Raw genomic sequence first — 144,179 nt, forward strand, 5'->3', positions numbered from 1 at the left:
CTGCAGAGAAGTTGGAGACCGATCCTTCTCAATGGACTCCAAAGACTTCTCTTCAAGAAGACTACCTCTTCTGTCCACTAGAGGGAACGAGACAGGTCTCACCATCTTGGTGACTAGGATGCTTCCTCCCATTGAACCATCCTCAGCATCAGATGAAGTGGACGAAGTACCAGGAACAGGACACAGGAAAGCCTCTCCCCATTTGTTATTATCGGGTAGCACCCCAAAGGATTCAAGGGACAACTGGAGATCCTCCATCGGGTTGTAGGAGTGCAGAGACTCGGGGGGTAACCACCAACTTGACATACACTTTGCCAAGCTTACTGAATGAAGTGGGCGAAGTACCAGGAACATCAGGTAGCACCCCGGAGGATTCAAGAGACAACTGGGGGTCCTCTGCCTGGTAGGAGGGGTGCTGAGACTTGGGAGTAGCCACTGCCTTGATGGACTTATTGCCAGACTTATTAGAGATGGAACATCCTTGCTTCAGGACCATCTTCAGTCTGGTCTCTGAGATGACACGTCTAAGACGCGGGGCGGTACCTGAAGCCAGATCATTGGTACAATGTGTGGGGACATCGCCTCCGCTTCCCTTCCTTCGGAGACTGCATCGCACAGCGAGTCAGCGACTAGCAGATTTGGTGAAGAAGAAGACATTGCTGACTTTCCTGAAGGTATGGGGACTGGACACCCCTTGTACCTCAGCAGTCCCCCAGGAAACACCATGCAGGATCTCCAGATCTGTGCAGGCACTAGAGCTCTCGGGTCTGGACGACCTGTGGGTAAGCCAGACAGCACCTGGAATGTGAACTTCATGTGTAATTCTCCAGTCTGGAGCTTAATTTGTACAGATATATTTTGACTGTTTCTGAGTAGGGCTCGGCCTACCCCGGACAATGCTCAAACCGGATTCTGGAGTTGTCGGACGGAGATCAGACACCGACTTTTCATGGCTTTCAGCCCGAAACTTCCGGTTAATCCGAGGCCTTCACTTGCCATGGAAACAGTCACGGTCATCTGTGGAGAGGAAACACTAATGCCAAGGGCAACCTCTCCTACAGGCCTAATGTCTTAGGACTCTCCAACTTTCGCTGGACAAAGACCGTCAGGGTGTCCCAAACAACCGCAATACAATTTTATGACTGAGTTCCGGCCTCTGCTTTGCCTGATGAACATGGTCAACCTTCATGGATTCTGTGGGGGTAGCTGCCTCTACAGGCTGGAGAACAGGAGGTCTTTGGGAGGACAGAACCTGACGTGACGGTTTACCTATACACCTTGCTCGCCTGGACTGCCTCTTGAGCTTGGGAAGGGAAGTATTCTGTGGAGCATTGTCATCCTCTGTGGATTCAATGTGGGCAGCAGCCTCTTCAGACTGGGGAACTGGTGGCCTACTTACACGCATCACCCATCTGGACTGCTCCAGGATACTGGGAAGGGAAGCTTTAGCAGAAGATTCAGGGTTAGGGTCATCGAAGACCATAAGAAAGGCCACCAGGAAGGCCTGGAGGTCAGAGACGATAGGATCCCTTGCTTCCCATTGGGGGGTGATGCAATTCAAGGCATCACCCGCTAGGTAGGACTTCAGAAATGCTACTTTAACCCGATCAGTGGGAAAATAGTGAGCATAGAATTTGAAATGCAGCATGCATTGCTCCACAAACGCAAGGCTTTGTTTTGGATCCCCTTAGTACCGTTGTGGACCCGCAAAAACAAGTCCTGATAGCTCCATTTGGGCTGGTGCGTAAATCGCCTGGACTTCAGCTTGGGAAAAAAAAATTTCTTGGTGCATGTATTCGCCAGACAAGGATTCAAATGCCTCCGAGAGCGAAGGGCCGTGGGACTCAACGGGGAACATGACCTGAGCAAACTGTTACGCTCACGCCCGGACTGTTTGGCGTGAGCATGGTTAGTGGTCCCACTGGGCCACAAAACGAGGAGTGCCTGGAGGGGCGTGACTAGGAGACCAGACTCCGTGGTCTGAGGAGGGACGTGGGAGGTGGCGCAGGTGCTACTCCAGGTCAGACCCAGGTTACACAGCTGTTGACCCACACCGGGGAATGCAGGAACAGGAAGTTTGGCTGTTATGCAGACAGACCGGTACTGGCAGGCACGGCTGGTATGTAGACAGGCGGGTACTGGCAGGCACGGCTGGTATACAGACTGGCGGGTAATAGCAGGCATGGCTGGTATGCAGACAGACGGGTACTGGCAGGCACAGCTTGTATACAGACAGGCGGGTACTGGCAGGCACGGCTGGTATATAGACAGGGGGGTACTGGCAGGCACGGCTGGTATGCAGACAGGGGGGTACTGGCAGGCATGGCTGGTATACAGACAGGCGGGTACTGTCAGGTAGGTAAACAGGCTGGATAGGGACCAGTACAGACTGGGATACAGGAACAGATCCGCAGGTGCGGAGGGGAAGCGGAGCAGGGCATAGTCACAGGTGCGGAGGGCAAGCGGAGCAGGGCAGAGCAGAGCCGCAGGTGCAGAGGGCAAGCGGAGGAGGGCAGAGCAGAGCCGCAGGAGCGGAGGACAAGTGGAGCAGGGCAGAGCAGAGCCGCAGGTGTGGAGGACAAGCGGAGCAGGGCAGAGCAGAGCCGCAGGTGTGGAGGACAAGCGGAGCAGGGCAGAGCAGAGCCGCAGGTGTGGAGGACAAGCGGAGCAGGGCAGAGCAGAGCCGCAGGTGTGGAGGACAAGCGGAGCAGTGCAGAGCAGAGCCGCAGGTGCGGAGTACAAGTGGAGCAGGGCAGAGCAGAGCCGCAGGTGCGGAGTACAAGTGGAGCAGGGCAGAGCAGAGCCGCCGGTGCGGAGGACAAGCGGAGCAGGGAAAAGCAAAGCAGAGCTGCAGGTGCGGAGGACAAGCGGAGAAGAGCAGAGCTGCAGGTGCAGAGGACAAGCGGAGCAGGGCAAAGCAGAGCCGCAGGTGCGGAGGACAAGCGGAGCAGGGCAGAGCAGAGCAGCAGGTGCGGAGGACAAGTGGTGCAGGGCAGAGCAGAGCCACAGGTGCAGAGGACAAGAGAAGCAGGGCAGAGCCGCAGGTGCGGAGGACAAGCGGAGCAGGGCAGAGCAGAGCCGCAGGTGCGGAGGACAAGCGGAGCAGGGCAGAGCAGAGCAGAGCTGCAGGTGCAGAGGACAAGCGGAGCAGAGCAGAGCCACAGGTGCGGAGGACAAGCGGAGCAGGGCAGAGCAGAGCCGCAGGTGCGGGCAGACAGGACATGGCTCTGTTCACATGTAACAGACAGGGAAACACAGGAAGATAGCTAGAACACAGGAGGTAGATACGGAGGCAGGGAAACAGGACAAGCAGAACCAGATACACACAAGGCACTTTCTATGAAGTAGCGAGTGGACACAAAACTCACAAACAGAAGTACAGAAACAACGAGTAGGAGTTAGGTACTGGTTCAGACACTGCAGGAAAAGGGAAGGATCGGACATAGAGACAAACAGGTAACGGGCTAGGACACAGTTCAGACAGGAACTGACACAGGAATAAGATACAGGAACGAGCCTGGGCATTCAGCCTCCAGGGTGGCGGAAATAGACTTGAAGTCACAGATACAGGTAATGGGCCTGGGTACTCAGCACCCATGGTGGCGGAAACAGGCAAGATTCAGGACAGGACCTGGCAACTCACAGTTGCACAGAACACACTGTAAGAAAGTGTTGATGGGGCCCCTCCTACTGGGTGGAGGAGGTTTAAGTATACAGTGACTCACAGCAATAGGCTGGGGACGCATTAGGACTGCGCACACTGTAACTTTAAGAATCGGGAAGTTTCAGTGCCGCCGCCCTAAGCCAGGAGACAAGAGACATGCACACAGCAAGTAGAGGAGCATAGTGCACAGCCTGGACTGGTAGGTAAGTTGGCAGTCTTGCATGGTGGGAGATGGTAAGCCATGCCAGCAAGCCACCAGGGATGTTACATTCACTAAACCCAGATTCGCCCTTGAGATCGCCAGATAGAGAAATGTGATTCATTACTCCACAAAACACATTTCCACTGCTCCACAGTCCAGTGGTGGTGCGCTATATACTACTTCTTCCAGTCCTCACTATTGTACTTCGTGATATAAGGCTTGCATGCAGCCTCTTGAATCCGGCCACAATGAAGCTCCTGGTGCAGAATTTGTAACTCAAAAGTTGTTGAATCAGCAGAGGGTTGGTGACTTTTATGAAATAAGATCCTCAGATACCAAGCTCTGTAACTTTACATGGTCTCCACGTTGTGGTTGAGTTATGTGGTTCCTAAACGCTTCCACGTTTCTGTAATTCCACTCACATTTGATCGTGGAATAACTAGGAAGGAAGAAATTTCATGAACTGACTTGTTACACCGGTGACATCCTATTACAGGACCAGACTAAAATTCAGTGAACACTTTAGAAAGACCCGTTCTTTCGAAAATATTGCTAAGGGCAGACTGCATTACTTGGTGCTGGATTTTATACACCTGTGGCAATGGGCCTGAATGAAAAACCTGAGTTCAATGATTAACAGCTATATCCCAATACTGACCAAATATTATGTGCGTATGTTCCGGACATGACGATTTAGCTTGGGGCTACAAAGTAACTTTGGCCTTGACCCTAGTTGTATAGCCAAAGATCGCTGTAAGCCACTTCTACATCACAGCGTAATAACCAGACAATGTGAACTGAGGTCTAAGATGGCAGACATACAAGAAACAGAGGCATGTTCACACTAGCAAAAAAGAAGCAAGACAAAAATATATCTCATACCCTACCATAATTATATATAAATGTAAAGCAAAATTGCATAATAAATATAGGGTACTTAGTGAACTATTTTTGATCAAAAAAAGTATACAAGCCGTCCCACCAGCGGCAAGGTGACCCTAAATTGGGACGGTACCTATACTGCCTATATTAAAAACCTTACTGTATATCAAAGTTGAAGTAATGCATATAAAAGGGTAGACAAATAGGACCGGGTCCCAACTCCAGACCACCTAGGCCCGTGGTAAGCTACATATATACCAATCAGCTCAACAAAGGGCATGCCACACCCTTAAATTGCACAGAATGCAAACAAGTCAAAAAACCAGACAATGTGAACTGAGGTCTAAGATGGCAGACATACAAGAAACAGAGGCATGTTCACACTAGCAAAAAAGAAGCAAGACAAAAATATATCTCATACCCTACCATAATTATATATAAATGTAAAGCAAAATTGCATAATAAATATAGGGTACTTATATACAAGTATACAAGCCGCTGGTGGGACGGCTTGTATACTTTTTTTGATCAAAAATAGTTCACTAAGTACCCTATATTTATTATGCAATTTTGCTTTACATTTATATATAATTATGGTAGGGTATGAGATATATTTTTGTCTTGCTTCTTTTTTGCTAGTGTGAACATGCCTCTGTTTCTTGTATGTCTGCCATCTTAGACCTCAGTTCACATTGTCTGGTTTTTTGACTTGTTTGCATTCTGTGTAATTTAAGGGTGTGGCATGCCCTTTGTTGAGCTGATTGGTATATATGTAGCTTACCACGGGCCTAGGTGGTCTGGAGTTGGGACCCGGTCCTATTTGTCTACCCTTTTATATGCATTACTTCAACTTTGATATACAGTAAGGTTTTTAATATAGGCAGTATAGGTACCGTCCCAATTTAGGGTCACCTTGCCGCTGGTGGGACGGCTTGTATACTTTTTTTGATCAAAAATAGTTCACTAAGTACCCTATATTTATTATGCAATTTTGCTTTACATTTATATATAATTATGGTAGGGTATGAGATATATTTTTGTCTTGCTTCTTTTTTGCTAGTGTGAACATGCCTCTGTTTCTTGTATGTCTGCCATCTTAGACCTCAGTTCACATTGTCTGGTTTTTTGACTTGTTTGCATTCTGTGCAATTTAAGGGTGTGGCATGCCCTTTGTTGAGCTGATTGGTATATATGTAGCTTACCACGGGCCTAGGTGGTCTGGAGTTGGGACCCGGTCCTATTTGTCTACCCTTTTATATGCATTACTTCAACTTTGATATACAGTAAGGTTTTTAATATAGGCAGTATAGGTACCGTCCCAATTTAGGGTCACCTTGCCGCTGGTGGGACGGCTTGTATACTTTTTTTGATCAAAAATAGTTCACTAAGTACCCTATATTTATTATGCAATTTTGCTTTACATTTATATATAATTATGGTAGGGTATGAGATATATTTTTGTCTTGCTTCTTTTTTGCTAGTGTGAACATGCCTCTGTTTCTTGTATGTCTGCCATCTTAGACCTCAGTTCACATTGTCTGGTTTTTTGACTTGTTTGCATTCTGTGCAATTTAAGGGTGTGGCATGCCCTTTGTTGAGCTGATTGGTATATATGTAGCTTACCACGGGCCTAGGTGGTCTGGAGTTGGGACCCGGTCCTATTTGTCTACCCTTTTATATGCATTACTTCAACTTTGATATACAGTAAGGTTTTTAATATAGGCAGTATAGGTACCGTCCCAATTTAGGGTCACCTTGCCGCTGGTGGGACGGCTTGTATACTTTTTTTGATCAAAAATAGTTCACTAAGTACCCTATATTTATTATGCAATTTTGCTTTACATTTATATATAATTATGGTAGGGTATGAGATATATCACAGCGTAATGCAAGGTAATGCAGTCGCATTGCCACCTGAAAATTACCACGACGAGCAAGTCACAAAAAGTTGGAATCAGTTTGAATTTTTGAGGCATGTTTGTCACGGTTGTGGTATTTTGGATTCATTTGTCATATGCTGTAATGTAACAGAATACAGCAACCTGTGTCCTGAGGTAGCCTGCCAATATGGGTGTAGCTAAATGCTTCTTATACTTTAGGATTAACTCTATGTCTTTTGGGTGCAATCTATAGTATAAAAATACAAATCTGTGAAAAATATGATATTGCACCTCAATAAATTACACTTTTGTTTTACAAAGATGATCTCTGCAGGGCCCCTCTGCAGCATAACAGACAACCAACAATATAAATGACAAATGGTCAGTGATGGGCCCTGGTTCTCATTCTGCATTAGTATAGGGAGGCTTCAAGAAACATCTCTGAGATCAGTCAAACTGTGGAATGTCATAAACCAAGAGGGACCATAGTATTGCTAGATATTATTACGGCATTCAAAAATGTTATGTAATGGCAAATAGTGTTGGGGGTTAGTGTTAATGATGGGCCATATGCAAATGTACCCGGGGGGCAGGGGAATTTCAACACTGAGAGAAGTCAAGCTTCTTCTTCTAGGTGTGATTGACCTCCTCATCATCTTCTTTTCTCTGCCTGAAGTCTGGAGTATGCATACTAGGTCTTTCCTTCCTAGATACAGAAGAGAAGAAGCAGCTAGTAAGGAGGACATCAATCATGCCCAGTGGGCCTGATTACAGCGCATAAAGCCAGACTGATGTCAGGGATGAAACGTCCCCCCCATACTCCCTGGACTAGTCAGATACATTTGTACATGCTGGGCGGCATTAAAAGTTTATTTTTTTGATAATTATAAGTATTGTCTCAGGTATCAGAGACAGTATTAAGAAGCTGTATTCATGTTCTAAACTGTAGTGGGGGCAGGTTCTGGGGTTTCACGGACCTTACAGTTTTCCTATAATACCAGCTAGAATTGGCACTAACCTCCTGCCCACAGGTCATGTGTTTTTATCTTAAAACTTATTCTTTTAATTCTTGAGGTCCTTTAACATGGGCAGATTTCCCATTTCGTGCACCTCTTGACTATATACAAGTTTCTCAATTAAAGCCCATTCACACGGGCCGACACAAGTCCTGGTTAGAAAGGAAAATGCACTGCCGACAATTATTATTTGTTCTCGTACATAAATGATCCAAGCAAACCTAGTGTTTTACTCTTTTTTTGGCTAATCAGAGCCATGTTTATACAGGCCAAAATTTGGAACCGAGTGTCCTTATGGATGTTCATTTGAAAATGTGAACGGGCCAGTTAATGCAGTGAGAATTAGCTTTGGTGACAATTAGAACCATTTCGTCCATGGGCATGTTCTACTCTCCCGCCTTTGTTCCTATTCCAGGACATGCACAACACTTTGCTAACTTGAGTTTTACTTTTTTCTAAACAACTTATCAAAAAATCATAGACAGGCAATATTTTTTATGGACACATTGGAAAGCCAAAATAAATCATTATGATTCTAACTGATCCATGTCTACAGCCCATAATCCTGATATGAAGAAATCAGCTGCATTCACTATGAACAGTAAACTAATGAAATTATTCAAAATAATAACAGTAATAATAATAATAATAATAATAATAATAATAAAAGAGTCAAAATAATAACTGGCATAATAAGTTACTAATAATAATAGTCAAAATAATAACAGTAATAATAATAAACAGTCAAAATAGCTGTCATAATAATAGTTATTAATAATAATCAAAATAACAGCAATAATAATAACTGTCATAATAATAGTTACTAATAATAGTCAAAATAATAACAGTAATAATAATAACCAGTCAAAATAATAACTGTCATAATAGTAATAATAATGGTTAATAATAATAGTCAAAATAATAACAGTAATAATAATAAAGTCTAAATAATCTATAGAAGTTTCCTCAGCCTCAAAAAAAATCACGGACTCCTCCAATTTTTTTTTTACTGACAGCACAAAAATGTTCCCTATTTTTACGGACTGTTCAGGAACTTCTGGACGGTTGGCAACCCTGATGCCCGCCCTCAATGATCATGTCACAGGTGCACATAGGTATAGAGAAGAAGGGGAACTGGAAGATCACTTACAGAACAGCAAGTTTTAGAAGAAAGAAAACATTGTAGGAACGTAAGCTTGGCTTCCTGCCGTCAGAGTAACCAGGGCACCCAGTATAGACCACAAAGAATTTTTGTCCCATTACTGTCGTTTTAATCTGGGAATACACAATGCAGTTTCCTTTATTGGTCCCTGCGATCACATTTTCATTGGGACATCAGTCGTCTGACAGTGCCACTGGGTCTAATATATACGGTTACAATCAATGTTAATATTGAATGTTACCAGCGCTGTTCCCGAACATTTAGGCGTCCAGATTAGTATTAATACTTTAATATAATGCTCTTATTTAGTCGGTATATTCTGAAGTCATTGGAGAGCAGCTGCATAAACACTTTACATTATGTAAAAACCATAACTGCTGGTAATATTCCACCAGTGTCCCCAGGGTCTGCAAGTTTCTGCATATACATGTTCATCTCCTCACTTTCAGTGCCTTTTACGCCCTCTAGACAATCCTCCCCCACGCGACTCTCTGCTTCTATGTTCCTCCATTTCAGATTTGTTCTTACCTGCTATCAGCTTGCACTCCTCCACTTACACAGCCCAGCCGCCACGTACTGCCTTTCACAAAAGAAGTGAAATTTACCGCCAAAATGGTTGAATTAGGGTATAATAGACGAGCGCATACTACCTCTATCAGATAATATGTTGTCTAAGGCCTAAGGATGCCAAACATTATGGCTCGCTGTAATGTACCAATTGTTGATCGGGAACCTGATGGAAATGGCACTTGGAGTGATTACGGATGTAATGCCTGGGATTCCTGGTGGTAAAGTATACCTTGGTGCACAGGAACCCAGCTGTTATTTTACATTACAGAATCCTGGAAATGGCGCTCTGCGTGTTCATTATGTACAATGGAGGGCGACACTATATATAGCAAAGTATTACAGAACCTGCACAGTACAGTCAATCTGAGCAAACAAAGCGAAAAGCAATTAAAAGAGGTCTTAGCCCGTGGCCAAAGTAACTGTATTTATATACTTACTCGAACGCCTGTAATTCTTAACAGTAAATAAAGCAGCTGTTTTTTAAGAGCTATTTCATTATAAAGACGGCTTACAAGGGAAGTTTTCGGATTGAGTAAAGCGCACTGGTCCAAGAAGCTAACATTATCTCCCTACTTTCTTTAACATGGCTTTTGTGTGGTTTATGTACAAAGAGCAGTGCATTACAAGAGCTGCATGAAGTAGGTCCACAGAAGGGGTTTACTGGGACTTTTAATTTTGATTAATTATCCTTTAAGGAGTTCTCTGGGAAGAGAAAAAGGTAAAGAAAATGTCATCATGCCTAAATTCTTAAAACATTTTATTAACAAATCAATGTTTTTTTTTCTAGAGAGGAAGGAACATTAAAACAGTAGCCATCTTGTTACCTGTCATGAAAAATTAATAGGACATGTGCCTGTAAGCATGTGCAGTATGAAGCTATGTCCCCTCCCTGCATGTATAGGGAGATGTGCTACCAGTGGATATTCTGATCTAATACTAGAGATACCAGGAGTGCTGAGGTAAGAAGAGGCTGCTCACACTGCTGTCCATCCGGTGTATCTGACCTAATACTGGAGATACCAGAGCTGCTGACATAAGAAGAGGTCACTCACACTGCTGTCCACCCTTTGTTTCTGATTTAAGATGGGAGATACCAGGAGTGCTGAGGTAAGAAGAGGCTGCTCACACTGCTGTCCACCCTGTCTATCTGACCTAATACTGGAGATACCAGGACTGCTGAGGTAAGAAGAGGCTGATACAATGCTGCCCACCCTGTCTATCTGACCTAATGCTGGAGATACCAGAGCTGCTGAGGTGAGAAGAGGCTTCTCACACTGCTGTCCACCCTGTCTATCTGACCTAATACTAGAGATACTAGGAGAGCTGAGGTAAGAAGAGGCTGATACAATGCTGTCTACCATGTTTATCTGATCTAATACTGGCAATAGCAGGAGAGATGAGGTAAGAAGAGGTTGTCACACTGCTGTCTACCCTGCCTATTTGACCTAAAGCAGGAAAAGGGAAAAGTTGATCCATCTTCCAGTCCACAATCCAAGAGTGTATTAAAATTGCAAGTGCTTTATTTTTAAGATTAAAATATAACTGCAGGAAAAAATGCACACATAGAGAAGACGATCTTTCCAAAAATACACAAGACAAAAACCTGATTTATCCTGGTGACTACTAGAGATGAGCGGTGTTCGACTAGAACTGTTCGCCAATCTCAAATTCGAGCTGTTTTGGGCGGTGTTCGAGTTGTTCGACGAACCCGAACGATTTGCAAAAAATTCGGCTGTTCGAGGTTATGTTCGAAAACTGTTCGTGCACCAAAAGCGTGTCCTGCATTTCTGGTGCTATTTAGAGCACCAATCATGCAGGGATTGTCTGCCACTCACTGTAATGCCACAGCCATGGTGGTTGTGGCATTACAGTGATTGCCCAAATCGATGGGAACAGTGAAACACGAAAAGCCGGCAATTCAGCAGCGGCATACACCGGTACCCGACAATTTAGAACCGAAAGAATAGAGCTTCACACATAGATTAGATAGATATAAACATGTCAGCCACATATATACGAAGTACAGTGAAAGTGCTGCTTACTGTACTTGTCATTTAGCGTAAAGGATTTATCAAAAAAAATAGTGTTTTCATGCACCGTCTCTTTAAAAAAGCCGGCCGGCAATTCAGCAGCGGTACCCGACAATTTAGAATAGAAGGAATAGAGAATCACACATAGATTAGATAGATAGAAACATGTCAGTCACATATATATGAAGTACAGTCACAGTGTTGATTACTGTACTTGTCATTTAGTGTAAAGGATTTATCAAAAAAAATAGTGTTTTCATGCACCGTCTCTTTAAAAAAGCCGGCCGGCAATTCAGCATCTGTACCCAACAATTTAGAATAGAAAGAATAGAGAATCACACATAGATTAGATAGATAGAAACATGTCAGTCACATATATATGAAGTACAGTGATAGTGTTGGTTACTGTACTTGTCATTTAGTATTAAAATAAAGGATTTATTTAAAAAAAAATTGGCGTGGGGTTCCCCTTAATTTTAGGCTCTAGCGGAGGTTAAGCAGACGGCTGGGGCAGATGTTTGAAGCCTGGGAAGGGGGTAATACCCACGGAGCTTCCCAGGCTACTAATATCAGCCCCAGCTGAATACATAGCTTTTACTAGCTATTAAAATGGGGGACCCCCCCCAAAAAAATGACGTGGGGTCCCCCCTAATTTAATAGCTAGCAAAGGCTAGGCAGACAGCTGGGGGCTGATATTAATAGCCCAGGAAGGGAGCCATGAAAATTGGCCCCCTCCCAGGCTAGAAACACCAGCCGTCAGCCGCCCCAGAAATGGCGCATTCATAGGATGCGCCAATTCTGGCACTTAGCCTCGCTCTTCCACGCTGCCCTGGTGCGGTGGCAGGGGGTAATAGGGCTGGGGTTGATGTCAGCTTATAATGCCAGCTGACATCAAGCCCAGGTTAGAAATGGAGAGGCGTCTATAAGACACCCCCATTACTAACCCCATAGTCAAAGTTAAAAAAAACACAAGCACCCAGAATAAAGTCCTTTAATTGAAATAAAGACACAATTCTTTATTGTTCTAAATTAAACCATACTTACCGTCACGCCCATTCCAGCTGAAGCCAACGATCTCCTGTAATAAAAATAAAATAATAAAGCAACCTCATCCTTACCTTTCCATAGTTCCCAGGACAGCTTCAGCTCTGCTACATCGAGACGACAGGCTGGACCGCAGCAGAACGCCGCCATCCAGCCTGTCATCCCGCAGACACTGAGAAGCGCAGGCATGCTTGCGCTCCTCAGTGTCTCGCTGTGACGGCATCCAGATGAGCCGAGGTCATGTCCAATGAACTCGGCTCACCTCATGCACGTCACTGACAGCGTGGGAGAATTCTCCTGCACTCAGCACTTTAGCGTGAGAATTTTCCCACGCTGTCAGTGACGTGCATGAGGTGAGCCGAGTTCATTGGACATGTCCTTGGCTCATCTGGATGCCGTCACAGCGAGACACTGAGGAGCGCAAGCATGCCTGCTCTTCTCAGTGTCTGCGGCATGACAGGCTGGATGGCAGCGTTCTGCTGCGGTCCAGCCTGTCATCTCGATGTAGCAGAGCTGAAGCTGTTGTGGGAACCATGGAAAGGTAAGGATGAGGTTGGTTTATTATTTTTCTTTTATTGCAGGAGATCGTTGGCTTCAGCTGGAATGGGCGTGATGGTAAGTATAGTTTAATTTAGAACAATAAAGAATTGTGTGTTTATTTCAATTAAAGGACTTTATTCTGGGTGTTGTGTTTTTTTTAAATACTTTACTAGAAATTCATGGCGGTCATGTCTAATACTGGCGTGACCCCATGAATTTTGGGCTTGGGGCCAGCTGATAATGGGGTTAGGGCCAGCTTGGTATTATTACCCAGTGAGCCACCGCACCAGGGCCCTGGATGAGTTGGGTACAGCACCAGAAGATGGCGCTTCTATGAACGCGCCATTTTCCGGGGTGGCTGCGGACTGCAATTTGCAGCGGGGGGGGGGCCCAGAAAGTAGGGCCTCCCTGCGCTGCAGATTCCAGCCCCCAGCTGCCTAGTTGTACCTGGCTGGACACAAAAATAGGGCGAAGCCCCACGTATTTTTTTTTTAATTATTTCATGAAATTCATGAAATAATTAAGAAAAAAAGGCCTTCCCTATATTGTTGTGTCCGGCCAGGTACAAATAGGCAGCTGGTGGTTGGGGGCAGCCCATTCCTGCCTGCTGTACCTGGCTGGACACAAATATAGTGCGAAGCCCCACTTCAATTTTTTTAAATTATTTCAGGAAATTCATGAAATAATTAAAAAAAAATTGACGTGGGGCTTCGCCCTGTTTTTGTGTCCAGCCAGGTACAACTATGCAGCTGGGGGCTGGAATCCGCAGCGCAGGGAGGCCCAAGCTTTCTGGGCCACCCCCGCTGCAAATTGCAGTCCGCAGCCACCCCGGAAAATGGCGCGTTCATAGAAGCGCCATCTTCTGGCGCTGTACCCAACTCATCCAGGGCCCTGATGCGGTGGCTCACTGGGTAATAAAGGGGTTAGGGCCAGCTTGGCATTATCAGCTGGCCCTAAGCCCAAAATTCATGGGGTCACGCCAATATTAGACATGACCACCATGAATTTCTAGTAAAGTATTTAAAAAAAAAAAACACCCAGAAAAAAGTCCTTTAATTGAAATAAACACACAATTCTTTATTGTTCTAAATTAAACCATACTTACCGTCACGCCCATTCCAGCTGAAGCCAACGATCTCCTGAAATAAAAGAAAAATAATAAAGCAACATCATCCTTACCTTTCCATGGTTCCCATGACAGCTTCAGCTCTGCTACATCGAGATGACAGCCTGGACCGCAGCAGAACGCTGCCATCCAGCCTGTCATCCCGCAGACACTGAGAAGCGCAGGCTTGCTTGCGCTCCACAGTGTCTCTCTGTGAGGGCATCCAGATGAGCCGAGTTAATGTCCAATGAACTCGGCTCACCTCATGCACGTCACTGACAGCGTGGGAAAATTCTCCTGCACTCAGCGCTTCAGCGTGGGAGAATTCTCACACTGAAGCGCTGAGTGCAGGAGAATTCTCCCACGCTGTCAGTGACGTGCAGGAGGTGAGCTGAGTTCATTGGACATGAGCTCACCTTATGCACGTCACTGACAGCGTGGGAGAATTCTCCTGCACTCAGCGCTTCAGCGTGAGAATTTTCCCACGCTGTCAGTGACGTGCATGAGGTGCGCCGAGTTCATTGGACATGAACTCGTCTCATCTTTATGCCGTCACAGCCAGACACTGCAGAGCACAAGCATGCCTGCGCTTCTCAGTGTCTGCGGGATGACAGGCTGGATGGCAGCGTTCTGCTGCGGTCCAGCCTGTCATCTCGATGTAGCAGAGCTGAAGCTGTCGTGGGAACCATGGAAAGGTAAGGATGATGTTGCTTTATTATTTTTCTTTTATTGCAGGAGATCATTGGCTTCAGCTGGAATGGGCGTGATGGTAAGTATGGTTTAATTTAGAACAATAAAGGATTGTGTCTTTATTTCAATTAAAGGACTTTATTCTGGGTGTTTGTGTTTTCTTTTAACTTTGACTATGGGGTTAGTAATGGGGGTGTCTTATAGACGCCTCTCCATTACTAACCTGGGCTTGATGTCAGCTGGCATTTTAAGCTGACATCAACCCCAGCCATATTACCCCCTGCCACCGCTACAGGGCAGCGTGGAAGAGCGAGGCTAAGTGCCAGAATTGGCGCATCCTATGAATGCGCCATTTCTGGGGCGGCTGACGGCTGGTGTTTCTAGCCTGGGAGCCAATATTCATGGCTCCCTTCCTGGGCTATTAATATCAGCCCCCAGCTGTCTGCCTAGCCTTTGCTAGCTATTAAATTAGGGGGGATCCCACGTCATTTTTTGGGGGGGGTCCCCCATTTTAATAGCTAGTAAAGGCTAGGCATTCAGCTGGGGGCTGATATTAGTAGCCTGGGAAGCTCCGTGGGTATTACCCCCTTCCCAGGCTTCAAACATCTGCCCCAGCTGTCTGCTTAACCTCCGCTAGAGACTAAAATTAAGGGGAACCCCACGCCAATTTTTTTTAATAATAAATCCTTTATTTTAATACTAAATGACAAGTACAGTAACCAACACTATCACTGTACTTCATATATATGTGACTGACATGTTTCTATCTATCTAATCTATGTGTGAAGCTCTATTCTGTCTGTTATAAATTGTCGGGTACAGATGCTGAATTGCCGGCCGGCTTTTTTAAAGAGACAGTGCATGAAAACACTATTATATTTTTTAATAAATCCTTTACACTAAATGACAAGTACAGTAAGCAACACTGTCACTGTACTTCATATATATGTGACTGACATGTTTCTATCTATCTAATCTATGTGTGAGGCTCTATTCCTTCTTGTCTAAATTGTCGGGTACCGGTGTATGCCGCTGCTGAATTGCCGGCCGGCTTTTTTAAAGAAAGCGTCTTCTGAGCAGTTTGTCAGCTTTTGGACACCTTTGAAGGTGTTTTCTATGTGTTTCTATGTGTTTTTGTTTGCCTGCCATTGGTTTTAACGGTGTTCTAAGGTGTTCGACGAACAGTTCCTCGAACATCCCGGTGTTCGACGAACCGAACCGAACCCGAACACTACGGGGGTGGCTCAACACTAGTGACTACTTTCAAATAGCACCAAGCTGAAAAGAGTTTCAGAACTAAACACAGTGACTACCACATGTACAGAGCTGGAACATAGCGCTGCAGCCCCTTCAATTAGTTGACCATTTGAGTGCCGGGAGTCATTCCACTACTAATCTGATATTAATGAATTATACCATAGGTTACTGTAAAAATCCTGGATTAACCCTTTAATACTGGATTTACAGAAACAAACTTTTATGGGAAATATAGAGGGGATGGTAATAGGGGTAGAGGGGTTCCCCCGTCTTAGGGTATGTGCACATGTTAAGTATTTGGTGCAGAAATTTCTGCATAATTTCCACATCTCTTGGCAGGAAAAATGCAGCAGCAAAAACGCATGTTTTTGTTGTGTTTTTTCTTGCATTTAGCATGGGTGGAATCAGCAGCTAAAACGCTGAAAGCATTGACATGCTGTAGATTTAAATCTGCAAGTCAGAAATAAGCAACGTGTGCAGGAGTCTTCAGGATTCTCATTCACTTTGCATCAGGAAACCCTTCAGGCTTTGTGACATATCTGCACTGAAAAAAACGCAGCAAAAACACAAAGTGTGCACACAGCCTTAGGGTGTTTTGCATTATTGTATCCTATAGACTAGGCCAATGATGAAAATATCAAGAGAGTTACAAATACTCATATCAGCACTTCCTATGTCAAAATATATATCAACAAAAAAATGACATAAGTGGGAACATTTTCCTGCAATCTGGCCAAAATTGCTTTACTTTTGTTGATAAAAAGTGCTTCTTGTGTTGAGACGGTCAGGAGAGATAGGTGTTGGCTGAATGAGCATTTGGTTGACCATCGTCTAATGTGTTTGGACACCTTAAAAGTTGAACTTCCCTTTCATGATGAACTTTTCAGGTCCATTTACTCTCGGCTTGTCTGTATATAAAGTATGACTGGTCTATATATGTACTGCACTTATTGAGCAACTTTATAGAACTGGAGGGCTGATGCTAACAAATTTCTGTACGTCATCATTCCTATGACAAGTCATCTCGGAAGAATAATAATGTGTGCATTTCTGGGATGGTTTTGCCCGTCACTAATAATGTGTGTATTTTTTCTGTTTACAAGAAATAGACTGAGAAATTGTAGCACATTAATAACGACCTTTCATCCAATAGGTAAATATTGTTTTTAAATATTTTTACTACAATTCCTATATTATATCTGAAGTACAGTGCTTTATACATCATGTAGTTAGATAGTTCATATATGGGTTATGATGAATATTCCACAAAAAGGTACCATCATAAATAGGGCAGCATGGCGGCTTAGTGGTTAGCAATGCAGTCTTGCAGCGCTGGGGTCCAGGGTTCAAATCCCACCAAGGACAATATCTGTAAGGAGTTTGTATGTTCTCCTGTGCTTGCGTGGGTGTTCTCTGGTTTTGTCCCACACGCCAAAGACATACTGATAGGTAATCTAACAGTGCCAATGATGTCTGTAAAGCACTGTGGAATTAATGGCGCTATGTAAGTAAAATAAATAGGCTCATGTTCCTTTAAGAATTCCTAAGAGCATTAACATGCCGATGTAATACCTATGTAACATGGTGTACAGCTTTTCCTCCCATCACCACTATATTTTGTAATATACCCCCAGTGGATATCAACAATACTATAGGGGTCAAACTATTAACCTTAAAGTTAAAAAGAAATACAAAGAGCGCAGCACGTGAAAAGCTGCCATTCACCACCTTTATTACCCACTGTTCCCTCTATTAAACCATGAGCATTTTCCTGACAGTGAAAGTGTTTTGCATGAGAACCGGGATTGTGGTGAACTTTAGTCTCCAGTCACTTGACTCGTCAATAAAAGTAACTGTAGCCGTTGTAAACTTTATAGGCATAAAAGTAAGTCACATTCACTATACAAACAAAGCAATGGCGCAGACATGACAAATTATGTTCTACAACTGCCCCAGTGGGTGCTGTATACACGTATGCCTGTAGCAGAGGTAAGTTTGTATATTGCTATAACTGTTTTATCAGAAATGTCAGGATTTACTGCCCAAATGGCTTCTAGTAAACCTATAATGCACTAACAATGTATTATTGGGTATTAAAGAGGTTGTTCACCCCTTCTTATAAATGGCTTATAATGGTCTAATATTCACCTTACCAACCCTTTGCCCCTAAAGCGCCCATGCTTCCTTATGTGTCCACCAACTAGTCAACACTAGCCAGTCATTCTCTGCAGTGGTCACAAGCAGAGGCATGAATAGTGAGCATTATTACTCCTTTTTTTTCTATATTAGACCATTTTAAGCAGTTTAAAAAGAAAGAACAATTGGGTTGGACAATCCCTTTAAATGACAGTATCAGTTTGCTACAGCTCTCTTCTATTAAATATACGTGAGTGTAGAGTATTGATTTAAAGCGAATCTATTTGTAGAGATGCACAAGAGTACATATACTGTATATCATTGATTTTATATAAGAATATGGCACAAAAAATGCTTTTGACAGTGTGGGGCAACTATTGGTTAATATTTTTCTTATGTTCCCAAGGCTGATATTGAATGGATATCCTGGGAGATAAAATGGTCAGTTTAAAGTAAGTATATCATCAGATTTTAGAATACAAACTGCATACATTACTAAAAAGGTCCCTTAGACCTGATGAGGCTGGTGTAAATACTTTGAAAATCCATGGCAGAATGAGTGTATATTCCTGATATAAAAGTGATATCTAGCTCGACTCATGAAATGCACATGCTAAAGGGGATATCCGGGACTTTGTAAAAAAAAAAAAGTGCCTGAACACTTAACAGGCAGATAGTTGCTACCTACTTGCCTGTTGTGCCCGGCACCATTTTTCTCTGGCACTGAGCGGTCACAGACCACTCCTGCCAGCGATTCAGCTGCCTCTGTCAGCTGATTGACAGCAGGCTCCCCCAGTTATTCAGTGGGAATCCAGCTGTCAATCAGAATGATGTCGGCAATCAATATCAATAGAGCAGAGTGGAAAACAAGCCTCCACTCTATTGATGTGATGTCAACAGAGGCAGCTGAATCGCCAGCAGGACTACCCTGTGGAGGTGAAGAACAACACCGGGCACAACAGACAGGTAGGCAGCAACAATCTGCCTGTTAGTGTTTAGCCACTTTTTTTTTTTTTTTTTTTTTTTTTTTTTTTTTACAAAGACCCCTTTAATTTCAAGCAATTAAAAAAAAAAAAAAAAAAGATTATACTACCATTTTAACAAAATTTTTGAAAGTAAGTACACCAACCTCATCAGGTCCAAGAGATCTGTTTAATAATGTAAGCACATATTGTGAATGTTGGTGACACATCTGCTTTAAACTATCTATTCATGAAAGTATGCACATTTTTCTCCTGTATTGCCCGATATGTTTCAGGGTATGTAGACTTTTACTGTGACTAATCTGTGACCCTTTGTTGCAAGGAATACCTTCTAATATAGCAAAGTTTCTGCAAAGCGTCACTCTTTTTAGTCTTTTATTAATGTATTATTTATTCATTATGCTTTGCTTATATAGCGCATCATATTCCACAGTGATTTAAAGACATTGTCATCACAATCTAGTATCCCTATCAGTATGTTTTTGGAGTGTGGAAGGAAACTGGAGAACCTGGAGGAAACCCACACAAACACAGGGAGAACATACAGGCTCCTTGCAGATGTTGTTCTTGGTGGGATTTGAACCCAGGACCCTAGTGCTGCAAAGCAACAGTGCTAACCACTGAGCCACCCTGCATGGCCAACTTAGGTTAGTAGAAGCAAAGAATTTCTCCATAATATTGCACGGCACATTATTCTCTGGCGTATTATCTATAAATCTATAAGAAAACAAATCTGAGAACGCCTCCTAAAAATTCAGTCATATATGGTGGTAGAGTGTGGGACATAGAAACTATGAGTGCATTGCTGCAGATGCATATGATACAGCTTTGTAATACGGCCATCTATAAGAGTGATCATAGATATATACAGTGGTGGCCAAAAGTATTGGCACCCCTGCAATTCTGTCAGATAATACTCAGTTTCTTCCTGAAAATGATTGCAATCACAAATTCTTTGGTCTTATTATCTTCATTTAATTTGCTTGCAAGGAAAAAAAACACAAAAGAGAATGAAGCAAAAAACAAATCATTGATCATTTCACACAAAACTCCAAAAATGGGCCAGGCAAAAGTATTGGCACCCTCAGCCTAATACTTGGTTGCACAAGCTTTAGCCAAAATAACTGCAAACAACCGATTCCGGTAATGTCACGCTGTCTCTGTGTACTGGAGGTAGGGGGCCTAAGCTGACCCTAAGCTGGGGCCCTGACTAATCCCTCTACCTGGAGGTACTGTTAAAGGTACAGAGGTCCAGGCCACCAGCATAACCCCTACCTCCTGAGGATCCCTGCACCTAAGTAATCTAGTCCTGAGAAGGACCCCTGATCACAACAAAAGGGGACAGGTAATAATATGCCCACACTCAGTACTTAGACGAACGAGACAGTACAAGGGTAAAACCAAAACCACCTTGCATACAACAACTACACAACTACAACAGAGGGAACACCAACGGGAAAGGAGATAAATGATAAAGCGAGGAAGGGAAAAAACACTCCAAATACACTTAGCTCTGAAACTCCAAATACCACGATCCGCTCTGTTAGTCTGCATGTAATGCTTTCACCGACACTTCTCTAACAGACCGGCAGGCATTTGAAGGAGTCCCACTACAGCAGCATTGATTGCAGCTGGGCGAGGCTGGACCTCGTCTAGCACAGAGAGAGAGATTTAACTCCCTCACTGCCGAACAACACAAAGCACCAAAAACTCAGCTGCGAGAAGTCAGGCTGTGTAATCGTGACGATCTTCGTGGCGGCACACCCGTGACAGTACCCCCCCTTCTACGAGGAGCCTCCGGACCCTCAGGGCCAGGTTTATCCGGGTGAGTCGTGTGGAAGGCCCGAACTAATCGGTCTGCGTTAATATCCGACGCAGGAACCCACATCCTCTCCTCAGGACCATACCCCTTCCAATGAACCAGGTACTGAAGGGACCGGCGATTAAAGCGTGAATCGATGACCCTCGATACCTGGAACTCCAAGTTACCATTGACCACCACTGGAGGGGGAGGTAAAGGTGATGGTACCACCGGCGCCACATACCTCTTAAGCAATGATCTGTGGAACACGTTGTGAATTTTAAACGTAGGGGGGAGGTCAAGACGGAATGCCACCAGATTAATTATAGAACTGATCCTGTACAAAACCTGTCCACTACAACGAGTATGACCGTTTTACCCGAAGACGGAGGGAGGTCCGTAATAAAGTCCATAGACAGATGAGTCCAAGGACGCTCCGGGATCTTCAAAGGTAAGAGGGCCCCAGACGGACGGGTATGTGAGGTATTAGAGCGCGCACAAACCCCACAGGACGCGACAAAAGTTACCACCTCCTTATGTAAGTTAGGCCACCAAAACCGACGCGAGAGGAGATCCACAGTTGCTTTACTCCCCGGGTGTCCTGCAAAAACTGAGTTATGGTGTGCCTCGATAACCTTTTGTCGCAACTGATCTGGAACAAACAGTCTCCCCGGAGGTCCAACAGGGGCGTCCCCCTGAGCTTCCAATACCTCCTCCTCAAGCTCAGAGCATACTGCCGAAACCACCACCCCCTCCTGAAGGATAGGAATCGGGTCGTCCGTATTCCCGGCCCCAGGGAAACTACGAGATAAGGCATCCGCCTTTACATTTTTTGACCCAGGACGATATGTAACGACAAAATTAAACCTGGTAAAAAACAATGACCACCTAGCTTGTCTGGGATTCAGACGTTTCGCGGACTCCAGATATAGCAGGTTCTTGTGATCGGTGATGACGGTGACCGGATGGACTGCCCCCTCTAAAAAATGGCGCCACTCCTCAAAAGCTAACTTAATGGCCAAGAGTTCCCTATTGCCGACATCGTAATTCCTCTCAGCGGACGACAATTTTTTAGAGAAAAAGGCGCACGGATGCCACTTACCAGGGGACGAACCTTGTGACAATACTGCTCCCACCCCTACCTCGGAAGCGTCTACCTCTACAATGAATGGCTGTGACTAGTGTTGAGCGATACCTTCCAATATCAGGAAATATCGTATCGGATTGGATCGGGCCGATACCCAAAAAGTATCGGATATCGCCGATTCCGATACCGGAAACCAATGCAAGTCAATGGGACACAAATATCGGAATGAAAATAAACCCTTTCTTTCCTTGTAGGTTAATTCTACATGAAGTAAAACAACTAAGAATAATGTAGAATGACCTGAAAAGCCGGCAATTCATCAGCGGCATTCACCGGTACCCGACAATTTACAACAGAAAGAATAGAGCATCACACATAGATTAGATAGATAGAAACATGTCAGTCACATATATAAGAAGTACAGTGACAGTGTTGCTTACTGTACTTGTCATTTAGTGTAAAGGATTTATTTAAAAAAATATTAGTGTTTTCGTGTACCGTCTCTTTAAGAAAGCCGGCCGGCAATTCAGCAGCGGTACCCGACAATTTAGAATAGAAAGAATAGAGAATCACACATAGATTAGATAGATAGAAACATGTCAGTCACATATATATGAAGTACAGTGACAGTGTTGATTACTGTACTTGTCATTTAGTGTTAAAATAAAGGATTTATTTAAAAAAAAATTGGCGTGGGGTTCCCCTTAATTTTAGGCTCTAGCGGAGGTTAAGCAGACAGCTGGGGCAAATGTTTGAAGCCTGGGAAGGGGGTAATACCCACGGAGCTTCCCAGGCTACTAATATCAGCCCCCAGCTGAATACCTAGCCTTTACTAGCTATTAAAATGGGGGAACCCCCCCAAAAAAATAACGTGGGGTCCCCCCTAATTTAATAGCTAGCAAAGGCTAGGCAGACAGCTGGGGGCTGATTTTAATAGCCCAGGAAGGGTGCCATGAATATTGGCCCCCACCCAGGCTAGAAACACCAGCCGTCAGCCGCCCCAGAAATGGCGCATCCAATTCTGGCACTTAGCCTCGCTCTTCCCACTGCCCTGTAGCGGTAGCAGTGGGGTAATAGGGCTGGGGTTGATGTCAGCTTATAATGCCAGCTGACATCAAGCCCAGGTTAGTAATGGAGAGGCGTCTATAAGACACCCCCATTACTAACCCCATAGTCAAAGTTAAAGAAAAACACAAACACCCAGAATAAAGTCCTTTAATTGAAATAAACACACAATTCTTTATTGTTCTAAATTAAACCATACTTACTATCACGCCCATTCCAGCTGAAGCCAACGATCTCCTGCAATAAAAGAAAAATAATAAAGCAACCTCATCCTTACCTTTCCATGGTTCCCACGACAGCTTCAGCTCTGCTACATCGAGATGACAGGCTGGACCGCAGCAGAACGCTGCCATCCAGCCTGTCATCCCGCAGACACTGAGAAGCGCAGGCTTGCTTGCGCTCCTCAGTGTCTGGCTGTGACGGCATAAAGATGAGCCGAGGTCATGTCCAATGAACTCGGCGCACCTCATGCACGTCACTGACAGCGTGGGAAAATTCTCCTGCACTCAGCGCTTCAGCGTGAGAATTTTCCCACGCTGTCAGTGACGTCCATGAGGTGAGCTGAGTTCATTGGACATGACCTCGGCTCATCTTTATGCCGTCACAGCCAGACACTGAGGAGTGCAAGTATGCCTGCGCTTCTCAGTGTCTGCGGGATGACAGGCTGAATGGCAGCGTTCTGCTGCGGTCCAGCCTGTCATCTCGATGTAGCAGAGCTGAAGCTGTCGTGGGAACCATGGAAAGGTAAGGATGATGTTGCTTTATTATTTTTCTTTTATTGCAGGAGATCGTTGGCTTCAGCTGGAATGGGCATGGTGGTAAGTATGGTTTAATTTAGAACAATAAAGAATTGTGTGTTTATTTCAATTAAAGATCTTTATTCTGGGTGTTGTGTTTTTTTTAAATACTTTACTAGAAATTCATGGTGGTCATGTCTAATATTGGCGTGACCCCATGAATTTCGGGCTTAGGGCCAGCTGATAATACCAAGCTGGCCTTAACCCCTTTATTACCCAGTGAGCCACCGCACCAGGGCCCTGGATGAGTTGGGTACAGCGCCAGAAGATGGCGCTTCTATGAACACGCCATTTTCTGGGGCGACTGCGGACTGCAATTTGCAGCGGGGGTGGCCCAGAAAGCTTGGGTCTCCCTGCGCTGCGGATTCCAGCCCCCAGCTGCCTAGTTGTACCTGGCTGGGCACAAAAATAGGGCGAAGCCCCACACATTTTTTTTTTTAATTATTTCATGAAATTCATGGAATAATTAAGAAAAAAAGATCTTCCCTATATTGTTGTGTCCGGCTAGGTACAAATAGGCAGCTGGTGGTTGGGGGCAGCCCGTTCCTGCCTGCTGTACCTGGCTGGACACAAATATAGTGCGAAGCCCCACGTCAATTTTTTTTTAATTATTTCAGGAAATTCATGAAATAATTAAAAAAAATTGATGTGGGGCTTCCCCCTATATTTGTGTCCAGCCAGGTACAGCAGGCAGGAACGGGCTGCCCCCAACCACCAGCTGCCTATTTGTACCTAGCCGGACACAACAATATAGGGAAGCCCTTTTTTAATTAATTATTCCATGAATTTAAAAAAAAAATACGTGGAGCTTCGCCCTATTTTTGTGTCCAGCCAGGTACAACTAGGCAGCTGGGGGCTGGAATCTGCAGCGCAGGGAGGCCCAAGCTTTCTGGGCCCCACCCGCTGCAAATTGCAGTCCTCAGCCGCCCCGGAAAATGGCGCGTTCATAGAAGCGCCATCTTCTGGCGCTGTACCCAACTCATCCAGGGCCCTGGTGCGGTGGCTCACTGGGTAATAAAGGGGTTAAGGCCAGCTTGGCATTATCAGCTGGCCCTAAGCCCGAAATTCATGGGGTCACGCCAATATTAGACATGACCACCATGAATTTCTAGTAAAGTATTTAAAAAAAACAGAAACACCCAGAAAAAAGTCCTTTAATTGAAATAAACACATAATTCTTTATTGTTCTAAATTAAACCATACTTACCATCACGCCCATTCCAGCTGAAGCCAACGATCTCCTGCAATAAAAGAAAAATAATAAAGCAACATCATCCTTACCTTTCCATGGCTCCCACGACAGCTTCAGCTCTGCTACATCGAGATGACAGGCTGGACCGCAGCAGAACGCTGCCATCCAGCCTGTCATCCCGCAGACACTGAGAAGCGCAGGCATGCTTGCGCTCCTCAGTGTCTGGCTGTGACGGCATCCAGATGAGCCGAGGTCATGTCCAATGAACTCGGCGCACCTCATGCACGTCACTGACAGCGTGGGAAAATTCTCACGCTGAAGCGCTGAGTGCAGGAGAATTTTCCCACGCTGTCAGTGACGTGCATGAGGTGAGCTGAGTTCATTGCACATGACCTCGGCTCATCTGGATGCCGTCACAGCCAGACACTGAGGAGCGCAAGCAAGCCTGCGCTTCTCAGTGTCTGCGGGATGACAGGCTGGATGGCAGCGTTCTGCAGGTCCAGCCTGTCATCTCGATGTAGCAGAGCTGAAGCTGTCGTGGGAACCATGGAAAGGTAAGGATGAGGTTGCTTTATTATTTTTCTTTTATTGAAGGAGATCGTTGGCTTCAGCTGGAATGGGCGTGACTGTAAGTATGGTTTAATTTAGAACAATAAAGAATTGTGTCTTTATTTCAATTAAAGGACTATTTTCTTGGTGTTTGTGTTTTTTTTAAATACTTTACTAGAAATTCATGGCGGTCATGTCTAATATTGGCGTGACCCCATGAATTTCGGGCTTAGGGCCAGCTGATAATGCCAAGTTTGCCTTAACCCCTTTATTACCCAGTGAGCCACCGCACCAGGGCCCTGGATGAGTTGGGTACAGCGCCAGAAGATGGCGCTTCTATGAACGCCATTTTCCGGCGCGGCTGCGGACTGCAATTTGCAGCGGGTGGGGCCCAGAAAGCTTGGGCCTCCCTGCGCTGCAGATTCCAGCCCCCAGCTGCCTAGTTGTACCTGGCTGGACACAAAAATAGGGCGAAGCCCCACGTATTTTTTTTTTTAATTATTTCATGAAATTCATGGAATAATTAAGAAAAAAAGGGCTTCCCTATATTGTTGTGTCCGGCTAGGCACAAATAGGCAGCTGGTGGTTGGGGGCAGCCCCTTTCTGCCTGCTGTACCTGGCTGGACACAAATATAGGGCGAAGCCCCACATAATTTTTTTTAATTATTTCATGAATTTCCTGAAATAATTAAAAAAAAATTGACGTGGGGCTTTGCACTATATTTGTGTCCAGCCAGGTACAGCAGGCAGGAACGGGCTGCCCCCAACCACCAGCTGCCTATTTGTACCTGGTTGGACACAACAATATAGGGAAGCCCTTTTTTTCTTAATTATTCCATGAATTTCATGAAATAATTAAAAAAAAAAAAAAACGTGGAGCTTCTTCCTATTTTTGTGTCCAGCCAGGTACAACTAGGCAGCTGGGGGATGGAATCTGCAGCGCAGGGAGGCCCAAGCTTTCTGCCATCCCCCCCCCCGCTGAAAATTGCAGTCCGCAGCCGCCCCGGAAAATGGCGCGTTCATAGAAGCTGGATGCTGTACCTGGCTGGCATACAAAAATATGGCGAAGCCCACGTCAAAAGTTTTGGGAAAAATTAATTAAAAAAGAAATAATAATTTAGGGACTGCATCTTTATTAACTCCTCAAATGTCATTTAGTGTTAAAATAAAGGATTTATTTAAAAAAAAATGGCGTGGGATCCCCCATAATTTTAGTCTCTAGCAGAGGTTAAGCAGACGGCTGGGGCAGATGTTTGAAGCCTGGGAAGGGGGTAATACCCACGGAGCTTCCCAGACTACTAATATCAGCCCCCAGCTGAATACCTAGCCTTTACTAGCTATTAAAATGGGGGACCCCCCCAAAACAAATGACGTGGGGTCCCCCCTATTTTAATAGCTAGCAAAGGCTAGGCAGACAGCTGGGGGCTGATATTAATAGCCCAGGAAGGGTGCCATGAATAATGGCCCCCTCCCAGGCTAGAAACACCAGCCGTCAGCCGCCCCAGAAATGGCGCATCCATAGGATGCGCCAATTCTGGCACTTAGCCTCGCTCTTCCGCGCTGCCCTGGTGCGGTGGCAGGGGGTAATAGTGGTGGGGTTCATGTCAGCGCCAGCTGCCATGAAGCCCAGGTTAGTAATGATGGGCGTCTATAAGACACCCCCATTACTAACCTATAAAGTGTTAAAAAGAAAAAACACACTACACCCAGAAAAAATAATTTATTTGAAATAAAACAGACCATTTTATTTAATTCTTAGTTTACTAAAAATAATAGTTACCTGTCCACGTTCCTGCGCTGATCTCCCATGCACAGCTGTCACATCTGGAGATGGTGACAGCTGTGCATGGCTGCTGTAAAGTCACGCTGCCGGGAACACGTCCGCTCCCGGCAGCGGGAGCCACTGACTGAGGTCACCGGAGTGCATTCAGTCAGCGCTGCTCCGGAGACCTCCTTTACGGCAGTGCTGTACCGTGGGAATTTCTCACAATACAGCAGGGCCGAAAAGGAGCTAACCGGAGCAGCGCTGCCTGAACTCCGGTGAACCCTTACGGCCCCGTCATTCTAGCGGCGGCAGCGGTTCAGAGCGGTCACATTCTATGTGGCTGCTCTGAACTGGAGATCTTCGTGGGACACTCGTGGACTACTACGGAGGGGTAAGGATAAGGTTGTGGTTTATTATTTTATATTTTATTACAGGAGATCGATGGCTTCGGGGAATTAGGTGTCTAGGTGAGTATAGGTGTAGTTTTTTATTTTTTACTTTATTTTAGGTGGCGATCGGCGGGGACAGGTAATGTATGAACTAATTTATTGTAGGTAACCACTGGCCACCAATGACATGTATTTAACATTTATTGGGGACACAGTAGGGCAATTTAAATAGCAGGATCAGGCTGATGGGAACTACTGCTCCCATCGAGCTGATCCTGCTGCCACGAGTGGACGGGGGACAGACATAGGCCGATGGGAGTAGTAGTGTCACATCGGCCTATGTCTGCCTGCACACACAGACACCGTGCACACCCGCACAAACATCGCACAGACACCCCGCACACACACGCAGACATCGCACACACACCCCGCACACACCCGCACACATCGCACAGACACCCACACACACCAATCATGACGGGTCTGGGAGGTGAGGCTGACCTGTGCGGCCGTGGGAAAGTTCATGTGAGTTCATGCAGTCAAGCATGAACTCACATGAACCCTCTGAGGGCACCGCGGCTACTTCAAATGAACAGCTGATCGGCATCAGCTGATACCTCAGCTGTTCATTTGAAATAACCGGCGGGAAAGCGCAGCACAGAACGGGAAAGCCGGCGGTGAAGTCTTTTCACTGCCGGCTTCCCCGCCCGGGTCCTTCGCTCCCCACTCCTTGGTGCTGCGCTCCCCGCCCGGTCCTAACTTACGATCGGGATGGGAGGTGGCAAGGGGAGCGGAGGATCGGGGTGGGAGGCTGCGGGGAAGCAGTATGGGGCTGTGTGATTGTTTAAAAGCCGGCGGCTTTTTACCGCGCGCCGGCTTTTAAACAATCAGGAGAATTCTCCCCCGCTGGGATGGCATTCTGATTACAGGCTGGATCGCGCTGCCATCCAACTTGTCATCCTTCACAGACACTGCAGAGCGCAGGCATTATGGGAACTTCCGATTCCGGTATTCGATATTGTAAAAGTATCGGAATTAAGTATCGGAATTCCGATACCGCGAATATCGGCCGATACCCGATATTTCAGTATCGGAATGCTCAACACTAGCTGTGACGCATCAGGTTGAATGAGTATGGGTGCCGAGGCAAAACATTTTTTCAAGGAGGAGAATGCTTGACAAGCCTTGTCAGACCACCTAGAAAAATCCGTCCCCTTTTTAGTCATGTCTGTGAGAGGCTTAACCATGGACGAGAAATTACGAATGAACTTCCGGTAATAATTAGCAAACCCCAGGAAACGTTGTAGTGCCTTAAGATTCTCTGGCCGATCCCACTCAAGAACTGCCCGCACTTTCCCAGGGTCCATACGAAAACCGGACGCTGAAACCAAGAAGCCTAAAAACTGGAGTTCCTGTACGGCGAACACACACTTTTCCCATTTGGCATACAGTTTATTATCCCGCAAGATCTGTAACACCTGCCTAATGTGCTCCTGATGAGACACCAGATCCGGCGAGTAAATTAAGATATCATCCAGATATATGACAACAAACTGTCCCACCAGGCGGCGAAAAATGTCATTAACAAAGTGTTGGAACACCGCCGGGGCATTAGTCAGACCGAATGGCATGACAAGGTTCTCATAATGCCCCTCCGGAGTGTTAAACGCCGTCTTCCACTCATCCCCCTCCTTCATCCTAATCAGATTGTACGCCCCCCTGAGATCCAACTTAGAGAACCATTTGGCGCCCACGATCTGATTAAAGAGATCGGGAATAAGTGGGAGCGGATACGGATCTCGGACCGTAATCCGATTAAGTTCACGGAAATCCAGGCAAGGGCGTAGGCCTCCATCTTTCTTCTTAACAAAGAAGAACCCCGCGGCCACCGGAGAAGATGAAGGTCTAATATGCCCCTTAGCCAGACTTTCTGAAATATAATCCTTCATGGCCTGCCTCTCAGGACCAGAAAGGTTATACAACCTAGCTTTAGGTAACTTGGCCTCAGGGAGCAGTTTTACAGAACAGTCATACTCGCGATGAGGAGGTAGTTCCTGACACCCTTTCTCCGAGAATACATCCTCAAAGTCCGCCAGAAATGGAGGGAAGACCCTAGGAGTAACCGCACCGATGACCGTATTCATGCAGTTTTTATTACAGAATTTACTCCATTGGCTTATCTCTCTGGATTGCCAATTAATAACCGGGTTATGCTTAGCTAACCAAGGAAGGCCCAACACTATAGGAGTGGGAAGACCCTCCAACACGTAGCAAGACAACAGTTCTTTATGTATCGCCCCCACTTGAAGTTTTACGTTATGCACAGCTTGCAAAAAACTTCCCTGACCGAGAGGCCTGGCATCGATCGAGAATATGGGGATGGGTTTAGCCAACTCACTCAATCGCATACCTTGAACCCGGGCAAACCGAGCGTCCACCAGATTAGCCCCGGCCCCACTATCCAGAAGAACAGATATCCTCTCAGTTCTCGTACCCACCACCACCTCCGCCGGTACGAGAAACTGAGACGAACCTAGGGACGAAATACCTACTCCCAGATTGCCGTCCACCACACAACCTGGGATCAATAGTTTTCCGACGACTCTTCACTCTGCAAGGGACGGGATGGACACCCCCCAATAAAATGTCCCTTTCTCCCGCAGAAGAAACACCTTCCTGTCTTGTGGCGCACCACCGGTCCCCTCCCCCAAAATGATGTCCCTCCTAATTGCATAGGCTCCTCTGGACTGACCAGGGGAACCACCATGTGAGGGGACCTTGTAGGAGGTGGAGTCATCACCGGGGGTGGAGTTATCCCGCACCTCTCCCGAAGCCGTCTGTCAATGCGAATAGCAAGGGCCATAGCGGCTTCCAGTGACGCGGGAGAGTCATACTGTGCCAACACATCCTGTAATTTGTCGGATAAACCTTGACAAAACTGGCTCCTAAGAGCCGGGTCATTCCACTGGGTGTCAGTGGCCCACCTACGGAACTCCGAACAGAATTCCTCCGCCGGACGATCTCCCTGCTGGATCCTACGTAACTTAGATTCAGCAAGGGAGATCCGATCCGGGTCATCATATACAAGACCCAGAGCAGCAAAAAACCTATCCACTGACTGGAGAGCCGGGGAGCCCGGGGGAAGAGAGAACGCCCAAGATTGTGGGTCCCCTTGTAGGAGCGAGATGACAATTCCCACCCTTTGTTCTTCACTCCCCGATGACCGAGGCCGCAGCCGAAAGTACAACTTGCATGCCTCCCGGAAAACAAAAAACTTGTCCCGCCCCCCAGTGAACCTGTCAGGGAGAGCTACTTTAGGTTCTGGTCCGGCTTGCTCCTGAGGATACAAAACCTTGGACCTAACGTCCGCCAGCTCCATGGACAAACTCTGCAACTGCCGAGCTAGACCGGCTACTGGATCCATGGTAGCTGGAGAAAATCTAAGTGGTCGGTGAAAATGTCACGCTGTCTCTGTGTACTGGAGGTAGGGGGCCTATGCTGACCCTAAGCTGGGGCCCTGACTAATCCCTCTACCTGGAGGTACTGTTAAAGGTACAGAGGTCCAGGCCGCCAGCGTAACCCCTACCTCCTGAGGATCCCTGCACCTAAGTAATCTAGTCCTGAGAAGGACCCCTGATCACAACAAAAGGGGACAGGTAATAATATGCCCACACTCAGTACTTAGACGAACGAGACAGTACAAGGGTAAAACCAAAACCACCTTGCATACAAAAACTACACAACTACAACAGAGGGAACACCAACGGGAAAGGAGATAAATGATAAAGCGAGGAAGGGAAAAAACACTCCAAATACACTTAGCTCTGAAACTCCAAATACCACGATCCGCTCTGTTAGTCTGCATGAAATGCTTTCACCGACACTTCCCTAACAGACCGGCAGGCATTTGAAGGAGTCCCCTACAGCAGCATTGATTGCAGCTGGGCGAGGCTGGACCTCGTCTAGCACAGAGAGAGAGATTTAACTCCCTCACTGACGAACAACACAAAGCACCAAAAACTCAGCTGCGAGAAGTCAGGCTGTGTAATCGTGACGATCTTCGTGGCGACACACCCGTGACAGGTAACCATCAATGAGTTTCTTACAATGCTCTGCTGGAATTGTAGACCATTCTTCTTTGGCAAACTGCTCCAGGTCTCTGATATTTGAAGGGTGCCTTCTCCAAACTGCCATTTTGAGATCTCTCCACAGGTGTTCTATGGGATTCAGGTCTAGACTCATTGCTGGCCACCTTAGAAGTCTCCAATGCTTTCTCTCAAACCATTTTATAGTGCTTTTGGAAGTGTGTTTTGGGTCATTGTCCTGCTGGAAGACCCATGACCTCTGAGGGAGACCCAGCTTTCTCACACTGGGCCCTACATTATGCTGCAAAATTTGTTGATAGTCTTCAGACTTGATAATGCCATGCACACGGTCAAGCAGTCCAGTGCCAGAGGCAGCAAAGCAACACCAAAACATCAGGGAACCTCCGCCATGTTTGACTGTAGGGACCATGTTCTTTTCTTTGAATGCCTCTTTTTTTTTCCTGTACACTCTATGTTGATGCTTTTTCCCAAAAAGCTCTACTTTTGTCTCATCTGACCAGAGAACATTCTTCCAAAACGTTTTAGGCTTTCTCAGGTAAGTTTTGGCAAACTCCAGCTTGGCTTTTTTATATCTCGGGGTAAGAAGTGGGGTCTTCCTGGGTATCCTACCATACTGTCCCTTTTCATTCAGACGCCGACGGATAGTATGGGTTGACACTGTTGTACCCTCGGACTGCAGGGCAGCTTGAACTTGTTTGGACGTTAGTCGAGGCTCTTTATCCACCATCTGCACAATCTTGCGCTGAAATCTCTCGTCAATTTTTCTTTTCTGTCCACATCTAGGGAGGTTAGCCACAGTGCCATGGGCTTTAAACTTCTTGATGACACTGCGCACAGAAGACACAGGAACATTCAGGTCTTTGGAGATGGACTTGTAGCCTTGAGATTGCTCATGCTTCCTCACAATTTGGTTTCTCAAGTCCTCAGACAGTTCTTTGGTCTTCTTTCTTTTCTCCATGCTCAATGTGGTACACACAAGGACACAGAACAGAGGTTGAGTCAACTTTAATCAATGTTAACTGGCTGCAAGTGTGATTTAGTTATTGCATACACCTGTTAGGTGCCACAGGTAAGTTACAGGTGCTGTTAATTACACGAATTAGAGAAGCATCACATGATTTTTCAAACAGTGCCAATACTTTTGTCCACCCCCTTTTTTAGGTTTGGTGTGGAATTGTATCCAATTTGGCTTTAGGACAATTCTTTTTGTGTTTTTTCATTGAAGACAAATTAAATGAAGATAATAATACCAAAGAATTTGTGATTGCAATCATTTTCAGGAAGAAAACGAGTATTATCTGACAGAATTGCAGGGGTGCTGCTGACAACAATCAGCCTTGACATCCGCATAGAGATGCTAGAGCCACGGTTTGGCAATGAAACCTTTTCTGGTGAAACACAATAAAAAGTAAAATGCACATTACCCGTATAAACCACAAGTCCAAAAACCTTATAAAACTGGTGATATTCACAGTAAATGAATGGGGTGCTCAGCTGTGGGCTGCGCGGCACACTCCAACTTTGTGTAGGGGCACCCTACATATGCCTGTATGGCTGAACCTGCTGATTATTTTTCATAGGGAGAGTGAGATAAGTCACTATCACAACGGCATGGGATTGAAACTGTCTCTAGATTACCTGATGAGATGTTGTGGGATCTATGACCAGCCCCTATAGACCCCTATGGACTGTCCTATAGATATCAAATGCTAGCAAAAAACACAATATGGCTAATCTATGAGCCACTTGCCACAGCAGTTTATTTCCCAGGATAAAAGTGCTAAATGTTTCTAGTATTCTGCATTGTCAGATGCACATTAATGTTCTTTTACTAAAAGGATTATTCAACCATCATCACAATGTAGAGATGCAAGAATTGATTCATCAGGTTCAAGACATTCCAGGAATCAGAGTCATTCTCATTTCAAAGATTAAATGGAGAATAGATGTTTCTGTTATTTGCTCATCTCTACTGGTGAATACATGACGCTGTTTAGCCTTTTTTCACTATAGGAGTTTTCATGCATCCATAGGAGGACAACACATTCTGTCCTGCTGTGTCATGCCCCGTAAATCAAGCCTCGTCACCAACAGAAAGGAGGAGAACCTTCTCCTGTTTGTCTCAGCTCCCTGGGGTAATAGTCTTTATAGTGAAGTTTGCCCATTTTACAGCTTGGCCCCATTGACTGATTATGTGTAAGTCGATCTGTGCTCATTTACTGGCCTGGTAACATGGGCCAACGAAAACTGATGGCAACAGAATCATCACCATGTTGTCAGCACATCCCGCGCTTACACAGTTAACAATGTTTTTTATGCCGGCACCGGCGATCCAATCACTTAATGAATTAGGGGTTTTGCTTGTTCATCGGGTAATTGCTGGTATGCTTGCATGGGCCAATTATAGAGTTTGTTGCTTATCAGTGCATCTAAATAGGCCTTAAAGGGAACTTTTCAGCTGACGCTTGCTGTCCGAACCAAGGGCAGCCTCTATCAGACACTGGCTTTATGATTGATGTGATAGCTGCAGAGGAACAAACTGCACTGTAGACTAGTCGGACAGGCGGGTCCCCGGCGGCTTCTCCCTTCCCGCTGACCTGGAATGACAGGTCTCTGCCTATGTGCCCATGTCACTTCAGAGCAGTGGGCAGGTAGAAGCCGCTGGGGATCTGCCAGTCCGAATAGTCTACAGTGCGGCTCGGTCCCCAGTGGCTTTTAAAGGGAATCTGTCAGCAGGTCTTTGCTATGTAATCCGAGGACAGCATGAGGTAGGGGTTAAAACATAGATTTCAATTCTGTGTCACATGTCAGGCTGTGTGCTTTTGTTTACTTACAATTGAGGTTGTATCACCTGGTGATTACCACTACCTAGACTGCAGCAGCTACAGCAGTGCATGAATGCTAGTCTGACACCACCCCTCCTGTGAAAAGCAGCTCACTGTCAATAGACAAAGTGCATACAGAGCCTGTTGTGGGCGGGGTTAGCTTTCTCAGCTCTGCTTCATTCTAAATCTAAAAACTCTGTTTGTGTCAGAACCGCTGCACCCAGTAAACTAAGTGATACATTGTTGGGTTCAGGGTCTCTTTGCTTACAGCAGGCTGCTCTCAGATGAGATAGATAAAACCTGCTGACACATTCCCTTTAACGCTGGGCGTTTCAGAGACAAACATGCCTACCGGAATTTATAAAGCCAGTACCTGATTCATGCTGCCTGTGGATTGGACAGCATGTATAAGCTGTCAGGTTCACTTTAAGAGCCGGCCCAAGCTGCATGGGTGACTGGTCAAAAAAGCTGGTCCCTGGCAGCTTCTCCCCACCTGCACACATTTATAGGGAGAGACCGATCAGTCATTGGGAGCGAACAGGAGAAGTCCCCGGGTACCGAGTTGCACAGGAGACTTACAAAGCATGTTTTTCTCTGAAACACTGCAATCAAACATACTTGGCTGGGATCATACAGCCAGTGCCTGATACATGCAGCCTGTGGATCGGGCAGCAAGTATCAGCTGTCGGCTCCCGTTAAGCTTTCTGTAGTAGCAGAACTGAACATGCCACTTCATTTAATTCTTTATGCAATGTAATAATCAGAGTTACAGTTACTTAGGCTCCCAGCAGTCCTAAGTAAATCCACTGATAATACATTTACGCTATCACCATGGGTTGTGGCAAATGACAATCACTAATGTATCTGTACATCCAGATATAGAGGGAAAGGAAACATCCATGAGATGACCATTCAAAATGGCATTAAAAAGTAGTCAATTAGGGTGGAGGTTAAAGGTGTTGCCCGGTCTAACATGATAAGTCTGCAGTCACTCTGTGCGCTGCGAGAATTCGCCAATGTCTGAGCCAGGAACGACGGCGATGTATGCGATAGCATTATCCCAGGCTGAAGCCGTCTAGTGGGTGCCGCCTTGCTCTATAGAAGTGTAATGAGCGAAGTGACGCCCACTACACTTGCGCTGGGGCGATTCAAAAGTCTGGACAACCCCTTTAGACTGGATAACCCCTTTAAAGGCAACCTGAAAGCTGATACATGCTGCCCGATCCACAGGCAGCATGTATCAGACAGTGGCCGCACAATTCCAGCCAGGTATGTTTATCTCTGAAACGCTGCGGGGTTTCAGGTTAAAACAAAGTTTAAAGGAAAGATGTCAGCAGGTTTTTGCTTTGCAAGCTGCAGACAGCATGCTGTGAAAACACAGTTTGCAGGGTTAAAACACAAACTTCAGTGATGCCTCTCTTATCAAGTTCTGTGGTTTTGTTTGCTTATAATAATTGTTTTAACACAAGGAGGTTATCATTGCTGGACTAGAGCATGCCTCCTGGTCCGGCAACGCCTCCTCCTGTGACATTGTACATAGAGCCTGGTGTGGGCGGGGTTAGCTTCCTCAGCTCTGCTTCATTGATAAATCTGACAACGCTGATTGTGTCAGAACGGCTGAACCCAGTAACCTAAGTGGTACATCGTTGGAGTCAGCTTCTCTTTGCCTACATCATGCTGCTCTCAGATGAGGTAGCAAAAACCTGCTGACAGATTTCCTTTAATAGCCTTCAGGTCTCTGCCTACGTGTCCGTATATGCAGAGACCGGTCACTCCAGGGCAGCGTGGGGGGAGAACCCTCCTTTCTGACTAGGACCAGGGTGGCTTTAAAGAGTATGGTTTTCTCTGAAACACCGCAGCATAGAGTCAGACATACCTGTCTGACGTCACAGAGCTGGTGTCTGATACACGCTGTCCCTGGATCGGGCAGCACCTATCAGGGCCACTATGAAGATGGCCAGTATATTTAATATATGATGGAAATTGGAAATCTATCATACAAAGTCTAGTCTGGATGTTGGGTGGTCTCCCGGTTGGAAGAGTTTCATTATTAGTATTACATTGTGTGGTGTAGAGCTTTCAGTATGGTGCGATTCCTAAGAAGCAATGTCCGGGAGATTTCACCCATCTAATTACGTGTCTTGTAAGGTCTTCGCCGATCTCATATATTTGGGCACATGTGCTTATGTACTGAACAATACCCACATTAAGGCCATTTCTGAGTGCTGATAATCATTACGACTATTCGTTTTCGCTGGCGTGGGACCGATAATGAACCCTTACACCATTACATCTTTTGCTGCGACTTCAGCAGACGATTGTGTTTTCAGTGTATTATTTTCTTGCAAATTGCTTTGCATTCGGCCATGTCAGTAAATCAGAACTTCTATTAGCTGCGAAGCAAATGACACCGTACGGCTGGAGTTTACTTCAGGAATAAATGAGAAGCTGATGCTGCCATGTAGATGACAGCCCCTTTCTGATTGCTTCTCCTGCCAAGGAAAACTAGGAAGGAACTTTGCTGCAGCAGCAAAGAGGGAAGGAGGACTGAGGATGATGGGGATAATGGGGGAGAAGACATGACTGGCACCCTCCTGGCTGAGGTGGGGGGAGGGGATGAGAGGCCACTATGGGGTCACTAGCAGAGGAGCAGACACAGGGTGAGGAGGAGAGCTGGGGGAGGCTCCCTGGCTGATGGCTGTTGGACTGACTGGAGGAGAGGATCGTCTTACACCATTTCCCTGCTGGTTTCCTCCTCACTATACTGGTGTGTGAGGCAAGAGACAGACTCTGCAGCTCTCTGCTCCTGCTACCCCGGGAACGGTGCCACTCTGAGGGGCACAGCCTGGCACTCCCTGCACACGGCTACCCGGTGCCACTCTGAGGGGCACAGCCTAGCACTCCCTGCACGGCTACCCGGTGCCACTCTCATTGGCACAGCCTGGCACTCCCTGCACGGCTACCCGGTGCCACTCTCATTGGCACAGCCTGGCACTCCCTGCACGGCTACCCGGTGCCACTCTCATTGGCACAGCCTAGCACTCCCTGCACGGCTACCCGGTGCCACTCTCATTGGCACAGCCTGGCACTCCCTGCACGGCTACCCGGTGCCACTCTCATTGGCACAGCCTGGCACTCCCTGCACACGGCTACCCGGTGCCACTCTGAGGGGCACAGCCTGGCACTCCCTGCACACACCCGGTGCCACTCTGAGGGGCACAGCCTGGCACTCCCTGCACACGGCTACCCGGTGCCACTCTGAGGGGCACAGCCTGGCACTCCCTGCACACACCCGGTGCCACTCTGAGGGGCACAGCCTGGCACTCCCTGCACACGGCTACCCGGTGCCACTCTGAGGGGCACAGCCTGGCACTCCCTGCACACGGCTACCCGGTGCCACTCTGAGGGGCACAGCCTGGCACTCCCTGCACACGGCTCTGGGGTAAAGTTTCTCCTGTGCCTGGAAGAAGCAGCAGCAGAGCATTGTGAGGAGAAGTTGTGTTTACTGTGAGGGGGATGGGAGTGTGAGGGGGGAGGAGGGGGAGGTGCTGGTGCAGGCGGAGGGGTGAGGGCACGCCACTGTCTCTCTGCCATTTGATCAGACTGGAGCTTTGAAGATCAGTGAGCAAAACAGCCGGGCCTCCCCGGGACACTGCTGGGTCTATGGGATATTGGGGATGTGCACTGGATTTGCAGCTGGATGGGAAGAAGCCGTCATTGTGGAGCAAACTTAGCTGGATACCAGGAGCTGTGCCCGGGCATGGAGCAGTAGGCGGACTGGCAGCGGGAGACTAGTTTATAGGTAAGTTGCTTTGTATCCCCAGAGACACACTGGCATCTATAGGGTCGTGTCGGTGCTTTGTGAGGACTGCACTGGCATTGGCAGAAGTGGGGACTGCACTATATATAGTGTACCCTGGTACCCTGGGTGTGCAACATGGGCTCATATAGTCCTATATATAGGGATATACATGTATACAGTGAATGAGGATTGCACTATATATAGTGTACCCTGGTACCCTGGATGTGCAGCATGGGTTCATATAGTCCTATATATAGGGATATACATGTATACAGTGAATGAGGATTGCACTATATATAGTGTACCCTGGGTGTGCAGCATGGGCTCATATAGTCCTATATATAGGGATATACATGTATACAGTGAATGAGGATTGCACTATATATAGTGTACCCTGGGTGTGCAACATGGGCTCATATAGTCTTATATATAGGGATATACATGTGTACAGTGAATGAGGATTGCACTATATAGTGTACCCTGGGTGTGCAGCATGGGCTCATATAGTCCTATATATAGGGATAGTCCTATATATACATATATAGTCACTGGAGATTGCACTGGATGTAGTGTGCAATGTATGTACAGCATTGGCTCATATATATATATATATATATATATATATATATATATATGGATATATAGTCACTGGAGATCACACTGTATGTAGTGTGCACTATATATACAGCATGGGTTCATATAGTCAAATATATAGGGATATGCATGTATACAGTGAGTGAGGATTGCACTGTATGGATTGTGCACTGTATGTGCAGCATGGACTCTGATTTAGATATATATGTATATACACACACATACATATATAGTCACTGGAGATTGCACTGGATATAGTGTATGTGCAGCATATGGTCCCAGGAGGTAGCACTGTACGCTGCTCTATATCTGGAGCTTGCCCTGTGTATAGTGTGCGCTGGATGTGCCCCCTGTGTATCTATAGTGATGTAACGTGCACTGCCCAGTGCCACAGACAAGCTGGCATCGCACTGTGTATGCCATATACCTGTACATAACGAGATTGTATAGTGCAAGTGTATTATAGACTTATCCATATGCACTATGTGTAGGTACCGGACACTGCCATATTATAGAGATCGCACTGTATGCAGTAGGTGTATGTGCTAGGCACAGCCATGTACTAGGTATAGCCAGTTAATACTCGGAACGCACTATATGCACTATGTATATGTACTATACACTGCCATAAACATCTCTGTAGATCGCACTATATGCACCATGTGTATGTACTAGGTATGCCACATACATCTCTGTAGATTGCACTATATGACCTATGTATATGTACTAGGTATGGCCATATACATCTCTGTAGATTGCACTATATGACCTATGTATATGTACTAGGTATGGCCACATACATCTCTGTAGATCGCACTATATGACCTATGTATATGTACTAGGTATGGCCATATACATCTCTGTAGATCGCACTGTGTGACCTGTGTCCCTGCCTTGCTCAGCCTCGCACCACCCTGTCCTGTAACCAGTGAGCCCTGTCCTTCCTGGCTGATGGTGTGATGGAGGGCTCAGGAGCTGGATGAATAGGGATCATGATGCAGTTGTCTCTGCTGCTATTCGTGTCTGGTGTATTAAAAGCTCCGTGTATTCTAGGCTGTAACTTTGGAAGCCAGGAGTGATTTAGTGCCGGGGAGGGGGCTGCAGTCCCCCCAGTGCTGTGGACTAGAGAGCAGCTAGATTTCACTGTGGCTATAAATTATGCATGGAAACAAATAGGTGCTATCAGTGTGCAGGGCTGGAGGAGAGCACCCAGGCTGCAGCCTCATGTCCTGGGCTTTGTCCATGGAAATACAGCAGCAACTTTCCTCTTTGTTGTGAGATGTATCTGATGGTAGAGCAGGTTTCTACACGTCAGGGGCAGGCTACTGATTATACAGCATTATGGTTCTACATGTCAGGGGCAGGCTACTGATTATACAGCATTATGGCTGTCCTTGTAGAATAGCAGAGCTGGTTTAGTGCAGTGCACCACCTATTGATACCACACCTCAAGCATCAGCATCTGCTGGATCATGGTGTAGAGGAAGATGTGGAACTACAAGTCTTAGCATAACTTGTTTGCACAACTATCCACATGTTGCCTGGTTCTTGGGTAATACATATGAATCTATGTTTGTAAAGTGTATATGTCCCATTAACCAGTGCTGTATCTCGCACTGCTCCTTGTTACATTGTATCTTCCTTTGTTATTATTATTGTAGCTATTCTTATTATCAGCGTTCTCTCCATTTCTGGATGAAGTGTTACTTCTGTACAGTAATAAAGATGAGCTTATTTTCACTAGCCCGGGGCTAGGCATTCATGTGGTTAATGTAACCATACACCTAATGAACATCCTGCGAACCGCATTGGTTGGTGACACAAGCTGTAAACATTTACCTTGCGCCAAGGAAATTCATGGAAAGATGGATGTGTCCTGTCATTCTTATCTAATTGCAGATTGCAAGCATCTAATTATATCGGCTTCAGCTTTTTACAAGTCATTGTAAGATTTGTCATATTTGTGCGCCCACCTATAGGTGACATATAACTAATTACATGTAGGCAGAAATTGGGAAGTAAAAATAGCAATGAATCAGCGGAAGAATTGTCTCTAATGATGACTGTTCCTCATTTGGTTCATTAAGAAGGTCGTAGCTGCGGAACTACTACGCCCATCATTGTCAATGTATTGCTTGGAGTTTTTCTCTGCAGCAACAGGTAATGGACCAGAGGTTTGTCTGTTCATCTGGGAGCCAGGCTCATCCTTCTGCTGATCTTATCTTTAGATTACTTGTCTCAACGGGGTATGGTTAACACTAGCTCCTTAAGGCATTGTTAAATAAGAACCTTCTAAATGTAAAATACAGATTGTAAAATGACGAATTTGAATAGCGAATCTAATTATCACTGCATAAATTAGGACTTGTGAGGTCCCGACTTCCTACTCCTGAGAAAGCACATTGTAATGATGCCCGACATTGCACGCTTGTCATCATCCTCCGCAGCTGATGCCCTCATTTCAAGGGACTCTGATCCTAAAGTCCATCATTCACTTGTGCGCTGTTTGATTGCAATCTCTCGTTCTCTGGAAGCAGCCATATTAGGCTAGAGGCACACTGAAATGTTAACCAATGGGATTACCGAGAAGAAGTCCTCAAAAAAAATGTCTTCCCCGTGATCAGTCTCCATGTACTGAAATATACGTGACTGATACCGGTTACTACAGTAGCTTTTCTGAGATTGGGACTTTAGGATTATGGGTCTAGAACAAATCTAAAAATAATTTGGGAGTAACCGACATACAGCAAGGTCTAAATAGAATTGCTGAAAATTTACTAAAGCCTGAAATAGATTCTAAAAAGAGCGTTAATCAGGGCTTAGAAATCCATGGCAGTAAAAAGAAAAAGTGAATTGTTTACTCCCCAAGAAGTAGCAAAGTACGTAATTAAAATAGTAAAGGCATTGCTCATGTCTGTTTGGAGAGATGATCTGTTTTCATACATTAGATAAGCCATTACGGTTACAGTCAGAAATCCATGTAAGCCATTAAATTAAGTTCTTACTTACTGGGAGAATAGCTGCCAATTTCTGCTTCAGAAGAAATTGTGTTCAGGCTTTTTTTTTCCTTGTCGCTTAGAAATGTTGGAGGAAAATCATATTTTAACGGTCCAATGCCAATTTCTGAAGCTGCGGGAGACCTGTCATGGTCTAGATACAGTGTCACATATACAAGACTCAGTGCAGCTAATAATAAGCTTGTGAGAGCTGGATGACTAGTGAATGATTTCCTATATGCTAATATGTAAGGATGAAGAGCCATCAAGTGGCTAGTGCGCACACATAACATGAGGGGTTGCCTGTCCCTCCGAACTTTTCTGTCCCATTGCTCTTTTGTTACCTAACCCATATTAGCATTTTAACAGCGGCGCATTGAACTTCTGTCTTTCTTCTTCTACTTGGACACAGTGTGTTGATCATCCATCATTCTGTCCTTGGCCACAACAGGCTACTGGCCCCATATCCATTCACAGCTATAGAGAAATTACCCGACTGTGAACAACACAGCTGGCTGTAGCATTTTCTTCCCTTTCACAGCGCTGCCAGCACTGTTGTGCCTAGCAACAAAAGTTAACTTGGCGATCGTAAAATGAATTTTGTCGTAGAGAAGCGACATTCGGTTGAACGGTATTGATGGTTTGATGTTCATCTAGGTTCGGATCGTAGGATATGTGGTGCCATCATAATGTGGTATCCCTGGCTTTTGGCTGTAGATGTCTTGATTTGGAAGATATCTTTCCAAAGCTCTTGGCAATTAGACAACAGCCCCCTCTCAGCATGCCTGCTTTCAGCACTGGATTAAAGTGACTTAGTCTTAGGCCATATTAAAACTTTTTTAGCATAGTATTTGAGGAAGAATGCTTCTTTTGTCCATTACTTGTTTCTTGTCTTACCACCTGGTAATTAGTATCCTAAAGGAAGCCTGGAGATTAGTTCTCCATGTCATGCACTGTCACAGCCTGGTCGTAGTCTTACAACTGCTGGACAATTGGGGTTTACCTACCTAAACTCAATGTTCAGCAGTATATCTCCTACATTGCTTCTGCTAGTGATATAAGCTCCATAAAATTGTAAAAGAATCCATGCGCTGGTTGGTTACGGCTTGATAAATTTGGCCCATTGTTCTCTGTTGCGAAGAAAAGCTCAAGAGACCAAGAAATATTGTCTAAAAGTCTTAATTTTATCTTTTTTAAAGAGAAATCAATGGTAGCAAGTGTTATTTTTTGTGGTGGCTCGATATACAGACAGTACTCTTGGGTACATCCATAGATAACATCACTTTACAGTTACTTTCATGCATATATCGGTGTTGGACAGGTGAATCAGTCCTGGAGTCAGTAGGGTGAGTTCTGTAGGGACCCACATTTTTTGCTAAATTTAGCATTACAATGTGGCTTCTATTAATATTCTGTTTCTGTAAAACTAAACTGTCAGAATAGATGTTACGTACAGTACAGAGTTATACAGCAGCCAGATTTTATGTCTGTCTGTATTGGATAATACCAATGTACAGAGATGTTTCAGGGTCAAATCTTTATATTTTGGTTTTCTCTCCTGTGTTGCATTGGACCAGTTGGGATTTTTTTTGTGGTTTTCTCCCTCTCAGGACAAGGTTTAGTTATGCCCACTAATACAAAACTTGAGATAATCTATCTCTTTCCATTTATTCTTAAAAAAAATATAAAGAAAGTCAAAGCAGCATCAGTCCTTTTCAACTCAAGGTGCAAAGCCTCCAAGGTAGACAACCCACCATGTTCATATACGGTAGATCCAGTCAGTAAGACAGCTCCAATAGTACAATGCAATAATACTGGACTTTAGTGGCCGTGGCTCAATACAGTCCAGTGTTTTGCATTGTACCATTGGAGTGCTGCCTTCCTTTATGGATCTATCTAGTTACCTATCTATCTATCTATCTATCTATCTATCTATCTATCTATCTATCTATCTATCTATCTCATCTATTATCTATCTACTATCTATCTATACATTATCTATCTGTCTATATATCCATACATTATCTAACTCTTATCTATCTATCTATCTATCTATCTATCTATCTATCTATCTATCTAGCTGTCTGTCTAAAAAATAAAAAAAAAATAAAAAAACAAGCAGCACCAGTTTCAATATAGTAGTTGGTGCAAGCCCGATAATTGTAATCCAAAATAACCACTAATAGTAAAAAAGCAACACTCCAAATAATCAGATTAGAAAAGTAGATGATTTATTTGCCCATGTGTTAAAAGGAAATATTTCGGCTCATCGGTAGCTCAGCTGAATGTTGCTTCTTTAGGCAAATAAATAAATCACCTAATTCTTTTATATTGTTGCCTGCATTTTTGCTTCTATCTATCTATCTATCTATCTATCTATCTATCTATCTATCTATCTATATGTACCTATCTGTCTATCTAGACACTTGTAATATGAAGTATTATATTATGCCTTATGATGATAATCATTATTGTATTTAGACTTTTTATTATTGTAGTTGTACACTAATTCATTTTCCATTATACTTTATATAAAAGCTTTATATATAACATAGGTAATTATTTCTTTCCAATTGTTTCACTCCTGTCATTGCTTCCCTTATAATATGGCCTTAAATCCGTTGTACTGTGCAAATAATAGGACACATCTCATATTACTGCCTCCTTTCTTGTGACTGGTAACTAATCTCCATAGCCAGCATTTTCTAGCCCTCTGAATATATAATTTGCTTTCTTTCTTAGCTCCAGGCCAGCCACTTTTCAGATATCAAACCAAGCTAGCCTGGGATTAGGAGCAGCTCCATCAGTTGTGTAGCTATTGTCTCCGTGTCTAGACCACTCCCGTCATCATCGGAGATCAGACAGTCGTCTTCTTTTATCTGAAGGTTGCGGATATTTGAGCACTCCTGTGAAGCATGACTATTTATAGGGTGGATCCATCCGTTTTGTTGTCCCGGGGCTGTATATATTTTTCCTAGTCTTATAAACATTGCACAGGCCTGTTTACTTCATGCCGCAGGGTGTGGAGATGTTTGCAGTGCCATCTGCGCCATCCAGGTTTCTGAGTTTCCTGTAAAGTTTGATAACGTATATTGTGCTGATGAGCCATTATGAGTAAAATGCCTCCTAATTACTTGGTGTCAGTAAAATGTCTAAAACTGTTACTGTCGCTTTTTAGCCTCTTGCATCAAGCAGGCTTGCCATCAAACCAAATGAAAACAGTACCCTGTCTGTGCCCTTATTGATGAGGCTGAATTTAAGCTGCTTAGACGCTGGCATATTTCCACTAGAACGACCTTCATCTTAGCTCTGATTCCCATCCAGCTAATAAATAAATGGTCATTGAAGACAAAGCCGATACAAAGGTGTAGATTCAGATGAGTAAAGAAGTCAATTAGAAATTAACACATTTTCTACGCATCCATGGCGCAGGTCGTCTACCATACCAGTGATCACCATATCTTACTTTTAGAAGGACTTGGCAAATGCTTTGTGTTACCATTGGAGATCAGCTCATCAGCTATTTTCCTGCGTTCAGCAGATTGGATGCACTACAAATGACTCATAACTTACAGAAAAACCTTCATGTAAAATAAGAATTACAGCTATATAGAACAATTAAGCCGGGCCTGAGAATCCGCTTGAGATAAATAGGGTGAAATATTTTATCTATAACTTTCTTTAGGCCCCACTAAACTAATATTGGCTGACAGGCTAATGTGTATGGGATGCCTGCCATCTGATGATCGGGAGAGATGCCGATCGCACATATCTGATTTATGACCGCCGATCTCTTTGTTCTCCCTGAAATAAGCCATCGGCCGACATGTCAGCTGGTGGCTTTCTCACAGAGAACACAGGAGATCTCGGCCGAGTGAGCGCTTCTGTGTATGGGAGAGTCGGCTGAGATGACTAGCGGCCAAATGATCAGCCGAGGCGTCGTTCGGCCAACAGCCGTCTAATATATATAGACAACCTTTGACTGGTCAGTTTGTGAATTATCTTTCCTTAGCACCCGAAAGTACACGTGCACACTCGTCTGAACGTACATGTTTCCTGAATACAGTATGGGGGAGAGAGAATCTACTAGACATCGAGATCAGTGGTCTACCTCCCTGCAGACTTAAGCATCTGCATTGAAATTCAACATGCCTTGTTTTCTCCCACAACACTATCAGTTTGGAGGCACCACACACATTAGGTGGTCCTCCAGACTCCCTGAAATCAGCACTGGCATTATTCTGATGAGTATGCTCAGCTTTCCATTAGACCTCATTTTGGAATAATATTAATAGTCATTAATGTGATAAAATTATGCAATTAGGGATCGTTATGAAATACATTATTTTACAAATGTCATTACGGTAACTTCTATAACTTGTAAAACTTTTGAAGGCATGCTTGGTGCAGTTCTCAAAGTGTTTTTCCAAGTCCTGCCGAGAAGAATATCAGAAAAAAATCCCAGAAAAAATGCCATTCTCAGGGCATTTTAGATTACAAAAAAAGCCACCAAGTCAAATAAAACAAAATAAACGAGTTTCTAATTGAATACCCTTCAATATAGACTTTAGTCCCCAAAAACTTTATTAAAATACCATGAAAACCATTTTTTTTTCAATAAAAAGCCTTGTGTTTTCTTTATCTAAATCGAATTGTCTTAATGTTTGATTGGCTTTTAATGGTTGTTTTCTAGATTCTTTTGCTCCCGGACATAATTTCCTGTTTGTTCTTTCACTGTTTGTATGGGGGAAGGGCTTCCTATGGCTTGTTGTATTGATGTGTTAATTAGAATAAGAACAGGTGGGAGCGCAGGAAGGAATAGGGATACAGGTTATAACGTTTACGTTGGGACAATATTATTCAGTTGACATAAAGATATAATTCACTCATAATGTTAAGTAACTTTGTAAATGTGTAGCTTTACATTTCATGGATTTGGAATTATTGAACTACAGTAACAGTTCTTTATTTTTCTGGGCTAAAGTTCTCCAGTATTCCTTGTCGGCACATGACACACTCATTCTGGGAAGAATAGGCTTTACACCTAGCACAGCACTGTATTCTGATATGGCCATAACCAAGTCCCTGCTGCTCAGCAAACAGTCAGGACTGTGTCTGACAACTAGCTTGTTGACTGTTTCCAATAGCAACAGACATACAGTACAGACCAAAAGTTTGGACACACCTTCTCATTTAAAGATTTTTCTGTATTTTCATGACTATGAAAATTGTACATTCACACTGAAGGCATCAAAACTATGAATTAACACATGTGGAATTATATACTTAACAAAAAAGTGTGAAACAACTGAAAATATGTCTTATATTCTAGGTTCTTCAAAGTAGCCACCTTTTTCTTTGATGACTGCTTTGCACACTCTTGGCATTCTCTTGATGAGTTTCAAGAGGTAGTCACCAGAAATGGTCTTCCAACAATCTTGAAGGCGTTCCCAGAGATGCTTAGCACTTGTTGGTCCTTTTGCCTTCACTCTGTGGTCCAGCTCACGTCAAACCATCTCGATTGGGTTCAGGTCTGGTGACTGTGGAGGCCAGGTCATCTGGCATAGCACCCCATCACTCTCCTTCTTGGTCAAATAGCCCTTACACAGCCTGGAGGTGTGTTTGGGGACATTGTCCTGCTTAAAAATAAATTATGGTCCAACTAAACACAAACCGGATGGAATAGCATGCCGATGCAAGATGCTGTGGTAGCCATGCTGGTTCAGTATGCCTTCAATTTTGAATAAATCCCCAACAGTGTCACCAGCAAAGCACCCCCACACCATCACACCTCCTCCTCCATGCTTCACGGTGGGAAACAGGCATGTAGAGTCCATCCGTTCACCTTTTCTGTGTCGCACAAAGACAAGGTGGTTGGAACCAAAGATCACAAATTTGGACTCATCAGACCAAAGCACAGATTTCCACTGGTCTAATGTCCATTCCTTGTGTTCTTTAGCCCAAACAAGTCTCTTCTGCTTGTTGCCTGACCTTAGCAGTGGGTTCCTAGCAGCTATTTTATACCATGAAGGCGTGCTGCACAAAGTCTCCTCTTAACAGTTGTTGTAGAGATGTGTCTGCTGCTAGAACTCTGTGTGGCATTGACCTGGTCTCTAATCTGAGCTGCTGTTAACCTGCGATTTCTGAGGCTGGTGACTCGGATAAACTTATCCTCAGAAGCAGAGGTGACTCTTGGTCTTCCTTTCCTGGGGCAGTCCTCATGTGAGCCAGTTTCTTTGTAGCGCTTGATGGTTTTTGCAACTGCACTTGGGGACACTTTCAAAGTTTTCCCAGTTTTTCGGACTGACTGACCTTCATTTCTTAAAGTAATGATGGCCACTCGTTTTTCTTTACTTAGCTGCTTTTTTCTTGCCATAATACAAATTCTAACAGTCTATTCAGTAGGACTATCAGCTGTGTATCCACCAGACTTCTGCACAACACAACTGATGGTCCCAACCCCATTTATAAGGCAAGAAATCCCACTTATTAAACCTGACAGGGCACACCTGTGAAGTGAAAACCTTTTCCGGTGACTACCTCTTGAAGCTCATCAAGAGAATGCCAAGAGTGTGCAAAGCAGTCATCAAAGCAAAAGGTGGCTACTTTGAAGAACCTAGAATATAAGACATATTTTCAGTTGTTTCACACTTTTTTGTTAAGTATATAATTCCACATGTGTTAATTCATAGTTTTGATGACTTCAGTGTGAATGTACAATTTTCATAGTCAGGAAAATACAGAAAAATCTTTAAATGAGAAGGTGTGTCCAAACTTTTGGTCTGTACTGTAACTGTGAACTTGGTTATAACACAGGCTGTAACTAATTTAATCTTTTATGTGGAGTGTATCTATAAGAAATCTGAAAAGGAGAAAATACCCTGGTTAATATGCTAATGTGCTAATGTTAAAGGGAACCTAGCAGCTAAGTCATGCTACCATTCCATATTCAGCTTGAATCAGAGATTGACTCTTGTATTGCAGACATGTATGTATGTATGTCCACTCTGGCTATTTGCTGCCCCATTCTCAATGATTGAAAGATTGACAAGTGTCTGCCTAGGACGTGTATGTAGGAAGAAACCTAAAAGCGCCCATACAGATTAGATAGCCATCGCCTGAACAATCGTTTTCTCTCCCATTTACGTAAACATTTGGCTCACCTGAAAGGACAATCATGTATTTTCAACGAGGAGATCCTCTGCCAGACAGCGCTGCCAGCGACAAATCTCCTAAATGACAAAAGAGTCGAGCATTAAAATTCAAGCTGCCTGACTCTTATCCCCCACGTCATCATCTGTTGGCGAAGAGATGGGAGCCCCCAATACATGTTAATCTGGATTTATACTGGTTGATTATCATGAACGAACGTTACTAAGAATGTTTGTTTCCAGATAATATGGCAGCATAAACTGGCCGGCAATCATCTGACGAACGAGCAAACGCTTGTTCTTCAGGTGAAATTACTTTTAAGCTTGATAATGCAAATAGGCTCCTGAGTTAGGAAGAAAATTTGAACTCTACTGCCACCTATTGGTCAATATTGACCTCTTAAGGAGCCTTGCCACATGACTTAGGATAAGAAGTCAAACCAGAAACTCCATTTGCAGACATGTGTTTTGGGGCGTTTACCACTACTCAGTGCAAAGCAGAAGTTCTGATTTGGGTAGATGAGAGGCTTCTGACTGTGATTCCAAGGGGGAACATTTCTCTTTGTGGAGAAAGCCAAGCCGGCGTAAGGAGACTTATAGGCCATGCAGTGCTTTTCTGGCAATTTAATTATGCCAATAGCCTCTTCCGAGAGGAAGAAAGCTTGAACTCTATCGCCACCTATAAGCTTGCTTCAGAATCATTGATCTCAACAGTGCATCATCTGTGTAAAAGAGACATGTGCTGCTAAGAATCATGAGATCCTATGCACACAGAATAATCTATTACAGATTGTTCTGTGCATCTGGGAAATGCAGTCAGCCTGTCTAAACACGCTTTTAAACGACCATTGCTCAGGAACAAGTAGCTGGGGGGTGTCGTTTACAGAAGTCCTCACATGAATATGTTTTTTTCATTAAATGTGTGAATATATTATTGTACTGTATTGTGAGTGTATTATTATACTCACCTACCCCTGCTCTCTCTGGGACCCAGCGTCGTTCTTCTCTTCTCAGTGATGTCACCGCTCTTCAGACTCCCCGGGTCATGCTGCTCTCTGCATGACCCGGAAGTGGCTTTTACAATATACAACTTCATGACTTCAAGTGCTCTGCTAAAGTGCTACTAAAACTGATTTTGGCCTATTTGAACAATTAACCTTCTTGCTAAAACAGATCTTGATTAATTGACCAGATAAACTCCAAAGTCTGAATATGAAGAGCTTTCTTCTTTATTACCTCTAATTGAACTTATTAAACTTAGTAACTGTATTTTCTTAGTTGACAATTAGAGATTTTTCATGTCATGGGCAAATTTCTGTAATGTTTCTGGAGTTTTCTTTGAAGCTCGTTTGCTAAGCAAAATCCTAGATGTGACTGAATGTGGCTCCAGAAATGCATCCATTATTGATTATTTTAAAAGGTCGTGCAGTGTTACTGTCAATTATCATGTTGCATTTCATTAATATCTTCTGGTAATCTGTTGTCAGTACGAAATCACAGCTGAGTCACTGACTGCAGTTATCATCCATCTGGCTCACTTCTGCCAACATCACACATTTTGCCAACAAAATAGCCTGAAGATACGAATGAGAAAGTCATCATCCCGAATAATCCTGGATTCATATAGATAGAACAGAAAACAGACCCTGTCCCGGTAGAGATTACAGTATGATTTTAGTATTTCAGGCAGGGTCAGCAAGGCTAGCCAAACACATCACATACCTGCCAGCCAAATGCCCTGCCAACTATGTTGCAGATATACCAAAATTTGGAAGTTCCCAGGTGTGTATTAGAATTTATAAAGCTTAGGATAAGTTTGTAGTTATAGAGGAAATAACAAGGACAACATCTGCAAGGAGTTTGTATGTTCTCCCCGTGTTTGCGTGGGTTTCCTCCCACACTCCAAAGACATACTAATAGGGAATTTAGATTAAGAGCCCCAATGGGGACAATGATGACAATATCAGTAAAATGCTGTGGAATTAATGGCACAATATAAGAGTAAAATAAATCAATACTTCCTACCTGTCCTATTTCTAATTCATGAATCCCATACTTACAACCATAGAGCACTACTTTTTATCAGCATTTTGGGAGATATGATCGAATGTTAAAGGGAACCTATCAACTGATAATACGAGCATGCTGCCTAAACCTAAGATGGTTTGTCCACCACCACCCTCTCACTTAGAGTGATAGGTCTCTCCCTTTGTGTGAGAAGAGACCTCTTACTCAAGGGGTTGTGGGAAGAAGCCACCAGGAACGGTCTTATGGACTAGTCACCCTACCGGTTTGATCCACAGCCACCTTTTAAATGTATGATTTCTCTGATAAACTGCAGAGTTTCAGAGTAAATCATACTTTGCTGAAAGGATATATCCAATGTCTGATACATGCTGTCCGTAGTTTAGGCTTCATGTATGTATCAGCTGTTAGGTTCCCTTTAAATATCTCAAGTTTAGAAGATGTTTAATTGTTTATATTTTGCACTGTCAGAAGAAACCAAAGGAAATATGAGGGACATATAAGGTTTGCAGCATTATGACAATTTTTTCATGTTACTGTATGTTTGGCAATAAAAAGAAATCAGCCTGGATTGCTATTACTGCCATAAAAAACACCAGTCTCAATAAAAATCTGACCAAGAACATTTTGACTTGGATTAGATACATCTTTCAAGACACTCATGGCATAGCTGGCATGTCACAGGTGTGTATGGAAACCATGGCACTTGTGGGAACAAGGTATACCTTTATTATATAATTGTTAAGATTTTAAACAATCTTGGTGTTATTGCTTAAAGCCCTTAGTTCAGTTTGTGAATTTGCAAAATCTAAAAGGCCTAACTGGCTAGTATACTCATTAAACTTTCATTTTGGTTGCATTTAGTAAATATTTTCTATGGATCTTATTCTATGTATCATAGTGGTAACAATTGTATGTCCTGTTTTCTTACCAGTGTGTTGAAATCGTTTTTCGATCACACTTAAAAATAGTTCTTGCTCAGAAGTCATTTAGAATTTAGCAAAAATCAACCAACATTTTGCATTAGTACTTTATTGGTAGTGTTGATCGGCTATGCATCATTAACCCTTTCCGGCGAGCACACTCGGATGCTCGCTGAGTATTTTGGCGTGCTCGGCATTTCATTCACTGTCGCCGCGCCTGCAAGTGTCACGGCTGTTAGACAGCCGTGACACATGCAGAGATTGCCCGTGACACTTGCAGGCGCGGCGACAGTGAATGAAACCCCGAGCACGTCAAAATACTTGGCGAGCCATTGACTTGCATTGAATCGCTTAATAACTGCATGACTACATGTGCACATGCGGATATTAAGCGATTCAATGTGTGGATGGTACCCGGGTCTGGAGAAGAGGAGACTCTCCTCCAGACCTGGGTACCATAGTACCTGTAAAAAAAAAGAATTTAAAATAAAAAAATACATTATGCTTACCTTCTGATGGCCCTCGGTCTCCTTAGTGATGCATCCTGGCTTCCCGGCGGCTCGCGATTGTCTAAAAGGACCTTCCATGACGTCATTTAGTCATGTGATGGGTCACGTGACCGCTGACGTCGGCGGTCGCGTGACCTGTCACATGACTAAATGACGTCATGGTAGGCCCTTTTAGACCACCGCGAGGCATCAGGGAGACCGGATGCATCGGATAAGGAGACCGGGGGCCATCGGAAGGTGAGTATAATGTTTTTTGTTTTTTTTTAACATTTTTATTCTTTTTTTTAATTAACTTGGTCACACTATATAAAATCCATGCCGGTTGCATGGATTTATATAGTGTTACCAAGTTGTCAAGCACTTTCCAAGCGATGCTAAAATCGCTTGGAAAGCGCTTGACAACCCTCATACGAAATCGCATGTGCAAAACTCATGACAAACGCTTCTACCTGGCAGGAAAAACTCATGTAAAATCTGCATGCGTTTTTTTCTGCCAGGGAGATGCAGAAACGCTCAGGAAAAATCTGGAGCATTTCTGCATCGTGGGCACATAGCCTTAAACAATTAAAAATAACAACGTGTGCAGTTAAGGTTATAAAAGAATGGTTAGTGAGGTTTCCAAAAGCCGCCTGCCACTTCTACTGTATTGCCACTTTATTTCTAGTCCTGTGCTGCCACCCTTTGCTTTCTCTTATTAACCTTCTTAGTTTTTTGTATATGTGGTCCTCAAAAAGCATTACACTTCATGTGACATACATCACCCTACATATGATGTACAATTGTCTAATTTCTAACACCTTTCAAGTTTGTTGTTTAGGTTATAAAACTGTGTGTTGTAAAAACAAGAGCTTAATGAGTATTTTTATACTTGCTATGACTTAAGTATGTAATTTTAATGGGGTTTTCCAGTATAATGATATTGATGATCTATACTTATTGATAGAGATGAGCGAATTTATTTGCGTGGAATTAAATTCTAGAATTTTACAAAAATTAGTATTTTCCAGAATACAATTTTTTTGCAATACGCTCTATGCGAATTCAGCAAAATGACGGTCAGTTGCAGCCACCATTTTGCTGAACCGAAAATGGCCAGGCAAATAGCTAAAAAAATAATAATACTTGCCTCACTACTCACCTCTCCAACCACCACCGCAGCCCACCATCCATTGCTCCAAGTGTCTTCTTTTCTCCTTCCTGTTATGTGCATTCTCTTTGGCCTCTTCACTCCAGGCCATTGTGAAGTTTTATTTATGGATGTGCCAATTCAGTTTTCTTTTGGTCTAGCAACTCAGAGGCTTAGTTTACTCCTGCCTTGGAGTGAACAGGCCAAAGAGAATGCATGCAACGGGTGAAGGAGAAAAGAAAGAGGCATGGAAGACCTAACAGCAAGCTGCGGTGATGGCAGGATTGGTGAGCAACTAGGTATTAATTTTTCTTTTTCATCCTATTTTTAGGAGACCCTAAAGCACAATATGGAACATTTATTTTGCATCAGAATACCTGTGATTTGCCAAATTTGAATCTTGTTAGATCTTCTCAAGTGTACTTATAAGTCATCAGATTGGTGGTGGTCTAACACCGGCATCCCAACCGATCAATGATAATAAGCTCTGGCAGTGGGCAAATGTGAACAGTTTACTGAACACCACTATAGTGGTGTAATGTGAACACCACTGCTCCATCACACTGTTTAATGTGACCACTGCCAGGTATTTCAGATGAGCTCCTATTTATTTGAGAGTGGTGATATTCCTCTCCATATACTGTTTACAACAAGGCATTGCCTGAGATGGAAGCAACACCCAGAGCCCCTATCAGTCTGGTAATGACATCAATATCATTGTACTGGAAAGCCCCTTTTAAGGAAATTTGTCTCCCTGGAAAACACTATTTACCTGCAGATATAGGGCTATTCTGCTGGTAAATAGTCTTACAATGCTGTCTGTCCACCTTACTGGAAGTGCGGCTACTGGGAGAAAATTAACTTGTTTCCTCCTGAGAGCTGCCAGCTTGCAGTCAAAGGGGCGGTACAGGGAGCTATTACAGTCATTGTTCACAGTATGGCTCACTATACTATGAGTGATGGCTTTAATCACGCCCCAGCACTTTGATAGACAGCTGGCTCTGCAATGCAGCTGTGCACAGAGGCTGTCAATGAAAGTGGCGGGGCGTGTATACAGGGCATGTGAGTGATGCCTGTAGTCACTCTGTGTATGATGGGGTGGCTTCAAGGAGGGAATAGGTTCATTTTCTCGCAGTAGCTGCACTTTCAGTAAGACGGCCGGGCAGCATTGTAAAGTTATGTACCTGCAGATAAACCCTACATTTGTAGGGAAATGGCGTTTTCCAAAGTGACTGCTTCCCGTAAGCCATTTGGTTTACCACCTAACTTGTGACATTGGGGCAGATGCTGACAACTCTTTCCTTGTGTACCATCCATTAACATTGTGGAACTGAAGGTCCGGGTTTTTTTCTGCTATGTATATACATTTTCCTAGTCATTACTTTTGCTCTATATGTATTTATGCTCCATGCAGCATGTAAGAATTACATGTGACCTTTTGCAGGTCATTTTTCACTTGTGGTTTGGGTTGTTGTGTTTTAAAACCACAAAAGGATATTAAAATGTCTTAGTATAGGCTGTGGAAATGTTATTTTGGAATGATTTTTATTTCCTAGCTGTTGACTGTGTAAATATTCAGAGCCCTGCCGCTCGCTCTAGGCTGGCAGTTTGCAATGGGGGAAACAAATGCCTTCATTATTATTATAATCGAGGCAAAGTTTCACTTTAACTATATTCATGGGAGATACAAAAGTGTATTTCATATGTAAATAAGGCCCCTATGATCACAGCGTTGACTCATCATTGCACCATTTCTATTTGCTTCGCTCCAAAGTTGGCTAATTTACAGAACATTTAGAAAGGACCTGGTTTAATTTGAGCTTTTCTCACTGATGAGTAACCCAGCCTAATTGCATTTAGAGAAGACACACGGCTTTATATAGCTGAGCTATTTCTTCTCTGATTAGATGAGCTTTATATTCATTAATGATGTATAAATGAAGCCTTTGATGGGAAGGTGGGCACTTACATGGCACTGGAAAGATGGGCTCCCATTGATGTGCTGTCTGTTGAAAATGAACCTACTCATGTAAAGGATAAGGATTCAGAGCTCGATAGAACAAGTCAGAATGGAATTTGGCATTATGTAGAAATTATCGTTGATGTTCACTACAGATTTTATTAAAAAAAATGTTGTTCAGTTCATGATGAATGACTCTAATGCTGACGTATATATATGCAGCTAGGAAATGGTACATTTGCACTTTGGGGTGCTGCAAACTGTTTTTGTTCTTAGATTGGTGTCTATAAGAAACCTGTATAACTTATTGCATTATTTAAAGGGAAGCTGTCACCTGATTTATGCTGCCCAAACCACTGGAACACCCCAAATACCAGACTAGTCCGACACTGCCCTCGACCGGCTATTCCCAGCACTGCTGCAGGTGATTGACAGGTCTCTTCTATAGGCACTGACCTGTCAATCAGCTAGAGCAGCATTGGGAAAAGCCGACCAGGTGCAGAGCTAGACTAATCTAGTCTCTCGCTATTCTCCTAAGGCTATATTCACATGTAGCATTTTTGCAGCATTTTTTTCTGAATTTTTTTCTCAAAAAAGAAGCTGCGTTTAACAGTATGAGCAAAAGCTATGAGATTCCAGAAATCTCATGCACACCATCTTTTTTATTGTTACTGAATTTGAACACTGTAGCGTTTTTGAGAATAAGCAGTATGTCAATTCTTTCAGTATTTTTCAGCATCTTTCACCTATAAAAAGCAATGAGAAAGTGCAAAAACTTTTGGTGAGCAAAACTATCTTTAATAAAAACCACTATAGACAAATTACACATGTAACCCACCTGAAAAATGCAGCAAAAAAATGCAACAGAACCGTAGTTTTTTACTGCATATTATACGCATCGGTTTTGCTGCAAAAAGTCTTGAACGTTTTAGCTGCAAAAACATCATGTGTTAACATAGCTTTAAAGTGTATTTTCTCTGAAACACCATAACATTGCAGATAAAAATATACCTGATTGCAGGCTCCGATTCATGATGCCCGATGTTTTGGCAGTTGGAATCAGTTAACAGGTTCCCTTTAGCACGTAAAAAAAACACAAACAACTTTTTGGAAACCTTTCTAGGCTATGTTCACACTAGGGGACGTGAATTGTTCAGGAATAGTTTACCTAAGACATTGGCAGAGCATTGAGTTTGTAGGACACTTTTTACTTTCACACTTTGGTCTGCCATTGAGTTGCTCAGGCATTATTTAATCTCACACCTTGGTCGGCCAATGCTTACTTTGTACTCATCACTAATTTAACCCCTTCATGACCAGAGCATTTTCCATTTTTGTGTTTTCATTTTTTTCTCCCCTTGTGCCCAGAGCCATAACTTTTTTATTTTTCAGTCAATATAGCCATGGAATGGCTTATTTTTTGCGGGACAAGTTATACGTTTGAACGACATCACTGGTTTTACCATATCGTGTACTGGAAAACAGCAAAAAAATTCCAAATGCGGTGAAATTGCAAAAAAAGTGCAATTTCACAGTTTGTTTGTTTTTTTACCACATTCACTGAATGCTAAAACTATTCTCCAGGTCATTATGAGTTCGTAGATACCAAACATGTATAGGTTCTTTTTTATTTAAGTGGTGAAAAAAAAAAAAAAGTTTGCTAAAAAACTAAATTAAAAAAAGGCGCCATTTTCCGAGATCTGTAGCGTCTCCATTTTTTGTGATCTTGGACCGGGTGAGGGCTTATTTTTTGTGCGCCAAGCTGACATTTTTATTGATACCATTTTGGGGTAGATCCGATGTTTTGATCGCCCGTTATTGAATTTTATTGAAATGTTGCGGCGACCAAAAAAAACGTAATTCTGGCATTTAGAAATTTTTTTTCGTTACGCCTTTTACCAATCGGATTAATTATTTTTTTATTTTGATAGATCTGGCAATTCTGAACGCAGCGATACCAAATATGTGTATGGTTGGTTTTTTTTTATTGTTTTATTTTGAATGGAGCGAAAGTAGGATGATTTAAACTTTTAGATTTTTTTTATTTTTTAAATATTTTTAAAAACATTTTTTTTTACTTTCTACTTGCTTCAGTAGGCTCCATGGGAGACTAGAAGCAGCACTTGCCTGATCGGCTCTGCTACATACAGACGATGAGCAGATCGCCTGTATGTAGCAGATTTGCTCACTTTTTATGAGCGCCGACCACTGGGCGGCGCTCAGCAATCTGGACATGACAACCACAGCGGTCTGCTGCAGACCCCGGGTTGTCATGCCAACCCATCAGTGACCCGCGATCATGTGACAGGGTCACCGATGGACTGGGTAAGTAACGCGCTTGCGGAGCTGCGCTGTTAAATGCCGCTGTCAGAGATTGACAGCGCCATTTAACTAGTTAACAGCCGCGGGTGGAGCATGATTCCGTCTGTGGCTATTGCAGGCACATGTCAGCTGTATAAATCAGCTGACATGTGCCGGTTTAGTGCGGGCTCAGCATCGGAGGGGGTGCCGACGTGGTACGTACTATTACGTACCACGTCGGAAAGAGGTTAATCAAACTGTACTAATCCTAAACTGCCATTCTCAGGTGACCAAGACAAGATGGTAAACTTGGGAAAATCACAAGAATAAATGAGTTTCACATACTGCTGTACTTCCATTTTTTCACAAAAAATGGAGAAAAACCTGTGACCTTCGTTTTTTGCAGAATTTTGCAGCGTTTTTTTTTGCACTACCCATTGTTTTCAATGGATGAAAAATGCAGAAAAAAAGGTAAAAGAAGTGACATGCTCTGTTGTGCAAAAAAACATGCAAAGCACAAAATACTGAGGACAAATAAACCAAGCTGTGTACATGAGATTTCTGAAATCTCGTAGACTTTGCTGGTATAGTAAAACCCAGCTGAAAATTTGCATAAAAAACGCTAAAAAAAACTCCTAGTGTGAACATATCCTTATGTAGATTTTTCAGCCAATAAAAATCCACAACAAAAAACTCTGTGTGAACATGCTCTTAGGTTTCGCAAACGTTCATCCCTGATCATTGCTCCATATATATATGTGCAACGATTTTGAGGCAAAATGCTTGTTTTTGTGTCTTTTATGCGGCATTAAAATCATGGTTTGTCTTTGGGGACAAAACCCCACAATAATTCCAGATTATGAATAAAACTAACAACGCAGATCGATTTGCTATATTGTTGGTTGGAGCCTGTTACAGGTTGATTATAGGCTGTGAAAATGGGCAAAACCCTTCTGGATATAGCCCATACAGTGTAAAGGTCATAACTGTGTGATTATGGCACTCTGTGATAAGAATTATAGGGTGTTTTGCTAGTCCAGCTTGAAAAATAGGATAGTGACTTGGAAAAAAAAGCTTGCAGAGTATGAAGAGGTCTGTTTGTCAAGATTAAAAATCCCAAATTATCCAATTTCCATGGTTGCCCTTACTGACTTGACATTGGGCTGTTAATGTGCTGCTCATTTCCAGCTGTAGATGCTCTGGCGGAGCTTTCTCAGTCTTTGGAATTCATGAAATTTCCCTCTGGCTTCATGCTACAAGCCTGTATTGATTATGGAAACACAATCTGAGCCAGGGGTGTTGTTCGCTGGCAGTAGTGTATCATGCGTGGCGAATCTCATCATTCTCTGGGTTCATACACTCTTTGTACATCTAATTTTTCATCTTCAGGGAGTAGTCGGGTGTCACAGAAATCCAACAGGTGCCTTTAGAATCGTTATAGAAAGTGCCATAGCCATTGGCTTTATCTGACATTACATACGGTATATGGCAGGTTTTGGACTTTGATAACTATACATTGTAAACTTTCATTTCTGTAAAGTAGGCATAAGTGGGCAGATGAACATTTAGGCATAGCAGGGTGGACGGGTGGCCAAACCTAACAAGGACAAGTCTACTTGATTGAAACGCGTTTGTATGGATTTTTCAAATATCTTCTTATAAAGAATGAAGAATTTTAACTTTACCACTAATTCTGGACCAAATTTTCTTTTTGAATCCAGTTTTTTTTTTTTTTGCTACGTTCTGGTACCTAATATTCTGTAAAATGTTATCTTATACCGGGTTTCCAGTTCCAAAAGCCATTTTTCATATAGTTATCAGGGAACTTTGAGTACAAGCAGTCTTTTGTTAATCCTCATCTCTTGAAAATAGAGCAGTTACAAAGAGTGTCCTTCACTCTGGAGGACTTGTTCTATCCATCATTACGTAGACACCTTATTGAGTTGAGTGGGCACTATGTAATACCTCATTTCTCCTGTGGAGGCTCTGCAGGTATATAAATGAATCACTTACATCTAGGTTTCCTCACAGATGGCAGCTGGTCTTTGGACAGAAGGACAGTTTGTCTGCTTATTGTCAAGGAGCCCTTCTAAGAATTAAGGATTACCCAATACAAAGAACCCATTTAAAGAGCATGTCACCATTACAGCTCCCATAGGGGTGGTCCTTCTGCTTATCAAGTATCTTAACAAATCTGTTTAGGGGGCGATCTGACTGCGCCCTTGAAGGCAGTAATATAGGGACAGGTGACCAACTATTTCAGATTTGCCATTCAGTAGTCGGGCAAAGGTTGGTGACAACTGGAGATTTTGCTTGCAGTTTAAGTAGTCAAGTAAGTAGTCGTAAAGTCTCACGTCTCTTATGTAAAAATGATTTGATGAGTGTAATAAGTTTTGTGGTTATGTTTTAGCTCCGGAGGGTCAGTCATGTTACATAGAGAGCATCTAAAAATGACTGAATTTGATTTTGTAATTTAAGAGAAATGATGAATAAGCTCTTTCCGCCATGGCGTGTAAAACATTTTCCATCAAGAAGTAGACTTTTCAGATGGTAGAACTTGGTGCTGATCCCAGTGTCAACTCTCTTTGTAATCTCAGGCCTACGGGCACAAAATAATATTATGAGCTCAGTGGAGCAGGGAATCGTTTTTTTCCTGCAAAATTTCAAAATGCACTTGCGGCACTACGAAAGCGGGAAAAAAAAAATTGCTATATATTATTAAAAGTAGTTCTGTCTAATAGGAGAATTATGTAGACTGAGCAGATATAATGATCTCACATGTATGTATTATTCAAAATGAAATTTTAAAATAAAAATGCAGTTATCTCAGGTTTTGGAATTTTTTTTCACTTGAAATAGTCTGTACAAACTGCTTTATTAATCAAAGCAGCATTTAGTTCTCGGAGTGAGTCAAACGAAGCACTAGGCGCGAGCATCATTAAAAAGCATTAAATCTATTTTCAAGAATTCTGCCAGCGTGTTCTTGTTCAAGGGGGAAGGATCGGTTTTCTGTAATATTAAAAGCTGGCAAACAACTGAAATATAACTAGCAGTACCAGAAGCCAATTAAGATCAAAGCCGAGATTTTCAGTGGTGAGGCTTCATCGTTTTTAATATTAAACATTTTTTTACTTTGACATAGATCAAGAGGTGTTAATGTGGATTCTTTGAAACAAGTAAAGTAGTGTTTTTAAGTGACAGAACTGCTATTTGTTCTATCACAATCAATTAGTATCATGCCCCCAATCCTCTCCATTCCTCCAATGCTGTATCTGAAGTATCTGTTGCTGACAAACAAGAACAGCACTGTAGGCTTCCATAGAAGAATGTAGGAGAAAAAAAGAGGCTAAGTACAAAGTGATGAAGAACAAAGCGCGCACATTTGTAGTCCTCCCCCCGAAATCATCCTGGTAAAACATACACATGGATCGGGTAGCAATGCCTAAATGGTTAAAAATAGTTAAAGCACATAGGTGAGACATGCTTGGTTATTATCACACGTTACCTTAGCCCAGTACTGTGGCAGGCTGTTAATAAGTGTTACATGTCCAACTGACTTTTCTGAAGATAAGGAGTTAATGTCATATATTTTACAAGGGGAGGGGGTATTAGGGTAGGGGCACACATTTAGTATTACTCCTGCAAAAACCAGAATGTTGGCAGGAAAAATGTTGCGCAAGGCTATGTTCACACGCTGCATTTTTTGCTGCGGTTTTTTATTCAAATTCTAAGCTGTGTTTTACAGTACCAACAAAAGGTGTGAGATTTCAGAAATCTCATGCACACAAATTGTTTTTTTCCCTGACTGAATTGGAAAACTGCTGCGTTTTTGAAAAGTGCAGCATGTCACTTCTTTTGCAGCGTTTTTTCACCCATTGACAGCAATGAGTAAGTGCAAAAATGCATCAAAAAACGCAGATATCAGATTTTGCTGCGTTTTTAGTGAAAAAAAGCAGGTAGAGCAGTATGTGAAATCCATTTATTTTTGTGATTTTCCCAAGTTTAAACCATAATGCCTTGGTCTCCTCACCTGAGCGTGGAAATTAGTATTAGAACAGTTTTATTAAAGTAGTGATATGTGTAAAGTAAACATTGCCTGACCGAGGTGTGAAATTGAACAATACTCCACCAACTCAAGGGCAGAACAAAGTTTGAAAGTAAACAGTGTCCTACAAACTCAAAGCTCTGCCAATGTCTTAGGTAAACTATTCCCAACCAATTCAACCACCCCCACTGTTACATTTTGCAGTTGTGTATTATTTCATGAATTCATTCATACAAATTCAGAAGTATCTGTAAGCCAAAACCCGAATGGGTGGTAAATACAGAAGTGGTGACGTGTTTTTATTATACTTTTCCTCTGATTGTTCCACTGCTGGTTTTTGCTTACAAATACTGATGTAAAAAACTGACCAAATATTGAACGTGTGAACATGGCCTAAGGGTTCGCTCACACCACCATATAAATTACATGAGTGCTATCCAATTCTTTAACGGATAGCACACTGACCCACTTTTTTCAATGAGGGGTGCAGTTGACCATTTTTTTTAATGACAAAATCGGTCTGTGAAAAAAATTGCAGCATGCTGAGATTTCACTCCAAAATCAGGTCCGTGTGTGTACAGTAATAAACCTATCAATCATTTGCAGCAGCGCTGGGAGAAGTCTGGGGGGAGGGAGCAGGACTGGTCTCCACTACTCCCAGGGTCACCTGACAGATTTGTAAAGCACTTTTACTTTGAAACATTGGAGCGTTTACAAGAAAGACATGCCTGCCTGTAATTGTGCAGCCAGACCATGATTTACGCTGCCCATGGATTGTGCAGTATGAACTACAGGTGCATCTCAGTAAATTAGAATATCATCAAAACGTTAATATATTTCAGTTCTTCAATGCAAAAAGTGAAACTCATATATTATATAGAGTCATTACAAGCAGAGTGATCTATTTCAAATTTTTATTTCTGTTAATGTTGATGATTATGGCTTACAGCCAGTAAAAACACAAAAGTCATTATCTCAGTAAATTAGAATACTTTATAACAACAGCTTGAAAAATGTTTTTAAAATCCGAAATGTTGGCCTACTGAAATGTATGTTCAATAAATGCACTCAATACTTGGTCGGGGCTCCTTTTGCAGCAATTACTGCATCAATACGGCGTGGCATGGAGGCGATCAGCCTGTGGCACTGCTGAGGTGTTATGGAAGCCCAGGTTGCTTTGATAGCAGCCTTCAGCTCGTCTGCATTGTTGGGTCTGGTGTCTCTCATCTTCCTCTTTGACAGTACCCATGGATTCTCTATGGGGTTAAGGTCAGGCGAGTTTGCTGGCCAATCAAGCACAGTGATACTGTTGTTTGTAAAAATGGTATTGGTACTTTTGGCAGTATGGACAGGTGCCATGTCCTGCTGGAGAATGAAATTTCCATCTCCAAAAAGCTTATCGGCAGAGGGAAGCATGAAGTGCTCTAGAATTTCCTGGTAGACGGCTGCGCTAACTTTGGTCTTGATAAAACACAGTGGACCTACACCAGCAGATGACATGGCTCCCCAAACCATCACTGGTTGTGGAAACTTCACACTAGACCTCAAGCAGCTTGGATTGTGTGCCTCTCCACTCTTCCTCCAGATTCTGGGACCTTGATTTCCAAATGAAAGTTGGAACTCTGGGACCTTGTGGAGTGTGTTAGTGACTGCCTTCTGGACATCTGTCAAGTCAGCAGTCTTCCCCATGGTTGTGGAGCCTACTGAAACAGACAAAGGGACCTTTTTAAACGTGTAGGAAGCCTTTGCAGGTGTTTTTTGTTAATTATTTTAATTTACTGAGATAATGACTTTTGTGTTTTCATTGGCTATAAGCCATAGCCATCAACATTAACAGAAATAAACACTTGAAATAGATCACTCTGTTAATGACTCTATATAATATATGAGTTTCACTTTTTGTATTGAAGAACTGAAATAAATTAACTTTTTGATGATATTCTAATTTAGTGAGATGCATCTGTAGGTGATCAGCTTCCCTTAAATTATTTTATAAACCCTTATGTAGTCATTTAAATAATAAGCCTACATCTCTATAAGGGCTTGTTCACACGCTGCGTTCTCTCAGCGCATTTTTCAAGGGGAAAATACTTTGCGCTTTACAGTACCAGCCAAATTAATACGATATCTGAAATCTCATACACACTCTGCTTATTTTTTCATTGTGAATTTGAACCATCAAAGTGTTTTTTTTCGAATCTGCAGCATGTCAATTATTTTAGTGTTTATGTAGCATTTTTACCCATTGAAACAAATGGAAAAAAGCAACAAAAATATGTAAAACACTGAAAAAAAAGTATTTTACGCAGCATTTTTTCTCCCAAAACTCAGGTTTTTGCTGCAGAAAAATTTGCGGATACTTAACTCGTTCACATACCCCATGGGCTTGTTCACACGATGCATTTTTGCCCCATTTTTTCACTCTGCAGAAAAATCTGGTGCAAATATTCACTCTCACATGATTATCTATGTTGCTAGCATTGTTATGAATCAAGGCAGGAATTAATACATTCTGCTGACTTTATAGCCAGTAAGACCACTTTGGATCCAGTTTGATAACTCAATTACTTGCCCCCCAAAATGTTCATAGACCTCATACAACCCAAGCTAAAAAGTAGGTGTCAGTATCAGATTTATAGGGCCATTGTCTACCTGGCTGAAGAGGTTTGTCCAGCTACTACAGAAGGAGAATTTAGTGTTTCATGGGTCCCATATATCACCTGTAATAAAAGTTTTGTGGAATGGTTTACTTGACAATGTGATTTTTGATCTACTGCATCGCTAAAATAATTTGACCTACGTTTACTAGGCTCTTTAAAGCACAAAGAAGATTGAGGAGCACTGAGAATAATAAAGGCAATGGTATTTTATGGTGCCATGCCGGTGTTCTCAAGCCGATTTCTCAAGTCCGCTTGTTAAAGTCCAAGTGGAGGAGCTAGGACTGTGCATCTAAGGCCCATTTATTCTTTCTTGTGCTTTGTATGACATGTTGTAGTTTACTTTTGTAAGCTGCTGGTGCATGTAGCTGACGTCCAAGAATGGCTCTCTTTTCTTGGCAGATGACTCGATCAATAAACAATGGGACTGCGGGCCAAAGTTTTCAACATAAAGAATGACCGAATTCTGCATTACTCGATTGTTTGGCAGTTAGATCATTCAACAATTGTTCCAAAACGATTTTATGGATTGGAGGCGAATGATTACAAAACACAAAGAAACTTCTTGTTTGCTATCGACAGCTGGGCCGAAAGTTCCAACAGTGCTGATCCGTTTTCTGAATATTGACAGCAGGGTTGATGGCTTTTAAACATCATGTTAACACTTTGGTGGAATTTGACAATTTGGTATTTATGATTCATTTTCCATAAATATGTTTTATAATCATCTATTGAAAGTGTTCATATTTATAGGGTATAGGGCAAATAGCAATAGGATAGCAGTGTATGTGTACCGCTGGTAGCCCACTGAGATATTTGTGGTGGTTATGACTGCATGTCATACTGCCATAGTGGTGTTGGCTTCTTTGCTTTCATTGCATTGTATATCTTGAGGCCATGAGATTGACACATTTCATTTTCGAGCAACATACACAATAGATAGCTGCTGGTCAAACCATTGCTGGACTGACAGCTATCTCTCCTGTTGCCTCCACACAGAGGAACTCTTCTGTATTCTCCATGAGAAACCTTCTACCAGACTCCTCTGACTGCGGCTTATCTCACCACCCCACAAAACAGTCGGCTGTTGAAATCCCAACAGCCACATCCTCCCTTCTTCAATCTCATCTGTCAGGTGATTTGGGAAGCCTCCATACACATCAGATGGTCGTCTTATCCCGCCAAGATCAAGAGGTTCAGATAGCTTTTATCTAATGTGTACGTGGACCTTTAACACTTGGCTTATTAGCTTATATTGATATTTGCCATTTTAGGACAAATTCCATGATGCTTTGGTTTTTTGGTAGCTTCCAATTTAAAGTATGTAATAAAGGAGTGGTTTAACTGGCATTGTAACCCTATAAAAGTTTGTGTAATAATTCCATGCTGATCCGTATTTAAAGGTAACCTGTCATTAGGACCTTGGGCAGCATGTCCTTTTCTTAAAACACTGCAGCGTTTCAGAGAAAACATGGTTTGAAAAGTTGGCCGGGGACTATAGGGAGAGACCTGACCAGCTTCTCTTCACCCTGCTCCAGTTGATTGTCAGGTCTTTCCCAAAGACAAGTTCCCTTTTAAAAACTCTATTTTCCTCTTCAATTTTCTGCATTCCCAACGCAGATGCTCCAGGATTGCCCATCAAAGGGTCATGCCAGTAGTGCAGGGTGTGATTGCATGATTCCACTGGTTGACGACAGCTTTTATGTGCCAGATTAATGGCAGCTTCTATATAAAGACCAACAGCAGGTGGTTGAACAAGGAAGCTGAGTTTTTCTTCGCTTTTTATTTTTATAACATTTGTGGCTATTTTATTTTTTTCAAGAACCGGACAAGTCCTTGACTTTCACATGTCTGCACAGTCAAGTAGAATAATATTTTTCTCTGTTTTTATTGAATAACCATTAGACGGTAACCAATGACCTAGATCAATATTTATAGAACAGTTTCTTCACGGACTGACACATCACATGCATTGCACTTATACCAACATATGCTCTGGCTCAATTTTTTGGGTTTTGTATTAGTTTTTTGTACTTTGTACAATCAGGGGAGTAGCTCCCCTTTTTTGGGTTGTTCATTTTGATTACATAGCTTTCCACTGGCAGGTGTCTGAACAGTCGGGACCCAGGTCCTGCTCTGCCCTTATTTATTTTTATGTCTGCTGACACATAGTGAAGAGTTAGGTGCCGTCCCGATTGGGTACAGCTTGGTGGGATGGCATTTACTTTTTTTATCATACAGTGTTAACTATGTTCTTTACATGTACTATTACTATTTGCTTTCTACAGGGTATTTGCTCACTTTGTTTTTATCTTAGGTTCTATCTATAAAATATAGCCTAAATTCTCCCTGAACCTGGAAAATCCCTTTAAGAAGCAAATGTATTTTCCATCATTAAAAATCTAGCAACAAAATGGTCCTGACACTTAAGATTAGCTTAGAAATGTCCGCATTAGATGAAGTAAGCTAAAAAAATAACCGATTACCATTGACTAAAGTAATGAATTGGGTCTCAGTATTTCTTCACCAGTAACTCGATGACTTGAGCCTCAGTGTAAAGCCTAATTCTAGGCTCAGCTTTTAAACACCAATGATGTAGTAACACCTTGTCTAGGAGCTGTGCACAAATTAATTAGAAAGAATAGGAATAATGTATTAATTTCTATTGTGCGAGTTTAGCATATATGAATGTCCCGCTGTGGCATGGGGACTCGGTGACGATCATGCCATATGTGCCCATTATTTATATGCAGTTACTCTGCAGACCTGCTTTTCATCTGATGTTGCCATTCTTAGTTTTTAGCATATTAGCGTATCTACTGTATCAATAATTTGTCAGTAAAGTGATATCATTTTGTTCAGTAATCGACAGTAAAGAAATGGAACTAGATTTTTGCATGCTTCTAGTCGACAATTATCACATTCCTCCACAAGTTAATATCCAAATTCTGAGACTTCTGCTGTGTTGTTACCATGGAATATGATTTCAGGACTCCGAGACGGATGGTTTTAGTGATACTTGCAGCTCCAGCTTTTCTGCAAAGGTTTCTTTATCTGCCAGCCTCATCGGATTTTGGAACAGGGTCCGAAGTGCTTATGTCGGTAAATGCTTCCAACTAGAAAACGCTGACCTTTTTGTGATATCGCTAGCATTTTGCCTTTAGGTGATTGAATTTTAATAATTTTAATTCATTTAAGTAGCATTATGACATTGGTTGATGGCTCCGCAGCTTCATTCGATTAAACGTTGTTCATCTACATGAGACTTTAATGAATTTACAGCATTAGATTAAAGTTGATCAAAATGAACCATTTCAACAAAAACAATCCAGGTAGGGTAAAAACTGAAGAATGAGCGATTAATTTCGCCTACAAAATATTAACTGTCATCATTTGAAATTTGGTAGGGTTGAAAATTGGATGAAAGATCTTTCATCTTTCACCTGCTATCGCTGAACATGTAAGAGCAGGTTGAGCATTTGAAAACTGATTGATTTCAGTGTGTAATAACCTGCTAATGCTTATAATTTCAAAAATGACCATTTTTTTGTTCTTTATTAAAATGAAAAGGTTGAAAACTCTGCTGTGCATAATAATTTGGAACATGCATTTTGAGTGCAGTTTAAGTTTTTTATTTTTTTTAAAATATACTGTTATCATAGGCAGTTTGTACAAAAACCTTTCAATTGTACACTAATAGTTATTTGACTGGAAAATTACAATGACTGCAATTCATATAGGTAATTTGGGAAAATCTGAGAAAATATTATTTGCATAATAATTTGGAACACAGTGTATAGTTAGCCTTTAAATGTATCTGCACTATTAAACTAACACAACAGAGTATACAAATATTGTTCAAATTTTGAAAGCAAGAGTCTTGAATACCATTTGGGGAAAAGGTCTGGACACCGGTACCCTCTGTAGGAACATCAATTTGCCCTCTGTAGAAACACATGGGAATTGTTGAGCAGTAAGGCTATGTGCCCACGTAGCAGATTTGATGCAGAGCGTTTTTGCCTCTCTCTGGCAGAAAAAAGCGCATGCAGATTTACATGCGTTTTTTCTGCCAGAGAGAAGCGTTTTTTCGGCATTTTTTACCTGCGTTTTTTCAAGCAGTTTTCCAAGCGATTTTGAGCATCACTTGGAAAAGTGCTTGACAAGTTGGTCACACAATATAAATCCATTCAACCGGCATGGATTTATAATGTGTGAACAACTGATGCTTTAAATGCAGCATCTATAGTAAAAAAAAAAGAGAATTAAAACGTTAAAAGTAAAAAAAAACCTGTATACTCACCTCTCCGGTCTCCTCCAGTCTGCTCCCGGCCGCGTCCTCTCTCTTCGGCGTCCCGCAGTGTACTGTCAGGACCTGCGGTCACCTGACCGCCGACGTCAGCGGTCGCGTGACCATCAGGTGACTAAATGACGTCACCACAGGTCCTGGCAGTACACCGCGGGGCGCCAAGGAGAGAAGACGCGGCCGGGAGCAGATGAGGGGCCGCCGGAGAGGTGAATATACAGGTTTTGTTTGTTTTTAACTTTTTGATTTCTTTTTTTCACCGCATGGTAGCCGGGATGAAGAGGAGTTGTAGTCTCCTTCATCCCGGTTACCACACGCACCGCGATTATGCTGCAAATTCGCGGCCATTGAATTTAATTGAAACACAGCAAATCCACATATACCTGCGGGTTTCAATGTTCCTCAATGGCCGCGAATTTGTAGCGTAATCGCGGTAGAAATGGTCATGCGTTTTGCAACGCAATGTGAATTCGGCGTGCTAATTAGCGCATCATGTGCACAGCACATCCGAATTCACTTTGCATGGCAGACTGTTTTGCAAGCGTTTTCGCAGCCGTAAAAACGCTGCAAAAACGCTACGTGGGCACTTAACCTAAAGTTGGAACTTTGGATTTTCACTTGATATTATCTCATTTGTAAAATTTGCATTGAGTTTGGAGTAACCTGAGAATTGCAGCCAGCTTCTGACCAGTGATCCATTGGCACGTAGACCTCCTTCAAAATAAGGAGAGATGACATACAAGTTATACTGGCGTTACAATATGCTTATAATGTACAAGAGTGTATACATGTATGTTAGTAGGGTTTCGTATGTGAACTCACCTGTTGAGGTGTATTATATGGAGTTCTGGATTATGAAGTATGTCTTGCTTTTTTATAGTAAAGATAGTGCAGACTGATAGTGCGCTCAGTTATTGGCTTTTGTAGTATATGTACGCCATTTTTGTGCTGTATATAAATTTGTTGAGTGGGTCATTTCACAGCAGCATATGTATGTTTCTTCATATCTGGATAACGCCTACAATCGCGGATCATGGAGTGTGTTTTTTCCTAATAAATACATTAAACAAATACATCCTCAATTTCAAAAAAGTTGGGAAGTTGTGCAAAATATAAAGAAAACAAGAATGCAATGATTAGGAAACCTCCTATCTCCATATTTAATTCAGAACAGAACACAGATCAGAAGGTGAAAGTTAGACATGTTTCCATTTCATTTGAAAAAAAAATAACTAATTTAGAAATTGATGGCAGCAACACGTCTCAAAAATGTTGGGACGGGGTAAACAAGAGGCTGGAAAAGTAAGTGATACTAATGAAAAACAGCTGGTGGGTCAATTTTCAATTAAAAGGATTGTCCACTACTATTCAAAATAGCCCAATGTATTTTTATGATGAAAAGAAGCTTCTTTCTAATTACCTCCCGCTGCTGTTTCTGCCTGTGAGCGACGCTATCGGTGGCTGCTCACAGGCAGCACGTGACCCCCCGCTGATGTCACGTCAAGTGAGGCGTGACTCAGCGCTGAGGTCCCCGCGGTGGCTGCTGGGTTGTGGGCAGGGTTTCCCTGCGCGTCACACCCGGCATCCACCGCACACTTTCCCAATGAATGAGGAGAGGGAGAGCGCACAGTGGATGCCGGGGGTGACGCGCTGGGTAATCCCGCCCACAACCCAGCAGCCACCGTGGAACGCAGAAGAGGGACCCCCGGCTGCAGCTGGGGGTCATGTGATGCCTGTGAGCGGCCAGTGATAGCGCCGCTCACAGAAAGAAACAGCAGAGGGAGGTAATTAGAAAGAAGCTTCTATTCAGCATAAAAACACATTGGGCTATTTTGAATAATTGTGGACAACCCCTTTAAGTCATATCTCTGTGTATAAATAAGAGCATGTTAGAGAGGCAGAGTCTCTCAGAAGCAAAGACCCACACTCCTGATCTACAGGCCCTCATGAGCCACTGCATTATAACCAGCCACGATTTGGCAGTGAAAATCACAGCATGGGCTCACAAATCCGTCCAGAAATCATTGATTACGAACACAGTTCGCTGTGCAATCCACAAATGCAAATGAAAACTATCATTCACAGAAGAAGCCATATATCCGCACAATCCAGAAACGCTGCCGTCTTCTCTGGGCCAAAACGTATTTATAATGGACTGAGGCAAAAGTGGAAAACTGTTCTGTGGTCAGAGGAATCAAAATTTGAATATTTTTTTGGGAAAAAGGGGATGCGATATCCTGCGGACTTAAGAGGAGAGGAACCAATCCAGCTTGTTATCAGCGTCCGGTTCACAACACCACATCTCTGATGGTCTGGGGCTGCATTATTGCCTATGGCATGGGCAGCTTACACATCTACAAAGGGACTATCAATAGCGAGCATTATTGAAAGGTTTTAGGACAATATATGCTCCCATCCCTGCACAATATAAAATCAGATATTTTTTTTATAAACATCAGTATTTAATTCTCTACTATAACCCAAAAAAAAGGAACTTTGTTTCTACGATACGCTGTTAACATCTATTTGGTAACATCAATCTTTATGATATTTCACCAGACTTTACAATTAAATATGTCTGTATTCCTATATGCAAATATATTCCAGGGTAACCCAACAGGATGTGGGAGCAAGTGCATTGAACCCCAGATCATTTTCTTCAACATAGGTTTTATTTGTTATCTTTATGTTTAACAATATAAATGTGTTTATTTACCAAAGAAACAACAATAGGGCTTGTTCACACACTATCGTGTTTTTTTTTTTATACGTGTCTTTCAAGAGTAAGATCTAAGGGGTAACTTTTCTCCTTGTGGAGAGTAACATACCGGTCCTGGCATGCCAATGTAAGGAGGCTTATTCGCCATGCATGCTCCTCTGGGAAATTAAATATGCAAATTGCCTCTTCAGCTAGGAAGAGGACTAGAACTCTAGTGCCACCTATTGGAATTCAAAATCATAAAGTCAATATAGACTCTTTATCAAGCCTTGCCATATATCTTAGGATAAAAGTCAAACCAGAATGTCAATTTGCAGACTCTGCAGTAGAAATGCTGGGGAGCAAAACAAGCTCAAATAGGGGCTTAACTGGTAAAAGGAAATAAAATAGGAGAGTAATTCACTCACTTGATAAGGCTGCACATTTGCAACCTTTCAAATGTATAAGTCAGCTGCTGCAGGACACGGGTCATCAGACTGAAGAAATTGTGGCTCCAGGCAAAATGTGTATTACCTGTGCTGCTGATGAAGATTCCAGGACGCCAATGAATTTTATTTGTCCAGGTTAAAAGTCAACATGTTTCGAAGCCATACACAACTTCTTCCTCAGGACATAACCTAATCTATATTAGGTTGTGTCCTGAGGAAGAAGTTCTGTATGACTTCGAAACGTGTCATACACCACAATTTGCAGGCTCTGTAATTATATCTGATTTGGCTGTATGAGAGGCTTAAGACTGGGATCTAGGGGGTAACGTTTCTCCTTATGGAGAACCAGGCCTGGCTTGTCACTCTCCACAAGGAGAAACATTACCAGGCGTCTCAGCTGACTCGCGCATAGACAGGAGCGCTTGTTTGGTGGAGTGTTCCTGCCCTTCTATGTTCGCTATGAAAAAGCCACTGACTGACACGTCTACTAGCTGCTGCTCTCCAGGAGAACAATGCAAACTGCAGTCCAAAATTGGATGTCAGTCGACATTAGTCTAATGTGTATGGAGGCCTTTTTAGTGTCCTATGAGGAATTGTGTCCCAATCTTTGTCTAGCAGATGTAGTTAGAGAAGAGTGGTTTGGTCGGGGGTTTGAGAATCTGGAGGGAGGTTCCATTCATTCAGTAACTGTTGCCTTGATCTATGAATCCGCAGTGAATTTGGTACATTTCTTAGCTATGTCTTATAAGGGATATAATGGTCCTTCACCACCTTAGAGATTGCGCTATATTCTCTACGGCAAGTCAGGGTAGCTGTAGACAAGTCCACCAATAACTTAACATCATGAAACTGAATTGGTAGGTTTTTTTTCATTTCGACCTACATACATTAGTCAGTCCTTGAAAAGAGAAATGTAGTCTTCCTACTATATCACTTGGAGATTTTTTGGGGTAGAGATTTCGGCTGGGGGATGCGGTGCACATGGTCAGTCACAAACGCCATTTGTGTAGTGTCTGGAACAAGAGCAACAAATAGGTCTGTCTGAGTCTTAAAGGGAATCTGTAAACAGGATTTTGCTACCTCATCTGAGAGCAACAACATGTCGGACCCTAATCCCAGTGATGTATCACTTTGTTTACTGGGTGCAGCAGTTCTGACACAATCAGTGTTCTTAGGTGTAGCATGAAGCAAAGCTCAGAAAGCTAACTGCGCCTGCACCAGGCTCCTCATGGTCATTATCTGTTGACAGTGAGCTACTAATCACAGGAGTGGAGGGATGATCGGACTAGCCGTCCAGTGAGCATCAGACCTGGCAGTGATAATGTCCTAGTGATAAAACCTTCAGTGTAAGTAAACAGCACATAGCTTAATAGATGCCACATCACTGAATTCAGTGTTTCAGCCTCTATCTCCTGTTGTGTTCTCATTACTTAGCAAAAACCTGCTGACAGATTCCTTTTAAGTCTGTGGCCCGATTCAGCTGTATTCTTCTGATGAGATCGCTTTTCCAAGTTAGCAAGTTTGGATTGCAGCGCTCCCAGTTGTTGTACGTCTCAGAAAATGTTGCCGTCCTATTTGCAATAAGAGATGTTTTCTTTCCTAGTTCAGGAAATGTTTGCATATTTAATAAAAAGCGGACTGAATATCATGTTGAATGGATGTTCTTAATTCAAATAGCATAGATCGCATGTCGGATGGTAAAATACAAGGTGTAATGAATTACTTTGGTGAATATACATACAGGAGTAGCAATGGGTCAAGAATAGGGCTAATGCCAATTATGGAGGATCCAACTGCAACCAAGTGCTATGGTTTTACTCATTGTGTAGTGCAGCAGTTGCAATGTCTGTGGTTATTGCCCTTTACTATACAGGAGCCACAAAACAGGAGACATAGGGGCCTATTCACCGAGACGGGCATAGTGCAAGATTGCGCTACACCAGTCTTGGCAGAGTGCACAACACCAAATTTATTAAAAGGTGAACTTAATGAATTTGGCGCCTCTAGTAAGTGGCGTATGCTTCTGCACGCTCCACCAGAAATGTTACTCCTGTCGCTGACTGCAGTAGCATTTCTGGTGTAAAAATGTCAGGTTAGATGAATTTGACAAGGGCGAATGGGGTGTGTGGGAAACATGTCCCTGCCCTGTCTCCTTCCCAGGTACGCCCATATTGCATAGCTGATCAAAAGTGGTGTGAAATCATATAAAAATCGCTAAATTGTTGCACATCCACATGTTGCCTTCATGTTCAGAGATGTTCCGCAGTAGAATGGTGGTAGTAGTTCTTAATTTTAGCTGGTTTGAATTGGTTACTCAGCTTAGAAGCAACGGAGCTTCTCAAACTCATGTCCTACACCATGTTCTTCCAGGAACATGCCACCCTCCCCTGTAAATCATTTCCATGTATTTCGCCAGGGAAGATGAAATAACATTTGCAAACCAGTTTTGGATAAAAGCTATTTAAATTTCACTTTAATGTCATCAGTCCATATTTCAATAAAGTAATGGAACTGACAAACGTGTACATGGATTTGTAACAAATAACATTTAACCCAGCTGCCCGTGTAACATGAATTGTTATTATAGATAAATCCGCAGGGAAATGACTGATAAATTAGCGGGTAAAATTGACAAGTGACAAGACATTTGGAAACATCATTTGTCTTCTCTCAACAGTGAAGGTGATATCCATGCATTTCAAATAATGCCTTCTCCTGCATCCAAAGCTGTGAAAATAACAGGCAGCAGGTTGTATAAGCGTGCCGTTCCTCCCAAATCCCTTTTTATAACAGTCTTAGAGCGCACCAGGCTATTATTCCCCATTGCTACTAAATTTGTACAGTATATCACTATTACTGAGTCCATAGCTTTTTCTGTTTATTGTAGGGCATACCTCAGCATGGAGTGAGGCTCCAGCGAGCAGCTTCCTCACAATCCCACATCTTCCCCTTCTACATGTCTTCTTGGATTAAACAAGCAATTTGTTAAACCTTTACTGGAAGCATACCACAACTCAAGGGTCTAGGAACAGCACAACCTGGCTTTCGTGGAAGCGTACTGACATAGAAGAAGGAAAAGTTTCCATACATTTCAGTCTCAATGGGGAAATCTGCACCAGAATGTGCTGAAAGTATATACTAAGCCAAAATATCGGAACAGTATCTTCAGTTATGTGGCCTCTAGCACATGGCCTTATTATGAGTCTGTAAAAGCTCCAAGCTGTACAGAGATGTAGTAGGGAATCTATAGACCTATGGTGCCGTTCTGTACCTCAGTATGCCACATATTGGACCATGCTCAGTTGTATTTTGTATCATGGTAGTATTCTACCCTACAAGCATTACTTCAATGGGCAAACATCTTTGGCATCCGGTGCCTCACAGGGAATTCCACAGCGCCCATGGATTCCCTATGATGTTGTACAGAGTTTGATTAAATTAAGCTAGCAGAAAAATATGTGATAAAATAACCAAAATTAATTGATAGATCTCCCGCTACTCAAGTTCCCCCAGCTTTACTGGTTCCCTATGGTTTATTTCCCGCAGTAGTGACATACATCACTATGAGATCTCCCGCTACTCAAGTTCCCCCCGCTTTACTGGTTCCCTATGGCTTATTTCCCACAGTGGTGACATACATCCCTATGAGATCTCCCGCTATTCAAGTTCCCTCCACTTTACTGGTTACCTATGGCTAATGTTTATTTCCCGCAGTGGTGACATACATCCCTATGAGATCTCCCGCTACTCAAGTTCCCCCCCGCTTTACTGGTTCCCTATGGCTTATTTCCCACAGTGGTGACATACATCCCTATGAGATCTCCCGCTATTCAAGTTCCCTCCACTTTACTGGTTACCTATGGCTTATGTTTATTTCCCACAGTGGTGACATACATCCCTATGAGATCTCCCACTACTCAAGATCCCTCCACTTTATTGGTTCCCTATGGCTTATGTTTATTTCCCGCAGTGGTGACATACATCCCTGTGATCACTGCCAGAAAACACTGGTTCTCTATGGCTTATTTCCCACAGTGTTAATATACATCCCTATGAGATCTCCATCTACTCAAGTTCCCTCCACTTTATTGGTTCCCTATGGCTTATGTTTATTTCCCGCAGTGGTGGCATTCATCCCTGTGATCACTGCCAGAAAACACTGGCGTTAACAGTAACACTAGAATTTACGGCACAAGACAGCTGAAGCCAGAGATTGGCTGCAGTGGTCATGTGGAAGGAACAGCAGGAAAATCAGACCATTAAGGACCTACAGATTGGCTGCGACTGAGCCTTGGTGTTGGGCAGTTTTCTCATATAAATCAATTTCTTCAAATTCTTGCCAAGAAAAAAAGTACTATAGATCCCACTCAGTGACAAGTGGGCTGCAGAAAAAACATTTTTTTTCTAAACTCAACATGCTTATTAAAATCAAACATGAAGGCTATGCGATATCCTGGAATAACTGGTTGTATAATAGTAATATATTGGCAGTTTACTTAAATAATAGGATGAGATCTTTTATTAATATACAATAATTACTTAAAAAATCTGAATCACACTTTCTCTGGCGTCCATGTCACATCTGCTACATCTGCACCTGCTGTTTGCAGGGCTGTGCGACTTGTAAACTTTCCAGGGCAGGATGTGTATACTTTACGTGTTTGCTGTGTACACTGCAAGATGTGTGGATTATTGAACCAATATTTTGATAGCAAGGTAAAGTGCAGTCTATCGAATGTTTGCTCATAGTTAGCAATGGAAACTTGTGAATAATTGTGAATATTACAGCATTTAATTACCGTATTTCATTGTGTCATTGACATTGCTTGTTGTGGATGATTCCATGTCTGCAAAAATTAGATTTTAAAGAGGATTCTCCTAATATGTTCTTATTTCTCTTAGTAATGCATTCATAAATTTACAGCTGGGTGTTACTATTCCCCTACAATGGGGCATACAGTCTTCTGGCCCATTTATATAAGGGCACTAAACGATGCAGTATATATCCATGCCTATTGGTGGTTGACTGTGCCCATAGAATCTAATGATATCAGCAGCATATCACCCGTTTACACAGGATGATGTGTTGCCAGTAAGTCTGCACAAAAATCACCACACAAGTGAAACAAAGGTTTTGCTCATTCAACTGGCAATTAGACAGGCTGATAATCAGGAAGGAGCGTTCCTATGAAGGCTTGTCCCCCAATTATTGACTCGTCTTAATAAGTCATTAATAAGAGTGTAGACCTGCCTCATTCCTGGGGTCTTTACACTTTACACTTCTGTGGCCTGCAGGGTCTCCGGACTTGTCTCTCATTGAGCACATCTGGGACGTCATTGGTCGACAATTCCAAAGCGAGCTGCCAGCAGCTGATCTTGATGATTTGTGTCTTCAGACAACCATTATTAACCTCATTGATATCACATCAAGGCGTGTAAGTGCGGTGATTTTTTTGCACATAGCGCTCATACTCGAGTAAATCGAGATGTTTTGAAAATGTTGGTTCCACTTTTTCATCATTTGCATATCATCAACATGTCTGTCCATTCTGAGATTTCAATAACTCTATGACTTTTCTTGCTTGGTCTTGCAATTTCAATTACGAGGAATAGATGGATGGACGGACGGACAGGGGATAGATAGACAGGGGATAGATGGACAGGGGATGGATCGATAGATAGATAGACGGATGGACAGATAGATAGACAGGCAGACGGACAGATAGATTATGTAGATAACATTAATGGATATAATCGCTCAGAGGTTGATCGGCAGATTCTTTGTTTACGTCAGTGACTAGAAGATCAATAAAATGATAGAAAGCAGAAATCCGTTTAATCAAACATTTAACATAATGATTATATGTTCTGTATGATCTGTAGCAGCCTCTGCTTAAGGAAGGTTAATAATGGGATAAGGTAGGCTATAGGATCATACAGTATGCACTGTAAAAACTAGTTAATATGATATAATAACTTCTCGCGTATATAAATCTTGAATGATATATTTATTCAAGAGAAAGTAAACATTTATCCATCATTCTAAAATAAAACAGATTTGAAAGAATTTTTTTTTTAGTATAAATGAAAAGATAATATATATATATATTTTTGTTTTATTTCTCGTAGGTAAAAACCTGTTACTGGTCCATTTTATGAACCATGACGCTGTGTGTGCTTCATGCTGGCATGGTGCTGGTAATGGCGTCATTGGTCTATGCAGTTAGTTTCCCTGAAGATGACGAACCTATCAACATTGTAGATTATCACTGTAAGTATTCTCACTGTTTTCTAACATCTGTCATTTATTTCTCAGATTTGATGTTAGGGGGGCTGGAGACTTGTATATATCAAGTGGTTATAGAGATGTAATGGCAAAAGTGTGAAAGTTCCCAAATATCACTAGTACTGTCATTGACTGAGTAAAATGCTATTCCGAAATAAATATTCCTTTAAATTAGTCATTTTTTAATGGATTGTCCAGGACTGTTTTAATTTTTTTTATAATGGGACTAAAACTAACAGGTAGGTAGTTACTAACAGAGGCAACTACCTGCATGTTCTACTACTCAGTGCATGCTCAGAGTGGTCATCAACCGCTCCTACCGATTTGTCAGCCGCTGCAGGTCAACAGAGCAGCTCTTCTTCTTCCGGGCTACTCTGTCGACAAGGCCATGACTGCCGACGTCATGCTGATTGACAGGCGGTTCCCTGAGGTAGTGTAGGCTGTCAATCAGCATTACGTGACTCAGCCACAACTCTGTCGACGTAATGTCAGAGGAAGCCGCTGAATTCCTGGTTTCAGCGGTCTGTGACCGCACTGTGCCGGCAGACATCAGTGCTGGACACAAGAGGCTTGTAGTTAGCAGCTACCTGTCTGTTAGTTTTTAAGCCTGTAGTAAAAAATTAAACAGTACTGGATAACCCCTTTAAAGGGAACCTGTCATGTAAAAATCCTGCATATATGGGGTTAATCTGCCGATTAATAGTGTTCTGACACCGTGCAGCACCAGCACTGAGAGACCCGCTGCCTGGAGGAAATTAACTTTATCCCCCCTGGGGGGTTCAGTCACGGGAGTGGTGCTGGCGTGGTTTCAGTCACTGCTCTGTGTATAGAGAGTAGCAGGCTGTAACCGCGTCCCCTGCACTGACTGACAGTCCGGTCTAATGCTGAGCTGCTGTCCTGGGGGTGCCGTCACAGCCACCGTTTTCTATACGCAGAGCCGTGACTCAACCGGCGCCGGCACTACCCCCATAACTGAATACTGAGCGCTGCCAGGGGGGGTAGGATAAAGTAAATTTCCTCCCAGCTGCACGGCTCTCAGTGCGGGCACCGCACAGTGTCAGCACGTTATTACCCTGCAGATTAACCCCATATCTCTAGGTTAATAGTGTTATTTTACATGACAGGCTTAAATCCACTTGTCACTTGCCATATAATTTTCCCTAGTGTAAATAGTGCTGTTCTCCTGAACCCTGCATTGTATATTTTTTTGTTCCTGTGCCTCTATTTTCCGGAGATGTGGCCTCTCCTCCCTATATACCGTATAAATCTGGGGTCTCTTAGCCAAGTGGGCATGGTCATCAAAAAGACTAGTAGGGAAAATATGAGGACCATGTCTACATGGGTAACAAGACTAGATTTCCATCCAGTAAAGAGGGGGCTATATTTTAGGAATGGATAATTTGGCAAGTGTCAGGTCCTCTGTCAATATTTGAACAATGTACAGGCTTTATAGATATGAGGTTTCATTGTACTGAGTTCTTTGCATAGAATTGTAAAGTATGGATTAATTTAGTTGAAATCGTTCTAGCATGTTGTGGATTGCCTTTCCAGGAGAGCATGCTAACAAGGTGTATGTGGATGTCTTTTGAAGATCCACACCATTTAAAATGGAAGGAAATTCCATTTGCTGACATTGGTCATATTTTATTCATTTATATTCAAGATGTAGCAACAGGGATTTAGCTTAAACCCTTCTACACCTAGTATATACAGCTAATCAATTCTGTCTATTGATTCTTTAGCTGTGTAATCCAGAGTGATGGTGTATCCCATTTTAACTTGCAGATTCAAGGCAATATCCAGTATTTAAAGGACGCCCTTCAGGCAATGAATCGCAGCACAGCTTGGACTTTCAACTCATGTTAAAAATTCGAGACACACTTTATGTTGCTGGAAGGTAATTTCCTTTAATCTGTTTATATGAATTGGACTTGTATTCTACTTTACGTTTCGCCAGTTATTTTTAAAGCTCACAGAAAAGCTTCGATTTAGGAAATGAAAATAGTAATCTCTATCAATATATTAGATTTCATGCTTAGGAAGGAAAGGAACAGAAATAGAAAAACAGCCAAGTCTTACGGGGCCTCATGAGTGACTGAATTTACCAGTCCAAGAACTCGATGCTAAGGTTTTATTGGTACAGGAAGTTGTGCTGTATTGCAATTTTTGCTTTGCCTTTTGGTTGAAACTATCAACAATTTGCAAATAAATGAATTATTTTTTTAATATTAAATTAAATAATGCAGAGCATATATTCTACATCCATGGGTGGTAATCCAGACAACCCTTTGCCTTATGCCTCTTTGCTCTTGATTTACCATTTTTCTAGCCAGAGCAGCAAGCCACTAACATGGAGAGACCCTTGCTCTGATGGATCGGTCTTTTCATGTACTGATTTATAGTGTGGTCCATTCAGTCGAATACCCAGCAATACAATGATAAAGCCTCCGCAAGGGAAATATTGGTTGGTCACATCCAGGCAATAGAATCTGCTAACCTGAAATGCCAGTCCCATGGGGTTCAGCCAATCAGCCGGTTTGCTTCAGTCTACAAGGGGATTGTCTTGATGAGACAAACCCTTCTAAAATACCATAAAACTTAGGATGCACACACTCATCCATGTGAGTGGTACCATCCAAGAAAATCGAGGAAACAGGAAGATCCAGCTCCGGGCTCCGGGCTCCTGGCTCCGTGCTGTTGATCTTCTAGGTGGGTGAACTGATTTTTTCCTTTTTTTTTCATCCAAGAAATTCGGACCGAGTTTTATTTTTATCAAGTGTCATCCTTGTTGCATCCGTTTCTGTCACTGAAGCGGGTAGACTGTCTGAATCTTTTTATCCATTCACTCTTAACAATGGATCAGTTAAAAATGGATGAAGAACAGAAATACAAAGTCTGTCTGTCATGTTTCATCCGTTTTATATAAATCCTCATAGTCTTTAATGGACTAATCTGATCCGTAAAACGGAAGACGAGTCTCATGGATCGGACACATGGATTTTTATAACAGATGTGTGTATGGATCAACACAACTCTGTAGGTCAGTTTCCAGCCCGAGAAAAACATAATGCATCTTTAGACTCAATATTTAGTTCTTCTCTGTTTTAATTTTTAATAATTTTTTAAATTACTATATCCTTCTGTAAGTAACTGGTTGCGAAAACATATTCAAGATTGATGGATTAGTATGTTTTTTGCAAATCTCATGATTGAGTCCAGTTGAAAATCCCAATAATGCCGGTTGATCACTCTTACCTTGGAAAGACATTGATTTTCAGAGTTATGATTAAAAACTCTGTTGACGGATGATATGTGCAAGAACTGCCTGCTAAAGCATGCATACTCCGGATCTTCAAAACATATGGAAAGAAGGTTAGATTGCTTTGTCACAAGAAGAGAGCAAATGAAAATGATACTCTTACTAAAGAAGGAAAAATGTAATCCAGCAATAACCTCCTCTCCCAGACAAAGAAATTCAGTAGGACTGCAGAACATGTGTATTGTCTGACAAGGGCCTTGAAAATACATTTGTCATGCTATGCATGAATAACTCTAAGGCCAGCACTTTTCTCCATTTCCTGAAGTGGCTTCTTTCTTTATCTTCCACAGAGATCAAGTTTATGCCGTAAATTTAAATGAGGTGCACAAGACTGAAGTCACACCAAGCAGAGTAAGTGACCGTACTCCTTGAGTGCCATCAAAAAGCCGCTTTGACTTTTAAAGGATAAAGGAGGAAAAAAAAAGAAAATGTCATTCACTCTCTTTTTTGTTTGCTGATTTTGTTTCTTCAGAAGTTGACATGGAGATCGGGTCAACCAGACCGAAAGAATTGTGCAATGAAAGGCAAACACAAGGTATTTCTGGACTCTTGAAGGCTAAACATCAAAAGATGACGCTGATAGAAAGAAGCTTCTGATTTCTAATGTTTCATGTATTTGTGATTCAGGATGAATGCCATAACTACATCAAGGTTTTTGTTCCACGGAGTGATGAGATGGTCTTTGTCTGTGGTACAAATGCTTTCAATCCCATGTGTAGATACTACAGGGTAAGTAAGGCCTTTAAATCTTTATGTATATGGATACAAATTTTCTCAATCTCTGTACTTTCTGGAAACGGATAGACAATTGATAGAACAAGCATTTGATCTGACTGATATAGCCATAAACCCCAGAGGCTTAGTTTTGAGTTTTAATTATAGATTGGACCACTGTTCATCCAGTAGTCGGAAAAATTAACGTACAGTTAAAATTATTTGGATTTATCTAAACGACATGGTCGTCCAGTTGAGCTCTAGAAGTGTTTTACATGAGAATAGAGTGGTTCTCATAACTCTGAAGAAGAAAGACATTTTGGCCAGTGAAAATTCTTTAGGATTTCCTAAAGGGAAACTATCATCTTAAATAGCCTACTGTTTAACTCTTTAACAGTTTAAAAAAGGTTTTGGTATCAAGGTTTTCTTGTTTTTATTTTCATCTGCCTTCAGCTTGATCCTGAACCATGGCAACTTTATGGATGAACGATCTGTAGGAAGATCGATCTTAAGGAAGCCTAGATAGGTCCACCAGGTTCATCTCCGCCGCTATTTTGATGATATAAAGCTATTGAGTTGCTGGTCTTCCTCTTTGCTTTGTTTCTTCTAGTCTTCTGACCAAGATGTCCTTTTCCAGTGATCGCTCTCTAGTGATACTAAGTTAGCCAGTTGGAAAAAAAAGACTGATTGCTCTCAGTAGGAGAAACACAATAAAAATATTGTAGAAATGATACATTTTAATTAGTGATGAGCGAGCATGCTCGTTACTCAAGATTTACGAGCATGCTCGGGTGTTTCCCAAGTATCTTCAGCGTGCTCGGGTGTTATGTTTGAGTCACTCTGTGCGCATGATTTGCGACTGTTTGACAGCTTTAATACATGTGCGTAGTGATGAGCGAGTATGTTCTGTTAACCCTTTCTGCGAGCTTGCTCGGGTGCTCGCCGAGTATCTTCAGCGTGCTCGGCCGTTATGTTTTAGTCACTCCGTGCGCATGATTTGCGACTGTTTGACAGCTTTAATACATGTGAGGAATGCCTAAGAAATAGGCATTCCTCACATGTATTAAAGTTGTCAAACAGTCGCAAATCATGTGCACGGCGTGACTCAAACATAACACCCGAGCACGCTGAAGATACTCGGAAAACATCCGAGCATGCTCGTAAATCTCGAGTAACGAGCATGCTCACTCATCACTACATGTGAGGAATGCCTAATTCTTAGGTATTCCTAACATGTATTAAAGCTGTCAAACAGTCGCAAATCATGCACACGGCATGACTCAAACGTAACAGCCAAGCTGAAGATACTCGGCTAGCACCCGAGCATGCTCGCCTAAAGGGTTAACAGAACATACTCGCTCATCACTAGTTTTAATGACTAATATCTTTGTAACATAATTTATTTCGTTTGTATTAGCCAGTAAAGGCATCATATCTACAAATTGATTTCGTTTCACTTATTGGGAGCAATCATTGTTTGGTTTTTTACATTTTGGCTTTTTTATAATGTCATGATCTGTGTTAAAACAAAATAGTGATCTTGAAATTTTCACAGTGGCCACTGCAGTTTTTTTTAGACTCCTGTCCTTTCAGAAAGAGTTTTCAGCAGTCACCTTATCAGCAGAGGCAGGATTACAGCTGATAACACAGAATCCATCAATCACAATAGGTGATGTTACAGCTGACCCTGGTCACCCTCCCTCCCAAGCACACACTCATTAGTTGCTTCAATACAAAAGATAGGGTCTGAGTCTGTTCTTTGTTCAAATGTCCATGTGTTGTTTCCTGAAACAAAGAGAAGGTTAGAGTTTGCAAAAGCCCCAGTGGCCAGTGTGAAAATTGCAAGATTTCTATTCTTCATTTTTTAATACAGATTGTCATATGAAAAAAACATTGCCAAAATGAAAAAAAAAAACATTTAACAGAATAACCCGATACAAACAATGGGTCATTTTCCGATCATATGTTCCCCTTAAACAGCCACCTTAAATAAACAAGACCTTGAATAAAAGCCTTTACAGAGATGTCACTGCTGATTTTAATCCTATTTTAACATGCTCAACATCTGAGGGTTTGATTTTACAAAGGAGAGGTTGGGGGAGTGGGGTTGTTTTATTTGATTATTATGTGTAAGAAAGTTGAATATCTATACAATAAATATATAGACCAAGAAGTAGATAGCGAATTAACATTTTTTTTGGATACACATCAGAAAATATCAAACATGTGATATATTATATATGCTATTAAAATTCTTTTTATGCTGGTTACTGAGGATAAAAGCTTTAAGTAGGTGGATTAACCTACTGCTTGAACCATAACGAGCCAGATATTCACATGATTAACTGCTCAGAACCACAGGGGGTTTGTTCCTTAGTACTTAAAATGTCATATATATCTGTAATAAATGATTATTAGGCTTTCCTTTGTCATAGGCATTTAAAATTGGTAGCAAAAAACAATGTCCATAAATTCATCAACTTCGTCATTTATAAATTAAACATTATTACTATAATGTTATAAAGTCATTTAGAAATATACAGCTGAGGTGCAGTGAGAACGTGCACAGTGTTTTGTTGCTGAATTATATATTTTCTACTTTGCAGTTAAGCACTTTGGAATATGATGGGGAAGAAATAAGTGGCTTGGCAAGATGCCCATTTGATGCCAGACAAACCAACGTAGCCCTTTTTGCTGGTAAAACATTGTTCATTTAGTAAGACATACTGCGCTATGATTGTTAGGAACAAGAAATAACTAGCAATCTTTATTTCAAACCCATTTGCAATATTCTAAGTAACTTTGATGGGTAACAGATTCTACCAGAAAAGGATGTATTCATCACAGTATTTTAGCTCACCATGGAAGATTATATTGTTGAGCGTTTTTGTAATATTACATATACTTATATTTAAAGAGGTTGTCCACTACTTTTTCATTGATGGCCCATCCTTAGGATAGGTCATCAATGTCTGATCGGCCATGGTCCGACAGCCGGCACCCCTGCCGATCACCTATTCAAATCAATAGGAGGCGGATGTGTAGTACCCTGCGGCAGCAACTACAAGTAGACAGAGCAGCTCGGCAAGTAAGTACTTGCGGCCGGCCTCCGCCAATCAGACATTGATGACCTATCCCAAGGATAGGTCATCAATGTAAAAGTAGTGGACAACTTATTTAACTATATATGTAAAATTTGTAGTGTCAGACACCTGTCTCTTGGGCAGGATTTGAAAGGGTTTCCCATCTTATAGATTGATTGACATCCACTTTATGATTGGTGGTGGCCTTTGCGACAGCCACCAATCCTGAGAACGTAGCACTGTGTCGTCTTTACGTTGTTTCCTTGTGCAGCAGCACCCGAGCCACGTAGCAACACAGGCCTATTGAAGTGAATACACAGATTCGTGGCCGGAATTCCCCTATCAAGAGAAAAAATGAGAAGACTTTTGGCCCCAATGATCATAAAGTGATGGCATTGACTTGATATGAAGGAAATAGTCTATTAAGTACACTGATGACTGGATTTTAGATTCTTTGTAACATGTCCTGGCTATGTAACTAGTTCTATATCTGTACACAAATATATAACAGAGCTGAGCTAAGACTTGTCTATTCCTGAACATACTTTAGAATGGGGACAGATATCTCCAAAAAAAATCAAAGCACCTGAAGAATAAACTGGATCAGTATTTAAGACAAGTAGGGTTTTTTTTTAGTGATCCAGAAATAATATATATTTTTACCAAAATAGTTTGTTCGCCTTGGACTACACCTATAACTGTTCCAGCTATCATAGTTTTTGCATTGATACAGGCGGTTCAGTACTTATTTGTGCGAGATATTGTAGCTTTGCTATTATAATTTAGATTTAGACCTGCTGGTACTGAAAAATACCTGTTTCATGTGTATTCCACTGCCAATATCCCTCATTTTGGTTCTTGGCACCTCTAAAGTGTAGCTGTTTTTTATAGCAGTAGCCAGATATTATGATCTTGTCACACAGTGCCATATTGCTTGGTTTCAGCATTTTGCGTAAATGCTGACATTTTACGCCATTTTAGCATCAATGCATAAATAGTAAATTTCTGTGAAAAACACACAAAATTTCATGTGTGTATGTTTGTAGTCGATGATAGAATAAATCGTTCTTCTTTCTCGCTCAGATGGGAAGTTATACTCCGCCACCATGGCTGATTTCCAAGCCAGCGATGCTGTTATCTATCGGAGCATGGGGGATGGATTTGCTCTGAGGACAATTAAATATGACTCCAAGTGGCTAAAAGGTACTTGAAACCGAGCTTTTATTAATAATGACAAAGAGATCAGGCACCTACTTGATATGGGAATGAAGCGTAACACAGTTTAATAGTATTTCTGAGAAATATGATGCATATTAAGTACCGGGCACCCTTTTAGGTTTGACACAGCTATATGATGAAGCTAAATCTTGCATGCTGATGCATCAAGGTCTTTACTCCAAATGCATATTTTTTTTTCCCTTTTGCAAAATGGTTTATGATTGATTCTGCAGTAAAAATAAAATGTGAACTGTATTATAAATCCTTTGAGGCCCTTTTACACTCCATTAGACAGCATTAAAGACTGGAAGATCAATTAAGCTAGAATCCTCACGTATGTGTATGCATCAGGTCAGAGATATGTGAGCCCCGCGCACTTGTAGCTGAGCTTATATATTCCAGATGTGTATTGTGCATCTTCTACAATTTGACTGATCTCATATCCTGTCCTACTGACTTTCCAGAGCCGCATTTTCTCCATGCGATAGAGTACGGCAACTACATCTACTTCTTTTTCCGAGAGATTGCTGTGGAGCATAATAATTTAGGCAAGGTAAGTGCAGATTTGGGGGTATTCCAAGTTCTAGTATTTAACATAGCACTAGCAAAGATGAGTCCAAGTTCACCAATGTGGCATAACATTTTGAGCAAGTCGCTGCCTGATAAATCTCTCTGCTATTATGAAATTATCCATTAGCCTTGGGGCTGTTCATTTTCATCTGCTTCTCAACCGCAATCTATTACCGAGATATTTGCTTCACTCTTTTCTTTAATTAATCTTCAAAGACGGACTTTCCATGACCCAGAAAACGAGTATGTCGGATGCAGCCTAGGTGTGTTATCATTTTGCTTGAAATGTGCAGGAAGTAATACATGGCTTTATCCGAGAGCAAAATGGCTTTCAGATTCCTGTATGACCCTGAGTAGAAAATCACTTTATTTCTTGGCAAGGATTAAATGCCTAAATATGTTTATATTTCAACACAGGTTCCATTGTGCCTCCCAAATGTTAAATATTTAAATGACACAAATGCAGTTTATGATACTTTGGCCACATTATAGACATTCCACTGTAAATTATTAAACCATTTACGCATGGTTAATTAAAGACTTCACAAAAGGTGGGGAATCTGCGTGAATGTTATGGGCTTTGCTCAGTGGTGCATTAAAATGGACATCAGGCCGCAGTTAAAAACTGTCTGCTTCCTCTCAGTGCCTAATTCAGACAAACTAGAGGCTGCTGAAAGCATACCTGTGCAGAATGGTGTGATCCAAGGAAAGGAAAATTGTATAGAGTCTACATTAGTTCTTTATATTAGATGTTAATAGAGATGTAAACCAGCATCATGTGCCTGATACCCGAATCTTAAATCTTTTTCATTTAAACTCTTATACACCTAGATTTTGATCATTGCACCACTTGCTCTAAATCTGTATATTCTGTTTCATTTGTAGCAAAATCACGATTACTAAAAAATGCACTGATCTGTAGAAAAATAAAAAATATTAATTTTTTTCAGATACTATTTTAGTGATTATATAGTGTTCAAGCTTGGACTGGCCCACAGGAGAACAGGAGAATCCTCCGGTGGGCCCCTGTGCAGGAGTGGGCCACCACCCTCTTATATGAGCAGTACTTGGCACAATATACTTGAATCACTATGTACAGACTAAGGCAGCATCTTATTCCTTTCACAATCTACCCAGTTCATTGTTATATAAATTTATGATTGAGGATAATGTCACATTTGCATGTAGCTGAAAAGTGGGGCCCTGCAGTTGGTTATTGGTGGGCCATCGGCACCCTAGTCTGACACTGAGTGTGTTTAGTCACGGGTAGGTGTAGACCACCAGGAGGGAACAGAGGGAACATAAGACCACTTACAGCAGCAGGTGAAGGGTGTGCTGGTCTTGTCAGGAGTCCGTCACCCGTTCCCTCATGTGATTTTGGTATTAATTACACGACACCACATTGTGTTTGTGGTCACAGTCTAACACAGGAGAAGTTTATGCAGTAATATTATGCCTGTAGAGGTATAACTTTGTAAAACAGAGTTTCTAAAGCCAACAAGTCTTCTCTTGAGCTAGAATGCTAGGAAAAAAATCAAAAGAACAGAGTCCATTGGTTTGAATTGAATTATGGGAAATGTCTTGCATTTTCTTGTTAGTCCAGCGCCCTTGTGACTTGACAGATCTGGCTGGTTTCTATTGAAAGGAACCTGCCAGTCGATTCATGCTGCCCGAACCACAGGCATCACAGAACAGAGCCTGACTGCAGAATTTCAGCCAGGTATGTTTTCTCTGAAAGACTATGGCTACAGGGACTATAGGGAAAGGCGAGACTAGTCTGGCGCCACTACAGCCGGTTTCTCCCTGCACCGCTCTAGTTGATTTACTCTCCTGATGTACACACATGGGAGAGACCAGTCAATCAACTGGAGTTGTTCAGGGAGAAGCCGATGGCTGCGTCAGACTAGTCTCATCTCTCCGCATAGTCTATGACCGGTTCTTCAAACTAAATTTCTTCTCTGGAGCGTCAGAGCATTTCAGAGAAATACTTACCTGGCTGCAATTGTGGAGACAACTCTGAATCTTGCTGCCCGTGTTTTGGGACACATGAATCGCCTGACATGTTCCCTTTAAAAATGTACCAACAAATGACTTGAGACATACTGATTCTGGTTAGTTTGGCCTCACTAACCCTTCCTGTAATGCTGATGATTGCACTCACACATATGTTCTTCCTCTGCTTTCATGGATTTGACTCTGTTTTCCAGGCTGTACATTCCCGTGTAGCACGCATATGCAAAAATGACCTAGGAGGGTCTCAAAGGGTTCTTGAAAAACATTGGACTTCATTTGTGAAGGCAAGACTCAACTGCTCTGTTCCAGGGGATTCATTCTTCTACTTTGATGTTCTGCAGTCTATAACAGACATAATAGAAATCAATGGAGTTCCCACTGTTGTCGGCGTGTTTACTACTCAGCTAAACAGGTAAAGAGAAGAAGAGACTGACATCAAATAGAGTCTTTCACTTTCTTCATGCTTGAGCAATTGTTTCTATTGTGTAACATGCACAAGAAAGATTTTCTTATTTTCTGTTCCTTTCTCAGCATACCAGGTTCGGCAGTTTGTGCTTTTACTATGGATGACATTGAGAAAGTATTTAGAGGAAGATTTAAAGAACAAAAGACTCCAGACTCTGTTTGGACAGCTGTACCTGAAGATAAAGTACCCAAACCAAGGTATTAAAGAGAAAAATAGAGATTAGCTTCAGAGATGTTTTATAAAAGTGCTCAAATGTGTGCTTCCATTTGTAAGGTAATTGATAAAAATACGTAATATTATATCAGAGTCACATATCGTATTGCTCCCTTTTGTAGGCCGGGCTGCTGTGCCAGACATGGTTATGGTGAAGGTGTCAGGTCCTCCACTGAATTTCCAGATGAAACCTTGGCCTTTATAAAGTCCCATCCTTTGATGGATTCTGCAGTCCCATCTATTGTTGAAGAGCCATGGTTCACAAAAACCCGAGTCAGGTACTGTATATAATATAGAACTTTAAATGTAATAATATAGAACTTTAAATGTAAGCGGTGTTTTCATATTTTCTGTTAGGGAATTGTGTTGAGGAATCTCTTTTCCAGAGTGGAAAGCGGTTACAAAGTGTCCCCTTCTTTTGAGGATATGTCCTATACTGTATTACTTAGAGGATTGATATAAATGGGCAACGGGTAATGCTTCATTTGCCCTGTAGAGGCACTGCAGGAAAATTGATCACTGGCTGCAAGATTTCTCCGCAGATCTGAATGCTCAGGGTCTAAGTAGGGTCTCACTCTGTGGATAGAGAATTATCAAGTAGAAATTTTTCAATACTGATAAGTAAAGGAAAAAGTATAGGAGGGAATTAGCAGCATGGTCACACACATAAATTGCAAGGATGCACTTATGAATGGCCTAACATGTAATATATGGTTCCTTAGAGTTCACCACGGTGAAGCTGCTCTTTGATGGATAATTTTTTTTAACTTTTTTAGAGGAGACAGAGAGGAACGCTTCTATGGCTTCGGAGGAGTGTTGTTTGGAAAGCCTTTCTTTTATATCTCAATTATTTATTTTTGTAAATCATTCACCAGTATCTATGAAAAGAAAAGATCTGATGAAGAACGCCATGGGCACTCGAAACGCGTATTTCTGTACCTATTATGGATTTTAATAAATTTTTAACTTTTTATGAAGCTGGATTTTTCTCTTCAACCAGTATCTATGAACTGAACGGCTAAATGAATTATTTTTTAGACTATGCTGTAATTAGAGTTATAACATTAAACATTAGAATATTATTAAGCCTATTTTTTTCTGCGTTTTTATTACAGGTATAGATTGACCGCTGTAGCCGTGGACCACCTCGCCGGACCTTTCCTTAATTACACAGTCATATTTGTGGGCTCTGAAGCTGGCATTGTGCTAAAGATCTTGGCTAAGACTAATCCATTTTCCCTAAATGACAGTGTATTACTGGAAGAAATTGATGCCTACAACCGTGCAAAGTAAGCATTACCTTGTAGAAAACAAATGTATTGATTTCACATGCAAGGTAGTCTCCTACACAATTTGCACATTTTCAGTCTATTTACTTCTAATGATGTGACCAAGAACATTCTGAAATACATAACCGTAAGAAACAGTAGCAAACCTGAAATAATACCGTTCTTCTCATAAACCTTGTTCTCACTGAGAAATGAGACTGTTCAAATAATAGAAAAAAAAGAATCATTATGTATTACATAATTCCTCAGCCTCAGTGCGTTACTTATTTACAAGTGAAACCATATGTTAATGTCGGGCAGAATCAGTAGGAGATTTCGAGACGTGTTGGAAATTCGCAGTGTGCCATTTTGAGAGTGTTTAGAGGTTATTTGCACATATACTGAAAGTATGTATAGATCCACACATTACTCCCAGAGATCTGACCATTTCCGGGTAAATTATCACGTACAGCTTGCTCTTTCAAGTTTTTCTAACCTATAATGTGTCACCTCATTGCATATTTTAGATAACATTTGTATAGGTCTATAAAGGCTACGTGCACCGCTGTAGGTCTTGTATTGTGCACGTTATTTACTTAGCTAGTAACAATCAGTTCAGACTGGTTCAGTCTTTCCATGATGTGTGTATGAATGTAGTTAAAGAGACCCTGCTACCTGATTCATGCTGTCCAAACAGTGTGCAGCATAACTCAGATCCTGGCTGCACGCTTGCTTGAGAGAAAATAAATCTTAAAGATGCAGTCAGGGACTATGGCCAGAGATGAGACCAGCCCGGCTCTGCCCTCGGCCGCCTCTTCCTAGCGCCATTTCAGGTGATTGACAGGTCTGTCAGATAGCGAAAGATCTGTGAACCACCCCTAGCAGCGATTGGAAAGACAAGCTGGAGACAATAGACAGAAATGAAACTAGTCCAGCCTTTCCCATGTTTGCTAGAGGATCTTTAAAGTATACCCTCTCTGAATAGCTCCAGCGTTGTGTAGCCAGGCTCTGACTCATGCTGAGAGCAGCTTGGGCAGCATAAATCTGGTGATAGGTTCCCTTTAAGTGCAATTCAACTGACCAATTCCACAGAGGAAAGAAATGATGTCATGCAGTTAATGTGAAAACTTCTAATTGCTTTGCATTAGATACATATATGTTAGGTACTTTACATGGAACGATAATAGCTACAGTTGGAATGAAAATGCAAATGGTAACTGAGCTCAGATAGGAACCTCACTATGGGTAACAGCAAGGCATTTTTTTCTGCAAGCAAATAAGAACTTAGGTCATTGTCCCATTAACTTTAGGGGTTGTACAACAACTGACTTTATTTCCCAAATAGAACAAAGTAAAACAAAAATAATAATAATTTTCATATATGTTTGAGGTCACATGTTCCAGTGGTCCTATGTTGTTGCCAGTCTCTAGTCCCCTTATGGTCTATGTATAGAATAGACCTTACATCTATATGCCTTGTTCAAAACTGCCAGCAGCTGAGATGTTATGACCAACATGACAACAATAATTGGACAACATGAAGACATTGTGATATATCGTTATCAGCAAAATGTCACTGAGGCCTTGTCCTTACACAAGCCTGCCAATTGACAGGATAGGCCAGGAAAGTCCTATGTTTGCAGGTTCCAGGGTGTGCATGTTCTGTTCAGAGCTCCCATACAGTTGAATCGACAGTTGCACATGTGCCACCATGTCTCCATTTTATTTTAGCGGTCAGCACTACAAGAAAAGCTCCCTGATACAGACTGACCATGACCAAGGTCCATCGGTAACCGAAACGTTGGCCATTGTCCATATTGGAGCTAGACATGCTGGCACTGCTAATAAATCTTCATATGATTTTATAGTTTCTTTCGGAGTGCTGTGTTTTATTTATTCTACAGTACATTTGGGTACCCAACCCAGATGAGCCCAACCATGATATTTAGTGACCTTGAGATAAATGCCAGTCCTAGCACTGACACCCTGAGCTTTTGGACATTTGTGGCATTTCCAGTTAATATGTTTTTATGTCCCAGATGTGAACGTGAACACTGATTCTTTTTTCTTGAGTCTATTATTTTAATATAAAGTTTGACTATCAGACCGCCTTTGTCATTATCACATCGTCCATGAATGGGTAGGGGGTCTTCAACCAGTATCATTCCAGTCTTTAATTTTGACTTACTCTCATTATTCTTTCCTATTTCTCTTTTATACCCTCATATTTATGGATTGGGTGATTTCATCCCTGCAGGTGTTACGGTGACAGTGACGAGGACCGAAGAGTCTTATCCTTGCAAATGGACAAAGATCACCATGCCTTATTCGTGGCCTTTTCAAGTTGCATTATCAGGCTCCCACTGAGTCGCTGTGAACGATATGGTTCATGCAAAAAGTATGTAAAATTTTCCTTTGAGGTTACATATCGTTGCTGGTTCCATAACAAATCCTTGACAAAAGCATTCTCATTAACAAACAGGTCATGTATCGGTTCAAGAGATCCTTACTGCGCTTGGCTAAACCATGAAACCTGCGGCAGAGTCAAGCCTGGCATGTTGTAAGTGTGATTACACTCTTACTGCTAACGGTAGTGATATATCTGAGATTATAGGAATATGTAAACTGTTTTATTAGGATTATGGATTTCTTCCTTCCACCACAATGCCTGTAGATGCGACTGAAATTATTTGTGCTTAGCGATAAAAATTACTCTGAGTATTTTATATTGTATTTCCATCGTAATGCTTTGGAGACAGAAAACATTAATCCTAGCGGGAATTGTAATATCTGCTTTGAATCCAGTTGGGAGGTAAAATATTGCTCCTCTGGAGATTCCTATTAATTATCACAAAGCCATTCTCATGTACAAACAAGCATAAATTGGCTTTCTATGTTTACACAATATTTTGTTGCTTTTGTATTTTCTGCTAGAATGTATTTCCTATATATTTAAGTGTGGCGTCTTTTTGCTCTTTTAATATTTCTCAGTAAATCTTTTTTTTCCTGCAGCTTTGGATACGAGCAGGATGTGGAACATGGTAACACGGCACAGCTAGGCGATTGCCATGGTAAGGGCCAACCACGGATTGCTCATTACAGCCCTTTAATTTGTGCTTCGTAGAAGTAGTAGTGCTCCCATAATGCACATATCACCTTTTGACCTTAACCTACTTTTTTATTTCTTTTTCATGGGCTAAGCTATTTTGCTTTTAATAGTGGTAGTGAAATGTTTTTTTCTTTTTTTTTTTTTTGTTTTTTTTTTTTTTTCTTTGACTATGTGCAACTGCTTAAGGACATAGAGGAAAAATAATCTATGATTAACATAACCAACATTTTTTTTTCTTTCCGTTAAGATTTGAATTTTTTTTGTTTGGATTCGTTTCTTTTACTGATGACCTGTTCCTTTAATTTTAGAAAAAATGTCTACTACAACTACACCAGATTACAAAATATTTGGCGATCCAACATCTGGTTAGTTTTATTAATTTTATCTAAAATTAACTGCCTTTATCTTTCGGTTCAGCATTTTCTGCTCTTATGACCCCCCACTCACCCCTTTCGCAGTTGGCCTCATTTTTGTGCTTCAACCTCATGCACTCACTAATTGCAAGGATAGATATCTGTCCTTTTTTGTTTGTTATTTTTGTTCTTTAAGAAGCAAAGCAATTCACCTATGTGTGACCGCATGATACCCAATTGCCCGTCATTGATTGATGCGTCAAATCTTTTATTAAAAGTCTTAATTAGTATGTGACATTTCCACAGCATGAAAGCCAACCAGCTTTCATTACTGCTCCCCATACATTTGTCAAAGCGTGTTTCTCATCTATTAGTTATAGATGACGGTGACATTTTCCATACAACATCTCTATATTTGATTGCATATGTACTTTATTGTGTATTGCTGGGCTTTAAACGTTTGTCTTATCCATTTATGACTTTAATGACTCAAAGTATTCAATGTAAGATAGTCATTTAAAAGGTAACAGAAAGTCTGCTGTTATGTCAATGTGTATCGCTTCCATGTGTGCATATGTGAAATGCTGATCAAGTGTTCATTCAGTTCTGACACCTCAATCTGGCAGTCACCATGCTAAATTGTCGCATCTATTTTACTGTTAATAACCGCTAAAATGTTATATAATCTTATTTCACATCCTGACCTGAAAGAGTATGTGTATAAATAAAATGTTAGTCCACTCATAGCATTTATAGAAGAAATTTGTTACAAGAACTGGCAACATTACATTAAAGGGAGTCCATTACCCCCCAAAAAATGCATTTCTAAATGGGCTATGCAACCCCGTGAGCACTGATATAGTGGTTCAGAGCACCCTTGGTGTGGCCAAGAGTTTGGTGCACTGTTATGCCTCCTCATTTGCATAATGGGGCTCTTCCCTTGCTTCTGATTGACAATGTCCGCTCGCATGCAGCACATGTCCTCCTCCCTGACTCCTTTCTTCTTACTCTGCTCACTATACTAAGACTGGGTTCACATAGTGTTTACCACTACATTCAGAGGCCCCGTCAGGACTTATGTACGGACCCCCGCAAAATGGGATTCAAGTGGGGTCATTGACTATGATGATGCAGATGGAGTCACAATGTGTGTCTTGTTGGCTGCCTCCAATGGGCATATATGACTGAAAATGATGCATGCCACACTGACTCTGTCTGCATCATGATAGCCAATGGCTCTGTCAGCGCATACGTCCGAATCCCTTTTTGTGGGAGTTCGAACATAAGCCCTGATGAAGCCACTGAGCGTAGTGGCAAAAGCTATGTGAATCCAGCCTTATACACTGAGTGGCCTCAGAAGAAAGGAGACATAGGGGAGAAAGCATGCGGCCACTGCACAGCCGCACACATGCTGGCAGCATTCAGACAATACTCCTGGGAAGTGAGCTCTGTCAATCAGAAGCAGAGGGAATGGCCATTTATGCAAGTGAGAAAGCATAAGAGCCACACTAAGGGAGCACTGAAGCCTACTCATTAGTATAAATTAAGTTATTTTTTCAGGCACTGTACCAGAAACCGATACAGTGCTAGTTTGGTTGTTGTAGTGGCTAAGTACCTACAACACTGTATAGCCCATTTTGTTACTTTTTTATTTTTTTTAAATGACTACAGACATTAGAAAAGCGCAAAAAAATGCAAAAATATCCCGGCACCACTTCCCTTAATTACTTATTTTCTTACATTTAAAACTGAAAAATATATAAATAAATATTTTCTATGGGTCCTAGGAGCTCAGTTTTGCCCCCCTTTTTGTGTCACTAGCCTGTGTCTGGCTCCAAGACAACTGCCTGCAGCAGGAACCTCCCCCCTATCAGTCCAATAGAACAGAAAGATGAGTAAGTCCAGCCGTATTTCTGCAGATCTTCAAACAAAAATGGCTGCGATAAAAAGGAGTTAAACGCCTGCGCGCTCTGCAGGATTCCATACAAGTAACAGAGGGCAGCAATGGCTTCTGCTTACTTTCAACATTAACTTCTAGTTTTAGGGTTGATTTCAGACTGTACATATTGCTCCTGGTGCTGCCACTGTATAACACAATATATTGGTGTGGTCATTGTAATGCAGCTGTGCATTGGAATAAAATGTAATAAAACATCTGTTTGCTACCACAGACATTGAAGCACCTTCCACTTCTGTAACCACAATGACAAGCAGTCCAGTCATTCTTCCTAAAGTGATTGGTTCTTGGAAACCCAGAATGACTGGTTCTCGGAAATTTGTGTATGAAGATGACCCAAACTCTTCTGATTACATTGATACATTAACAGGTGTCCCAAATGGTAAGGCCTTAAAGGGGAAGAGCATAAACTGAGTGGAAACCTGCTATCTCCACTTTTATCAGGCTTCGCCCCATCTGAGTTGCACTTTTGATTTTGGATGACTCGAAGCTGATTTATACTCTGTGGCCTTACCTAGGCTGAGTGGAAATTCATCTTCATGTGATAAGGCACATAAAATAATTACTATCTATGGGAGGTTTGGCAGGTTTCCACTCAGGCATGGCAGTGTATTTATGATTTTCCTTAAAATTATTTAATATTATTTATATTTTGTTTTATATTATTTATTTTATGGAATTTTAGTTTTATTTTTTTTTGTCATCATCAATTATGATATTCACATTTAAATATTTGATTTCTTTCTATTGCACATCATCATATTTGCTCTACATACCTTCTTTAAACATTTATATGGGCAAAAAACAAGGCCCTGGCGCTTGGTATGAGTTAATAGTGACCAAGTTAGACAGTTGCGGAGCTGCACAGCACAGATTGGATAGTGGCCGCAGCCATCTACTACACACCCACTTCCTATTGATTTGAATAGGGGTTGGATCTGCAGTACCCAACCGTGGCCACTATTCTGTTGACAGAGCTGTGCTGTTCAGCTCTGCGACTTAGCATATCCAGGCACAGTTAGCATACATTACAACTGATGGACAGGGGTGCCGGGTGTCATACCCCCACCGTTCAGATATTGATGACTTATCCTAAGAATAGTCCATCAATATAAAAGTCCCGGACATCCCCTTTTAATTATGTAATGAAAACTATATAAGAAGTGTGTCTGTAGGACTGAGCAGGAGACATGAAAAGTTTTGTAACTTACTACAGCTCATATAACTTACAATATCCATGTGTTATAGAAGGTAGACAACATTTATCCATATAGCTGAACATTTAATATATCACCACACAGGATCCTATAAACACAGCAATATTCCTACCTTTCTGAGTGCATGTATGTTTTATTGTATGCTTTAGTACCACTTTCTGCTTTTTACGTTCTTTTTGAGTTCTACTTTTCTTGATTCTTTATTAATTTTTTTTTTTTTCGTTTTGTTTTGTGTTGAAGTTTCCTAATTACTTTGCACACTGCCAGTAAAGTTGTTAACCCGGAGCATTTTTTTTCTAAATGTTCAAAGGCCTTCCCACTAACAGTAGTTTTCTTTAGAATTTTAACATTCACTAATTTTTTTTGTCAAAAATTATTCTTTGGGAAAATGAAGTATTGCGTTCAAGTGAGAGCAGACATTTTCATTTTCACCAACTATGTTTAACTTTCAAACTTTTACTGGAGTCTTTCCTACGCGCGAAGAACTTTGCTTCTTGTTTGTCTGTGGTTGCCAACTTATCTTTCTCATAGTCACAAAAAATGAATAAATACTAATCTGAATGTTTTCTTTTTAGGTTAGATTACACACACACATTCGTGTCTGAAATAATATGTTAAGGGATTAAAAATATGCAGTGCTGTAAACATATGTTGACCCCTTTCCAAATATTACCCATTATTGCAATACAGAATAATTTCCTGTTTTTAAAGAAGACCAGTTACAAGATTAAGAGTGGACAGTATTCACGTATTCACTTATTTTATTACTGCAGCTCCCGGAGTATTCCTTTTTTTTGTATTTTTAAAATCCGCCATACGGTCGCAGAGGCAGAGATATGGGCCTTTTTCTTTCTCTGCTAAGGGGGCGTGGCTTGCTTTTTCTCGGGGCATGTCTTTAGTCTGCACTGTATTATTACCGTTAAAGCCACGCCCCTCTTTTTAAAGACCATTTAATTTAGCACTAAATAAAGGCCTACAGTGGGTACGGAAAGTATTCAGACTCCTTTTCATTTTTTACTCTTTGTTTCATTGCAGCCATTTGGCAAATTCTAAAAAGTTCATTTTTTTTCTCATTAAAGTACACTCTGCACCCCATCTCAACTGAAAAAAAAACAAATGCAGAAATTTTTGCAAATTTATTAAAAAAGAAAACTGAAATATCACATTGTCATACGTATTCAGACCCTTTGCTCAGTAGTGAGTAGAAGCACCCTTTTGAACTAGTACAGCCATGAGTCTTCTTGGGAATGATGCAACAAGTTTTTCACACCTGGATTTGGGGATCCTCTGCCATTCTTCCTTGCAGATCCTCTCCAGTTCCGTCAGTTTGGATGGTGAACGTTGGTGGACAGCCATTTTCAGGTCTCTCCAGAGACGCTCAATTGGATTTAGGTCAGGGCTCTGGCTGGACCAGTCAAGAATGGTCACAGAGTTGTTCTGAAGCCACTCCCTTGTTATTTTAGCTGTGTGCTTAGGGTCATTGTCTTGTTGGAAGGTGAACCTTCAGCCAAGTCTGAGGTCCAGAGCACTCTGGAAGAGGTTTTCATCCAGGATATCTCTGTACTTGGCCGCATTCATGTTTCCTTCAATTGCAACCAGTCATCCTGTCCCTGCAGCTGATAAACACCCCCATAGCATGATGCTGCCACCACCAAGTTTCACTGTTGGGATTGTATTGGGCAGGTGATGAGCAGTGCCTGGTTTTCTCCACACATACCGCTTAGAATTATCACCAAAAAAGTTCTATCTTCGTCTCATCAGACCAGAGAATCATATTTCTCATAGTCTGGGACTCCTTCATGTGTTTTTGAGCAAACTCTATGTGGGCTTTCATATGTCTTGAACTGAGGAGAGGTTTCCCTTGGGCCACTCTGCCATAAAGGCCCGACTGGTGGAGGGCTGCAGTGATAGTTGACTTTGTGGAACATTCACCCATCTCCCTACTGCATCTCTGGAGCTCAGCCACAGTGATCTTGGGGTTCTTCTTTAACTCTCTCACCAAGACTCTTCTCACACAATTGCTCAGTTTGGCTAGACGGCCAGGTCTAGGAAGACTTCTGGTGGTCCCAAACGTCTTTCATTTAAGGATTATGGAGGCCACTGTGCTCTTAGGAACCTTGAATAATGCAGAAATTCTTTTGTAGCCTTGGCCAGATCTGTACCTTGCCACAATTCTGTCTCTGAGCTGCTCCTTGGGCAGTTCCTTTGAGCTCATCATTCTCATTTGGTCTGACATGCACTGTGAGCTGTGAGGTCATATATAGACAGGTGTGTGGCTTTCCAAATCAAGTCCTATCCGTTTAATTAAACACAGCTGGACTCCAATGTAGGAATAGAACCATCTCAAGGAGGATCACAAGGAAATGGACAGCATGTGACTTAAATGAGTGTCTGAGCAAAGGGTCTGAATACTTATGACCATTTGATATTGCAGTTTTTCTTTTTTAATAAATTTGCAAAAATTTCTACATTTCTGTTTTTTTTTCAGTCAAGATGGGGTGCAGAGTGTACTTTAATGAGAAAAAAATGAATATTTTAGAATTTACTAAATGGCAAATGGCTGCAATGAAACAAAGAGTGAAAAATTTAAAGGGGTCTGAATACTTTCCGTACCCACTTTATATCTCTAGAACCGTATGGCGGATTTAAAAAAAGACAAAAATGAAATATTCAGGGGAGCCACGCAAATAAAATAAAAGCAAAAACTGACTTGGTGACCGGTCCTCTTTAAATGTGGTACCTAAAATATTAGTGCATTTGTTTAAGTGGGTTATCTCATAAAGGCAACACCTGTCTATGCTTTTTTAGAGCATGCAATCTTTACAGAGGGTATCCCCCTGTATGGACCCTTTTTTATGACTTATAATTTATGAGTTGGAACATAGAGTTGCTATATAACTGTAGCTTCCTGCAAAATAACTATAATTCTAACAATTCCAAAGATATAACTAACTAGCAAAGGGGCTATAAAAAAAAAGATATTATTACCTATACAACCCATGTGGAAAGGTGTCCCTAAACGCTCGCTGATACAATTGGCTGTACTGTACTTTCAGCTCCAGTATTACTACCAAATTCTTCCGATAATTTGATATCAGTCTTTCACCTGCTTGACCAATCCAGAAACTTTCTGTATATTGAACCATTAAATAATGTTTGTACAAGTTATGTTATGTAAAATAAATCCTTAAAGTAGCGCTCCCATCAAAATTTGTGTCCTCTTAATATATTGCAGTCATCATATTATATAGCACTGTGTTCTTACAATTGCTCATTTTGCCTTTCTACCCAACTAATTCTTCTTTTTTCCATTACATTTATGACATCACATGTTTAAAAACTGACTAAGCTCTATGTAGAAACAGGTCGTCAATTTTCCCTTTATGATTTATGAGTCACTGCAAAAGTCCCTGGCAAGGGAGCAGCTGGGTCAGGAGTTGAAGAGGGAAATTATAAATACAGGGAAGAGAGACTTTCTGTTTTTACATAGCGAAAAGAGAAGAATTAGCTGGGTAAAAAGGTAAAATGAGCAATTGTAAGTACACAGTGCTTTATAATATGATAACTACAATATATTAAGAGGATAAAAACTTTGATGGGAGGAGTGCTTTTTTAATTCCATAAATACATTATACCACAGTAGGAAAACTATACCAACAGTCAACATTGTGGTTGTGGTAATGTGGTTTTTATACAGAAGATTTACAGAACCACTTATAATTATTGGAAAAAACATGAATTCTGCATCATACTTGAACTTTTCTTAAGATAAATGATTACTCATGTACCTGTAAGAAGTATGATTACTTTATGCAGCAATTCAATAATCCAATTTTCATGAGCAAGCCTAGGTCTGTATGCTTAAAGAGAATTAAAATTAGTCGAAACGGACCCAATAGAAATTCAGAGAAGGGCTATGGAGTGGTCATACATGAACGTTGGTAGTGCGCCCTAATTAAAAAAGTTCTTCAAATAAGAGTGTGCTAAAATCTCCTCAATACGTGGGCTACTTTCTAATTTGAGGGGTTCTGGTTACAGTTCTTTATGCTATAGGTAGTTACATTCAGTCACTTACTTGATGGAACAATTAAATATTCTTTGTAATAGCTTTTTTTCTCCTTGTGACTCAGTATTGCAGTAATTTTACCACAAATCGTGAGCGACTCCATGTTGCTACAGCTCAGAATGACATCAGCAGTACATACAATACACAAAGAATGGCATGAAACTATATCTAGAAATTATAGACCATAAAAATGATTAAATGTGTTGATGCTAATACATATTCCAAGGGCAATCCTAAATTAATTGTAAAATATTATAATGAATTAAATTGGCTGCATTAGAAGGGTCTGAATAAGAATAATTGGTTGTACCATAATTTTAGGTATTGTTGCATTTCTGTAAGGATGTCAAAAATTGAGTGTGTGTCCACTTATGGTAATAACTTTCCTATTTCCTTCTGATTTTCTGCTTGACTTTCCATCAGCCTTATTAAGTGGTCGTGCTTTGCTTTTTCAGCTTTGACTCCATGTAATCATATCACAGCAGCTAAAATCTCATTAGCATAAGTAAATGTGACTAGAAGCACAAACTTAAGGTCCATGTACACTGGAAGATTATAATGAACAAGCGTTCCTAGAACCTTCTAAACCTAAACAGGCTGCCCATCATCTTACAAACGAGCAAAACAGTCTTTCATCGGATGAAATGATCTTTTGTGCTGTATAAAATATCATCGTTCTCGGCAGCACACCGTCTTGTGTAAGCAGGACCTGTGCTGCTAACAATGTCAGCTTATGTGCACTGAACGATCTATTACAGATCGTACAATACGCATCTGCAGAGTGGCCTACCTGTTTAAACAGGCTACTGGCCAACCAACAGACATTTTTTTGTTGGCGGTTGTTTAACACTGCGCATCACACAGTGTAACAGAGCCTTTCAGAAGAGACTAGTACAAATCACATGAAGACTATGGCTCACATTAGCCTTTCGGAGAGCCCATGACACCATAACCAAATTTCCATGTTTTATTTGAGACATGATATATTATTGCCTTTCCAATACTCAGGAAAAATGGTAAGGTTTACACCATATTTTGTACTATGGGAATGAAACTTCCATGCTTCCTGTTTGCCGGGAGGCAGTGGGGTCCTAATGATTGACAGTTCCGACCAGAGTTATAGTCATGCTGCCGGCCTGAAATGTGCAAACTCTAATGCTGCAAGCAGAGAGAACTTTGCCTTTGCAGTATCAGGAGTGTAGGAACAATGAAACTGGCAAGATCCTGCAATTCAGCCAGCTTCATAGCTTTGCAAACAAGCTCTATAGCAAACAGCTTGTAAGCACTGCACTCCTTGGCTAGGAAACTGGCCAACACTAATAGACAGGTAGTAAAGTTATAAAATTGTAAATTCTTGCATTCTTGAGAACGGAGAGGATTTTTAATAAGTTATTTGCAAAGTTGCTAGTTTTTTAAGCACTTTGCAATATTTCCCATTTATCATTTTGCAAAAAACCCTTTAAATCACACTTGACGTTCTAAGTTTCCCATTATGCAGATTGTTATCTAACACACTAAGCACAAACAACATTGCCACTAAGTCTGTTGTAGCTGTCGCTCGATTTTATTTCCAGCTTCATCATTTACCCTTTCCAATTTGTTTTCTATCCTGATTGACACAAAGACTGATAGCAAAGAAAATGAGAACAGAATGCAAATGATTCGATTAAGATAAACACATTTAATGAGCTGCCACCAGTTTGAAGACTGTTGATTTGTTATAAATTGTGCAGATATTTCCTAAAACTTGACATCTATTTATTTTAACAGGTGTAAGATGGGAAGTACAGTCAGGAGAATCTAACCAAATGGTCCATATGAATGTTCTGATCACTTGTGTCCTTGCTGCATTTGTTCTCGGAGCGTTTATTGCAGGAGTGGTTGTCTACTGTTATCGGGAGATGTTTGCACGGAAATCCAGAAAGATTCACAAAGATGCAGAGTCTGCGCAATCATGTACAGACTCAAGTGGAAGTTTTGCTAAACTGAATGGCTTGTTTGACAGCCCAGTTAAAGAATATCAGCAAAGCATTGATTCACCTAAACATTATACCAATATTTTGACTAGTAGGAAGGATTTGCCACCCACTGGGGACACCAAATCCATTATGATGGACATTCAAGGACAACCACCAGAACTAGCTGCACTTCCTACTCCGGAATCTACTCCAGTGCTTCAGCAAAAGAGCTTACAACCCATTAAAAACCAGTGGGAAAAGGCACAAAACAACCTAAACATTTCACGTAAAGAAACTCCTCTTAAAAGTCCACAGTTTTTTCCTTCCAGTCCTCCTCCCCACTCACCCTTAGCTCATGGACAAATCCCAAGTGCAGTTGTTCTTCCAAATGCCACTCATGATTATAATACATCATTTTCTAATTCAAATGCACACAAATCGGATAAAAAACTCCACAATATTGAGCATTCTTTGGTAAAACAACCTAGTAAAAGAGATCGTCGCTCTGTGGATTCTAGAAACACATTGAATGACTTCTTAAAACATCTCAATGAATCCCAAGGAAATCCCAAAGCTATGATGGCAGATATTCAAGTGGCTCATCAAAATTCCCATCAGCCTCCACATCAAACTTTAATGCTTGATACAATGGGCAATATGTCTGAAATACCACCTAAAGTTCCAAACAGGGAGGCATCCTTATACTCCCCCACCTCAACTCTTCCACGCAATAGCCCAACAAAAAGAGTGGATGTGCCTTCCACCCCAAGTGGGCAAATTACATCTCTAGAATCACAAAGAAGTTATCATAAAAACTCTTCACAAAGGCATTCTATATCAGCAATGCCTAAAACTATGAACTCACCAAATGGTGTTTTAATTTCAAGACAGTCCAGTGTTAATAGAGGTGGTTATATGCCTCCAAGTCCTAACCCAAGGATGGACTACATGCAAGGAACCCCTGTTATTGTTCATCAACAGACTTCATTGTCACGACAAAGCAGTTACACGGGACACGGAACTCTCCCTCGTATGGGAATAAAGAGGACACCATCTATAAAACCGGATGTGCCTCCAAAACCCTCATTTGCTCAGCAAAATACAGTTAGACAGCTAAACAAATATAGCTATTGAGTTCTATCACCTTTGGATAAAAAGTGTATGGTTATACGGCATAGTGTTAAAAAGGACCTTTTAGGCAGAGACATGCTTGCCGATCCAGTCCCTAAGTGGCCAAAGAAGCTGTCATTAGTTTGGTAACATCGAGTTGTGCCAAACACAGGAACTTCAGAACAAGCTGGGTAAGAACAAAGCAAAGGAAAAAAGGAAAGTGCTGGTCATTTTGCTTCTTTTGTTGGAGAAATGTGGACATGTAGCACAGTGGGAGCTACTTCCGTTACTGATATAGTACCAAGTTTTAAAAATATACTTGAAAAAACGGGATTTCATTTTAAACTGCCGCTGTGTGTAGCCATCCCATTAAATGTGAACATATTAATATGTATGCATTCACCTTGCCTCTTGCACAAGTGTCCCAAAAATTGTCCCAGTTAGTAAAAGTCTGCAATATTTCTGTTGTCTCAAGCCTGAAACATATCCTCCGTCTTCAGTGGCATCACAACGTATGCCACATATGGTTTTTGTGTGTGTGTTTCATGTGTATGTTCATAACTGTTCCATACACACAAGCACACGTGCACGTTAAGATTCTCGTTGCGATTTCTATACTATTGAACTGTTTACATTGAGCATGTCTGAACAAACGGTTGATTTCCTTCCACGAGTATTCTGCTGGTTGTGCAACTGAGGGCATCAATCGTCTCCCCCTCCTTGCCTTCCAGATAATTAACTTGGCTGAACATGGTACCTCGTGCAAGAATGTAAAGATTTCTTAGAACTGTTATGCTGCTATTTAGACAATATTGTATAATTCACTGGATATCATGGAGAGAATTTATGTTCACACTTTATTCCTTCTTGGTATTGGTTGGGCCACTGTGAATTAAGACCATATGTTTTAAGAGGTGTGGAAGAAAGATCACAATGGCTAGTACTAGAAAAGGATACTTCATAAAGCTTGTAACATCAGAAGGTAAATGGATCCTAAATGAAACGTGTTATTCGTCCATGTGACATTTGCAATCATTACTACAGCAATCTGTAATTACATATAAGTTGCTTTCTCACCGTTCATTTTCGGTGTGAGAATCTACGGTTGTTGTGTTGTCTAATCCCATTACAACACCTGAATCCCACAATGAAGCCAAGATATCGCCATACTTCATACTGTATTCTTCAGAAATAATCTGCGCAACTAGAAATTATGAGGGGAAAATGTTTGTGTGTATATATGTTGCCAGCCATCAAAGGAGACTAATACTAATCAAACACTAAAAACGTGTGATCTATAGTTTTCTAGCAGTGTTTTCTATCTGTAGAAGAAATTTCAGTGAGTGCTAAACCTTTGTCAACTCATCCCGTATACAGCAGAAACTGGTAACGGTTATAAATATCTATGCAAAAGTTTACATTGTATGCACTCATTGTTCAGCAGAGGATGTTCATTAGAAAACGGAGATAGGGGAAGTAAAATGTAACGAAAGAAATAGTATCCCCACCCAATCACAGCCTTATTTCACATATATGTTTCACTAATGACTCATGTTGATTGATGCTCTTTTATAGCCAATTTCATTTCAGGTTGAAAAGTCCTTTCAAGAAGTTGTTTTCAATAATGATTTTCATCCTAAAGATCTAATTGATGCAGTGGCAAATTGTTTAGGTAGCGTTGGTCTGCTTTGCCTTTAAAATCCCTAGCCCAGATCTGGAGCAGCCGATATTGTTAACTATAATGTTGCCTAAAAACCGTTCTGTCAAGCACTACTCACCAACACACCAACTGCCGACCATGACATTAAAAAGACCTGTGCATCGGTCACTCTGGGGTTTAGTAAGCTAAAAACACCTCCATCTGTCAACACCTTTTTTCTCCAGAGTAAAGGCATGGCATGAAAGTAGTATGGTACTCTAAAACTCATATGTGACACATTTTGGGACAGTAAGCTTCAAATTATACTTAAGATGACCATATATGTTAAAGTTGGCCAAACCTGCTGAAATTTCTTTAGGACCAGATTACCATCTAATGTCTATAAAGCCTCCTGATTCTCTCCGGTTAAGGGAAGAATAGAGTAGTTGGATTTCAACTTGCCTCTTCCTTCTGTTCCCAAGGAGAAAAGCCATCACCAGAGATATCTGACAGTCACTTTTCTCCCCCTTCCCTTTGGAGAAAACACTCGGCTGAGCTTATCCTGCATGTCTACAAGGGGCGGGTTGAGTCAGCTATGTAATAAGTATGGTCAGCCTTAGCTTCCAAAGTGGAGGTAGTTCAACACTAATCAACCTCCGTCCATATGATTCTCATTTTGCTACATACATTAGATTTTTAGAAGATGCATTGACTATATAAAAATGGCTGATGATTCAAAGAATTTATGTAAAGCCTTTACTAATGAGAAGGCACCTTATATACATTATAGTCCTTAAAGGAAACCTGTCAGCAGGAATGTCCATGTTAAAAAGATATAAACAGTATGATGGTGTCATGCTAATTTAATACATACCTTTAGTTTAAAAATCTGCAGCCTGGTTTTCATTAAATCTTAATGCTAAATTTCGGTGCTTCGGGGCGGGACTTGTGGGCAGGCCTGTAGGTAGGGTCTTCGGCTCAGAGGGCTCAGCCACGGCCCCTAGACCACCTCTGGCTCCATTTTTCTGAAGGCTGTGGAAGTTCGATCTGCGCATACGCTGGCGCCATTTTCATGAAGACCGGCACCCGTGAGAGAACCGCCCACAGCTAAGATGGCGCCAACCCGAAATTCAAATTAATGCAACAGAGGCAGCGGAGGGGCTGTGGCTGAGCCCTCTGAGCTGAAGACCCTACCCACAGTCCTGCCCCACAAGTTCCACCCGGAGCATCGAGGAAACCCAAACTTATCATTACGATTTAACGAACACCAGGCAGAATGATTTTTAAACTGTATTAAACAGTATGGCAGCGCCATACTGCCCATACCTTTAGTTTAACATGGACATTCCTGCTGACAGGTTTCCTTTAATGTAAGCAAAATCACACCCTAAGTAATATATATAATAACTTAAAGAGGACCTTTCACTGGATTTTTTTTATATGTAAAGAGAATATCACCGTTGATTAGTGCAATTGGTGCTACTCCACTGATTTTGGAACAATTTCTCTTTTCCCTCTGTACCAAAGTTATGTCTCCCCCCCCCAGTTATAACGGTGCAGATTTGCCCTACATCCACAGCGCATGCCACTGAACTTCTCTGTGACCATTTGCTTTTTCTCTCTGGCACTGGCCAATAAAAGCAAAGCAGCACCCGCAGGAAAAATTACTGGGAGCATAACTTTGGAAAAGAGGGCCACAGAAGAAAAAGAAAAACTGTTCCAGAATCAGTGGAGAAAAATCAATTGGAAGTGGTAAATTAAGAGATGTCAGCAGCACCATTTATCAAACAACTGATGTTTAAGGTGTGATTGAATTAATCTAGAGACTGTTGCATCAAGATTACGTCATAGAGCATGACCACCACTGCCCAAAATACTATAGGTATTAAGTGTAGCAGTAGTGCCATTACAGTATGTGTACTTCATGTATGAGTGGTTTTATGGGTCATGCCGGCAATGACAATGTTCTGTAAATATATGAGGTTACCTGAATCTGTGCATTTTGTGCCTTATTCATGAAAATACAATTTATGATAGTATGTCAAGTGTCTTCTGTATAGCACACTATATTTTTTGAGTGTCTGAAACATTTGGGAAAAGCCCAATTGACCTTAATATAGGACACCATATATTCAGATCTGCTCCAGAACAATAAGGGATCAAACCTAATGAAGAGATTACAACGTCGCTAATGCACCTCTTATCAAGTACCTCTCTGTGACTGATGTCTTTTTTAACTTGTAAAGATGCAGTTAACCATAAGGTTTATTGCACATACACAGGCTGTTCTGAAGGCAGAGGGTGCATTCATTTACCATTATACAAACTAAATCATGTCTAACAAGACTCTATTTTTTAAACCAGAAGGGAAACAGAATTCATTCGCACTATTTTTGTTCTATAAAATGTATAAAAAAAAATTGTCAAACTGTGTTTCTTGTGGCCAAAGCTGAGAACTCTAATTTTTAGATTTGGGGCAATATTTTAATTTAATTAATACCAGTTATGCAATCTATGTCTACGTTGTCACTCATTTCTTTTAAGTGAAAATGCTGATGTGTTTTCATGTGTAAGATTGTGGTGTGAGCACTAGAGACTGGAAAAGCCAAACCACAAACTGTTAACCTGGATAACATTGTACTGCCTTGTAGATCGTAACGTGAGATCAGTATTTCTGTTGATGTTTCTAACATTCAATCTAGGCTAAAAGAAATTAATTTAAAAAAAAAAGTGCTTTATCCATTTGTGCAAAAGGTAAAAGCAGATTGTATCTTTTTTATATTCGTCCAGCATATAAAAGTAACCTTTGAAATAAGTTGCTCTATCCTGTTCTGTAGAGTACTTTAACGTGTAGATATCTTGTAAAGTTGTATTGTGAATGTGTAAATAATTCTGTACTTTTGGGTTTTTAACACCGCATGTAAAGTTAAAATAAAATACTCAAGTGAAAAAAAACCATTTGAGCCTTAATTAATTTATATACTTTGAAAAAAAAAAAAAAAAAAAGGATGTACATAGAAGAAAGGCAATCACTAAACGAATGACATATACAGGATTATTTACATTATTGTTACTGCATGAAGAGGACGCATGGTCATGGTTAGAAATATTACCAATGAATTGCGATCATTGCTCTCTGCATGAACGGCTTCCAGTGTGGGGTTATTTTCTGATACAGAATTGCAGATATATTAGTATCCCTACAATTTGCTAGTAGTGTCCTTTATCACAAAGTTTGGGAGGTAAAATTTTTGAATATAGTGAAAGCAGTGACATAAAAGAAATCAACTATGTACTATTTATTTATTTTACTTACTTATAGTGCACCATCATATTCCACAATTTAAATTCCCTATCAGTATGTCTTTGGCGTGTTGGAGAAGACCGGAGTATCCGGAGGAAACCCATGCAAATACAGGGAGCACATACAAAGCTCCTTGCAGATGTTTCCTTGGTGGGATTTGAACCCAGGACCCCAGTGCTGCAAGGCTGCAGTACTAATATTGAGGTCTTGCTGCAATTCTGCAAAACGATCTGATTAAATTGGCAAGACATGTGACCAGAGCCTGTTTGTTCCCTCCACGTTCATTGTACTCTCAGCGTATATGCCATGGAAATTTACATAGACTTATAAAGGAAAGCTAAACCAGACCAGGAGAACAGCAGGTTTTATATCAGTGTTAACTAACTTACAAGAAAAAGATTGGCTTTAACCCTTACTTGATTTATTACTGGTATTTGCTGTAACCTGCATGGACCACCCATGATCTGTGTTGCGGCCTGCACTAAACTCTGCATTGCCCTGCTTGTTGACCTTAGTTACCGTCTTCATTGTGGAAGTGAATGCTGTAAGCTCATTTGACACTCGTTCCCACACTGAAGAGGGTAGTCAAGCAGTAGGAGCAGGTCGCTGCCTAGCTATGTGAAACCCACAACAAGGACCTTGGATGGTTAGGTCACATGCACACATTTAGTATTTAGGGAGATTTTTATGTCAGCATTTGTATGCCAAAACCAGGAGTGGAACATTCAGAGGAAAAGTAAAATAGAAACACGTGCACCACTTCTGCAAGGACTGGAATAAGATTTCTGGCATGGCGCATGGAGGTGTTCAGCATTCGTCAGACGCGAGGTGTTGGCCTCTTGACAAATCATGAGCGATACACTCCACTCTGCACCCCTCTAACCCCATCAAGGATGGCGTGAAGATTGGACATGCCCCCAACCCACATTCCGCAAAAGAACACAGACATGTGAACAGCTTCATAGATTATAATAGGTTCATGCTCTATCTGTGAAAAACAGAACTCTTCTGTAATGTATGAATGAGGCGTTAAGGAATGCCCTAATACACGTTAGGCTGAACCAGCTGATACTGACAGGCTCAGCCTATTGCCTAATGTGTATGGGGACACTGGCAGACTAATAGTCAGGAGAAATCTTGATCGCACTGATTTCAGACTGCCAATTGCATTGCTCTCCCAGAGATATGCAGCCATACGACATGTCAGTCAACGGCGTTCTCATAGAAAACACAGGAGCACGCTGCCTGAGTGAGTGCTCATGTGTATGGAAGAGATGTTCAGCCTTCTAATGTGTAGGCATTGTCCAACTAATGGTCAGGAGAGATCTCGATTGCACTTATTTCAGACTGCCGATTGGATTGTTCTCCCGGAGATAAGCCCCCATCCAGCATGTCAGTCGATAGCTCTCTCATAGAGAACACAGAAGCGCTCGGCAGAGTGAGTGCTCCTGTGTATGAGAGAGTCGGCTGAAATGAACAGTTCTCGTCTGCTTTATCTGAGTCCGTATTACACCCGTTTATCTAGCGGTGTATGAAACAAGATGCGATGCTCAATGGTGGGAATTGATCCAACCATTTGTTGCAGTTTTTGACTAACAAAATCGTAAATATTGGCACACGTCTGTTTTGTGCATTGGTGTTGCAGCTTTTTCAGTTTTACGATGCTCTTGCTGATTTTCTACAAAGTAACTTGGGCTTATCAGGAGAGGGAGTACCACTACCCGAAAAATTTATTATGATTTACATCAGAAAATTACGTAAATTCTAGGTGAAAGCTACACTTTTGTCAAAGACTGGCGAATAGTGATGAGCGAACGTACTCGAATAAGGGGTTAACCCCTTAAGGACCTTGGGTTTTTCCATTTTTGCGGTTTAGTTTTTTACTCCCCTTCTTCCCAGAGCCATATTTTTTGCGGGACGATTTGTACTTTTAAACGCCATCACTGGTTTTACCATATCGTGTACTCGAAAACGGGAAAAAAATTCCAAGTGCGGTGAAATTGCAAAAAAATGCAATTCCACAGTTGTGTTTTTTTTTTTTTTTTACCACATTCACTGAATTCTAAAACGGAGTTATGTAGACACCAAACATGTATAGGTTATCTTTTATTTAAGTGGTGAAAAAAAAATCCAAAGTTAGCTAAAAAAAAAAAAAGGCATTTTCCAAGACTCATAGCTTCTCCATTTTTTGTGATCTGGGGCCAGGTGAGGCCTTATTTTTGCACGCCAAACTTGACGTTTTTATTGATACCATTGTGGGATAAATCTGATGTTTTGATCGCCCGTTATTGCATTTTATTGCAATGTTGCGACAACCAAAAAAAGTAATTCTGGTGTTTAGAATTTTTTTCTCGCTACGCCATTTACCGATCGGATTAATTCTTTTTTTTATATTGATAAATTGGGCGATTTTGAACTCGGCGATAACAAATATGTGTATGTGGGAATTTTTTTTATTATTTTATTTTGAATGGGGCGAAAGGGGGGTGATTTAAACTTTTATATATTTTTTTATTTTTTTTTTATACTTTTAAAACCATTTTTTTTACACTTTCTGCATGCTTCAATAGTCTCCATAGGAGACTGGAAGCTGCAGTTTCCTGATCATTTCTACTGCATACAGGCGACGAGCAGACGACCACTAGGTGGCTCTCATAGCTAGCGAGATATGACAACCACAGGGTTCTGCTGTAGACCCCGGGTTGCCATGCCCACCCATCAGTGACCCGTGATCACTGATGGGCGGGGCTAAGGCCGTGCTTCCGGCGCGGTGCTGTTAAATGCTGTCAGAGATTGACAGCGGCATTTAACAGGTTAACAGCCGCAGGTGGATCGCGATTCCACCCGCGGCTGTTGCGGGCACATGTCCGCTGTAAGAATCAGCTGACATGTGCCCGGTTCAGTGTGGGCTCAGCGCCGGAGCCCTCACTGAACCGGGGGTGATGGCCTGGGGTGTACTAATACACCCCAGGCTTTAAAGGGGTTAACCAAGCGAGCTCGGGTCCTAACCGAGTTATCTTCGGTGTGCTCGTATATTATGTTCGAGTCCCTGCGTTCTGCATGATTCATGGCTGTTAGACAGCCTCAACACATGTGAGGATTCCCTAACAAACAGGCAATCTCTGCATGTGTTGAAGCTGTCTTAACAGCCGCAAATTATGCAGACGCAGGGACTCGAACATAATATACGAGCACGCCGAAGATACTCGGTTAGGACTCGGGCATGCTCGGTTAACCCCTTATCCGAGCACATTCGCCCACTACTGGCGAATGAAAGCCTTGTCTTAGTAAATTTCCACCAATTTCTTTATCTATTCTATTAGTTTCTTACAATTTTACTACCATTTTAGTTTTATTTTTATAAATCGTTTTTTTAATGCAATGTTAAGATACATTAGCGTTCATTTAATTCCATTTGCATGGCCCATATAAACGTCCATATGTGGATTTTCAGCGGTTTTTATTAAAGTCATAAATATCTAATTTGCAGCTTGGTATCATACATCACTAGGCTCAGGCAACTAGAACATAATTAGCTGGAGGCTCTCAGTTAAGCACACTGCTGTGGTTGAAGAACCCTGCGTATTCCGGTAATGTGTGTCATAACTGCCATTATGTTCCCCGTACGCGACAAAGACAACACTAGCATCAGGACAAAGGCAACAGGATCAATTCACTTTGAACAGTTTTTTTTCCCTTTTGTCATTTGCTCTTTTTAAGAATCATGACACAAAAGAATACGGCGGTCCGGTCTGAACACTGAACCGTGCAGCTTCACACACACAGCAGTAAGGATGGCCGCCTTCAAGTAGTTTTGCACTGCCACTCACCTATGGGTTGTATTGTAACTTTATATTTTCAGCTGCCTGCAGGTAAAAACTGTCATAGAGGAGAAGAGGAGCAGATGTTCAGAAAGAGCTAGCGATCCATCAAAGTGGTGTTACCAGGGAACCTCTAACTCACCCTGCCATTCATAGCCGCTAACGCATAACATCCCTATTTACAGAAAGTGGTGACACATATTCGGGAATAGGGGTTAAATGATTCATCCGCATTATTGGCCTGCAAGCTCTTAAACGTTACATAGGCTGCACTATTTATAGGCTGTCATTGCTTTCTGCTTATACAGCGCTCTTCTCGGCTGCACGTTCTACAGTTTGTGCTTCTCCGTGAATCGATTGAATCCTCTCAATTAGGCAAATAGGAAGATAGTTACCTGCAGAATTCAGCAAAGGCTTCACTGTGATCTAAGCGTTCAATGTATGTAATGTCACGACTGGAACATAAAGGGGTAATGCAAAATTAAACATTAGTGCAAGATATACCATAAATGTCTGAGAGATGTGAGACCCTTGCTTATCCTCAGAACAGGGAATGCCAATCCTGCCCACCAGTTGTTAGCTGTTATCAAGTGAATACTTCACCATGTATGGTACTGCTTTGTATGCTGAAAAATGGCCGTTCTTGGTTACTATACCTCAACTCCCATTCACTTATATAGGAGCTGCAGCCTCCAAGAACAGCCACTAGATAATGTACGGAGATATGCTGTTCTGGCTCTGGACACTGGATATCCAGTTGCATCGGCAGCTGCAAAAACACTAATCTCTAGGTAACCCTGGTTTTCGAAATCCCATCGATTTGATATTGAGGATAGTTGTCTGCACGACCTAAGGGCTCATGCAGATGACCGTATTTCCAGTCCGAGTGTGATCCAAAAAAACATAGGATTGCAATTGGACCAATCTTATTCTATGGGGTCGTGCACATGTCAGATTTTTTTCTCGGACCGAGCCTGTCCTAGGAAAAAATCACAGTATGCATGATTTGCTCAAAGAGTTTGTGGAAACCATCGGACCACACTCAGATGTGGTCTGATTTTCAACGACTGATAGAATGGAGAAGATGTAGAATTTTCTTTTCCTACTGTATCTTCCCTCATCTGAGAAGATCGGATCACACTCTGATAATCTCTGATCAAACTCTGATCAGAGTGTGATAAGCACAATCTGGCCCATTCTCTCTGATGAGAAAAATGTGCTGGAGTTATCCAAATCTAAGAATAAGCCATCAATATATTAATCCTGGACAACCCCTTTAGTCTCCATATGAATGTAGATGACATTGCTTTATCTTCAGGTGAAGACAGCTTAGTAATGTAGCTTGATGACACTTTTTATTAATATTGGCCTTCTATAGTTATGCTCCTGTGATGGCCAAATAATCAACCATTGACAAAATGAGCATGTGTAATGGACAGGTTGAGTTGGATGGAGGGTTGTAAAATTGTAAATCTCATCCCACAAATATTTGTGTATTCTCTTGAGTTAAAGGTTTAATTGACCATTTACAATGGAGCGAACAGCTCAAAGGGGATATCCATTGAGGATAGTCATGAACCCTGCTTACACTTCCATCATTAACGTGAGAGCCTTTTTTGAGCACATCTCTGCTCTAGTTGATAGGAGGGATCTGTACACAGGGTTGGTCCTGAGCTGAGAGCCTATTTTAAAGCCTAGTGGAAGTTTTATACTGGTGAAATTATTGATTAGTTCACTGTTCACTAACTGCAAGAATCATTGAGAGACATAATTTTCTCCATACAATTACTGGTGATGATATAGTTACTAACATCAACATCAATCATGACTTCTTGTTGCTTTGGTCTGTTATTCACATAGCACTTAGAGCATATTATCAGCCTGTAAGCTGTCTGTGTGCCCATTAGACATCACATGGACCAACTCAAATAAATGGGGTATTTCAGATGTCCAGTATGCATTAGTCTGATCTACTTTTTACATCAGACTCACTGGATGCCATAAGGATATCCTCTAAATGGCATTCTGAATCCATTACGAATCCATTGTAGTTGTTCATGAGGTTGTCCAGGTTTGGCACAAAAGTCTATGTACAGTGGTGGCCAAAAGTATTGGCCCCCCTACAATTCTGTCAGATAACACTCAGTTTCTTCCTGAAAATGATTGCAATCACAAATTGTTTGGTATTATTGTCTTCATTTAATTTGTCTTCAATGAAAAAACACAAAAAGAATTGTCCTAAAGCCAAATTGGATATAATTCCACACCAAACCTAAAAAAGGGGGTGGACAAAAGTATTGGCACTGTTTGAAAAATCATGTGATGCTTCTCTAATTCGTGTAATTAACAGCACCTGTAACTTACCTGTGGCACCTAACAGGTGTTGGGAATAACTAAATCACACTTGCAGCCAGTTAACATGGATTAAAGTTGACTCAACCTCTGTCCTGTGTCCTTGTGTGTACCACATTGAGCATGGAGAAAAGAAAGAAGACCAAAGAACTGTCTGAGGACTTGAGAAACGAAATTGTGAGGAAGCATGAGCAATCTCAAGGCTACAAATCCATCTCCAAAGACCTGAATGTTCCTGTGTCTTCCGTGCGCAGTGTCATCAAGAAGTTTAAAGCCCATGGCACTGTGGCTAACCTCCCTAGATGTGGACGGAAAATAAAAATTGACGAGAGATTTCAACGCAAGATTGTGTGGATGGTGGATAAAGAACCTCGACTAACATCCAAACAAGTTCAAGCTGCCCTGCAGTCCGAGGGTACAACATTGTCAACCCGTACTATCCGTCAGCGTCTGAATGAAAAGGGACTGTATGGTAGGATACCCAGGAAGACCCCACTTCTTACCCCGAGACATAAAAAAGCCAGGCTGGAGTTTGCCAAAACTTACCTGAGAAAGCCTAAAACGTTTTGGAAGAATGTTCTCTGGTCAGATGAGACAAAAGTAGAGCTTTTTGGGAAAAAGCATCAACATAGAGTGTACAGGAAAAAAAAAGAGGCATTCAAAGAAAAGAACACGATCCCTACAGTCAAACATGGCGGAGGTTCCCTGATGTTTTGGGGTTGCTTTGCTGCCTCTGGCACTGGACTGCTTGACCGTGTGCATGGCATTATGAAGTCTGAAGACTACCAACAAATTTTGCAGCATAATGTACGGCCCAGTGTGAGAAAGCTGGGTCTCCCTCAGAGGTCATGGGTCTTCCAGCAGGACAATGACCCAAAACACACTTCCAAAAGCACTATAAAATGGTTTGAGAGAAAGCACTGGAGACTTCTATTGTGGCCAGCAATGAGTCCAGACCTGAATCCCATAGAACACCTGTGGAGAGATCTCAAAATGGCAGTTTGGAGAAGGCACCCTTCAAATATCAGGGTCCTGGAGCAGTTTGCCAAAGAAGAATGGTCTACAATTCCAGCAGAGCATTGTAAGAAACTCATTGATGGTTACCGGAAGCAGTTGTTCGCGGTTATTTTGGCTAAAGGTTGTGCAACCAAGTATTAGGCTGAGGATGCCAATACTTTTGTCTGGCCCATTTTTGGAGTTTTGTGTGAAATGATCAATGATTTGATTTTTGCTTCATTCCCTTTTGTGTTTTTTCCTTGCAAGCAAATTAAATGAAGATAATAACACCATAGAATTTGTGATTGCAATCATTTTCAGGAAGAAACTGAGTATTATCTGACAGAATTGCAGGGGTGCCAATACTTTTGGCCACCACTGTAAGTTCAAGTGAAGGGTCGCTCTCTGTAATACCCGTGTCCTCCCACTAAATTAGAATATCATCAAAAAGTTAATTTATTTGAGTTCTTCAATACAAAAAGTGAAACTCATATATTATATAGAGTCATTACAAACGGAGTGATTTATTTCAAGTGTTTATTTCTGTTAATGTTTATGATTACGGCTTACAGCCAATGAAGACACAAAAGACATTATCTCAGTAAATTAGAATACTTTATAACAACAGCTTGAAAAATGTTTTTAAAATCCGAAATGTTGGCCTACTGAAATGTATGTTCAGTAAATGCCCTCAATACTTGGTCGGGGCTCCTTTTGCATCAATTACTGCAACAATGCGGAGTGGCATGGAGGCAATCAGCCTGTGGCACTGCTGAGGTGTTATGGAAGTCCAGGTTGCTTTGATAGCAGCCTTCAGCTTGTCTGCATTGTTGGTTCTGGTGTCTCTCATCTTCCTCTTGACAATACCCCATAGATTCTCTATGGGGTTAAGGTCAGGCAAGTTTGCAGGCCAATCAAGCACAGTGATACTGTTTTTTTTAAACCAGGTATTGGTACTTTTGGCAGTGTGGACAGGTGCCAAGTCCTGCAGGAGAATGAAATGTCCATCTCCAAAAAGCTTGTCGGCAGAGGGAACCATGAAGTGCTCTAAAATTTCCTGGTAGACGGCTGCGCTGACTTTGGTCTTGATAAAACACAGTGGACCTACACCAGCAGATGACATGGCTCCCCAAACCATCACTAATTGGGGAAACTTCACACTAGACCTCAAGCAGCTTGGATTGTGTGCCTCTCCACTCTTCCTCCAGACCAGGGCTGTGGAGTCGGTAAGCCAAACCTGCGACTCCGACTCCTCAATTTCCCTTACACCGACTCCAACTCCGACTCTACAACTCCGACTCCCACATATATTGCTTATATTTAAGTGAAAAATTTATTGTAGTACAATGTGAACATCAGACATTTAATCATTTTTATGATACAATAATCAAGATATTTAGATAGAACATAATACTGTATATATTTATTGGAATACAACTTTAGAACACAAAAAACTGTAATAAATTGTAAATATGTAATACACTATGTAATATCGATTACATATATATATATATAACACTATGTAATAAACTATGTAAGTGGCAAAAAACAGTTTTCAACAAAAACATACTATATAACATTTGTGCAGTCTATGAATTTGTTCTAAGAAATAGAATTGCCTCCATCAGATCCTCCTTCATAGATGACCTCAAATCTGACCTAATAATTTTAAGGCTAGAGAACAACCTCTCTACGCTAACTTGGGTTGGAGGCAAAGCCATAACCACATGGGCAACATCTCTAACAATTTCCGTGTATAAAGGAATTGCCTCATGCACAGTCAGTTTTTATACCGACTCCGACTCCACCAAAATGAGCACCGACTCCATGACTCCGACTCCACAGCCCTGCTCAAGACGATGCGACCTTTATTGCCAAATGAAAATTGGATCTCTAGGACCTTGTGGAGTGTGTCAATGACTGCCTTCTGGACATCTGTCAAGTCAGCAGTCTTCCCCATGATTGTAGAGCCTACTGAAACAGATTAAGGGACCTTTTTAAATGCTTAGGAAGCCTTTGTAGGTGTTTTTTGTTAATTATTCTAATTTACTGACATAATGACTTTTGTGTTTTCATTGTCTGTAAGCCATAATCATCAACGTTAACAGAAATAAACACTTGAAATAGATCACTCTGTTTGTAATGACTTTATATAATATATGATTTCCACTTTTTGTATTGAAGAACTGAAATAGATTAACTTTTTGATGATATTCTAATTTAGTGAGAAGCACTTGTAGTCGGGTGCTCTGAGGCAACCAGAATTACCTTGATAAAGATCAATAAAGGTCGAAACGTTGGCTTGTTTCCTGCTCTGCCATATGGGGTTTATTCAATAAAAAATTAAACAGCATTACCATATGAGTGCCGAAGTTTTTTCGTTGGCACAAAAGTCTGTAATCACTCTGTGACTTCAGACTCGTGAATCCTCACATCATACACAGCACGCTGTCAGGATCCTCCAGTGCCATCCCTGGCAGTGGAGCACTCATGTTACCACAAGTATGCTATATGCATACTTCCAGCCACATTCCAACTAGACGTGCACGGCCTCCTAAATATAAGTGAGTGTGGACGCGCATGTCTAGTTGGAATGTGGAAGGAAACATGCATATCTCATAGTTGCAGTCACATGCCCGCGGGCACCAGAGAATCCTGACAGCAGAAACTGTGCACTTTGTGAGGATTCATAAGTCTGAAGTCACATAGTAGCTGCAGACGATCGTGCCAAACCTGGACAACCCCTTTAACCAAGGTAACTGTATTTGACCAAAATTATTTTAATTATTGATGTGAAAAAACAGATGACATGCATGGCATACAGATGACAATATAAAAGACAAATCATCCATTTTTTGTGGATGAAAAGGGAAGATTTTCTATAAGGTCATCTGAACTCAGCCCTAGAGTCTAAAGTCCCAATGTCCCTTTATTTTCCTTCCCTGATATGACTTGTCTGTGACTTGGGGCATATAACTATTTTAAATCTGCGATTTGACTGCAATAATCCAAAGTATTCCACGACCTGCAATCATGAATCCAACTGGCTTGGATTACTTTCGACGAGCGTAAGTCACAATGCAACCCCATTGACAACATTTTGATGTAGTGTGACATTGCAACTGTTATGCTACGGGACAAGCGTCACCATATCGTCCAAGCCTAAAAGGAAGCAGACACTAACATTTACTAATTAAAACACAATTAGATTTTCAGTTTTTTTTTGTTTTTTTTTTTAAAAAGATTGAAAAAAATCCAAAGAAATAAGAAAGTAAAGGTTTATTTCCATCACGCAGCCATAGATGTGCCTAATATACATGTATTCTGCCAACCTGTTACAAGGCTTTGTAAAGATTACTCGTTAAAACCCGGCTATTGAGGTCTTACAACATTACAAAAAAACACTTTTGAGACGCTGTTAAAAAGGAAAGTGCCCCAGCTGGAACGTGGGGTGAGACAAGAAAAAGAAGCCGCTCACTATAATTGATGGGGAATACGAGTTGCAAGTCACACAGGAACTGTGGAGTGGCACCAGCCCAGGGGGATCACGTTTGGCAGAAGGTAAGCAGCACTTGATTAAGGAGGTTTTTTTCCTACTGAATAGGAAACCCCGGGGAGTTAATTGTCAATCTTTAAAAAGCAGGTGAATAGAAAAGGAAAGAATTGTTTTGAATATATCTACAGAGGGAAGAGACCGAGATCTGTGCCACCAAAGTTGTTATATCGGAAATGAGTTAACCTCTTCCGCCCCTGCTAGTTTTTTGGAAATGACAAGAACATAGAATATAATAGTGCCCTGACAGCTTTACTTAGCTTGATTTTGTTGGAAAAAATGTCCATTTTAGCAATAGGTGACATTAATTCTTCTCAGTTGTCACTTCTTCAATAATGATTTCCCTATATAAAAATCTTGTGTGGCTTAGCAGGAATCCTTGAGAGAGTTATTTTCCTAATACATTGTTCTGTATCAAGGGGAACAGCGGTTTACAATAAAGACAGCGCTGTAGCTCTAACTCCATTGTAACCGAAAAGTGAATACATTTGAATTAGTAATTAATCCCTTTCCTTAAGGCTTCTCTCATGCAGTAATTTGAAGGTAGAAAAACTTAACTTGTTAAGCCTGTGGGTTTCACACTGTGGAGGTTTTATTGTCAGAACTGGGTCCCAGGAGTTAAAGACGTGTTTCTCTTTTAAGTCATATTAATTTGCTGTAATAATTTCAACTTAGTTGGTTAAATAGCGATGCACCATTTTGTTTGCATAGTGAACACAATTTTAGGGTGCAGAACAAATTTTGTCAAAGTTGATCACTGTGTGAAAATGAAATGTTAGGGTCTATATAGTTACAGCCAAGCAGTTAGTAAGAATGTCCATGGGAAACCTGACGTACCGCAGGACAGGGAAGGGTAACACGTGTCATCGGATACCAATTCCGTCATCATCTGGTGCCCCATTGTGCGGAAATTCACTTTTTATCCATATGTAAATTAGGTTGACAAATGCACAGGTGGACCTATCAGATTATTTGCAGTCATCTGCTCCTCTTTGCTTCTCCCGCTGGCGCCATCCCGGATTCTTGATATACAGTAGAGAGCAAGGTGACATAATGCAGCAGACCCCCTTTCACTATTGTCAACAAGTGTTGATCGAGCACTAAAATGCTCGGGTGCTCGAAGCTCGGGCCAAGCTCGACGTGATACTCGGGTGCTCGACCCGAGCAACAAGCCCAATGTTAGTCTATGGGAGACCCGAGCATTTTTGCGGAGGCACACCCAGCAGTCTTTTAAAAGCCTAACAAGTGCCCAAAACGATAGTGACAGTGCTCAAATGACATGGGGACAGCATGAGGATCGCTCCAGGAAGGATTTCTGACCCCCAGGTCACTGCTGTCAACAATGTGGACAGAGGTATTAAGCCACTTTTAAGGGCTCACAATAAAACATTCAAAAACGAAACTGAAACTGCTTTCCTGTGAAATATGTTAAGGAAGTTCCTTTCCAGGGTAAAGACTTGTGTATAAGGTAAAATAACTAACCCAAAAAAAAAATACTCCTCCACACCTTGGGCTATGTTCACAAGTAGCATTTTTTATGCGTTTTTGCACTTTTGTATTGCTTTCAACCGTGACAAATGCATTCACGGGGAAATGTAATTTTAACATTTTACAACCTTATCTGGCCATGTGCTGTGTGTCACATGCATACAGTGCTGAAAAGACATGGGAACAGCATGGGGAAGACCCCTGGAAGAATCTCTGACACCCAGGTCACTGCCTAAAAGTGTGCCCATCAGAAGTCATCCTTGCTGCATCAGAAGATGCAGACTTACAACTATCCCCGTGCAAGTTCTTGTCCCAGGGCAGTGTTCAATTGTACCTCCCCCATTCCTTGCAATGCAAGCGCAAATATGCAGCCAACCACCCACCCACCCCCAGGCTGCAATACCATACTGCTTACTTGCACTTAAAATTGGGCCTTTTAGGCATGATGAGGCGGAATCTGGCCACCAAGTCATGGCTGCGTTGGCGGCCTGGAATCCATACTGGCGGCCGGGTGTCCACACTCGGTCCCCAGCCGCCAGGGGGCGGCCGGGTGTCCATACTCGGTCCCCAGCCGTCCCGTGGCCCGGTGTCCACACACGGTGTCCATAAACGGTCCCCAGCCGCCCCTATTTCTCCTTGGAACATCCCCCCCACACTTTTCTTAGCCCGGCCTGCTTTAGGGCAGCATTGGACGAGCCCACCAGAGAACCAAACTCCTCCGGTGGGCCTTGGCTTCTCCATCAGGGGAGTTGAGAGTGCCAAGGTGAGGACCATGATGATGATGATAGAAGTTAGCATCTGCTTTGTTTTCTTGGAATGCAAGCGCATGTCTGTAGTAGCGCCTAGGCCTGAGGTGGTCAGCGTTTTGGCGCATATCCTACCTCCTCCGAGGATTGCTGGATGTTTCCTGCTACTATCCCAGTTCTATGACTCCCGTTAAAACAAAGCTTCAGGTGATAAATGATGGATGAGGTAGTGGCAAAGGAGAAAGAGCAGGAGTAACCAGGACCATTCACATCAATATCAGGCCAGTCAACCACATATGTCTTGTAGGATATGTTTCTGTAACAAAAGGAGCGGTTCGGCTACACAGTTATAGGGCATACAGTGAGTGCAATGCCTACCAAACATTTTGAGGCACTCCAATGCCCCTTGGAAATGACATAGAGGTCAGAGGGCCTTAACTAAACCGTTTTTTCCATTTATAGCATCTGGGTCTCCTGTACACTGCTGGCCTAAGCAGTGAATGGAAGGCTTTCCAAAAATTATGAGGAACTGCAATGCCCCTTGAAACAGACGTGGATTACAGCGTACTAAAAACCTTCTACCCATTATTGGGGAGAGGGTCTCCCTTAGTTTTCGCCTTTGCATTGAAAAGCAAAAGCTGACTAAAATTAGGAGGAAATGCAATGCCCGTTGGAAGAGTCGTGGAGGTTAGAGGTAATTAAAAACAACATTTCAATGCCTCTTGGAAGAGCTGTGGAGTTCAGAGTGGCTTAAGAAGACGCTTTTAATGCCCCTTTGAAGAGACGTGGAGGTCACAGTAGCTTAACAAGACGGTTTTAGTGCCCCTCGGAAAAGTGGTGGAGGTCGCAGTAGCTTAACAAGACGGTTTTAATGCTCCTTACAAGAGCCATGCAGTACAGCATATTACTAACATTATTCCCATTATTGGGGAGTGTGTCTCCCATAGTCTTTGCTTATGCCTTCCAAACAAAAGCTGCCAAAAATTAGGACGAGGAACTTGCAATGCCCCTTACAAGAGCCATGCAGTACAGCATATTCCAAACATTATTCCCATTATTGGGGAGTGTGTCTCCCATAGTCTTTGCTTATGCCTTCCAAGCAAAAGCTGCCAAAAATTAGGAGGAAATGCAATGCCCGTTCGAAGAGTCGTGGAGGTTAGAGGTAATTAAAAACAACATTTCAATGCCCCTTGGAAGAGCTGTGGAGTTCAGAGTGGTTTAACAAGACGCTTTTAATGCCCCTTGGAAAAGTGGTAGAGGTCGCAGTAGCTTAACAAGAGGATTTGAATGCCCCTCGGAAAAGTGGTGGAGGTCGCAGTAGCTTAACAAGATGCTTTTAATGCCCCTTCCAAGAGCCATACAGTACAGCATCTTAAAAATATTATTCCCATTATTGGGGAGTGGGTCTCCCACAGTCTTTGCTTATGCCTTCCAAGCAAAAGCTGACAATAATAAGGACGGAGGAACTTTCAATAATGGCAACACGGACCACTGTCACCATTGTCAGCATTGTCAGTTGACAGGCGATTGCGCTTATCAGTTATAATTCCCCCAGCGGCACTAAAAACACGCTCCGATAACATGCTAGCGGCAGGGCAGGCCAGGACCTCCAAGGCGTACAGAGCGAGTTCATTCCAAGCGTGCTGCTTGGATACCCAATAATTAAAAGGCACAGAGGAATCACGGAGGACGCTGGTACGGTCAGCAAGGTACTCCCTCACCATCTTTTGAAACTTTCCACTCCTTGTGAGAGTACCCCGCGCCTCAGGGCCTGTAAGCTGGGCGGGTCTCAGAAAACTGTCCCAGAAGGTTGACAGTGTTCCCCTGCCTCTGCTGGATTGGAGTTGCCTCTCTCTCGCTTGTACGCCTTGGTTGGTTAACGAACTGTGACCTCTGCCGTTAGCGTGTTCAGATGGGAATTTTTTTAACAGTTCTGCAGCAAGGGCCTTCTGGTACTGCCCCATTTTTGTAGACCTCTCCACCTCAGCAATAAGAGAGTGAAAGTTCTCCTTGTAGCGGGGGTCTAAAAGTGTCACCAACCAGTAATGACTGTCACCCAACATTTTGACAACGCGAGGGTTACGGTTAAGGCAGCGTAACATAAAGTCAGCCATGTGTGCCAGACTGGTAACGGGCAAGACTTCCGTGTCCTCACCAAGATGACAACTGACCATGCTCTCCTCCTCCTCCTCCTCCTCCTCCTCCCCCCCCCCCGTCCTCAGGCCACCCACGCTGAACCGACGGTATGACAATTGTACAGGTACTACCGTCTACAGCGCATGATACAAGCTCCTGTTTATCCTCCTCCTCCTCCTCCTCTCCCTCATTGTCCCCCAATGCACGTTGAGATGAGATGAGGCTGGGCTGTGTGTAATTGACCGCTACAGCTTCTTCATCCATCTCATCATACTCTGGCTGCAATGCCTCCTCTTTAAATCTCTGCAGAGAGCCTTGCAAAAGACAGACAACTGGAATGCTGATGCTAATGATGGCGTCATCGCCACTCACCATCTTGGTGGACTCCTCAAAGTTTGTCATGATGGTACATATGTCAGACATCCAGGTCCACTCCTGAGGTCTTATGTGTGGAGTCTGACCTGAATATCGACGGCCTTGTTGCAGCTGGTACTCCACAACTGCTCTTTTCTGCTCACAAATCCTTTGCAACATGTGGAGGGTTGAGTTCTAATGTGTGGGGACATCACACATCAGTCGGTGTGACGGAAGCTGCAAACGCTGCTGCAACACAGCAAGGGCGGCTGAAGCTGTAGCCGACTTATGAAAATGAGCTGACAAGCAGCGTACTTTGACGAGCAGATCTGGCAACTCGGGGTACGATATAAGAAACCGCTGAACCACGAGGTTAAGCACATGAGCCAGGCATGGTACGTGTGTGATCTCGCCTCGCCTCAGAGCCACCACCAGGTTACGGCCATTGTCACACAGGACCATGCCTGGATGTAGGTTCAGCGGTCTCAGCCACAGATCTGCCTGCTCTTTCACAGCTGTCCACAACTCACAAGCAGTGTGAGGTTTCTCACCTAAGCTTAGGAGTTTCAGCACAGCCTGTTGCCACTTGGCGGAGGCAGTACTGCAGTGCTTCCAGCTTGTAACTGATGTGGTGATATCTGAGATGGAGGCTGAACATGAGGAGGAGGAGGAAGATGATGCGCAGGAGCTGTACACTGTGGGGGCAACTCTGACTGACATAGGGCCCACAATCCTCGGTGTGGAGAGGATGTGTTCCGTCCCAAGGTCCGACTGGGTCCCGGCTTCCACTATGTTTACCCAGTGTGCCGTCAGGGAGATGTACCGTCCCTGGCCACAAGCACTTGTCCACATGTCCGTTGTCAGGTGGACTCTCCCAGTAACTGCATTGTTGAGGGCACGGCAGATGTTTTGGGACACGTGCTTGTGTAGTGCGGGCATGGCACACCGGGCAAGATAGTGTCGGCTGGGGACCGAGTACCGAGGGACGGCCACCGCCATAAGGTTGCGGAAGGATTCCGTCTACACCAGCCTAAAAGGCAGCATTTCCAACGCAAGCAGTCGTGAAATGTGCGAATTTAGTACTGTGGCCTGGGGGCGTGTAGTGCTAATAAAAATATCGATATCTTATAGCCTACATATTGTAACATATTGTTTATATGCTTTGATAAAGTGTGGTCATTAGACCAAGTGTGGAATATATTGCAATATACTGCAGTGTAATATCATTGTTATACTCTGATACTGATAAAGTAGTTCTTTCACATGGACTGTCCTTGATGCATGCTATCCACAAAGTGTTTGCTAGGTGTCAATGCAGTAAGACAATGTTAATTGTTCTATGGTCTATGAAGTTGTGTGTTTCAAAGATTCATTATCCTGATTTGTACACAAGTGACCAGTGTTATATTTGCTTTGACAAATAGTGTTATTGCAACCAAAATACTGATTCAGATAATGTGTGTACACTTACCATTATGTTCCATAAGAAATACACAGATCTATTGTCTAAAACAATGTTTATAGGTAAACTTCTCGAGATTACAGAACCTGGCCAATTCTGTATTATCGACGACTCATACTTATAAACATTAACCAGTTTTATGCTTCCATTGTCTAAGCCTTATAAAAGTCACTGGAATCATGATACAGACAGAAGCCATAAGTTATACCTGCACTGATGTGTAGTGTTGTATGTACCTGCCCATGCAGTGTTGTGAAGACTTCCAGGGGTCTCTCTGTCTTTGTGAAATTGCTTCTTTGATGTTCCAGACGGATGATGTTTAAAAGCTCCTTGGTGACGAAGTGAGTATATATATATAAATATAGATGTACTTAACCTTTGTATTATAACATATACAAAAGTGTATGCAATAACATCATATCATACTATTCCTTTAATTATGTATTTTAGCTTTTAAATCAACTATTATACTGTAAATAAAATTGCGTTATATCGCAAAGGGTTGCCTTCTTTAAAGCCGTATCCGAACCTTATTGCTAAAAACTTGGCATAACAGGGGCATTAGCTGCGAATTTCCGCTTTCGTTCAAAGGTCTAGGATATGGACAACTGAACGCTGCGGTGGGACGTGGACATGGACGTTGATGCTGTTTCTTGAGAAACTGCCATAACAAGTGAAGACTGAGAGGAGGGGGCATCTTTGCATGCAGTATGGACAGGGGATTGTCTTGCACACACAACAGGGGGTTCTATTGCACGCACAACAGCGGAAGAAGCAGTGGTGACACCCGCTGACACTGGTCGTGGACCCTGGGGTTCGCCCCACAATGTCGGGTGCTTTGCTGCCATGTGCCTGATCATGCTGGTGGTGGTCAGGATGGTAGTTTTGTCACCCCTGCTGATGCTGGCATGGCAGGTGGTACAAATGGCCTTTTTGGGGTTATCAGCAGAGTCTTTAAAAAAATTCCAGACTCTGGAAGACCTACCGGTTGTACTGGCAACGTCCCTCGTGTTGGTGTTACGGGGAACTGTTGCCCGCCTTCTGTGTGCGGCCACCACACTGCTTTTTCCTGCCTTTTGGGGTACTCTGCCTCCCTCACCCTGTGTGCTGCTGGCCTCGCTTTGCATGTCCTCCTGCCATGTTGGGTCAGTTACTAGATCATCCACCACGATCCTCCTCCTCACTTCCTGGCAATTGTGTCTCGTCATCGTCCACCTCTTGTGACAAATTGCCAGCGTCGACTTCCTGTGGCCCTGGCTGTTCAAATATTTGGGCATCGCTACATGGGATCTCCTCTTCCACCACTTCAAGCGGAGCAGGCGAGGGGCACAAATTTGGAAATGGACCAGTGAACAGCTCTTCAGAGTGTCCAAGTGTGGGATCAGTTGCTGTCTAACGACACTCGGCATGGTGGGAGGAAGGAGCATCAGGGTGAGGAGGAATATGCGGTCGAGACTCACGACTACTAAGAGTTGACCGTGTATAAGACAGACCGGAGGTGGTGGTGCCAAGGTAACTGGAAGTATTATCTGCTATCCAATTAATATCCTGTTCACACTGATCAGTTCGCAATACTGGTTTTGTTCTGTGCTTTCCTAGTAATTCGGTCAAGAAGTGGGAGCGAGAAGATGTGGCTGTTGGCCATGACCCCGTCCTCTGCACGCACCATCACCAGAACGTCCAGTTCCACGTCCCTTGCCACGCGCCTTGCCCATTGTAAAGGAAGTAAAATAGCTTACACTCGCACTATCAATGGAAAAAGGGTAATAAAAAGTAGATTAGAACCGTGGAAGAGGAAAACTACAGTTCTATTTCTCTGGCCTACACCCGACTCTTTTAAACAATCTGAACAATCAGGGAGAAACTATTACTGTTTTTCTTTATGGAAAAAATACCAAAAGCTGAATAACAGAGATTTTTTACCGTGAAATGGCAAAACCACAGTTATTGTTTACTGGGGTATACCAGAAAATTTTAAATAGATATATTTGCGGCTGAACAGTGAGCGACACTCAAACTGTTTTTTTTTTAGGTAAAAATTGCCCAAAAGTGGATAATACAGAGATTTGGCCCGTGGAACTGCCAAACCACACTTGTATTTCTTGGGCCTACACCAGACTATTTTCAACAGATATAATTGTGTCTGAACAATCAGGAGACACTACTACTGGTTTTCTTTATGGCAAAAAAAATGGCAAAAGCAGGATAATACAGAGATTTGACCCATGGAACAGCAAAACCACAGTTATAATTTACTAGTGTATACCAGACTATTTTCAACAGATATATTTGTGTCTGAACAATCAGAAGACACTATTATTTTTTTTTTTACGGCAAAAAATGCCAAAAGCAGGATAATAGAGATTTTTTTACCGTGGAACTGCAAAACCACACTTGTATTTCTCGGGCCTACACCAGACTATTTTCAACAGATATATTTGTGTCTGAACAATCAGGGGACACTATTATTTTTTTTTACGGCAAAAAATGCCGAAAGCAGGATAATAGAGATTTTTTACCGTGGAACAGCAAAACCACAGTTAGAATTTACTGGTGTATACCAGACTATTTTCAACAGATATATTTGTGTCTGAACAATGAGGAGACACTATTATTTTTTTTTTTACGGCAAAAAATGCCAAAAGCAGGATAATAGAGATTTTTTACCGTGGAACAGCAAAACTACAGTTATAATTTACTGGTGTATGCCAGACTATATTCAACAGATATATTTGTGTCTGAACAATCAGGAGACACTATTATTTTTTTTACGGCAAAAAATGCCAAAAGCAGGATAATACAGATTTTTTACCGTGGAACAGCAAAACCACAGTTATAATTTACTGGTGTATACCAGACTATTTTCAACAGATATATTTGTGTCTGAACAATCAGGAGACTCTATTATTTTTTTTTTATGGCAAAAAATGCCAAAAGCAGGATAATACAGATTTTTTACCGTGGAACAGCAAAACCACAGTTATAATTTACTGGTGTATGTATACCAGACTTTTTTAAATATATATATTTGCGGCTGAACAGTGAGCGACACACTCAAACTGTTTTTTTTAGATACAAATGGCCCAAAACTGGATAATACAGAGGTTTGAACCGTGGAACTGCAAAACCACACTACTATTTCTCTAGCCTACACCAGACTATTTTCAACAGATATATTTGTGTCTGAAAAATCAGAGACACACTTTTTTTTTTGGGGGGGGGCGGGGGGGGGACACCAAAAGGTTAATAAGACGGGTATTTGTACAGTGTGAAGGAGGAAAAGAAAAAGAGGATTTAGATGAAAAAAAAGGATTTTTCCTGGCCCCCAAGACCTGGAGCTAAGTCCAGCAATTTCAGCAACAGGAGCACACAGGACTGTAATGCAACGTTTGCTGGTATAACCACTGCGTCTCCTATACAGCCTGCCTGCCTGATATCTGGGATGGATATTAGTCCTGAGAAGGACTGTTTGTTTGATCTGGCAGCCTTTACAGACCCTACACTAACTATTTTGCAGGATATATCTCTCCCTAAATCAGCAGCGCTGTCCCTACACTGTCTGATCCGGAGCGACTGTGTCCAAGATGGCGGCGCCCGGTTTTAAATACTCAAGGTGATGCTGTGCGGCCAGCCAATCACTGTAATGCCCACAAACAACATGGCTGCGGCATTACAGTGACTGGCTGGCAATCCCTGCATGTTCAGTGGCTCTGTAAAGAGCACTTGCAAGCCAAAATTACATGGGTAGAACACAAATTTTGCCACAATGGGGTAAGAAAAAAATGAAATATGTATTCTTGGAAATGTGTTACACTTTTTTGCAGTACTTCAGGTTTCTTAGAAAAATTCTTACTGATAGGTACCTTTTCAATTTGGTAAATAATTACACAAAGAGTTAATAATGGCTAGTGCAATGAGATTTCTAGTTATGGCAACAGATAACATCACAACTTCAGACCGAAAAGTTCCCTATAGACTCTGCGTGTCTTAATAGAAACCAACAAAGTATAGGGAATAAAAATAAAGCAGTTTAGTAATAAAGATGGATAGTTATTAAAGCAGTATAGTGAATAAAGTAGCAAGGTGGATAAATCACTATAGCGGTAAAACAAGTAGAGTTACAAAGCAGTATAGTCATAAAAATGTATGGTTAATAAAGCACTATAGTGGATAATGCAGTGTGCAGTGTTCAAAATAATAGCAGTCCAATATGACTGACCAGATTAATCACTGTTTTTGGTATAAATTATATTACCACATGTCAAACAATTTACCAGTTGATACAGTAGATTCTAAGAAAACCAACAGCACTCAGCATTGATGATCTGCATGTTTTTAAGTCTGTGTATTTGAATAATTAATTGAAAGGGGGTGTGTTCAAAATAATAGCAGTGTGGAGTTCAATTAGTGAGGACAATCATTCTGTTAAGAAACAGGTGTGAATCAGGTGGCCCTTATTTAAGGGTGAAGCCAGCACATGTTGTACATGCATTTTTCCTTGAAAGCTTGAGAACTATGGGTCGTTCAAGACATTGTTCAGAAGAGCAGCGTACTTTGATTAAAACATTGATTGGAGAGGGTAAACCTTATAAAGAAGTGCAGACAATGATAGGCTGTTCAGCTAAAATGATCTCCAATGCTTTAAAATGAAAAGCAAAACCAGAAGAAAACGAAAGATTACCATTCGAATGGATTGAAGACTAGCCAGAATGGCAAAGACTCAGCCAATGACCAGCTCCAGGATGATCAAAGACAATCTCAAGTTACCTGTGAGTACTGTGACAGTTAGAAGATGCCTGTGTGAAGCTAATCTCATAGCAAAAAGTCCTCGCAAAGCCACTCTGTTAAAAAATAGACATGTACTGAAGCGGATACAATTTGCCAAAGAACACATCAACTGGCCTAAAGAGAAATGGAGAAACATTTTGTGGACTGATGAAAGTAAAACTGTTCTTTTTGGGTCCAAGGGCCACAGACAGTTTGTCAGACGACCTCGAAACTCTGCATTCCTGCCACAGTACACTCTAAAGACAGTGAAGCATGGTGGTACAAGCATCATGTTATGCGCATGTTTCTCTTACTATGGTGCCCGACCTATTTACCGCATACCAGGGATCATGGACCAAATTGCATATATTAAAATACTTGAAGAGGTCATGTTGCCTTATGCTGAAGAGGATATGACCTTGAAACGGGTGTGTGATGACACAACTTTTCTTCTTAATTATGCCAGACATACTTTCTGTAGGCCAGGGGCAATATACCTTTATTTTTATGTTGATTTTTGAACCTGTGTTCTTCTTTGGTTGTTCAACACAGCCTATTGTTCGTATAAACCTGAATGCTGATCACTTGAGGTGATATTGGTAATTGATGAATGGCTGCTGTTATGATCTGGAAACAAGAACTAAGGAAAGAAGGGGAAAGATTTCCCTACAGTAAGACTAAACTGAATCCCTACGATGTAGCGGGCTGCCTGTTCCTAGCGAACAGACCCGCCTTAGTCCTAGGCTAGTCTGAATGAAGACCTATAGAATAAAGGGAAGGGGTCCCTAAAAGAACTAAGGACTGGAACAAAAATAGGACACCTCCTGAACAGAGAAAGTTGTTGCAGAAAACAAAAGATAAACTGACAAAAAGTTACTAGAGGTCCTAAGGGACCAAGCGAACTGAGAGATATAGGCACCGAAGCACCTGGCTAGCAAAGCAGTCAAACAACACTGAAGTCCAGCACAGCCAAGAAGGTGGAGCAAGAAAATAAAGGCAGATGGACACGTGACCGCAAAACACAAGATGGAAAAAACAAACGGGAGAGTTCTAACAGTAGCCCCTCTTTTAAGAGGATCCTCCGGATCCTCCAGGCCCAGGCCTATCCGAAAACCTCTTGTGGAAAGCTCCAACAAGCCTAGTAGCAGAGACATCATCCGCCCTTATCCAGGTGTTATCTTCGGGACCGAAACCCTTCCAGGAGACGAGATACTGTACTCTCCCTCTATGCCATCTAGAATTCAAGATGCCTGAAATTTCATATTCGCCATCTTCCACCACAGGAGGAACTGAGACAGTGGCATCCCTATCAGATACATCCACCTTTTTCAACAAGGAAACATGAAACACAGGATTAATCTTCCAGGAAGTAGGAACATCCAACCTAACCGCAGACGGTTTAACAACCTGAATCACTTTATATGGACCCACAAACTTAGGACCCAGTTTTTTAGAGGGAATACTCAACCGCAGGTTCCTTGAGGACAACCAAACCATGTCACCCACAGTAAACAAAACCTCCTTTCGTTTCCTGTCAAAATACTTCTTGGACTTCTTGTTAGCCTATTGAAGGTTGCAACGTACATTAGTCCAAACTCTCTCCAAATCACCGGAAAAATTCTCCTTCTCCGGTACCGCCGACCCCAATTTGGAGAACGAACCAAAAGATGGATGTCTCCCAGTACAACAAAAAAAAGGAGGACACCCAGCTGAGGAGGATGTATGATTGTTAAGAGCAAATTCTGCGAGAGGCAGAAGCTCAGACCACACCTCTTGATTGTCCGCCACAAAGCATCGCAAAAACTGTTCTACATCCTGGTTCTTTCTTGCAGTCTGTCCATTAGACTCAGGATGATACCCAGACGAAAATGACAAATGGACTCCCAACCTGTCACAAAAAGCACTCCAAAAGCGAGCCACAAACTGAGGTCCTCTATCAGAAACAATATTCGTGGGAAAGCCATGAAGCTTGACAATCTCCTTAACAAACGCCTTAGCAAGTGTCTTGGCGCAGGGCAACTTAATGAATGGAACCAAATGACGCATCTTACTAAAGCGATCCACGACCACCGAGATGACAGTAAAACCCTCAGACACGGGCAGATCAGTAATAAAATCCATTGTGAGATGCGTCTAAAGCGCACTAGGAACCTGAAGAGGGCAAAGCAACCCCGCAGCAGGAGTATGTGAAGCCTTTGACCTCGCACACACCGTACATTGACGCACCCACTTGATGACTTTTTTCTGCCATCCAGGCCACCAAAAACTGTGACTGATAAGTCTCTTAGTCTCAGAAATTCCTGGATGACCTGCCAACCGAGACTCATGACACTCCACAAACAAGTCTCTCCTAAAGGTTCTAGGCATGAACAACCTCCCATGGGGAGTGTTAGATGGAGCATCATCTTGAGTTTTTAGAATCCCATTCTCCAAAACGGAGTCCAATGCCGCCACCACAACTCCTTTCTGTAAAATGTTCTCCTCCTCCTTGGCACCGACCGCAGGAGAGAAGCTGCGAAATAAAGCATCGGCTTTAACAGTCTTAGCACCAGGGATATAGGTAACAGAAAAATGAAACCGAGAAAAAAAAAGTGCCCACCTAGCTTGACGGGCATTCAAGCGCTTGGCAGCATCCAGATAGATCAAATTCTTATGATCTGTGAAAACCTGAATAGGAAATCTAGTGCCTTCCAAAAAATGATGCCAATGTTCAAACGCGAGTTTAATAGCCAGCAACTCCCGATTTCCAACATCATATTTCAATTCGTTTCCCGAAAATTTTTTCGAAAAGAAGGCTCAAGGATGTACTCCATCCCTGTTCTCCTGAGACAAAACTGCTCCGACCCCCACCGATGAAGCATCTACCTCGACCTAAAAAGGCTTGGTCTCATCAGGCTGCATAAGGATAGGGGCTGAACTGAACCTCTCTTTGAGATGCTTAAACGCTTCAATGGCCTCAGTAGTCCATTGGACCGTATTCGCTCCTTTCCTGGTGAGATCGGTTAGAGGCTTAACAATTACAGAAAAATTCTTAATGAATTTCCTGTAATAATTGGCAAAACCCAAAAATCTTTATATAGATTTCAAACCAATAGGCCTAGGCCATTCCTGCACAGCCTGAACCTTCACTGGGGCAATCCCAAAGCCCTCGCTGAAGACAATATAGCCCAAAAAACTAATTTTCTGCACAGCAAACTCACATTTCTACAGCTTAGCAAAGAGTGAATTATCACTCAATAACTGCAAAACTTCACGTACCCTTTGCCAATGGGACTCCAGATCTGGCGAATAAATCAAAATGTTATCCAAATACACAACCACATTCTTACCAATCAAAGGTCTCAAGATGTCATTAATAAGGTTCTGAAAAAATGCAGGTGCATTGGTAAGACCAAAAGGCATCACCAGATTCTCAAAATGACCTACCGAAGTGATAAAAGCAGTTTTCCACTCACCACCCTCCTTCAATCATAACAAATTGTATGCCCCTCGGAGATCAATCTTAGAGAGCCACTTGGCCCCCATTAACTGGTTAAACAAGTCAGGAATTAATGGCAATGGGTAGGAATTGCGTACGGTAATCTTATTAATTTCACAAAAATCCAGACACGGACGCAAACCCCCGTCATTTTTTTTAACAAAGAAAAATCCAACTGCCACAGGCGACTTAGAAGGCCTAATGTGACCAGCAGCCAGGCTAGTCTGTATGTACTCCTCCAAGGCCTTTCTTTCAGGGATAGTAAGATTAAACAAGCGACTCTTGGGAAGAGTAGCTCCCGGAATAAACTCAATGGCGCAATCATAATCCCTATGAGGAGGTAAAACTTGTGACCTCTCCTCCGAAAAAACCCTCCGAAAATCTTGAATAGGTACAGGTAATTCCCCTTTTCCCACAGCCGCAATGTGACCATTGCAACATTTATCATAGCATTTCGGACTCCAAGACTTTATCGTATTAGTAGACCAGTCCAGCAAAAGATTGTGCAGTTTAACCAATGCACTCCTAGAATGACCGGAGTGGGTAAATTATCTAATACAACCAAGTCCAAAATTTCTTGGTGAAGACCATTGATAGTGAGGGGAAATGCAGCAACCTTGTGAGTAATACATTTCAAAGGAGTGTTATCAAAAGCAATCACAGAAATAGGTGATGACAAAGGTTTGGATTTCAATTTAAGTTTTTCCAAAAACCCTTTATCAATCACATTAAGTGTTGAACCACAATCCACAAATACCTGAAATTCAATCAAATTTTCCTGCAAAGTAGTAGTCCCAGAAAGAAATACTCCTGCAGAGCGTAAACAAGCTATACGGGCGTACCTGACCTTTTTTTTTCTTTACTTAAACGAAGCTCACAATACTTAATCAAATGGTCAGCTTTACCATAATAAAGACACAATCCCTCGGTGAACCTCCGATCTCTTTCCTGAGAGCGGAGCGACATCGCCCCAACCTCCATCGGTTCTCCGCTGTCTGAGCAGATTTTCTGGAGACTAGGACCTGGCATTACAGGAGTTTTTACCTCATTCTGCCTAGATCTCATCCTCCTACCCACACGAACAGCTAATTGCATGGCATCCTGCAGTCTCAGGTGCAAGGAATGCAATTAGCAAATCCTTAACATTTCACTCAGACCAGCAAGAAATAGACATTTCAGAGCAGGATCATTCCATCTGACTTCAGAAGCCCACCTTCTAAAGTGTGTGCAATAAGTCTCAACATCATCTGACCCCTGATTCAAACGCCTGAGTTCTGCCTCAGCAGATGAGATTCAATCAGGATCGTCATATAATAGACCCATAGCAGAAAAAAACTCTTATACAGTCCTCAAACATGGATCATTAGGTTGAAGAGAAAAGGCCCACCCTTGTGGGTCATTGTGCAAAAGTGACATAATAAAACCAATGCGCTGTGATTAATTCCCAGAGGACCTTGGTCTCAAACGAAAACATAACAAACAAGCATTTTTAAAGGAAAAAAATCTTGCTGTTTACCATAAAAAAAACATCCGGAAGTCCTACCTTGGGTTCCACAAAATGCTCTCCGGAACAGCTACTCACATGTTGCTGGAGCTCGGCCTCCTCCAGAGTCAACCCCTGCAAGTGTTGAGCCAAATCCTGGATGGAAGCCATACTGATCCCCGTATTAAAATTTCCTTTTTTTGGGGGGGCTGGACTTACTGTTATGATCTGCAAACAACAACTAAGGAAAGAAAGGGAAAGCTTTCCCTGCAGTAAGACTAAGCTGAATCCCTATGATGTAGCGGGCTGCCTGTTCCTAGCGAACAGACCCGCCTTAGTCCTAGGCTAGTCTGAACGAAGACCTATAGAATAAAGGGAAGGGGTCCCTAAAAGAACAAAGGACTGGAACAAAAATGAGACACCTCCCGAACAGAGAAAGTTGTTGCAGAAAACAAAAGATAAACTGACAAAAAGTTACTAGAGGTCCCAAAGGACCAAGCGAACTGAGAGATATAGGCACCGAAGCAACTGGCTTGCAAAGCAGTCTAACAACACTGAAGTCCAGCACAGCCAAGAAGGCGGAGCTGGAAAATAAAGGCTGATGGTTACGTGACCGCAAAAAACAAGATGGAAAAAACAAACAGGAGAGTTCTAACAGCTGCTATTCACATGTTATATCAGCTCTTACAATGTATTGTTTGCCAGTTTTGCAAAACAAGGACCCTGAACAATGGATATTTTCTAAGATATGTTAAATACCTTTGTAGGGTGTTTGCCAGCCAACATTGGGTAGATGAGCTATGGATATTTGAGCATTGTAAATTAATATCATGATTCCTGACCCTTGACCTGGTAATGATGGCTTGAAAGGACAAATGCGAACTATAAAAAGGGGGTCTCTGCATCTGTTCAAAAAGACACTGCAGGATGACAGTATAAGGGACCATAGCCCTGGCTGGAAAAATACAGAACTGATTCATTGAACATTGCTGAACTCTCAGAGACGATTTGAAGAATCTAGGTTGGGACAATCAGGTCACCTGGCCACATATCTCATGACTCTAATCCCAGCAGGCCAGCGGAAGGGTGAGACTCCATAGCTTGCACCATGTCATGTATTTGCTGGGTCTGTTCAATATGTTAGTGATTTCTGGTGGTTCATTAAATTATTGCCACACTGTTTACCATCACCCTGTGTTATCTGAGTAGTATTCTGCCTATGGAAGACCTTGTGTCTTCACAAGGTGTTTCAACAAGACAATGACCCTAAACACACCAGTAAAAGAGCAAAATATTGGTTCCAGTCCAATAAAATTGAGGTTATGGAGTGGCCAGCCTAATCCCTGGACCTTAATCTGATGTAGTCAAAGCATCCTGGGCTGGAATAACAGTTGACAGGTGCCATAAGTTGGTTGACTCTATGCAACATAGATGTGGGTATACAACTAAATATTAGGTTAGCAATTTGCAGGAATGCTAAATCATCAAAAAAAGAGTACATATTGTGAGTTTGTAAAGACAAATGCAGACACTGCTGTTTTTTAGAATAGCCCAATGTTCATTTTTTGTTATTTTCTGTAAAGTAGTTAAAAATTCTATACATTTCTCGTCATGTTTTGAATTGGAAAACAAAAGTGTGCAATGTTCCCACTGCATGAAAATAATAACTAGTATAAAGATTTCGTGCTTATCTCATGTTTTTGAACACATTGCTATTATTTTGAACACTACTGTATATTGGATGTAAGGCAAAATATAATGTTAGTAATATAACTTTAAGATAAGTCTGAAATAATTCACATGATTAACTCTGCACTAAGGGCCATACCATTTATGAACTCTTATTACAGGAAGGGGGCTAACTGGAATTCAAAATCAAGGAGAGTATTGCTGTGACTACAGAGCGTGTCATTCCTGGCATTTTGACATTGTAAGCCTGAACTTCAAAAGATTGGTAGATGATCCTATGTAGCCAAACTTGATGTCACAAATAACATCAGAGAGATCATGTAGATCTCACCTCTGCCACTAATTTGTCAGGGGATGCAACTCCGCTACCTCCAATCGTAAGGACAATTGCGCAATTGGCTGGAGTGATAGTGTAGCGTCGGCGTCTCTGCCTCCTGTCCGGCAGAGACGCCGCTCCACTTACCACCGCGGCCCTGGTCCGGCATCCTCCGCTCCTCCCTCCTGCTCCCATGCCGTGTCTGCCTGGGGTGCATGCACTGTGCGCAGATCCCCGGGCACTGTTCTTAGGGCACGCGCGCTCCCTGTTTCTTAAAGGGGCCACACGCGGTCCTAAAATGTCCCCGGAGGACATCTGCTATATAAGGCACCTCCTCCAAAATGGAGGTGCTTGTGCCATGTTGTAGTTTGTTTTGTCTAACACTCTCTCCAGCCCTCACGTCCCAGTACTTGCCCGCCAGCCTGTCTATCAGCCGTGCCCGCCAACCCGTCTATCAGCTGTGCCCGGCTATCAGCCTGCCAGCTGAGCCTGTCCGTCTTCCTGCACTACCTGCCTGCCTACCAGCCGTACTCATCTGCCAGACCATCTACCATGCCTGTCCGCTTCGGCTACCTATCCCGTGGGAGTCGCCTGCTCTCTCAAGGTCGGCCCCAGGGTGGCACCTGGTCCACCTTCCCGGTCCTTCCTTGACTCACGGAGTTGACAAAGCCGCTGTGTGGCCAGGGTCGGTCCGGGTGGGTCCTTAGTTATGCCCCTCTGGTCCCTCCTTGTACCGCGGCACAGTGGTTCCACCACACGGACCCCTAACGGATTTATACAGGCAGATTGTACACTCGTTGCAGGTAGCATATGGCTTCAGGGGTACAGTTTCCAGAGCAAGAGGAACAAAGCTATTAAATTTTATAAATGTAATCCGGAAAGGTAGGCAGTGTTTATAAAAAATATACAAAGATGGGAACAAAACAATATGGTATATGCACACATTATCACATGGAATAAAAGGGATAGCAAAGAAAAAGTACTTATCCTGTGTCCCAAAAATGGCTCAGAGTTTAGTGAAGGAAGGTACTAAATAGGAAAACGGATAGAACTACAGCAATCTGTACCTTCCAGAACTGACAATAGACCAAAAACCAAACTGATTTTAATTAGACTAAGGTTACGTCCACATACTTCCCCTTGGTAAGCTCATATGGGGACTGTTTGTGGGATGTGCTAAGTCTATTAGAAGTTTATGAGATCCACAACTTTCAGGATATCTTTACCCCTGGAGGTCCCAGGCGGGAGATATTGTTGTTATGTCTCCTATCGCATTTTTACATTTTTATAAAGATGAAAAATGGCATGGATAGCATCATCCATCTGTCCGATCAATAAATCAGTATAGCGGATAAAGCAGTATAGCAGATAAAGCTTTATAGTTGGTAAGGCAGTATAGCGGATAAAGCAATATAGCGAATAAATCAGTATAGCAGATAAAGCAGTATAGCGAATAAAGCAGTATAGTAGGTAAAGAAGTATAGTGGATCTAGCAGTATAGTGTGTATAGCAGTATAGTTGGTAGAGCAGTATAGCGGATAAAGCAGTATAGTGGATACAGCAGTATAGTGCATATAGCAGTATAGCGGGAAGAGCAGTATAGTGGATATAGCAGTATAGTGGATATAGCAGTATAATGTATATAGTAGTATAGCGAGTAAAGCAGTATAGTGGATAAAGCAGTATAGAGGGTAAAGCAGTATAGTGGAAAGGGCAGTATAGTAGATATAGCAGTATAGTGAATGAAGCAGTATAGTGAGTAAAGCAGTATAGCGAGTAAAGTAGTAGTATAGTGGTTAAAGCAGTATAGCAGATAAAGCAGTATAGCAGTTAAAGCAGTATATTGGATATAGCAGTATAGTGGATATAGCAGTATAATGGGAAGAGCAGTATAGTGGATATAGCAGTATAGTGGATAAAGCAGTATAATGGGTAAAGCAGTATAGTGGATATAGCAGTATAGTGGATAAAGCAATATGGTAGATATAGCAGTACAGCGAGTAAAGCAGTATAGTGTATGAAGCAGTATAGTGGGTAAAGCAGTATAGCGAGTAAAGAAGTATAGTGAATGTAGCAGTATAGTGGGTAAAGCAGTATAGCGAGTAAAGCAGTAAAGTGGATGAAGCAGTATAGAGGATAAAGCAGTTTAGAGGGTAGAGCAGTATAATGGGCAAAGCAGTATAGAGGATAAAGCAGTATAGTGGATATAGCAGTATACTGGGTGAAGCAGTATAGTGAGTAAAGCAGTATACGGGTAGGGCAGTAGAGTGGATGAAGCAGTATAGTGGGTAAAGCAGTTTAGAGGGTAAAGTAGTATTTTGGATAAAGCAGTATAGAGGGTAGGGCAGTATAGTGGATATAGCAGCATAGTGGGTGAAGCAGTATAGTGGGTAAAGGAGTTTAGAGGGTAAAGCAGTATAGTGTATGAAACAGTATAGTGGGTAAAGCAGTATAATGGGTAAAGCAGAATAGTGGATATACTGTAGCAGTATGGTGGATAAAGCAGTATAGTAGATATAGCAGTATAGTGAGTAAAGCAGTATAGCGGATGAAGCAGTATAGTGGATGAAGAAGTATAGTCGGTAAAACAGTATAGTGAGTAAAGCAGTATAATGGGTAAAGCAGTATAGCGAGTAAAGCAGAATAGTGGATGAAGCAGTATAGTGGATGAAGCAGTATAGAGGGTAGAGCTCTTTAGTGGGTGAAGCAGTATAGTGGGTAAAGCAGTATAGCGAGTAAAGCAGTATAGTGGATATAGCAGTATAGTGGGTAAAGCAGTATAGAGGGTAGAGCAGTATAGTGGATATAGCAGTATGCTGAGTGAAGCAGTATAGTGGGTAAAGCAGTATACGGATAGAGCAGAATAGTGGATGAAGCAGTATAGCGGGTAGAGCTGTATATTAGATACTAGATGGTGGCCCGATTCTAACGCATCGGGTATTCTAGAGTATGTATGTGGCCGACCGGGCGCAATCAGCAGAACGTTGTTTAAATTTGGCGCCAAAATCGCTGATTGGTTGCGGCCGGCAACCGCGACTAATCAGCAAAACGGTGTTTAAATTTGGCGGCAATATCGGTGATTGGTCACGGGTGGCGGCCGCGGCCAATCAGCGAACTGTGTTAGTGAGGACCGGAGAGCTTGTTTAAATTTGGCGATACAATCGACCAATCTGCAGAGCGTTGTTTAAATTTGGCGGCAATCTCGCTGATTGATTTCGGCCGGCTGGCGGCCGGGACCAACGAGAAGAGTGGTGTTTACATTTGGCGCCAATCTCGCTGATTGGTCGCGGTCGGCCGGCGGCCGCGACCAATCAGCACAGCGGTGTTTACATTTGGCGCCAATCTCGCTGATTGGTCGCGGTCGGCCACTGCGACCAATCAGCAGAGCGGCGTTTAAATTTGCAGCCTATATCGCTGATTGGTCGCGGTCGGCCACCGCGACCAATCAGCAGAGCGGCGTTTAAATTTGCAGCCTATATCGCTGATTGGTCGCGGCCGGCCACCGCGACCAATGAGCAGAGCGGTGTTTAAATTTCCCGGCCATCTAGCTGATTGGTCGCGGTGGCCGGCCGCGTCCAATCAGCAGAGCGGCGTTTAAATTTGCCGCCCATCTCACTGATTGGTTGCGGCCGGCCACCGCGACCAATCAGCACAGCGGCGTTTAAATTTGCCGACCATCTCGGTGATTGGTCGCGGTGGCCGGCCGCGATTAATCAGCAGAGCGGCGTTTAAATTTGCCGCCCATCTCGCTCTTTGGTCGCGGCCGGCCACCGTGACCAATCAGCAGAGCGGCGTTTAAATTTGCCGGCCATCTCGCTGATTGGTCGCGGTGGCCGGCTGCGACCCATCAGCAGAGCGGCATTTAAATTTGCCGGCCATCTCGCTGATTGGTCGCGGTAGCCGGCCGCGACCAATCAGCAGAGCGGCGTTTAAATTTGCCGCCCATCTCGCTCTTTGGTCGCGGCCGGCCACCGCGACCAATCAGCAGAGCGGTGTTTAAATTTGCCGCCCATCTCGCTGATTGGTCGCGGTGGCCGGCCGCGATTAATCAGCAGAGCGGCGTTTAAATTTGCCGCCCATCTCGCTCATTGGTCGCGGCCGGCCACCACGACAAATCAGCAGAGCGGCATTTAAATTTGCTGGCCATCTCGCTGATTGGTCGCGGTGGCCGGCTGTGACCAATCAGCAGAGCGGCGTTTAAATTTGCCGGCCATCTCGCTGATTGGTCACAGCCGGCCACCGCGACCAATCAGCGTCGTTTTAGTCTGGGCCCGGGAGCGGCGCTGCTTGTGCGGCTCCGTATTAGCGAGGACCGGGGAGCGGCGCTGCCTGTGCGGCTCCTTCTGTTGCGAGAAGCCGAGAGATGAGCGGCTACTCGCAGCAGAAGCATCCCGACCGGCGGCGCCGCTCCCCGGTTCTCCGTTTACACTTGCTGTCGGGAGATCAGCGGGCCAAGCCGCTGATCTTCCGACGTTAGCCGCATGGTGGTCAGCGGCGCCGGTCGCGGTAGTTGTGCTGCAAGCGCCGCTCATCTCCCCGCTGCATCGCCGCTGACCTCCGTCCGCCAGATGAGCCGCTAACGGCCGCCATCTTTTTTCAGAAATCCCGCGGCGCTGATTGGCCGCTGGCGGACCAATGAGCGACGCGGGATTTCCAGGACAGACAGAAAGACAGACAGACGGGATAAGACGATTATATATATAGATAGCAGTATAGTGGACAAAGCAGTATAGTAGATATAGCAGTATAGTGTGTAAAGCAGTATAGCGAGTAAAGCAGTGTAGTGGATGAAGCAGTATAATGGATAAAGAAATATAGAGGGTAGAGAAGTATAGTGGATATAGCAGTATAGTATATATAGCAGTAGTGATGAGCAAGCATGCTAGCTACTGCTCGGTGCTCGCCCGAGCATCTCACTGAGTATTTCTGGGGTTACTCGGCGGGAGCTCGGGTCCCCTCCCTGCATGTTTGGCGCTCTTTAGAGCGCCAATGAATATGCAGGGATTGTCTGCCACACGCTGTAATGCCGCAGCCATATTCGTTATAGCATTACAGTGAGGGGCTGGCCACACAGCACCATCAGGTCTACATCAGACCTGGTGCCGCCATGCTCGTCACAGTCTACTCCGGAATCAGGCAGTGTAGGGAGAGGTGCTACTGAGCTAGGGAGAGATTTGCTTCTTCATAGTTAGTGTAGGTATGCCACATATTCTACACATATCCATCTCAACCAGGGGTGGATTAAGAGTAGCAAGGGCCCTGAGCAGTTTAGAAGGTGCGCCCCCCCCACACACACACACCTGATGTATCATATGACATGTCACATGATCCCCTGTGATAGATTATGTGATAGTTCACGTGAAATTAATTTTGCACAATATTAATATAATCATTTTTTT

The 144,179-nt window shown here is 42.2% G+C and overlaps 1 protein-coding gene across 6 annotated transcripts; it reads left to right on the plus strand.

Moving 5' to 3' along the window:
• Window positions 1-17,908: 17,908 nt before the first annotated feature.
• SEMA6D (semaphorin 6D) lies at window positions 17,909-109,790 on the plus strand. Of its 6 annotated transcripts, none has more exons than XM_073653051.1 (20): window positions 17,909-18,031; window positions 18,585-18,630; window positions 78,406-78,547; window positions 80,348-80,459; window positions 82,172-82,232; window positions 82,354-82,416; window positions 82,509-82,610; window positions 85,202-85,292; window positions 86,762-86,881; window positions 87,361-87,449; window positions 89,674-89,891; window positions 90,011-90,142; window positions 90,281-90,436; window positions 91,274-91,447; window positions 93,684-93,824; window positions 93,909-93,986; window positions 94,439-94,497; window positions 94,844-94,900; window positions 97,060-97,227; window positions 103,899-109,790. In XM_073653051.1, the coding sequence occupies exons 3-20, from the start codon at window positions 78,439-78,441 to the stop codon at window positions 105,218-105,220; spliced, it is 3,252 nt and encodes a 1,083-aa protein (XP_073509152.1). In that variant the 5' UTR covers window positions 17,909-18,031; window positions 18,585-18,630; window positions 78,406-78,438; the 3' UTR covers window positions 105,221-109,790. The 6 variants fall into 6 exon arrangements, with proteins under 6 accessions (XP_073509152.1, XP_073509153.1, XP_073509151.1 ...); XM_073653052.1 differs by lacking the exons at window positions 17,909-18,031; window positions 18,585-18,630 and adding exons at window positions 38,254-38,539; window positions 77,572-77,711; XM_073653050.1 differs by lacking the exons at window positions 17,909-18,031; window positions 18,585-18,630 and adding an exon at window positions 38,254-38,539.
• Window positions 109,791-144,179: the final 34,389 nt, after the last annotated feature.

Source organism: Phyllobates terribilis, unplaced genomic scaffold (assembly GCF_046119375.1).
Source record: "Phyllobates terribilis strain yellow unplaced genomic scaffold, ASM4611937v1 Scaffold_11__3_contigs__length_659146591, whole genome shotgun sequence".
Taxonomy (NCBI): Eukaryota; Metazoa; Chordata; class Amphibia; order Anura; family Dendrobatidae; genus Phyllobates; species Phyllobates terribilis.

Excerpts from the sequence above, each read along its gene's own strand:
- SEMA6D (XM_073653051.1), top strand. The coding sequence starts at position 78,439 with ATGACGCTGTGTGTGCTTCATGCTGGCATGGTGCTGGTAATGGCGTCA. Across the intron at positions 90,437-91,273 it reads TTCACAAAAACCCGAGTCAG|GTATAGATTGACCGCTGTAG; the intron begins GTACTGTATATA and ends TTTTTATTACAG. Across the intron at positions 93,825-93,908 it reads CGATATGGTTCATGCAAAAA|GTCATGTATCGGTTCAAGAG; the intron begins GTATGTAAAATT and ends ATTAACAAACAG.